Source organism: Balaenoptera acutorostrata, chromosome 16 (assembly GCF_949987535.1).
Source record: "Balaenoptera acutorostrata chromosome 16, mBalAcu1.1, whole genome shotgun sequence".
Lineage (NCBI taxonomy): Eukaryota > Metazoa > Chordata > Mammalia > Artiodactyla > Balaenopteridae > Balaenoptera > Balaenoptera acutorostrata.
This window is the reverse complement of record NC_080079.1, coordinates 74,965,288-75,109,466: the sequence shown is the minus strand read 5'-3', so window position 1 is coordinate 75,109,466 and position 144,179 is coordinate 74,965,288. Positions and strand designations below refer to the sequence as shown.

Below are 144,179 nucleotides of genomic sequence, written 5' to 3'. Positions count from 1 at the left end.
CAGATTTCTGTTGGGTGGGTGAGGAGGAGGTGGGATGTGATGTAGAGAAAGAACATGACCATAGTGTGGACAGATGCTGAGTGACACCTGGAAAGACAGTGAAAGGCAAAGAGCATCAGACACTAGGATAAGTAGAAATCAGCAGGGAAGGACAAGGACGGAGGGGAATATGATTACACATGGTCGCGTGGTTGAGTCACTGTAATGATAAAGCATCAAGTTGTGAGTAGAGACTGTCTGTGGTTGGAAAGATAACCACAAGATAACCTACTCGCCAGCTTGCCTCCTAAATGACCTAACGACCCAGTGTCCACTATATTCTCACTCCCCAAGTGTCCTTACCCTGAGGTGACCCACGGACTCCCACCTTGAAGTAACCTAAGTACCTCACCACCCCCTTGCATCCTAAAAAAAGGAAAATTCAGAAATAAATGCTGACTTGGTCTCTCTGGCTCACTTATCTCAGCTGCAACATTTGGGATTGTGCCAGGTCATCGTCAAAGGTCTCTTCTGCTGCAACTTGTATTTTGACACGAGATAGCATTGGGACAAAGTGGATGGTTGACACAGCAATGCTCTAAGAATATGAAAGAAAGACAGGTCACCGGTCTGGAGTTGTTATTCCTGGCTGCCCAGACCTCCACCTGGTCCTACATTTGACAGAAGCTCAGCTGGAGCGTACTGTGGGTGTCAGCTAGTTCAGTCCTTTTGTGTTGCTGCCTCTGCATAAACAATTTTTTCTAAAGATGTGGGTGTTTTTCAACGATAAATACATATTTATTGCAAGGAGATGTAAGATGAGAAAAATAACGTCGTAATCACTCCTACTATTTAGAGACAGCAATTGTTAATAAATTCAAGTATCTCTCTCCTCTTCGTGCTCTTTTCATCATGAACATTTTTGCCATGAAATGTTTTATGGAAATTAGATGTTCATAGCTACACAGCATTATGTCATGTGGATATACCAAAATGGAATTAATTCTCTTACTAAAGTTGCCTCATTTCTCAATAATTTAAATAATGCCCCAAAGAATATACTTATATGTAAATCTTTTTTGTAAAGAAAAATATCTATTTTGGAGAGTTATAATTCTTTAGTATGCTAAATATTACACAATAAAGTGTAATAAAATGGAAAGATAATATAAGCAATAGTGAGCCTCTTCGAAATATTTTCTATAGGAGATTCTCTTTTGTGTGTGTGTATGGTTTTACAATTTTATTTCTAAAGGTCATTTTCAGAAGACAGAATTTTATGAGTTTTAATACTAAGTGTAGGGACTTCCCTGGTAGCACAGTGGATAAGACTCTGAGCTCCCAATGCAGGGGGCCGGGGTTCGATCCCTGGTAAGGGAGCTAAGGTCCCACGTGCCACAACTAAGGAGCCCGCCTGCCGCAATCAAGACCCGGTGCAACCAAGATAAATAAATAAATAAAAGATGGGTGGTAATTATTAAAAAAAAAAAAAACTAAGCGTACAGGATGTGTTAGTTTACCATATCTTTATGTACATCTCTGATAATTCTTTGGTATGAGCCACTGAAAGCTGAAGTTTGAACATTCATGGGTTTGACACCCACTGCTAAACTGCCACTCCCCAAAAAAGTTGTGTCTATTTATGGTCTCACCAGAAGAGACTATAAAGGCACCCTGTTTCCTTACAGCCAAGTCAACATTGAGTATTATCTTTTTTTAAAATATTTATTTATTTATTTTGGCTGCACCGTGTCTTTGTTGCGGCACGTGGGATCTTAGTTCCCCGACCAGGGATCAAACCTGGACCCCCTGCATTGGGAGTGCAGAGTCTTACGCACTGGACCACCAGGGAAGTCCCGAGGATTATCTTTTTTTCTCCGTGCTTTTGTCAAATTGACATGTGAATGTGACATCTCACCTGAATTTGCATTTCTTTGATAATTAGTGAAATACCCCTCTCCATATATTCAATGACCATTTATATTTCTCTTTTCATGAATCATCTTTTCAAATCATTTGCCAATTTTTTTCTATTGATGTGCTTATCTTTTTTCTGATTGGTTTTAAGAGTTCTTTATATATGAAGGAAGTTATTTGTCTGTATAAGGTAAAAACAAACAAACAAACAAACAAAACCCCTGAATTTTCTCTGTCGCTAACAGGGAAAAAGACTTCCCCCACCTCTTTTCAAGGAACATTTCCTTGGAAATAACTACTATTTTTAAAACCTTCCTCTATGAATTTGACATGTATGTAAATCTTTTCAGAGGCTAAATAAGCCTCTTGCCAGCCTTACAACTCTGCACTGTTTCTCTTTAGAGCCTGGGGTTCTCTTTTTGAAGTGCAAACATTAATGAAGAGAGTGCCTCTAACTCCTAGTCACTGTGGGAGGTTGACCTGGGCTCCTTGCTCTAAATCTCCTGATTGTCATGGAGATACCAGGAGATGTTTTATTTTTCCTTCAAATAAAGGCAATTAACTATCAGAGATGGCTACCTCAATTACCATGGGTATATTTAACAAATGGTGTGGTCAAGTCCTCTTACAAGAGGGAAAATTACTGTGAATCCTGAGAACCCGTGTGTGATGGGTTGCATCTTCTAGGTTATACACAAAGGTGGGGTTTCTTTCTGTCTTTTTAATCTCATTAGCATATTACCTGTGATATGCCTGGCAGTCTGTTTTAATGTGAATTCAGTAATAAAACTGTTTTCTTTATTTTGTACATCTGTGGAGATTTCCAGAATAGACTGGAGATTTTACTCTTAATTTTTTTCCCAACAATTATATGTTCCAAGCTGGTTTTGCATTTTGTTTATTTTTGTGTTCCTGATGTGTTAATTGATTGGCAGATGTTCTGTATTTGCTCTTCCATCACCATGTGAATTGCCTTCCTCCCCTTTGAAGTCCCAAACCTCTTTTGTGTTTAGCTGAAGATGGTATTTAAGGGGAGGGCTTGGGCCACTTTGGCAAGTTACTCAGTTTTCCTGGGTCTGTCCCATCTATATGTGTTATTAAACTTTGTTTGATTTCCTTCTGTTAACCTGTCTCATGTCAAATTAATTCTTAGACCAGCTAGAAGAACTTGGAATGGTAGAGGAACATTTTTTCCTTCCTGACAACATTAAAGCACATGGTGGATTAGTTTGCTAGGGCTGCCACAGCAAAGTACCACAAACTGGGGGGTTTAAACCACAGAAATCTGTTGTTTCACAGTTCTGGAGGTCAGAAGTCTGAAACCAAGGTGTTGGCAGGGCTAATTCCCTTTGAGGGCTGTGAAGGAAGGGTGTGTTCCAGAAGGATCTCTCTCCTTGGCATGTAGATCTTGATGTCCACAAGGCATCCAGTCCTGTATGACTGTCTGTGTCCAAATTTCCCTCAGTAGTGTTGGATTAGGGTCCACCCTAATGAACTCACTTTACCTTGATTATCTCTGTAAAGACCCTATCTCCAAATAAGGTCATATTCTGAGGTCCTGGCAGTTAGGACTTCAACATACGGATTTGGGGGGAACACAGTTCAATCTATAACACACGGTAAAGTCCTCTGTTTGTTATGTCAACAACTGGAGGTGACCATTGCCAGCAGCACCGAGGTGGAACCTCTCCACAAGCCATTTCCACAACAGACAGTCCTGATGACCAAAGGAAAAAGGTATTTGCAAGCAGAAGACTCAGTGCCGTCCTATCTCATTTTTAAAGAGGCTTCATTTTCACTTGAGGGAATGGCCTTTACTACTGAAACAATCACTTAAATTGTTTCCTTCTTCACCTTGTCTTTCCATATCTGTTAATTAAGAATAAAATCTCACATATGTGGACCCTACATAAAATTTAGAGGAAATTAGAAACCTTTTGTGTTAAAACCCTTAGTAAACCTTTATGGATCCAGAAAAACTGTCACGTTCTAACATGATTAATGTGTAACCTACATGACTGGGTAGATTTTTCTCATTTTGTTAACAGACTGTGCTTGAATCGATTTACCAACATCAGACCAAGGATGAATGGGAAAACAATGCTACTGAGAGTTTTTTCTTCTAAGGGCAGCTGTAAATCCCATAAAGATCTTCCTAGAAATGATAGCTTATGCCAATCGGACTCAACAAAAATGTCATCAATTCTACAGCACTTTGGTGTCTGCCCCATAGTCTAACACGTGAATTATTAGAGAGCTTGTGTGGAGAATTAGTCATGAACATGGACAAAAAAAAGAAAAAGCTGTAGGTTGGCAAGCAATCTGAGGGACATTTTGTCTATTTGTAAGAAGGAGGGCATTGGTGGAATTGCTCACAATCTTCCTTCTCATCCTCTTTCTCTTCCACCTGGCCATCCTCCCAGGGCTAATTTGGGACATCTGCTTGAAACTGTGCAACTCAGATTGGGACTTGAACCCAAGCGCTGGGACTTAAACCTGGCCAAAACCCAGATTGGGACCTGAACCCACGGTCTTTTAATTGAGATCACACACCTGGTCTCAGGACTCAGGTTCTTGATATCTTGTTGCAGAAAGAATTCAGTGAGAGACAAAGTGATAGGTAAGAAGTGGATTTATTTAGAGAGAAACACACTGCATAGGCAGAGTGTGGGCCGTCTCAGAAGGCGAGAGCGGCACCAGGGTTTGGGGTTGTCCGTTCTTATAGGGGTGGGTAATTTCATTAATGAGGCTAAGGAGTGGGAGGAGTATTCCAGATGTTTTGGGGAAGGGGTGGGGATTTCTAAGAATTGGGGCACAGCCCACTTTTTGACCTTTTATGGTTGTCCTCAGAACTGTCATGGCCCTGGTGGGTGTGTTATTTAGCATATGCTAATGTATTACAGTGAGTGTATAACTGAGGCTCAGGGTCTCCTGGAAGTCAAATCTTCTGCCATCTTGGACTTAGCTGGCTCTAACCAGTTTTTGTCTTGTCCTCAGGCTATGCCATTCTTTTAAAGGTTGTGCCCTGCCCCGCTTCCCTCCCGTTTCATACTGACAGCATGAGAAAAGGAAGAAAATGGAAGTTCCCAGAATGGGGGGTGGAGAGAAGGGGAGGGAAAGTAGCTAAGGAATGTAATAGGATGCAATCAAAGGTCTGTGTGACAGAGGAAATCGTGGGCTTATCTTTCTCCAGTGTAAAGGATCAGCATTCAAGCTGGTACAGCTGTTTCATCTGAAGTCAGACCTAGGTTGTGTTGACTGAAAAAAAAAAGGCACAACCTAAAAGTTCAGAATTATATTTTATTCTGCAGACCTGTTAAGGACATAAACCTAGCAGGCAGCCTCTTGGATAACTCTGAGGGACAGCTCCGAAGAGGTAAGGGAGGACCCAGGACATAGAGGAGTTTTTGCTGCAAAGACCAGGTAGTGGAACATCAAAGGGTTACTGTTAATGAAAGAAAACCAGATATCTCAAGTTAAGGAATTTTAGCGTTTTTCTATGTACGGGAAGATGCAAGAGTCTGGGCTCATTAAAATCATTCCTTTGATATGTACCTAAACTTTCTAGGACCAGTACCTTGTTTTCTCCATCCTGAATACCCTCAGGGTGCACCCTCGCGTGTGGGCAGGGGGAATCTTCGGTGTCTGATGGCTTGATGGACCCACATTCTTTGTTTACTGATATGGCAGGTGACATTCTTTGTCCACAGTTGGAATCCTACTCCTTCCACTTACAAGTTCTGAATAGTCACTCAATTTCCCTGAACCTAGGGGTGAACAATGCCCACCATGTAGAATTCCTGTGTTGAGTCGCACATCCCAACACATGTGGGAGCAACCAACAAATGCCCGATTTGAACCAATGGTTCATTTCCCGGAAAGTAAGGAAGTAAATTAAATGATTAAACAATTCCCTAAGCTGTGGCAAGATGTCCTCTTGTGCTCTTTTTGGTTGAGTAGACAAAGGGTTTAGTTTTCCTCGGGGATGATATCATGGGAGTGAATGTCACAGACCAGAGAAGAAAGGGGAGAGTTAAAAGTGATTCAGGGTCTTACAACTGTTATTTGCAAAAGGACTTTTCTGTATTTATAATTTTCAGGAAGTGGATTATTAGAAAAACCCAGAAGTAATGGATCGACAGTGAATTAGCTACTTGATTGTTGTCAACAGAGGAAAAAACTATAATACAACTTAATCACTAACCGCAATGTGATTTCTTTAAAGAAGGATCTTGTTTTGCTGGTTCCATGTCTGGAAAAGAAGACTGTGGGTGTAGGAGGTGACTATTGCACACTGTGAACGCTTCTGTGTGGGTGCAGAAAGTGAGGAGGCTGGAAATGACAATACTGTCATTATTTCTCCTTAAAGGCGAAGCTAAACAGAAGAAGTGAGAGCCATTTGGATGGCTGCTGGTACAGAAAATGCGGTTTAAAAATAAGTTAACTTTGTCACTTTAAATCGAAAACAGTGCACCCTCCTCGAGAGACTGTATTTCGCCTTTGCTTCCAAGTTTATTCTGCACAATATAAGCAATATTTCTCAATGTTTTTCCCTGTAGGCAATCTATCGTTGACTTTGCTAATCACTGCGTTGCAGGAGTACTTCATCCTGGTAGCCAGCACCCTGGAGGGGTGATTAATCTTTTTGTCTTAAATATATCCGGTTCAAAAACATGTGTTGAAGGGCTTCCCTGGTGGCGCAGTGGTTGAGAATCCACCTGCCAATGCAGGGGACACAGGTTCGAGCCCTGGTCTGGGAAGATCCCACATGTGGTGGAGCAGCTAAGCCCGTGCTCCACAACTACCGAGCCTGCGCTCTAGAACCCGCGAGCCACAACTACTGAGCCCACGTGCCACAACTACTGAAGCCTGTGCACCTAGAGCCTGTGCTCTGCAACAAGAGAAGCCACCTCAATGAGAAGGCCGTGCACCATAATGAAGACCCAACACAGCCAAAAATATAGTATATAAAGTAAATTTAAATAAATAAAAATTAAAATTAAAAAACCCAATAAACCTATAAAAAAAGAAAAAAAAAAACACGTGTTGAGCTTGTACGTATTCGAAAGACTGCCATAATGGGGGCTGTGGAGATGCCTGAGACATGATTCATGCCCACTAGGATATCAAACATCTTTCCAAGAGGGAGATGGGATTCCTCACAATGGTGGGGAGAAGGAGTGGCTGGAAATGTTTGAGTTAAAATTTGAAGGATGGGCAAATAAGACGGGGAAGTCACTCTAGAAGGACCAAATTGAGCAAAAACAGGAAGTGAACAATGTCCATGGCCGGAACAATTTAAGCCACATTGTTAATAAATGGTCATCTCCACCTTAGCAAGAGGTCCTGTATAGTGACAAGGCTGGAGGAAGATACTGCGGGATGGGGGTCATTTGTTATGTTCTCAAATCGCAGTCTGGAGCACATCCGACTGGACAGGAGCAGGAGACGGCCAAGCGAAAGCAGACGGACCTTTACCTTCTCTTTGTTCTCCCAACTACTCGGCATTTTTTTTTTTAAACAATGCTACTGTATTCAGTTTTAATCTTGTTTTTAAAAAAGCTTAAATCAACCATCCACACAAAATAACAAAACTTCACCTTGTGTGGGTGACTGCCTGTACTGATCAAATAACAAACTGCAGTGAACATGACATGTACAATTACAAGGTGCTGTGTCAATGTCAAACACTTCCAGTATCCTTCCTCTGTTCCCACATATGGTTGGTCCTGAAGTCTTTTATAGAGAGGAGTCCTGCACTGGCCCAGCTCTGAAACAGACCATGTACAGGAAAGGTCCACTGTGCCCACTCCAGGTTCCAGGTCTCTAGGAGTCCTCTTCTTATTCACAAACTAGGGTAATGTATGTGAGAGTTAAGAGAATGGGACTTCCCTGGTGTGGCAGTGGCTAAGAATCCACCTGCCAATGCAGGGGACACGGGTTTGATCTCTGGTCCAGGAAGATCCCACATGCTGCGGAGCAACTAAGCCCGTGCGCCACAACTACTGAGACCATGTGCTGCAACTACTGAAGCCCGTGCGCCTAGAGCCCGTGCTCCGCAACAAGAGAAGCCACTGCAATGAGAAGCCCGCGCACCCTGACAAAGACCCAATGCAGCCAAAAATAAATAAATAAATAAATAGATAGATAGATAGATAAATTTATATATTTATTAAAAAAATAGGGGATGGAATGTCCTATATATATCAATTAAATCTATCTGGTCTATTGTGTCATTTAAAGCTTCTGTTTCCTTATTTATTTTCATTTTGGATGATCTGTCCATTGGCGTAAGTGAGGTGTTAAAGTCCCCCACTATGATTGTGTTACTGTCGATTTCCTCTTTTATAGCTGTTAGCAGTTGCCTTATGTATTGAGGTGCTCCTATGTTGGGTGCATATATATTTATAATTGTTATATCTTCTTCTTGGATTGATCCCTGGATCATTATGTAGTGTCCTTCCTTGTCTCTTGTAACATTCTTTATTTTAAAGTCTATTTTATCTGATATGAGTATAGCTACTCCAGCTTTCTTTTGATTTCCATTTGCATGGAATATCTTTTTCCATCCCCTCACTTTCAGTCTGTATGTGTCCCTAGGTCTGAAGTGGGTCTCTTGTAGACAGCATATATATGGGTCTTGTTTTTGTATCCATTCAGCCAGTCTATGTCTTTTGGTTGGGGCATTTAATCCATTCACGTTTAAGGTAATTATCGATATGTATGTTCCTATGACCATTTTCTTAATTGTTTTGGGTTTGTTTTTGTAGGTCCTTTTCTTCTCTTGTGTTTCCCACTTAGAGAAGTTCCTTTAGCATTTGTTGTAGAGCTGGTTTGGTGGTGCTGAATTCTCTTAGCTTTTGCTTGTCTGTAAAGCTTTTGATTTCTCCATCAAATCTAAATGAGATCCTTGCTGGGTAGAGTAATCTTGGTTGTAGGTTCTTCCCTTTCATCACTTTAAGTATATCCTGACACTCCCTTCTGGCTTGCAGAGTTTCTGCTGAGAAATCAGCTGTTAACCTTATGGGGGTTCCCTTGTATGTTATTTGTCGTTTTTCCCTTGCTGCTTTCAGTAATTTTTCTTTGTCTTTAATTTTTGCCACTTTGATTACTATGTGTCTCGGCGTGTTTCTCCTTGGGTTTATTCTGTATGGGACTCTCTGCGCTTCCTGGACTTGGGTGGCTATTTCCTTTCCCATGTTAGGGAAGTTTTCGACTATAATCTCTTCAAATATTTTCTCTGGTCCTTTCTCTCTCTCTTCTCCTTCTGGGACCCCTATAATGCGAATGTTGTTGCGTTTAATGTTGTCCCAGAGGTCTCTTAGGCTGTCTTCATTTCTTTTCATTCTTTTTTCTTTAGTCTGTTCCGCAGCAGTGAATTCCACCATTCTGTCTTCCAGGTCACTTATCCGTTCTTCTGCCTCAGTTATTCTGCTATTGATTCCTTCTAGTGTAGTTTTCATTTCAGTTATTGTATTGGTCATCTCTGTTTGTTTGTTCTTTAATTCTTCTAGGTCTTTGTTAATCATTTCTTGCATCTTCTCAATCTTTGCCTCCATTCTTATTCCGGGGTCCTGGATCATCTTCACTATCATTATTCTGAATTCTTTTTCTGGAAGGTTGCCTATCTCCACTTCATTTAGTTGTTTTTCTGGGGTTTTTTCTTGTTCCTTCATCTGGTACATAGCCCTCTGCCTTTTCATCTTCTCTGTCTTTCTGTAACTGTGGTTTTTGGTCCACAGGCTGCAGGATTGTAGTTTTTCTTGCTTCTGTTGTCTGCCCTCTGGTGGTTGAGGCTAAGAGGGTTGATGGGAGGCTCTGGTGGTGGGTAGAGCTGACTGTTGCTGTGTCAACACAACAATGTTCTTAGTCAAAGGCTCTTCTGTCCAAGGATAGGAGGGAGGGGATGAGAAGAAGAGCATCCTCGTGGCCTGACTAGAAGACAGAGCTATTGAGTCAGTGGGACGAGATGGGGAGAAGAGGAAATAAATACTATTAGACTTGTTTTTGTAGAACCAAACTCCTCACTGTTCTACATCACATAGAAAATATGTATTTTCCCAAACCCAGATGTAATGTGTTATTATTGCTAAGAACAATTATCTTCTGGTGATTCATTGCCAGCAATATTTATATACTTATGAGCTGGATTAGAAAAATATGGTATCATTTTAGACTTAAGTGAGGATAGTAAGATAGCCCATCAGCCTCTCGTATTTGCTCTATAGGACAATATATTCCACTTTAATTTTCTTTTTATTGTTTCATATTCAGATAGAATAGGTCAATAGCTCAATAGGTGTCATTTTCTCATTTGGATAAAATCACAAAATGAGTACAGATTTCAGCCTCCAGGCACAAGAATGCCCTGAATTTCATAGCACGAAGCCCCCAATACTATCACAGCCAGATGTGACAATATTATGTTCTATTACAAGAAATAATTAATGTCCTCGTTATCCCTTTTCCTTGTAGCAGTTTTCTTTAGAATGGCCCTTTGCTTTTAAATTTTAGTCTAAGTGGAAATTACTCTCAATGCAGCAATATGAGATTCACAACAAATCCTTACTATTGTCTTGGACAACGAGGGAAAAAGGCCTCGAAGACTTATTGGTCCCGCACTCCCTCATGTCATAGAGTATCTGATACCTGGAGAGAAGGGCCTGGTTCAAGGTCACAAGGAATCATTTTTAGCAGAACCAGAAGCAGAGGTGAAAGAGTAGTCATGCTGATGTGAGCTGAGAGTGAGTGGGACGCAGCAGGAGACACACGTGTGGACAAGTATTTTCAGCATCTTGTCAATGGAGGGGATGACGAGTAGAGTGGGGATGGGGGGAGGGGCACGCAGGAGGCACCATCATTCTTTTTTTTTTTTTTTTTTGGCTGCGTTGGGTCTTCGTTGCTGCACATGGGCTTTCTCTAGTTGCAGCCAGCAGGGGCTACTCTTCGTTGTGGTGAGCGGGCTTCTCATTGCGGTGGCTTCTCTTGTTGCAGAGCACGGGCTCTAGGCGCGCGGGTTCAGTAGTTGTGGCTCATGGGCTCAGTAGTTGTGGCTCGTGGGCTCAGTAGTTGTGGCTCGCAGGCTCTGTAGTTGTGGCACACAGGCCTAGTAGCTCCGCGGCATGTGGGATCTTCCCGGACCAGGGCTCGAACCTGTGTCCCCTGCATTGGCAGGCGGATTCTTAACCCACTGAGGCGCCGTCATCTTTAATGGATGGGAGGTGTTAGGCTCCTTAATGGCCGAGGGAAGAAGGTGACAGAGGGAGGAAATGAAGACCCAGGAGCACAGCACTGAGAGAAGGAAGCTGTCTGCCCAGAACGTTGGAGGACATGGGGTCGGGGAGCAGGGTGGGGAAGCAGTTTGCAGCCAAGGTCAGACGCCAACACCTCTTGCTTAGAAACAAACAGACAAATCTCTTGCTGAGCAAACTAGAACTAGAAATAAAACCTGAGAGCACACAAGGTCAGTACTGAAAATAAATAATCAGCAGCCAGGTCCGAGTCTGTGGCCCAAGAGTCAGTTGCAGGGTATTAGGAGGACAGAGGACACTGGGAGCTGCTAGGTGATGCCGAGAGCTGAAGGGGTGAGATGCTGAAAGCCACAGTCCCCAGAAGGACATAAATACAGAGAAACCAAAGCTATCAAGGAGCTCAGGGCTGGGAAGATGGAAATAGCAACAAGGAGACAGCTGCTACAAGGATCCAACGAATTCTGCTGAACTGTATTTTCCTTATATGGGACCGGAGTTCGTTTGGGGAGGACCACATTTACTGAGGATTGATATTCCAGAACAACCCATTTTTACCAATGAGGACACGTAAGCACACGGGGGCGTTAAGCTCGTCGCCCCAGCTCACGGTGATGGGTGGTGCTGGGGATGAGACCCACACCTGGTCTGACCCCAGAGCCTCCAGTGTCACATGACCTTGCCTCCCAGTCCTACCAAGGTGACTGAACCAGGTTTATTCCATTAAACAGAATTTGCAACAGGAAGGAACAGGGGTGACTAGAGCAACACGTATACAATCTCAGCTTCCAGAGGCGCGACAAGCCCCAGCGTGAACAGTCATGGACATTAGGTGATGTTCCGATGAGGGATGCTTCCTCCCTACTCCCAAGTGGACAGACCTTGTTTTAAAATACAGGTTTATTATTATTTGGGTAGGATAAGCCAATGGATTAGGAGACAGCTGACATTCAAAAGGTAGGATGTTACAGTTCCCAAGAGGAGGGGCACACTATGCCATGGGCAGGGGTGGGGGGCACTTGGGAGAGCACCGGGGTCAGTCACAAGGCAGAGGGAGAGAGGGAACTGAGACAGGAGCTTTTATTGTGGTCTCTTTAAGAAGGAATAGGCAAGACAGGGCCAGCAGGCTCAGGTCTGGCTAGTTTGAATCATTTCAGGGCTCTGACGCATGGGGACTGTCCCTGGTTGTCTGGTACCTGGCTCTGGGGGGATTAGGGCAGGGGGAGAGTGACCCAGAGTGAGAGCCCAGTACAGGAGATGGTTGGGGTGTGGGCTCTGGATTGCTTGTTTTGCATTTGTAAGGTGTGCTCAAGCGCTAGTTATTTGCCATCTCTAGGAATTAACTAACCCTGGGAGGGGTAGTCCCTCCAGGGTCAGCCTGGCCCCAGAGGTCAAAACATCAGAAGTACAGAAAATAAAAGGCATGATTCATCCACATCTCCATTGGCATAACACTCCTGGCCTCACCCAGGGAAAGTAAATGACTTGTCTGTTGGGAATTTGGAAGAAAACTGGGCATTATTTTCATCCTTCCCCTCTCAGATGCGTTGCTGACTTCAGAGAGCACATCTTTCTTTCCATGAGTCCTGCGAGAACCTCAGCCACAGAAGCTTTGCCCAGTGGTGGAGGGCGGCGTGGCCCAGAAGTGCCTCTAACTGGAAGGGAAAATAATGTCCACTTCTGTAGCTGAGTATCAGGAAGTCCGCTTGCCTGCAGAACCGAGCTGCATTCACCAAAGCCACTTACTCAGTAAAAACCCACCTGATGTTTGGTTGTATTTCTCCAGGGTTCAGCACTCTGGTGTTTACTATTGTTCCAGGAACTTGTAAGGGTAAGAACTGCAATTATACGGAAGTAGATTTTGATCCTGAATACCAGTCAGTAAAACGGCTGGGACCCCAAATACCCTTTCTACCTGGCAAAGAAAACTGAGTGGCTCAAAGAATCTGGGCTGTCATTTAACTTCTTCTGCTAAGGTTTTGTTGCCTTTTCTTTATGAATATGTGACATATTCCCTTGGGGGACACACAGCATCCAAAAGGACCCTTTTTACCACTAGTCATTTAATGACAGAATTCAACTCTCTTATCCATTAGGGTGACTTTCTGACCTAAGACAGTCTAAGAATGATCAGCAATTCCCTGGGTCCTTACTCTTGCTTCAAGAATCTTAATCCCATGACCAACCATAAATCCTGAAGCCTTCTTCATTATTCCTCTCTGGCAGTTTACTACATCTTCTGAAATGGATCTCAATTTGGCATTCCCTGAGGTGCCAGAGTCACCACGAGATGGCAGATTTCTCAATTCAGATGAAAAAGAGGGGGGGAGAAATGGGAGACTGTGGTTCGGTAGTTCATGTACTACATTTTGTTTACCATAAAGCAAGAAATTAACCCAACTTCTGAGACAGATTTACGCACCATAAAATATAGATTTAAGTGTACATTTTGATTAATTTTGACATATGTAACCACGTGTAAACCAAGGTGTAGAATATTTCCATCACTCTGTACAATAGCCCCTCCCTCACCCTTCACACAGAGGCAACTGCTATTCTGACTTGCGTCACCATAGTTTCATTTCGCTTGTTCTAGAACTTCATATAAATAAAATTAAATAGTGTGTACCCTTTTTTTAAAATTAAATTTATTTTCTTTTCTTTTTTATTTTCTTTTTGGCTGTGTTGGGGCTTCGCTGCCGCGCGGGCTTTCTCTAGTTGCGGTGAGCGGGGGCTACTCTTCGTTGTGGTGCGCGGGCTTCTCATTGCGGTGGCTTCTCTTGTTGCGGAGCACGGGCTCTAGGTGCATGGGCTTCAGTACTTGTGGCTCACGGGCTCTAGAGCACAGGCTCAGTAGTTGTGGCACACGGGCTTAGTTGCTCCGAGGCATGTGGGATCTTCCCAGACCAGGGCTCGAACCCATGTCCCCTGCATTGGCAGGCAGATTCTTAACCACTGCACCATTTTTTTAAAAATTTAATTTATTTTATTTTATTTTTGGCTGGAAATAGCGTGTACCCTTTTGTGTAAGACTACTTTCATTAATTTTTTTTAGATTGATTCATGTTATTGCATCTATCAGTGATTTATTCCTTTTTATTTATTTATTTTTTACTATTTATTTATTTATTTGGTTGCACCGAGTCTTAGTTGCAGCAGATGGGCTCCTTTAGTTGCAGCAGGAGGGCTGCTTAGTTGTGGCATGTGGGATCTAGTTCCCTGGCCAGGGATCAAACCTGGGCCCCCTACATTGGCAGCATGGAGTCTTATCCACTGTGCCACCAGGGAAGTCCCTATTCCTTTTTATTGCTGAGTAGTATTTCATTTTGTGGATGTATCATAATTATTTATCCATTCTCCTGGTGAAGTACAAATGTGTATTCTCTCCTTTTGGCTATACAGATGCTATGAACATTCATATACAAGTTTTTTTGTGGACATACGTATTCATTTCTCTTGGGAAGGAGTTAAAATGATGTTATAGTGTAGGTGTATGTTAACTTTATAAGAAACTGCCAAGGAATTTTAAAAAGTGGTTGTAACACTTCATTTTCTTGCCAGCAACCTATCAGCATTCTATTTGTTTCTCATTTTGCCAATATTTGATCTTGTCAATCTTTTAAATTTTTGTCATTCTAGTGCGTACAACGTGGTATCTTGTTGGTAGTATTAATTTGCATTTTTCTGAGAACTAATGATATTGAACATCTTTTCTTGAGCTTATTAGAGATTTTTATATCTTCTTTTGTAAGGTGCCTATTCAAGTTTTTAACTCACTTTTAAAAATTTTATTGTTTGTCTTCTTATTATTGAGTTGTGTAAGTTCTTTATATGTTCTAGACGTGAATTCTTTATTAGGTATATATATATATATTAAGGATATTTTCTCCTGATGTCTGATTTGCCTTTCCACTGTCTTAGTGGTAGTTTTTAAAGAGTGGAAGTTTTTGTTTTTTGATAAAGTGAAATTTAGAAATTTTCTTTTGTGTTTAGTGTCTGTGTCCTAAGAAATTTTTGTCTACTTTAACCTCATAAATGTATTTTCCTATATTTTTTTATGATTATAGCTTTTATGTTTAGGGCCATGATTCATCTTGAGTACATTTTTGCATATGGAATGAAGTAGGGATAGAGATTAAATTTTTTGCCATATGGATATCCAATTGATACCTCACCGTTGAATTGATTTGGAACTTTGATTGAAAACAATTATACCGGGCTTCCCTGGTGGCGCAGTGGTTAAGAATCTGCCTGCCAATGCAGGGGACATGGGTTCAAGCCCTGGTCCGGGAAGGTCCCACATGCTGTGGAGCAACTAAGCCCGTGCACCACAGCTACTGAGCCTGCGCTCTAGAGCCCACGAGCCACAACTACTGAAGCCCACGTGCCTAGAGCCCGTGCTCCGCAACAAGAGAAGCCTGTGCACCGCCAGGAAGAGTAGCCCCCGCTCACCGCAGCTAGAGAAAAACCCACGCGCAGCAACAAAGACCCAACAAGGCCAATAATAAAAAAAGAAATAAAATAAATAAATTTATTAAAAAAACCCAATTATACCATATATATTTAAATTTCTGGACTCTGTAATCTTTTCCAATGATCTAATCATCTATTTTTATCTGTATCATAATATCTTAATGTCTGTGGCTTTATGATAATCAAGTCATATAAGTCTTCCAATGTTATTCTTTGTTTCTAAGATTGTTTTGCCTCCTCTAGAGTTTTGCATTTCTGTGTAAATTTTAGAATCAGTTTGTCAATTCATGCAAGAAAGCTTGCTGAGATTTTGATTGGGATAGTATCAAATTCATAAATTAATTCATGAAAAATTTATATATTAACATTATTGAGTCTTCTAATTCATGAAATATGGCATATTTTCTTCTACATATGTTAGAAACCCCATAATTGACTTTGCATAGTCAATTAACTTTTAAAGAATTTAAGAAAGAAAACTATAGTCTCTTAACCTTTACCCACATTTTCACAACTTTCAAGACATTCCATTTTTCCTCTGTTATCATTTTCCTTCAGCTTTAAGAAGCTTCCTTTAGCATTTCTTGTAATGCCTATCTCCTTGTGACAAATTTCCTTAGCTTTTGTTGATTGGAAAATATCTCATTTGGCGGACATGTAGAATACTAGGTTGATTTTTTCCCCCCAGAACTTCAAAGTACCATTCCATTAATACCCAGTTTCCACTATTTCTGATAAGATGTCTGCTATATTCTTATTGTTTCCCCTTTACGTAATGTGTCTTTTTTTTTTTTTCTTTTTTTGTCCTGTTGCTTTTAAAGTTTATTTCTTTATCTTTGGTTTTCAGCAGTATGACTGTGATGAACCTAGCTATGGTTCTATTTGTCTTTATTCTACTTGGGTTTCCCTAGGATTTTTGAATCTGTGCACTGCTGTTTTAATAAAACTTTGGGAAAAAAATCAGCCAATCAATATCTCTTGAAATATTTTCTGTGTTCTATTCATTCTCTCTTCTCCTTTCGGTACTCCAAATACTCATAAATTAGACTGCTTGACACTGTTGCACGCTCACTAATGCTCTGTTCATTTTTTCCCAGTCTTTTCCTCTTTGTGTTTCAGTTTTGATCATGCTATTGACTTGCCTTCAAGTTTGCTAATCAGTTCCTCTGCTTTGTCCAATATGCCCATGAATTACTGATTTCCAATACTGTGTTTTTCAGTTAGGATTTCCATGATTTTTGTCAGTTTCCAAACATTTCCTGACAAACCATCTCTGCATCTACTTTATCTGCATTTTCCTGTAGACTTTTAAATATATTCAGCACCATTTAAAGACTTTACCTGCTGATTTAAAACATTTAAAGCATTTGTGGATCTGCTTATATTGATAATTTTTTCTATAGCCCATTGGACACATTTTCCTATTTATGTTTGTAATAATTTTGTGTTGTATAATAGAAATTGTGGATTATGTATTGTAGAGACTCTATATTCTGTTATTTTCTTATGAGAAGTGTTCACTTATGGTTTAGCAGGCAGTTAAATCACGGATGGTTCACCTTGAACTTGCCAAGGCTCTGTTTTAGGCTTTGTTGGGAGAAATTGATTTTAGTTTTCCCCTAGTCCTAGGACACACCCCCTGGTCCTGGAATGCAGTCCTCATTTCTAAGGCATGTCCTTTCAGGTTCCATAGAAAGCCAAGGATGATACCAAGTCCTGCTTTCCTGGTATTCCAAGCTGTAGTTTCCCTGTGATAGGAATTAACTGAAGTCTCTGCTAAACTCGGGCTCTTGGCTCTTGTCTTTCCGCTTGTCTCCTCAAAGTATTGCACTGAGACCAAGCCAAGCAGGACCCCTGTCTTGGGTCCTGTGCTTCCGGAGACCATGGACTTTAGAGCACTTTCCTCAAAATGTTCTAAATCCTCCTCTGGTGCCTGTGACTGGCTGGGGCCAGTCGTGCTACCTTAGAGAGGCACCTCAAGCCTGGCCTGAAACCTGCATGGACCCGGATCCCCATTTCTCTTCTGGGGGCACTCCCTGAATCCCTACCATGCAGTGGGATTGACCAGAGTCCAAAAAGGCTTGCAATTATGGAGGTACCCTGGATCCTGCGGCCAGACCCCGGTTCCAGAGGAACAGCCTGTTAAATTGTTAAAATCAGTTTGGGATTTGAAGGAGGAGAATGGAGAAGGAAACAAATCACATCCTCTTCTTAGAAGATTCATTCTGACATCCCAGGGGGTACTGCAATAGTTCTAGGAACACTGAATAGAACTATATCAGGAGGTCTCTACCAGCCAGGCTTCAACAATAGCCATGAAGAAACTCCTCCATTACCTTTCTAGTGGCAAGTGTGTCCCTTGCTAGGTAGATTATACATATACGCAACGTTATTAGTTTTTCTCCTTCTATTAGGTACATCATTCTGGGGACCTGGGGACCTGTAGTTGGGGTCAGAGCCTTCCTGTCTCCTCTCCTGAAGGACCTCCTCCACCCCAACCTTCAATGCCTGCTCAAGGATTGTCTTTCTTAAAAAAAGCTTTTCTTGGTTTTCTCTGTAAAAAAAAAAAAAAAAATCCATCCTGACTTTTTCCTCTCTAATTCCTTTTGCATGTGTTGTCCATCCTACATAGTTAACATGTTACTATATAGCCCTCCTTTTCGTTTTCATCGAGTAGCAGCATTAGCAATAACAGAGAGCACAGACTTGGGTTCCAGACTTCCAAGATTCAAATTCCAGCTGTGCCACTCCCTAGCTGTGTCGCTTTGGCCACTTCACTCAATCTATGTCCCTTTGTTTTATCATCTGGAAAATGGGGATATAATAGTACTTTCCTCAAGGGGTTATTGTGAAGATTAAATGAATTCATACATTGTTCACATCACTAGCCAAAGACCACGAGAAACTCACCTGCAGTCAGATTTGGGTTTATTACTTGGCTCAGCAGTAATAAAGAAGGTAATAAATAAATAATGACAAACAAAGGGAGACACTCACCATGTGAAGCTCTGGGGCAACACACAGCATCTCCAGAAGAGGCTCTCAGGAGAGGCTTGTTAAAGGACCTGAGCTTGTGTCAAGTCATTTTGGAGAGGGTTTAAGAAAGTGAACAATTGCTCTGGATTGAATCCTGTCAGAAAGCAGGGACAATTCCATGATTGGGTAGCTTGAATTTTTTTATCTAGAAGGTGCAGGAGCAAAGCTAAAGCTGTAATTGTTAAAAAGCAGCAGTCACTCCTGTGAACTGGGAGACAGGAATGTCTGGTTATTTTTGTGATTTGCATTATCCTCTTGTTTTTCTGGAGGAGTCTTGGTCTAGCTCACCACATCACAGACACAGAGCGACCTCACTTGATGTTACTGCTCTCTGACATTTTTTATAGTTAGCAGATGACACCTTGGTGTCATGGTAGATAATATTTTCCTCGCTTTTGCCATGATGTACCAAGATGAGGTGTGTCTGGCTCAGAGTGCCAGACCAGCTACCAGCTACCAGAGCTGCTCTTTTTTCTTTCTTAAAATATAAGTTTTTAGTACAGAATGTGGCACAACATAGCTAATGCTATATATCTCTCCATGTAGTGTGGGATGTATATGCCTGTCTCCCCAGACATGCCATCATGACTGGTAGACAGAGACACGCTTCACCCGCTCTCCATCTGCCACTGTGGTCACCCCCATGGGTACCACTTCCCAGGAGCCATCATCCCTCCCACAGGATGCAGCATGCCTTTGCTGTGGTCAAGCCACCAACTTTCTCGTGGTCGTTTCTACGACTCATCCTTATTAAGTATCAAATCACACAGGGTATTAAGGTAGGCATTGTCTGATGATGATTAGACACACCTCATCTTGGTACATCATGGCAAAAGCGAGGAAAATAGTGTCTACCATGATAGGGTTTTACCTATCTCTGTATTGCCCACAGTATTTCCACATTATCTGATAAATCACTGTCTATAGGAGAGAATAAGATAGAATAGAATATGGAAATAAAGATGTTAACCTACCACAGTCTGCAAAAGTACAGGATTTCCAAACACATCTCTCACATTTCATCTTTATGAAGGGATCAGGAGGCGGTGTGAGCATTACCTTTATAGTCATTTTCCTTTGACGTCGTTACTCTTCTCCCTTAGAAGAAATTCCTTCCTCAGAAGCTCCTATCGTACAGCTAATTCAATTTAAGATTCAGGTTGAGTGCTAAAGGAATATTTCAGTCACAGCTCTACATAGGACCCTGGTTGGCATCCACTGTTACTAGGGACCAAACACATCTAGTAAGACTCTTGGCTTGGGTTACTTTCCATGCTTGTTCCATAGTACTTATGTCTATTTGTGAAAATGGGTACGTTAATGCTCAGAGGGGAAAAAAACAGAATATAAAATTGTACTTACCAATAATGATAACATGTGAAAACAAGGTAACCACATAGATAAAATCCATTAAAGAACATGGAGAAATGGAAAATGTTCACTACTATAAGGTGTATCTGTCTATCTATGCAAAAAATAAGGAGGAAACTGAGTGATTATAAATCTGTGGGAATGGGCATGTATCTAAATATTCTGTAACAGTGGAGTTTTCCCTGAGGCCCACTCCTCTCAAATCCAGCTCACTATGTTCCCACAACTCCTTATGCACACGACTGTAGAAATATTGTATTCTATTTAAACTGATTTGCACAAGTTGAACTTAGTTCCATTTTTAGAGGAAAAAAATATTGTATTACAATTTTGTATTATAATGTATTATTATTATTATTATTTTTTTAAATTTATTTATTTTTATTTATTTATGGCTGTGTTGGGTCGTCGTTTCTGTGCGAGGGCTTTCTCTAGTTGCGGCAAGCGGGGGCCACTCTTCATCACGGCACGCGGGCCTCTCACTATCGCGGCCTCTCCTGTTGCGGAGCACAGGCTCCAGACGCGCAGGCTCAGTAATTGTGGCTCACGGGCCCAGTTGCTCTGCGGCATGTGGGATCCTCCCAGACCAGGGCTCGAACCCGTGTCCCCTGCACCAGCAGGCAGATTCTCAACCACCGCGCCACCAGGGAAGCCCCCTATAATGTATTATTTACATGCCAGTCTATGAACTCTTTGGGAGCAGGTCCCATCTCTTATTTATATTGAAACCTGTAAGGTGCGCACATACAGCTGAATGGGTGCTTAAGAGGCATTTGTTACTTAATGATTTAACTAGCTTCTCACATCACTCCACCTGCTGGCCTTAGCCTTGAAGTTCAGGAGCTGCTTTTAAGAGTTCCATAGCTTGATTTATGAGATACACTTGAAAACCTAGTCACACAGTGACAGCTTTGTGACAATAGATTTAAGAAAGGAACGGTGTCAGTGACACTGGTAGTTGTCCTTTCCTATAATCTTTAAACATTTTTGCCCACGTGTGTCCTAAAATTTTTTGGAAAAACAATGTATTTTTAAGTTGACATCAGAAACATTTTATTTTAAATTTAAATAGTTGCAAAGTATATTAGTTTAGAGTTTTAAATATAATTTTAAAATATTTATAGAAATTATAATAAATTATTATTACATTAGATAGTTGTACTGGATATATATAAATTTAAAATAGTAAAAAATAATTCTTTTAATTATTTCTGAAGAAGTATAAATACAATATATCCACTGAATTCTAATAAATACCAGAACAATTTGATATCCTCCAACATACATAAGTATGTATATGTGTATTTTTTTAAAAAAATTGGTGACCCCAAGATCTGATCAAAATAATTTCTTCTGAATTCAATTATGTTTATAAATATTAATAGAATAATATCAATCAAAATAAAACAATTATATGTTTTGATAACTACTAAGTGGAAAATACAAATTTTTATTAGAAATGCCTTTTTAATAAGTTAGGTAAAGTTATTTTTAGATTAGTTTATGTTTCCAAAAAAAGAAGATTAGTTTATATTTCCATGGGTGAATATTATAAATTGCTATTGTAAGACAGTGTTCCTCATCAGTTTTATTCCTATTTTCATGTTTTATAGACAAAAATTAAGAAACACATATGCAAGTAGATGGGAATAGAAGCAGTTTCGTTATAACAATATCACTTTTTAAAATGTTCTTCTTCTGTTTTGAATACCTAACGTAACAGTGATCAATCTTTTTATTTCTTTTTTGATGATTAGCTGACAAAGCGATTCGTTGCACCTTTAACATTCTTGAAAACAAAGTATTGGAGACCATCTGACTTGCAAAAGCATTTATTTCTAGTCTTTGGTGTCATTTCCTTTCTTAGTCTCTGGAACTATACCAAAAAGGATTAACCTTAAGTTATTCAATACCTACTAATTACACCTGGCATTCTTTCCCTTAGAGACATTTATTTAACCCAGTCTAGTGGAGAGGTTAAGAAAATTGAAATTTTGTTCATTTCAAAACATCATTGTCATTTTTTAAAAAACAAATACTCACGTGTTTTTAAAAGATTTTCTTCAGAACACTGTTTAAGATTTACCTTATGGAAACTATGGAAAATTTTCACTGTATAACCTAAATGCCAAATCCAATCCCTATTATCAAACAAATCAGCAAAACCAGAATAACATGTGCCAGAAACATTGTCCTTGATTTTCCAATTCAAATAAACTTTACTTATATGCATTTCTATGTCCCCCCTCTTACTTCTGAATCCTAATTCTAAGAGAGAGACAGACAGATAAGAGAGATAAAGACACAGACCTCTGTTGCTGTGAGAGTACAATACCTCTCCCTGCCTTCTTTATTCCTTAGGATGCTCTCTTTGCTTTGCTCTCAAAGACTCTTCTTTAAAAGCAATAAATTCTTCCACAAAGACCAGAGGATGGAAAAGATAAAGGCATGCAGACAAAAATAGTCAAATATGTATATGTATAGCTGATTCACTTTGTTATAAAGCAGAAACTAACACACCACTGTAAAGCAATTATACTCCAATAAAGATGTTAAAAATAAATAAATAAATAAAAATAAAGGGGAAAAAAACCCCCAAAAAACTCTATGGCTCCACTCAGCAACATAGCTGTATTCAAAATATTTATGACATTGGCCCAAATCAATCATTTCTAGTACCATGCTTTGCTCTTAAGGTAAATATGCATGATATACGAAAAGACTAGAATCCCCACCAGGATAGTTCTGCTTTAATAAAAGAGGCTGTGTGATACCATTATTTTGACTTGTCCCTTTGGTTATATCCTAGAGGGTTTTTATTTTTATTTATTGTTTTAAATTTTATGTGGGATCCTAGTTCCCTGACCAGGGATCAAACCCGCATCCCCTGAACTGGAAGTGCAGAGTCTTAACCACTGGACCATCAGGGAAGTCCCTATCTTAGAGGTTTTTAGATCCCCCGGGCAATGCACCATAGTAAATTTCAGGGTTGGTTATGGGCGTGTGGTTCTACATTGCAAAGTGGGCAGAGGGCAGTTTTAAAAGCAGGGGTGGTTAAAGAATACTGGTACTATGCTTTTTAAAGCAGATCACTTTTAGATGGACTACATAAATGGAAGTCACACTGGAAAATGATTTCCAAGACTCCCCTGGAAAGTCTCCATGAGCCCCTGCAATTACACCTCGCCGTGGCTGGAAAGTACTGACCCTCTTAATATCCATTCTTCTCTTCGTTATTACTAACAGAATCCCAATTTCCCTTGGGGTGGCATTGTACACAGCTAAAATATTCACCTGGCCAAAGCGCTTTGCATTATGACCCATTTTTGCTGATGAAATCTAAGCTGGGGTGGCTGGGGGTTGGCCTTGTCTTTGGAGCAATGGTTTTTCCGATAAAATGGGACCAACTCAGCTGGCATACCCCCTGGTCTTTCACTTTCCCCTCCTTTATCTTTTTGGAAAGCAGACACACCTTCTGGAGGTATAGAAGCCATCTTATCACCAGCAGAACAAAGCCACGTGTTCATAAAGGGGAACAGATTAATGGAAGGAGCCTGGATCTGGGTTGACAACCTTGGGAGCTGCTCCAGACCCATGCTGCCTACATCTAGATTTCACTGCATGAGAAAAATAAGCCCTACTTGTCGTCTTAAAGTAGGAATAATAACATAACGATTTAATTGTTGTGAGAAAGGCCTTCGTTATCATGTAAAGTGCTCTGGGCAGTGCCTGGCATGTCATATTTCTGTGATATGAGCAATGAAGAAGTCTGGAAAAGTCTTAGTTCTCTGTGCTGGGTGGAGGGGTGAAGGTGGGGAGGGAGCTATCTATTTAAAGATGACATTGCACGAGGTCAAGACGCTTGTGTAGAAATGAGACGTCCAAAAATCCTGGAGGTGAGAGCTCTGGGGAGAGGGGCCGGCAGGAACAGGTCTTGAGGTGGGAAAAGTGGCCTCAGGTCCAGGCAACGACAAAAGGCCAGAGTGGCTGCAGCAGAGGAGCAGGGTGGGGGGGGGTGTGTGTCAGGACGTGAGGTCAGAGAGGGTGCCGGGGCCAGTCAGGTAAGGCCGGGAGGGCCTGGGCAAAGAGCTTGGATCTTTTTAAAATATAAGGGAAGTCAGCTGAGAGTTGAGAAGAGAAGAGTGACATCATCTGACTTAAGTTTTCAAAAGATCAGTCTGGCTCATAGAGAACAGATTTGTGGTTGCCAAGGGGGAGGGGGCTGGGGGAGGGATGGATTGGGAGTTTGGGATTAGCAGATGCAAACTATTACATAAAGGATGGATAAACAACAAGGTCCTACTGTAGAGCACAGGGAACTATATTCAATATCCTGTGATAAACCATAATGGAAAAGAATATGAAAAGGAATGTATATACATATGTGTAACTGAATCACTTTGCTGTACAGCAGAAATTAACACAACATTGTAAATCAACTGTACTTCAACAACATAAATTTTAAAAAAAAGATGAGTCTGGCTGAGGTGTGACATATAGGGGCTGATATATAGGGGGCAAGGGCAGATTCAGGAAATCAGTTAGGGGGCTGCAACAGTAATCCAGGCAAAAATGAGAGCATTTTAGATGAAAGTGGTAGAAATGGAAGTGATAAATTGTGATCACATTCAGCATGTGTTCTGAAGGCAGGGCCTGGAGGATCTGCAAACGGACTGACTACGTGGTGTGAGGGAAAGGGAGAAATCAAAGAGGACGCCCTAGGCTTTGGCCTGAGCCAATGGGTGGATGGTGATCCTTTTAACCAAGATTGGGAACGTTTCAGTCACGATCCAGTTAGAAAGAAATCATACCAGCTATTTTAACACAGGTAATTGAATATAAAAATTTAGTATTAAAAAAAAAAAACAACCCTAAGGGACTTCCCTGGTGGTCCAGTGGTTAAGACTCTGAGCTCCCACTGCAGGGGGCGCAGGTTCGATCCCTGTTCCGGGAACTAAGATCCCCCATGCCGCATGGTGCGACCAAAAACAAAAAAACAAACCAAAACAAACCCAACCCCTAGGTGTAAAGAGCTAAAACAGCAAAATGCACACTAAGGCATCACCGAATTATGCCTGCAGGAAGCAGCTGCCACTCCCGAGGCTGGGAGAACAAGAGAATAGGTTGGAATCGTTATCACTGAGAAGCCTGGAAAAGGGATCCCACGGAGCTGAAAGTAGGATGCGCGGAGTGTGCTGCTTTTTGCTGTTGTCTCTCAGCTTAGATGAAGAGCCCTGAAGAGCTAGGACCCAGGCCCCTGAGAAGGGGGTGGCGGCTGATGGCTGCTGTTGGTTTCTCTAATGAGATCCGGAAAAACCTCAAATTGGAATCACTGCAGGTGTTGCATGAACGGCCCCTGCCAGGTAAAAAACCAAAACAACCAGTGACGGGAACAGGAAGCCCAAAGAAGAGAAAGCAAACCAAAAATAGGAGGCAAACAGGAAGAGTCCCTTCTTCCTCCGGGCTTGACGGCTCCCTCTAGCGCCCCCTGTTGGCAGAGCCGCACAAGCGCAGCTAGCGAAGCCGAAATGGGGTTTGTGGAGTCCCAGCCAAGCATCACAAAATAAGAGAGAGAAGGGTGGGGTTCAAGCTGAGAGAGAGTTGAACAGCTGACACAGAGAACTTGATTTGGGGGTCCCATTTAGGTAGGAAGAATTCTATTTGATGGATCCATTACGATGCCCATGGAGGTGTGAGGAGACAATGGTTGTATAATCAGGAGGGCAAGGAGAGGTTGAAGCTGAGATAGAAACTTGAGGGTCAACTGCCACCACGCTTGATTTGTATCCATAAACAAAAGGAAGCAATGTAAGGCGTTAAAAACTAGGCCCTCAACGTCTAATGCTTTCCGTGCTGAGCTGTACAAAAGCATGCTATATGTCAGTTCAGATAAGTTTTCTTTTTGCTTAAAAATTTGATAGTGTGGGATTTAGCAAAAATAGAACAATCTGGATAAAATGTTTCCATCTGGCAAAATAAGTGTAGGGCTTGGTGCAATGGTGGAAACAACTTCTCAATGTTCTCTATTCCAAGATCCTTCTTTTGGTGAGGGTTATATATAAATGATTCCAGAAACATAGCTGTCCACTCCATTTGTCTTGATTTAGAAGATGAAAATTTCCGTCCATGGCATTTTGGGGTAAAATATAGCATTACACAAAAATCGAAACATTCAGGGCTTCCCTAGTGGTGCAGTGGTTGAGAATCTGCCTGCTAATGCAGGGGACACGGGTTCGAGCCCTGGTCTGGGAAGATCCCACATGCCACGGAGCAGCTAGGCCCGTGAGCCACAACTACTGAGCCTGCGTGTCTGGAGCCTATGCTACGCAACAAGAGAGGCCGCGATAGTGAGAGGCCCGCGCACCGCGATGAAGAGTGGCCCCCACTTGCCACAACTAGAGAAAGCCCTCGTACAGAAACGAAGACCCAACACAGCCAAAGGGAAAAAAAAAAAAAAAAGCATTAGCCTCAAATCCAACACATTCCTTTAAAAAAAAAAATCAAAACATTCATAAATTTCTTGAACTGAACTAAAATGATATGGGATATATTAATGAGATATTTTCTACTTACATCATCACCATTTGAAAGGACCTTAAAACACTTTGCAAAGGCTCCAAGTAATTAATCATTACAGGAAACCTAGACATTGATAGAAGCAGATATTATAATTCCCCATGATAATTACGGAAGGAGCAAGACATTATGCATCTTCCAGAGGCCCAAGGGTTACCCATTTTAAGATTTAGTGATCACACTGGTCTGGTGTTGCAGTGGCCCACCATGAGTTTATAGCATGGAAGGTTAAAGAGTGTCCTAGAAAGAACTCATCCACAAAAAGAGAGTTGGCACAAGGACTTCCCTGGTGGTCCAGTGGTTAAGACTCCCCGCTCCCAATGCAGTGGGCCCAGGTTCCATCCCTGGCCGGGGAACTAAGATCCGACATACTGCAACTAAGCCCACGCACCACAACTACTGAGCCCACGCGCTCTAGAGCCCGTACGCCGCAACTAGAGAAGCCCGCGCGCCTCAACAGAGACACAGTGCAGCCAAAATAAATAAATAAATTAAGTAATTAATTTAAAAAAAAAAAAGAGAGGGAGAGTTGGCACAGCTCTGACCAGTATTACAGCCTCGGTCATAGTAGAGGATGGGAGACTGAAAAGTATAGTCTGCCACTAGGCTGTTCTCCATGGATTCATCTCTGAGTTCTAGAGAGAGGTGTATGGCAAATAAAACTTAACACTTCCTCACTCCAAACTCTGTAAGACATTTGTCTTATCAACTGAGCATTTATTGCATTTTTTTCTGCCCAGCATTCCTTATTCCCCTCTTCTGATAGTACTACTTTCTCTTCTTTGTGGAATTGCCTATCTTTTGTGAGAATTGAATGGTGTTTCCAGCCCCAATATCTTATCCTTCAACTGCAGTGATTGACCCAAGGAAGGGTGCCTGACCCAAACTGAACGATATTGTGTCCTTGGTGAGTTTTTATATATGGCTGTTGAAAGAGAGAAGCAGTGTCTTTCCTGCTAAGCTGGAATGATGTAAGCCTGGGTCAGTTGGAGACCATTTCTCATCAAACCCATCACACTTGCCCAGGAAGGAAATCTCTTCACAGTAGGAGGGAATGAGGCCGACGGAGAGAGAAATGGAGGGCTTTGAAATGGTCAGAGATGGAGACCAGGGAAGAAGGGAGAGAGTAAGAGTGAGAGGGAGAGAAAGAGGGAGAGAAGCGGGGGTGGGTGGGTGGAGAGAGACTGATTCTAATATTGTAAAGCCTGTGAACACTCTAAAACCATATTGTAGATTTTCTGGTTATATATGATCTCATACATTCCCATTTTCTAAAATTCAGAGAGCTGTTTAACAGAGATTAACATAAAAGTAGAGAAAAGGGATTTTCCTGTAACACCAGAAGTATTTGGCCCTATGGGGCCTCTACAGGATGTGGCCAAGCTCTAGTACCTCAGGTGCTCCGACACATTAACAGCATCCTCAGAGGGATGCACCCAGAAGAACTCTACGGGGGGAGACCCGTGCTTGAGAACTGTCAACTGTAGAAAGTGTGTTAGCAGCATCAAGAAGCAACACAAGCGGTTAGAAAGGGTGCAGGAAGCTTTGGAGGAAGTGAGCGGTATCGTGCCTTTGGCACACATGGCAGGACTCCTGACATTGACCCAGTCACACTCATCCTTACAAGTTTATAATCACTGATGTACCCAGCTATAGACACATCACTAAGAGGAGGATTGGCAGGTTTCAAAAGAGAAGAGGAGAAAATGATCAGACCCCCATGAAAGCTTAAGTGAGAAAACGTCTGAGGCCTCAGATAAACAGATGGGAGCAGGAGCAGGTCATTTAAGGGCAACAGCATTTGTGGTGGTCATAGCTGTAAATGTGACCCTGCTTTTACTCTCGGACTGAAAAGTTCTGGGAAAAATGAGTTACACAAAGCTTCACTTTCCCAACTGGCAAAAAAAAAATAATAATAATAATGATGTCCATGCTAAATATGAGAGCAATGTGCTCATCTTGAATCATGTGGAGATATAAGACTCACTGAGCTACCAGAACTAACATGAGAACAACAAAGCTAGAAACAGGTGCTAAGCTTGTATCCTTGGGAGGCTTGTCAAACACTGAGCTGGGCCCAAGGTCAGGGCAGAGTCAACACCTAGAGGGAACAGAACAGTCAGACCGTGAGGAATGATCTGAGGACAGAGCTGGCCGGGGCTGGCAGAATAAGTGAAGTCCCCACTTGTCCAGACAAATTTACTGTAGCAAGGTCACATTAGATTCCCTCACATGGTGCAAGGGCAAGGGCCTCAACCCAGAATCTGAGTTGAAACAGGTTTACTTCCAAGCCAACTCGTAGAGGAAGAACTCTATAACTCTCTAAGAGTTAGAAGATGATTTCCTAATCTCGTCTTTCTAGTTCTCTACTGAAGCTATAAAGCAAGACTATTTTTCTATTTTTGATAATGAGGATAAAATGAGAGAGGGTGAAAGCACTTTGAAAAGCTTAATGCTTTTAAAAAATAAGAAATCTTTATAAATAAGTCACTAATTAGTGTCGTGGGGCAGCACCCTACTACTTGGGTGAACACTATCTCCCTCCCCTTTCTCCATCTCTTTCCTCTCTCCTCCTGGCCAAGGCACTTTCATTTCTTTGTCACAATATATAAGCAACACATATATAGTTGGCGCATTCACACACACAAGCGTAACACACACACACACACACACACACACACATCATAGCTGACACTCATCTAATCCAGTCTGCACTGGTGTAGGAGTGGCTGCTTGTGGCTTATGTCTGTTCTGATTGACAATGTCCTTGAAGTGCCAGTGGTCAATTTTTAATGTCATCCTCATTTGTATGTATTGTGAGATATAGATATAGATATAGATATAGATATATGGGGTTTTTTAATTGGAAAAGAGATGGACTATTACTATTAAACTTACTACTACCCCAACATACGCCCCACCCTCAACCTGAGACCTTTTGGTTTGGAGTTGAGGAACAGTTTACTGCTCAATTTGTTCTAGAACATCCTAAATAGAAGCAGTATTAAAATAAATAGTGGGGCTGCAAACAGGATTGATATTGCTGGTACTCTTTTACAATTTACTAATTGTTGACAGGCATTTAGGCCATTGACAGGAGAACTTTAAGAGAAGCTAGTGATTCATGGGTAATCTCTCCTCCCCTGGCTGCCCTAATCTTTAAGTGGAAGTAGAAATTTCTTTAGAAATGTATTCTTTCACACTTGCAGAGATGTGTTCTCTTTGTGTTAGAAAATGAACTTTTGTAAGATGTAAGGATGAGAATGTTGTATCTTTGCCAACATATAATGCTGATAAAGGATTCGATTTAAGGAGTTTAGTTAATTAAATCATTAACGCATGTGAGAAAACTCGTAATGACTCAAATATTTTGGATCAGGGAATTCAACAGCATTTTACGATGCTTTTAATTAGAGCAGACACTGTGAAAGATGTTTCAGTTTACAACTACCACCATAGTCAGTAAAATAAAATAGATCCTGGTAGTAAGAGCAATTGTCCCCATGTTGTCATGAAAAAGATAATGGCTCCAAACAGCCAGTTAGTTGTGGAAATGCTCTTTAAATAACTACCAGTTGTTATTTTCCTTCTGAAACCTTGTTACTCTGAAACGTAAATGAGTAATTAATGATCCAATGAAAGAGAGATTCTTGTCACTACAGAAATTCTCGTTGTAAATGAATTGGGCTTCAGCTAGTCACAGGAAAGATGTTAAGTTTTTAACAAAAATGTAGGGAACTTGATTTTACTTAGAAGAGAAACTGAGTTAATTCTGAATATACGCTGGCTTTGAAAAAAATGATAATAGAAGGAAAGATATAATACCTTAAAACAGTCTTTCAGGGACTTCCCTGGTGGCACAGTGGTTAAGAATCCACCTGCCACTGCAGGGGACACGGGTTCGAGCCCTGGTCCGGGAAGATCCCACATGCCACGGAGCAACTAAGCCTGTGTACCACAACTACTGAGCCTTTGCTCTAGAGCCCACGAGCCACAACTACCGAGCCTGAGTGCCACAACTACTGAAGCCCGTGCACCTAGAGCCCGTGCTCCACAACAAGAGAAGCCACCGCAATGACAAGCGCATGCACTGCAACGAAGAGTAGCCCCCGCTCGCCTCAGCTAGAGAAAGTCTGGGTGCAGCAACGAAGACCCAATGCAGCCAAAAATAAATAAAAAACAAAACAAACAAAAAAAACAGTCTGTCAGCCTGAAAGAAGGAAAAGGAGCCAATCACACAAATTACATAAATTGATTTAAGAAAAAATAAAAAACCTCACAGACCTAAAATGAGAGATGGAATCAGTAATCAAAAACCTCCCAACAAAGAATAGACCAGGATGAGATGGCTTCATTGGTGAATTCTACCAAACATTTTGAAAAGAATTAATCACAATCCCTCCAAACTCCTCCAAAAAATAGAAGAGGAGAGTTCTTTCCTAACTCATTCTATGAGGCCAGTATTACCCTAATACCAAAACCAGATAGAGGTATCACAAGAAAAGAAATTATAGACCAACATCCCTTATGAATACAGATGAAAAATTTCTCAAGAAAATACTAGCAAACTGAATCCAATATCATATTAAAAGTATTATACATGGGGACCAAGTTGGATTCACTGCACCATGAATACAACGGTGGTTCAAAATAGAAAATCAATCAATGTCATAGGCCACATTAATAGAATAGAGTAATAAAACATGTGCTCATCTCAATTAACACAGAAAAAGCATTTGACAAAATCCAACACATTTTCATGATAAAAACATTCAGAAAGCTAGAAGTAGAAGGGGACTGCCTCAAGATGATAAAGAGTGTTTATAAAAAACTCATACCTGGGCTTCCCTGGTGGCGCAGTGGTTGAGAATCTGCCTGCCAATGCAGGGGACACGGGTTCGAGCCCTGGTCTGGGAAGATCCCACATGCCACGGAGCAACTAGGCCCGTGAGCCACAGCTACTGAGCCTGCGCGTCTGGAGCCTGTGCTCCGCAACAAGAGAGGCCGCGATAGTGAGAGGCCCGCGCACGGCGATGAAGAGTGGCCCCCGCTTGCCGCAACTAGAGAAAGCCCTTGCACAGAAATGAAGACCCAACACAGCCAAAAATAAATAAATAAATAAATAAATAATAAAAATAAAGGAATTCCTTTAAAAAAAAACAAAAACAAAAACAAAAAAAACTCATACCTAACATCATAGTAAATGGTGAAAAACTGAAAGCTTTTCCCCTAAGATCAGGAAGAAGACAAGGATGCCTGCACTCATCACTGCTGTCCAACATTGTAGTGGAAGTTCTAGCTAGAGCAATTAGACAAGAAAAAGAAATAATAGGAAAGGAAGAAAGAAACTATCTCTATTCACATATGATATGATCCTATATTAAAAGATCCCAAATAATCCACAAGTAAGCTACTAGAACAATGACAATAAACAAATTCAGCATAGTTGCAAGGTACAAAATTAACACACCAAAATCAGTTTTGTTTCTATACACCTGCAACTAACAATCTGAAAAGAGAATTTAAAAAGCAGTTCCATTCATAATAGCATCTAAAAGAATAATATACTCAGGAATAAATTTAACTGAAATTTATTTCATTTAGATTATTTTATTTAAATTTATTTCATTTAAATTTATTTCAGTTTTCACTTATAACCTGAAAACTCCAAAACACTGCTGAATGTAATTAAAGAAAATCTAAATAAATGGAAAGACATCCCATGTTCATGGGTAGGAGGACTTAATATTGTTAAGACGTCAATACTACCCAAAGCAATCTGCCGTTTCAGCTTAATCTCTATCAAAATTCCAACAGAGAGGGCTTCCCTGGTGGCGCAGTGGTTGAGAATCTACCTGCCAATGCAGGGGACACGGGTTCCAGCCCTGGTCTGGGAGGATCCCACATGCCGCGGATCGACTGGGCCCGTGAGCCACAATTGCTGAGCCTGCACGTCTGGAGCCTGTGCTCCGCAACGGGAGAGGCCACGATAGTGAGAGGCCTGCGCACCGCGATGAAGAGTGGCCCCCGCTTGCCGCAACTAGAGAAAGCCCTCACACAGAAACGAAGACCCAACACAGCCATAAATAAAGAAATTAAAAAAAACAATCCAACAGAGAAAATAACAAACAAATAAATGTACCTAGTAATTTCTGTTAGTGATAAATGCCATCGAGATAACAGAACCAGGCAATGTGATGGGACTGACTGGAGAAAAGGGTAATTTAAAGTGGATGGTCAGGAAGGGCCTCTTGAGGGTGGTATGGAAGTCAGAGTGATGGGAAGGGGTAAGCCCCACAAATATAAGTGCAGACTCTCAAAGCTGATTTCATTATAACTCTTAGGAAAAACATGGCTTCCATATTGATACAACATACATAACTGAAAATCACAGTGGATAACAGAAATAAAGATCTAAGACTTTACTTATTAATTCTCTGAGCTTCTTACATTTTCAGTTAATGGGAAGGAGATTGTGTAACTAATTCAAAATAGTAGATAATCTAACAGGCTTTGGAGAGCAGTTAAAATACACACACACGCTCATGTATAAAAAGCACCTGCCATGTTCACATACAAGCACCTTCCCTTTGGCTTGGACTCCATGGTGAGCTGCCAAAGCACCAGATGAACAATGGCAATGATTCAATGGTTGTGAATTTTCTCCAAAATAAAATTCATATAATGGCCACCAGAGCGGTCTAAAATCTGGAAAGCCTGAGGGTCATGCTTAGTCACAGGGCAGCTAGTTTTAAATTAATTAATTAATTTATTTATGGCTGCATTGGATCTTTGTTGCTGTGCGTGGGCTTTCTCTAGTTGCGGCGAGCGGGGGCTACTCTTCGTTGCGGTGCGCAGGCTTCTCACTGCGGTGGCTTCTCTTGTTGCGGAGCACGGGCTCTAGGCGCACGAGCTTCAGTAGCTGTGGCTCAAAGGCTCTAGAGCGCAGGCTCAGTAGTTGTGGTGCACGGGCTTAGTTGCTCCGCAGCATGTGGGATCTTCCCACACCAGGGCTCGAAACCGTGTCTCCTGCGTTGGCAGGCGGATTCTTAACCACTGCGCCACCCGGGAAGCCCCAGCTATGCCAGTTTTGAGAATATGGTACTCACAGGCAAAAGGTATGTGCATGCCAAGGGGATGAAATTCAGTTATACATGCTTGGTCAAAATGTTATTAGAGAGAATTGATCCATTTTAGCAAACACTGTTTCCAAACTGGACGTGCCCCACTTGGAACCTTGGCACTATGTGTTGTTGAAACAGGCTTTGACCTGAAGTGGCACTGAGTGTAGATAGCTCCAGAATGCAGAAATCATGCAAGCCAGAGCTCTGGGAAACCCCACCTGCACACAGAAAGCCAGGTATTGTGTACCTACTTCATACTTCATCTCCCAGCGCTGGTTTCATGGCCCAGGACACAAGGCTGTCAGGGACAGAGAAATGCTTTGTGCTTCCTTTGGGGCTCAAGTTACCTAGGAAATGGGCAAAATAATTTATTCACAGACATTCTCTCAAGAAATTAAAAAGGAATAATTTCCAAACAGGATTTAAAAGATGGGAGATGTGTTAGGACAGAGAACAGTGGGATTTTACGACAAGCTGTGCAGGTTTCTTTGAAGAAAGATGTTTAATGTGTTATGTATGGTTCATCACCTTCAAATTACCCCTTGTCACAGGCAGGGAAAACAGTTCACACGCATACCTTACTCCAGTCACGGAGACGAAGTGCCGTTCAGAGAAAGTTTCAGATGAGAATCTGTGTGCGCTACTTACATTGAGTTAAATGCTGCTTCCAGAAAGATCTCATGTAACTATCTAAGTTTTCAAAATATGTATATTGACGATGATGATTTCTGTAGGACAGGAGTGTGGCTAAGACCAGGAGTAGAAATGAAGACCTGTATATAAGATGCCTAAATACTTGAAAGTTAGAAGTGCTACCTTGATCTATATACCTTCATTAGACCCAGGAGGCTAGGCTCAAATTTAGAATTCTCGGACTCGTGGAATTTTGCTCTAGAAAGTGATGGCACAGGAGAGCTGGCCCCTGGCCCTACTCACCTCCCTTCTCTTCCATCACCAGTTCTGTCCAGAACCAGAGGTGCCTTTCATCCTTGTGTCACTGCCCAGCTAGTTTATTTTCGGCTCCACTTGTACATCAGTTTCTCTGCCTAGAAGAGAAACCAAGGATACTTCATATTTACCACCCAGGAAACTCAAGGAAGAGCAAGGCATCCAAGTAATTGAGTTGAAACAGATTTCCAATAAGGCTAACATTTGACTCTGTTTGATCTAAGAGGAAATTTTCCTGTGTTCTGTTTTCTTGCCTTCAATGCAAAAAAAGGATCAGATCACTGTTACTGTCAAACTGTTTTATTATTCATCCCAAATGTGAAAAGGCTTAGATTATTGTGAGAGGTAATAAAATATGGCAGGGACAGAAGATAATGATAGTTCTTATTGTTAATTATCTTCTGTGCAACTGAACTTTAAATAAACTTATTGGGATTAAAAACAATTACTTCAGGACTCCCCTGTTGGCGCAGTGGTTAAAAATCCGCCTGCCAATGCAGGGGACACAGGTTCAAACCCTGGTCCAGGAAGATCCCAGATGCCACAGAGCAACTAAGCCCGTGCGCCACAACTACTGAGCCTGTGCTCTAGAGTCTGTGAGCCACAACTACTGAGCCCGTGTGCCACAACTACTGAATCCCGTGCGCCTAGAGCCCGTGCTCTGCAACAAGAGAAGCCATCGCAGTGAGAAGCCTGCGCACTGCAGCGAAGAGTAGCCCCCACTCGCCACAACTAGAGAAAGCCCGCATGCAGCAATGAAGACCCAACGCAGCCAAAAATAAATAAATAAAAATTTAAAAACCCAATAACTTCCCACCCACTTCTTGCTTCATTTACCCCAGCACTATAAAAACCTCAGTGTGATTTTTAATATTCAATGCAGTAGCTTGATATTGTCTCCCTATAGCAAAAATTAAAAGCAAGCTTAAATGAAATATTTTTCTGACATATTTAGAACCAAAACATAATTTTGTTTATACAAAGTTTGTGGCAAATCACACATAAGATAATGAAAAGAAAAGAACTAGAATGAAGATTGTACAAATAAAGAGAAAAGATAAATATGAGAGAGAATCTGACAGACAAATGTAATTCTGGCTTTCCAAATGTGGAGAATTTGGAAAAGATTTCACGCAAGACTTTTAAGATTGACATTAATATCTGGGGAAATTTTAGAAAAAATTATTAAATTAACATAATGTGACTCACTAGAAAAAGAAATGTTGTTTCCTGGACTCATATGAATCCACTAAACAAGGTGCTCTAAAATAACTGCTTTTTTTTGTTGTTGTTTTTTTTGCCATTAGAGTCAGGATAGATTAAAGATGTATCAAGGCTATCGTATGACTTGATATCAAGAAACCATTTGTTAAAAAGTCTTGTGTTTTCGGGGCTTCCCTGGTGGCGCAGTGGTTGAGAATCTGCCTGCCAATGCAGGGGACACGGGTTCGCGCCCTGGTCTGGGAAGATCCCACATGCCGCGGAGCGACTGGGCCCGTGAGCCACAATTACTGAGCCTGCGCGTCTGGAGCCTGTGCTCTGCAACAAGAGAGGCCGCGATAGTGAGAGGCCCGCGCACCGCGATGAAGAATGGCCCCCACTTCCCGCAACTGGAGAAAGCCCTCACACAGAAACAAAGACCCAACACAGCCATAAATAAATAAATAAATAAATAAATAAATAAATAAAATATTTAAAAAAAAAAAAAAAAAAAAAAGTCTTGTGTTTTCCCTGAGGGTAAGAAATTGATAAGTAAGTGGAAGGAAGGATACACCCAGAGTATATCACTTAGATATACCCAGAGTTACAGAAACCTACCAGCAGAGACTTGGTTTAATGGCTCCTTATCAACCTGTAAGAAGTCTCTAGCAAAGCTTCTCCAGACACCTGTCTTGGTCTTATGCCTTTTACCATTTTTATTTTTGACTAAAGACACAGCAAAGTCAAGACATTTGCACATGCATTCCTGTTTGAATGAATATCTCCTGGGGTAAGTGCTATATTCCATTCAGAATCATCTTAACAAAGAGATCAAAACCAATAAAAGCATATTCAATAGGAATAAAGATTTAGTCTTGCGTTTAATGTATAAAATCAAGGATACAAATACAAAATGAAGGAGATTTGTCTTGGCAGCGATACATTTTAAGACATCTGAGGACTTCCCTGGTGGCACAGTGGTTAAGAATCCACCTGCCAATTCACGGGACATGAATTCGAGCCCTGGTCCGGGAAGATCCCACATGCCATGGGGCAACTAAGCCCTCGAGCCACAACTACTGAGCCTGCGAGCCACAACTACTGAAGCCCACGCGCCTAGAGCCCATGCTCCACAACAAGAGAAGCCACCACAATGAGAAACCCGCGCACCACAACGAAGAGCAGCCCCCACTCGCCGCAACTAGAGAAAGCCCCCGTGCAGCAACGAAGACCCAATGCAGCCAAAAGTAAATAATAAATGTATTTTAAAAAATTAAAAGAAATCTGACACTTGTTTGTTGACCACAATTTTAAAATGAGTTTAAAATTTATGAGGCAGTTATTCTCCCTCTCTCCCCGCAAAAAGGTAACATTATTTTGGTCTGTGTCCAAGGGACAGAAAGTAAGATTATAGATCTGTATAATCTTAAGCACAGTATAAACTGTAAGCTCCCTGAATGCTCCCTGTGAGCACCGGAGCTTACAGTTCAACAGGCGTGAGGATGGGGTGGAATCCTTTATCCTAAATACAGCTGTGCTTCTTATTGTATAATTTTCGAATTAAAGTCATCGTGACCAGGTAGGACTTCATCAGTGGTTCTCTTAAGAACTCAATTTCAAGGTCTCTTTATTATTATTTTTTTCATTTTTACTGTCACTGTGTCCTTGTAATTTCCACAATTTTACAATGACCTGCTCTAATGTAGTTTACCGAGCATTATGTATAACATCTACTCTAGTCTTAGTCGATATGTTTTGGTAAATTCACAATAAAATGCGCTTAAAAGCTTGACTGCTATATAATATAAATATATGATATATAAAAATATAATTTAAATATAAAATAATATTAAAAATTCTAGAATTATGTAAGAGGGAGTGAAAAAGGATAATCTGTATCAGAAACCAGGATTAAGCATATTTCACTCTATTCATTTTCTCCGGGTTTCCTAACAACCATGGCAAAAGGAAAATCCATAGATTGTATAGATGCTATTATCATTTTAATGAGCACATTAATTTTTCAGGATAGAGTGACATTTTAATTTTTGGCACTGAACTCAAAAGAGGAATAAATCGCATTAATTTTATTTTAAAGTTTTAAACAATGTAAAGGACCATGTGTTTTTATTAGCATGTAATTGACATATATATATATATATTAGTTTCAGGTGTACAGCGTAATGATTTGATATCAGTAACTATTGCGGAATGATCATCATAGTAAGTCTTGTTACCATCCACCACCATCCATAGTTATGAAATATTTTTCTTATGTTGAGAACTTTTAAGACTTACTCTCTCAGCAACTTTCAAATACACGATATGGTGTTACTCACTACAGTCACCCTGCTGTACGTTACGTCCCCAGGACTGACTGACTTTGTAGTTGGAAGTGTGTACGTTTTGACTCCCTTTACCCACTTCAGCCCACTGGCTACCTCCACCTCTGAAACCCCCAATCTGTTCTTTGTATCTATGAGTTTGTTGTTCTTCGTTTTCTTGGATTCCACATAAAAGTGAGATCATACGGTGTTTGTGTCTCTAACTTATTTCACTCGCCATAATGCCTTCAAGGTCTATCCATGTTTTCCCAAATGGTAGGATTTTTTTACAAATGGCGATGTCTTTTTGAAATGAACTTCACTCACTGCAATCAGCCTGGGCCACTTTATTAGCTGTTGGTGCATGAGGAAGCGCTCTACGTTTAGCAGTGCTAAATTCTGGATACAGTTCCCTTTGCTGCTTTATATTCTCTCCCCGAAGAGCATGTATCCTCTTTACCATTATTTTTGGTCTAACGATCCATTTTAACTTGGGGATCTTCTTGGAAATTTTATTTTAGAAAGCTGAAGAGGTATTCCATTTAAAAGTTTTATTGGTTTTGTGGTGTGCCTAAAGAATAAGAAACTTATATCAGGGAAAATAAACCTCTCTTTTTTGCTCCCTTACTTCTGGGCACTTTGGGATTTAAAGGCCACTTTGATCTTCCTGCCATGACCATCACCATCATTTTTATGTTAGCTCAGTGTTTCCCTCTCTGTTTAGGAAGGCATGTTGCCTGGGTATAAGAACTTAATCTTTTTGGTTTTATCCTGAAACCTTCCCTTTTTCATCCAGATTCATTTTCCTAACTGGCTGGGAAAAGCCACAGGCTCTGTCCTTGAGAAACACAGGGCCATATGCTGTTCATCTGCTCACAGGAAGGGGGAGTGAGCGCCACCCTCGGGGGCTGGGATTCTGGCACCAAGAGAAGGCCACCTGCTATGCGAGGAAAAGCTCTGTCTCCATAAAGACTTCAGGGGAAGATCCTGGTAACTGCCTAGTTGGGAGTTGTCCTTGGAGGGAAGGTCATCGGAAATTCTCACTTGCATCTGAAACTGATCAGTATTCTTTCTGCAGTGTCACCTCCCACCATCAAATGAGGCCACAAGTTCACGCATGACCCTGTTTCCTGAAATGTAATCGCTACTGATCTGTAAGTGATGCTTTTGCAACCATGAAAGAGAGCGATGAAATACACAAATGATTGCTTATTCATGTCACATGCTCTTCGCGCCCTAAATATTGAAACCTTGTTTATTGAATGCCTAGCATAGACTAGTTTCCTGCTACATGGTTGTTTCCTTGGACGCTTTATCCCCACAGCTGTTGCAATATATCAAGAAAGGCCAACCTGACATGGTTTGAGCAACTTTTCTCATTTCCCTCTCTGGAATATCAGAGCCCTGGCAGTTGGAAGCAACAGAAAGAAGCTAAGCAATTACGAGTACAAAATACCTCCCAAGGATGGCTTCATTTAAATTTTCCCCTAAGAAAGTCCATTTTGATTGCTGATAATGTTATAATATGTTACAGTTGAAAGAATCAACAAAGTGTTCTTTTCCTTCTGGAGTCTAAAGTATATTGAGATTTTTCAAGTCAGAGCGCACTGTGGGATCTTAAAAGTAAGTCATTAGCCTTGCACTGGCTCACTTAATCAGACTGCCTACTCCTAGATTGTAGTCTTCAATTGAGTGGGAAATGAAACTTGGCACCTTCAACAAAAAGAACACCATCAATAACTCATTTGTGTGCCAGGCACTGAAATCAATATTTGCTTGCTACATTCTTTCAGTCCACTGAAAATTATACCTATTTATCCTCTGTTTTCTTATTTCTCCTTCAATTTGATATAAGCTTTTGGAAGAATTAAAATAGCTAGTTTTCTTGCAGTTTCTACCATGTCATCACTAAGAGAAGCTGAACCACATGCACAGAGCAGAACCACAGCGTGGTAGGTCAATCCAAACAGCATGTCAGTCCTTAATCTCTGAGAAAGTCATATGTACTTGCTTTGGTTACAATGTCATCTTCTTGACCCTTCTGGGAAAATTTTAGTTAAGCTATGAAAGGTTTATCTAGGATACCTACCATACTATCCAATCTCTAAGAGGATTGCTCAAAAGGAAGGACAAAAGTAAACCTTCATCTGTTTAATCCCCCAGTTCCAAGCATATAGTGACTTGAAAAGAAACATTTGTGCTTATGCACGCATGCACACACACACAGACACATTCTTCAAGGCTTTGTGGCTGGCTGATGGGAGGCTTAGCTCTGCTGCTATAAACAACCTCCTTGCTAATCACTGTCTCCGTGGTATCCATGTGCGAAAGGTTTTGTTTGCAACTGGGAAGAAGGACGAGTTTAGTGAACAGCAAATCTCAGGGAGGGGGAGAGGAAAGAGGAGGATGCAGGAGCCAAGAAACTATAATCAGGAAGGATGAGCCACAAAGGTAAGCCAACTGGAGATTTTTGGAACTTTTCAGAAAACAGTTACAGAGATTGAGGGAGCTGTTTTTTATATAGTTTATTGAAGCCTGTGGGCATACGCAGAGATGCTTGGGGGTCTATGTAACATAAAGTATAGCACTGAGATGGCATTTCTCCCTACACAGAAGCCAGAAGAGGTTTAGCACCCCAAGGGCTGGCCATTTGGCAAGCACCGTGAGATCATTTTCCTGGCCTCTTATCATTGAAACCATGCAGAGGGGCTGTGGAGAGTGGAGAGAGAGAAAGAGAGAGAGAAGCGATTGATTTTGTATAAGGAACTGGCTCACGCAATTATGGAGGCTGACAAGTCCCGAGACCTGCAGTTGGCAAGCTGGAGGCCCAGGAGAGCCGATGGTGTAAGTTCCATCCTGAACGTTGGCAGGCTTGAGACCCAGGAAAGGCCAGCGTTTCAGTTCTAGTTGGAAGGCAGGAAAAAAACCCCTGATGTTCAGATGTCCCAGCTTGAAGGCAGTCAGGCAGGAGACCTTCACTCTTAACTCGTGGAGGGTCAGCCCTTTTTTTTTTTTTTTTTTAAATTTATTTATTTATTATTTATGGCTGTGTTGGGTCTTCGTCTCCGTGCGAGGGCCCCCCCCAAGCTGTGGCAAGCGGGGGCCACTCTTCATTGCGGTGCGCAGGCCTCTCACTGTCACGGCCTCTCTTGTTGCCGAGCACAGGCTCCAGACGCGCAGGCTCAGTAATTGTGGCTCACGGGCTTTGTCGCTCCGCGGCATGTGGGATCCTCCCAGGCCAGGGCTCGAACCCGTGTCCCCTGCATTGGCAGGCAGACTCCCAACCACTGCGCCACCAGGGAAGCCCGGTCAGCCCTTTTGTTCTATTCAGGCCTTCAACTGATTGGATGAGGCCCACCCACATTAGGGAGGGCAGTCTGCTTTACTGTCTGCCCATTCAAATGTTAATCTTATCAAAAAACAGGATCACAGACACACCCAGAATAATGTTTGATCAAATGTCTGAATGCCTCGTGGCCCAGTCACGTTGACACATAAAATTAACCATCACACTGCATATAGAAAGTTGGGAGTCAAGAGGTCTTTTTATGACTTTAACAGTGTCAGTCTCTTTTCCTCTAGGCTGGCAGGGTTTTTGCCAATACAGATCTCTCAAAATGTGGGTTCTCTATGAAAGTAATTTCAGTAAACTTGCGTGTGGCAAAAGGCACAGCCATGTACCTTTCAAGATATGCCTCTTTCTAGCCTTAATTATGGGTACGTTTGAGAAATCAGGCTTCTGTGGAACCATGGCCATAATCTTTCTAAGAGCCCTTCTGTCCAGCTGAAGGGACCTATAGATGCCATCTTAATCCTTTCAGATGTCTTAACCAAGAGTGTTTCAGGCAGACCCTTGATGTCTTTTTACTCCAAGGCTGTGCAATATTAGTAGGAAGAACTAGTAGATTTTGTCTTTGCCCTGAGGCTCTGTTATAATGACCCCAAGCCTTGACTTTGTGAGAGATTTCTCATTTTGTAACTCCGCCCCACAATTTCTGGACTCCCTAAAATTCTTCTCCGTTCTATTTGCAACTAACCAGTTCTTCCCTGAACATTTTCCTCTTACCTATGGTACTTTACCATGTGCGCCTAGGAGCAACCAAGTCCTGTTCCGATATTCTTCCTTCAAACTTCCTCACCCAAGACTAAAAGTTCCATAGGTACATTTTCTTTTTTCCAAATTTCCACCAAGTACAGTTGTATCAAATGCTCTCCCACAATGTAATGGGCATTACCATTTATTCAGCCTCCTGGAACCGTTTCCTCGATTTCTGCCACTCACTACCAAAACTCATTCCACAAAATTTTAGGTTCATGTTATGGCAACACCCCAATTTTCGTATGAGTTGGCAATTACCACAATAAGGATGCATTTTAAAAAATCGCAAAACTCACTGGCTGAAAAAACAATAATTTGTTTTTATAGTTCCAGGTCTGCGAGTTGGCTGCAACTCTGCTGATCTTGGCGGGACTCCAGGCTCCAGGTTCCAAGGGTTCATGTCGGCTCCATGCGGTTCTCATCACTCTCAGACTAACAGCTACCCAGGGTGTGTGGTCTGTTTTATTGTCTCATTCTCAGACCCAGGCTGAGGGCAGGTGGGTACTTGGGGCATATTCTGCTCATGACAGGTCAACCAGAGTGCAGGAATGCCAGCCCAAAGACACAACCATATTCCAACCCTCTGTTTGAGCCATGCTCACCAACATCTCATTGACCAAAGCAAGTCATATGGCAAAACTCAAAGTTAAGGAACAGAGAAGTGCACTCTGCTAACCTGAGAGCCAGGGTGAGTTTGCCAATGGAGAATATTACTACAGGTAACTGGAAAGCTGGGACTAATAGTTCAATCTACCTCAGTGCTAAAGAGATTTCCTCTGTGTGTGTGAGTCTCTCTCTCTCTGTGTCTGCCTGTCTTTCTCTGTCTCTCTCTGTCTTTGGAAATATTAGGAACTTACAGGTCCTGGACTACTGAATTTCAGCTTCCAGGGTTCCTGAGATATCCCTGTCATTTTGCTTTGCTTAAAGTGTGATTATTCTAGACCAACTTAACTTTCATCAATGCATCACCAGTGGTTTCTCTTCTGCCATATATGTACCTTTTGCAATATATGCGAACCAAAGCCAACGAGTTTAATTCTATAATATTAGAAAATAACTTTTCTTTCTTTTTTAATGTTTTTTTTTTTTTTTGGCCACACCATGCAGCATGTGGAATCTTAGTTCCCCGACCAGGGTTTGAACCCGTGCCCCCTGCATTGGGAGCATGGAGTCTTAACCACTGGACCTCCAGGGAAGTCTCAATTTTTCTTTTTTATTGAAGTATAGTTGATTTACAATGTTGTGCTAGTTTCTGGTATACAGCAAAGTGATTCAGTTATATATATATTCTTTTCCATTATGGTTTATTACAGGATACTGAATATAGTTCTCAGTGCTATACAGTAGGACCTTGTTGGTTATCTATTTTATATATAATACTTTGTACCTGTTAATCCCAAACTCCTAATTTATCCTTTCCCACCTTCCCCGCATTGGTAACCATAAGTTTGTCTTCTGTGTTTGTGAGTCTATTTCTGTTTTGTTCATTTGTATCTTATTTAGATTCCACATATAAGTGATATCATACGGTATTTGTCTTTCTCTTTCTGACTTACTTCATTTAATATGATAATCTCTAGGTTCATCCATGTTGCTGCAAATGGCATTATTCTTTTTTATGGCTAATATTCCATGGTATATATGTACCACATCTCCTTTATCCATTCATGTATCAGTGGACATTTAGGTTGCTTTCATGACTTGGCTATTGTAAATAGTGCTGCAATGAACACTGGGGTGCATGTATCTTTTCAAATTATAGTTTTCTCCTGATATATGCCCAGGAGTGGGATTGCTGGATCATACGGTAATTCTATTTTTAGTTTTTTAAGGAACCTCCATACTGTTCTCCATAGTGGCTGCACCAATATATATTCCCACCAACAGAGTAGGAGGGCTCCCTTTTTTCCACACCCTCTCTAGCATTCATTATTTGTAGACTTTTTGTTGCTGGCCATTCTGACCGGTGCGAGGTGATACCTCACTGTAGTTTTGATTTGCATTTCTCTAATAATTAGCGATATTGAGCACTTTTCATGTGCCTATTTTAGCCACCAAAATTCTAAACAAGTTACAAGTCGCCTTTTTCACCCTGCCAGCACTCATGTTCGTCCCCCAGCCATCGTGTTCCACAGCCTTTCCCAGATGGATCCACAAGTTTCTCTCCAAGGGTCTCAGACCATCCTAACTTCTGAGTCATCTGGGTCCATCCCGTGGGATTTGGAATGATGTCACTCTCACAGACTGGGAACACTGTGCGTCCACTCCACCTGCTGGGATCCTGAGAACCAGGCTTCTGTGTCCCCAGCAATTGATTTCTCTTAGTCACAGCTGCGCCTGCCTCTGCTTCTCTCCATCCAAGATGGCGTAGACCGGGGGGACCGGGACGGAGGGTACTAACTGAAAGGGACACAAGGGAACCTTCTAGGGTGACAGATATGTCCTGGCATCACAGGCATATCCTATGTAAAAGTCATTAAGCTGGACCCTTAAGATACGTTTTACTACATGTAATTTATTCCTTAATAAAGTACTGGGGAAAAAAAAAAAAAAGAAAATGAAACAAACCGAAAATCTGCATTATTAATTTCATGAAAAGTAACAAGTTATATTAAAAAAGAAAATGTAATCATAGGACACTCCCCGTCATCTGGACCTAGCTTGGCTGTGAACAATAATTACACAGTTGTAATAATGGATAAATATATGATATATGGATTCAACCAAAAATCTATATTGGCAGGATGGGCAGAAGGGCAGTGTTTGTGTGTAGCAGAGGATTGGGGGTGAGCAAAGAGAGCTGAATCCTAGTATTTTGTAGTAGGAAGTCAATAGATAATGTCTAAAATCAAATAAACAAATAAACAAGAAAAATAAAACAGAACAAAATGGCCTGGACTTGGAGGCTCACTTACCCACCTGCTCACATTCTACTTGGTTCTATGCAGGTGCCCTTCTAGGCATCCTTTTCCTCCTTGGCTGGGTTAGTACCTCATCTTGATATATGAAGTTTTTGACTGGGGCCCCGCTGGCCAGGCTCATTTCCCACCACTTTCCCTCACCAGAGCGGAGGTCCCCTAACCAGCTGCCAGGGATATTTTGCCACTAGCAGACGGACCTAAAAGGATCAAAACTGATATTTATCTGTATCTCAAATATTGGACCCAACAGATTTCCTGACTGTTCTTGAAATTCCCCACACCTACTTCACCCCTGCCCTCTGGGTGGCCGGCCTTCCAGCTCCGCCAGTTTCTCTTTGACAGATCTTGTTTTTCAAGTCCAGTAGGTCCCAAATGGTTGACTCATTGCTTAACAAAGTCATTATTTACCCCGTGAAGGCCATAGTTCTGCTTTCAGCACTTCCTGTCATTTTTTAGAAATGTATTGAGTGTCTTAGGTTGTTCTAGCAAAGGATTTTGGATTTTCTAAACATTAGGGGTTTGAAGTCCCTTCTCCCTGGAAAATAGTGAACTGTGGCCCTAGAGCATTCAGGAATAATCTTATAAACGTAGTCTGTGTTATTGGGGTAAACAGTGCTAACTAACATCACTATGGGAATGAAAACAGGCACAGTGGTAAGTGTGGACCCCCGTGGAGGGGAATGATGATAGGAAGGGGAGGAAAACACGGTATTCCTTGGGTGTGATTCAAATGTTATTTTGTGTCCAGAGGGCAAGTGTAGCAGGTGGAATGTTAATAAAGCTCAGAACTCCTGTGGTTTCCATTCTTTGATGAGTGGGATGAGAACAAAAACATTAGCCAGTTATATTTTCCCTACTGAGTAGCACAGCAATGAATCTAGGTAGTGTGGGCCTGCGGTTTGTATCACGTGGGACCTCTCTTTTAAGAAAACACTTACCAAATTAATGGGGCTTCCCTGGTGGCGCAGTGGTTAAGAATCCGCCTGCCAATGCAGGGGACACGGGATCGAGCCCTGGTCCAGGAAGATCCCACATGCCGTGGAGTAACTAAGCCCCTGTGCCACAACTACTGAGCCCACGTGCCACAACTACTGAAGCCCGTGCACCTAGAGCCCATGCTCTGCAACAAGAGAAGCCACCGCAATGAGAAGCCCGCGCACCGCAACAAAGAGTAGCCCCTGCTTGCCACAACTAGAGAAAGCCCAGCAACAAAGACCCAATGCAGCCAAAATAAATAAACAAATAAAATGAATTAAAAAATTTTTAAACAACAAAATTAGTTTGAAAGCAGACAAATTCACTGAGTTGTCACAAAATCACTCAGAGGCCACATGAGTTATCAGTGCTTGAACTAGTGGTTGGAAACATGCCATTTTCAACCAATTTATTTTGGGCCCATTTACCTTGCTCCAAAGATAAAATTAACATTCCTAAAAACATTACCAGAGGCACACCAAGACACATCTGAAACAAGACGATGCCGCAAGAAGCAAAATACTCCGTGATGAATCTCCCCCAAATTATCAATAAGCCCCTAGAAAATTCCAAAATTTGAACAAAGCTACTAAAGCATAAATTATTTGAGGAAAACAGCATAAAAGTTATAAAGGAGTAAAAAATGAATGACTGAAAATATTTCTTTTTACCAATTAATCATTTGGGGTTTTATTATTTATTTTGGTTTTTTTTTTTTCTTTAAGTAAATTCTGTTCTCTGTCCAGTGTTCATTGAGGAGAAAGGAAGAAATGGCAGAAGCAGAATGGAGAGTTTGAGAGAGGGACAGAGATAGGGGTTGGGGGAGAGACAGAGAGAGAAGAGGAAACGCAAAAGGCCGAAGAAAGATGTATACAATTTGGAAAGTGAAGCAAAATTTATGAGAAATTCCACACACATACCAACGTGCACACACAAACTTATTTGATAATAGAAGCCAGGTCTGATGGGGCTACAGATGGATTTTATTTTTTTTAATAAATGTATTTATTTATTTTTGGCTGCTTTGCGTCTTCGTTGCTGCGCACAGGCTTCAGTAGTTGTGGTGTGTGGGCTCTAGAGCGCAAGCTCAGTAGTTGTGGCGCACGGGTTTAGTCGCTCTGAGGCATGTACGATCTTCCCAGACCAGGGCTTGAACCCGTGTCCCCTGCATTGGCAGGCAGATTCTTAACCACTGTGCCACCAGGGAAGTCCCACAGATGGATTTTTCTTTCCATTTTTCACCTGGCATTTAATGGAAACAGCTGTCTGGCCTGCTGGCAGATGCCCTCCTGACACCTGTCCCACAAAGTTCCTGGGCATGAATTGTTCTCACACAACACAGGCCCAGGGCAGTCGGGGGGCAGCTGCTGACCCCAGCGTGTCCGGCCGTGAAATTGAACAACCAGGAAACTGAACAACCAGAAGCTCGCTGCTGCCCCAGGAGAGCTAGGATTTACTCCTGAAGGTGTCTTCTTGACCCGCTTTACGCACAGCAACTTCCACTGCTAAAAGGATGCTTGCAGAGCACAAATGACAGTGGCAGGACCACGTTTCTATCTCCTAGCATTTTACAAATAGACTCAGAACTGGCAAAGGGGACTCTGTAAAACACGTGGGGTGGCTGTCCGGATCCCTCTTATCACTGCTGGCCTGGAGGGGGTCCTGCCCTGCAATTTGGAGCTGGAAGGCCTGCTGTGAGTCTGTTGCAGGGATGCAGGTGGAAGACCAGGAGGGCCTCAGCTGCGGCAGCGGCTCTGGGGAGATTCAGAACACATGAAGCGCGAAAAACTAGCAGAGCTTGTGACAGAAACCAGGTGACAAATTGAAAAAGCTGTTTAAATATTTAGCTTCTCAGATATCTATTGCTGGATGACAAGCCACAGAGAACGGTTTGAAGATGAAGGAACTTGCTGACTTGATACAGATGCTATAAAGAAAGCCCATTTTACAGAAACAGACTCACAGGCATAGAAAACAAACTTATGGTTACCAAAGGGGGAAGGCGGGGAGGGATATATTAGTTTGGGATGAGCAGGTACAAACCACTATATATAAAATAGATAAACAACAAGGTCCTATTGTATAGTACAGGGACTATATTCAATATCCTGTAATAAACCATAATGGAGAAGAATATGAAAGAGAATACATACATATATGTATAACTGAATCACTTTTTCTATGCCAGAAATGAACACAACATTGTAAATCAAGTATACTTCAAAAAAAAAAAAAAAGAAAAGAAAGCCTGTTTTTTGTTTTTGTTCTTTTAATAAATTTATTTATTTATTTATTCTTGGCTGTGTTGGGTCTTCGTTGCTGCGCGCTGGCTTTCTCTAGTTGCCGCGAGTGGGGGGCTACTCTTTGTTGCAGTGCGTGGGCTTCTCATTGAGGTGGCTTCTCGTTGGGGAGCACCGGCTCTAGGTGCACAGGCTTCAGTAGTTGTGGCACGTGGGCTCTAGAGCGCAGGCTCAGTAGTTGTGGTGCACAGGCTTAGTTGCTCCGCAGCATGTGGGATCTTAGTTCCCCGACCAGGGCTTGAACCCGTGTCCCCTGCATTGGCAGGTGGATTCTTAACCACTGCACCGCAAGGGAAGTCCAAGCAAGCCTCTTTTAAAACACCCACTAAATAATGAGCCATTCCATACATCAAGAGTCCTTATAGTCTTTAAGATTTTGTTGTTACAATTTTTAAAAAAAATGACGCCACCCTTTTCTGAGGATGAAGTTTAAAGGGACATAGGGAGATTTTGAAAGTTTCATACAGTTAAAAGAGAAGACCAAAAAATTCAAAGTATGATGCGTTCAAAGCAAAGGCATTTAGATTAGAGTCAAGAAATAAGGGAATTCTCCCCTGCATTTATTTAGCAACACAGGAAATAAGCTGGTTAAGTGAAATTTGCAGTTAATGGAAATATAACCCTTTAAGTACTTATTAAAACATTTCTAATCACTTCAGACAAAATATTTTTAAAACCCAGCCTTTGAATAGTTAGATGAGGTATAGTAATCATAATTAACGAATTATTATTTATTATAATAATTCATTAATGCTATTAATTAATTAATTAATTTTGATTACTGCTGAGTCAGGACCATGGGGGCGGTAATCAGCTGGTCCTGTGGCCGTGACACTGGGATGCCCCAGGGCCAGCAAAGAGTGGGCAGTGGTTTACCGCTTAGGTATATGTGCCTAATTGTGCAGTTTTATGTACCTTTTCTTATGTGGTCTTGTAGAAACCACAATAGCAAAAACTAAGTACTATCTTCACTTTGAGTCAAATAATACGATCATGAAATAGTCTATGTGCCAGCACACTAGCTAATTAAATTGAATGAAACTTGTGTGTTAGGTAAACGGGCAAAGAGGGACTCACTTCAATAAAAACATGGCGGTCTCTTCTGTTGAGGGAAATGCATGGGCCTTTCAAAAAAATTCTTGGGGGTGATTATTTTATTGCTCAGATGTCTCCCCCGCCTCCTTCCCTTTAATTATAATAAATAAATAATATTTATTTATTTCATTTTTTTCTTTTGGGCTTCAGAGAGAGAACAGGTCTCCTGAAGACTGAGGCCTAGGCCCTACGTGGTGCTCCTCTATCTTCTCTCTGAAATTAAGGTACACTACAGTATAAGCCACTTCTCTTTCTATCCCGCTCACTTGAGCCACAGGAAGGAGACAAACAGTGCATGAGTCTCATCCCGAGATGGAGGAAGGAAGGCATCACCACTTGAGGGGCTTCGCCATGGACGTGGTATTAACTGGCAAAATTGGGAACAGAATTCAGTCAGACATTTGAAAGAACATTTGCAAAAGAAGGTGATAAAAACAATTTCTCAGTGTATCTGTGGAAATGATTTCTTTAAAAATTGCATTGGCCATCTGTATTTAGATGAACATTATAATAATATAACAATATAATAATATTATAAATGGCAATACTTAGTATGCTAATATTATATGGATCATGAAAAAACATTTTCTCTGAGATAATAAATAAATAAATAAATATAAAAACAGTTTCTCTTTTTCCACCAAGAGCTCTATCCCCTGGGTCTATATTCCTCTGGGACACCAACAGGAGCAGGACCCAATTCACTAGCTCCACTCGGCATGAGTTCCTCGTCCTCCCGTTGGCCGGACCTTGCCTTCCCCAGCAGGAGGTGGATTCTCGGCCTGTCTCACTGGCCTGTCTCGCTGTCTCGCTGTCTCGCTGTTCTGACTTCACCCACATCATCAGCCTTCTCATCCCCAGCAGGCTTCCCACTGCCGTCCCTCGACAGTCGGAACGTCCACTGGTCACACAAATGTGAGTGTTTTGGTTCCTTCATAATCACTTCTCAAATGAATTAATAAATTGGCTTTCCGCCTTTCGGTTCAATCTTTTGAGCTTAGTTAATATATACCTGCTTCTAAGAGACAAGTGGCGAAATTAAATTTCCAGGCCTGCGGGCGGAAGGCAGGGCCTGGCAGAGCTGCCGAGGTGTGGAGGGCCTCGGTGTGCGGTCTATGGGGAAACACCAGGCAGTCCTCGAGACAACGCTTCAAGGACAGACGCAGGAGGGCAGTTTAAATTTTTCTGCATGCTTATGCTTTCTGTTTACAAGTGCACGTCGTTCCATCCGCAGTGCAAATTCCCCACAGGCAGTAATCAGCCCTAATGGATCTTGTAGATCTTTGCACAATGCTGAGTGCAAAATATGAGCTTAAATTCTCACTGAGGGGGAGGTAGTGTTCACTGGAGACCAAAATTTTGTGTTTCTAGTTGTTCTGACCCAAGAAATGCAATGTTCATGTGGCCTGGTAGATGCAGACAACAACAAAGAGGGGCTTCGGTCTGTGGCTTTGGTGGCTTTGGTCCTCCATCAACACCAGCCTTTATGGAGCACTTCCTGTGTGCTCAGCTCAGAGTTAATCTCAGTTAAGTGGCAGAAGATAGAGCAGGCAGAGCTGGGATGCGGGTGGTGGGCTGATAAGGGGAGCTGAGCTTAGAAGGCAGTACCCACTGGCCAGTTCTGTAGCGTCCAGACAGAAGCATCACACGGTCAAGGGTAATACAGGAAGAAAGATACCCACGGCTTTTTTGTTGTTGTTGTTCTCTCAGTTTGGGAACTCCACTTATGTGTGTATTTTTAAAAAGTTGAATAACATGTGATTACCACGCACACATTAAACAATATGAAACGCCTAACCACAATCGCTGCGCTCACCTGTCTCCTGTGAATTTCCTCCCTCGTCAGGACAAAGATACCTGGTCGTTCTTCTAATGGCAGCGCGGCATTCAGGGGGGTTGGGGTCCTTGGCTGTAGGTACAGTGGGCTCTCCAGTCCGGAGCTCTGCTTCCCCTTCCTTTATCGTTGATCATGCTGCCTGAATGTAGGAATATCACAGGGTTAGAGGCCCACGTGGGCTGATAGGCATCCGAGGCTTTGGCTGTAGGTTTTGTTACCCCCAAACCTGGGTTCGCCTCTTGGTGGGTGTCAAGCCAAAACACACAACCAAGCCAAAGATCGGGAGAATGAAGGATTGATTACTTGCAGCAAGGAAAGAGAACACGGGGGATCTTATCTAAGGCAGTGTCTCCCCCCAACAGCAAAATTGGGGAAGTTTTAAGCTAAGGGTCCATGCATATTCATGAAGGGGCTGAGGCCTAGACGGAGTCCAAGCTTTAGCTGATTGAAGTCACCAGGGTCAGAAAAGGTCAAGATCATCACCCCTTAGGTTCCAGTTGTTCGAGTGGTTGAGCTTCAGGCTAATCTTTACCATTGAAACAGGACTGGGTGTCTTTACACCTGCTATATTATCTTTGCTATTGTTACTGCTCTTGCCTGGTAATAGTCTTTTGTTCCGACATTCTTTTGTTTCCTTAAGATCATTAATTACCGAGACCTGTTCAAGGGCAAGCATTGTGGCCAGGCTTAGATCACAAAATGGCTTAGGCCCAAAATGGCTTCTCTTATGTCAAGAAAGCCATGTCGGGTTCCTTTTCTCCAGGGACCCCCTACCCTGTCTGCTCAGAGTTATGAGTTCAAGGGTGGCCTGCAGGCCCAGAAACCTGGGTCATGGTGTGCTGTTTCCAGCTGACAGGGGCAACCGTCTGCCCTCGGTGACTGCAGATCAATGAATTCATGGTTCAGGGACCTTGTTATTCTCACCTTTTACTTGTTTCCTACTTCCAGCTGTTTTTCTTAGTTTGGCCCCTGCTCCCCACAGGCCCTGCGAACTCCTTCCCAAATCCTAAGGCTCAATGGCCAACGGAGGAGAGTTTTATTTTTTGAGTGGGCAGCTGGTCTAGCCTCCGCCTAAAACTGATTCTGAAATCTTCCCAGGGTTGGGGGTCTGAGTAATCTAAACACAAAGTGAGACAGAAGGTTTTATCTTAATCCATTTTCAGTAAGTGCATTATTAAATATTCAGCTTTTCAGACACAAATCGGCAGAGCCCAGGCAAGCACAATGATAAGAAATTTTCGGATGTTAATTATGTTTCCTTTTCACTGAAGCTCTCACAAGCAAATTCTGTGAGATCAGATGGAATTTTCAGTAGACTTTGCCAGCCAATTTTTTCATGTTGAAAAGCATAATGTTTTTCAGCTTGCGTTAAAGCTCCAGTGAGATAATTACCTCTCACTGACAAGGTCAATGGACAGCTCAGGATCTGTTCATTTATTTCTAAGACAGTTTCAGCTGCTAATACTGAGCTCCAAAGGAAATGATAACAAAGGTATATCACTTGTAAATGAAAGTACAGGTTTCTTTCAGTGTGATGAAGTCTCCATGGCCACAGCCCTCATCCTTATCCAAACCCTTCAACTCACCTTTTACCCTGGAGGCAAAGGACTGTTGGAAGAAACTGATTGTCACATTTCATTCCCTTGCATGTTGGAGGGAAAGGAAGGACAGATAGAACTGCCATGGACTTGGCCTTACCTACTCCATGTTCTCAGACTGATGCTGAAAACTCGGCCTCTGTGCACCAGTGCTGAACCAAATCTCAGAGACAGAGTTTTGGGTGAAGTAGAAAAGAACAGCCTTACTGCTTTGCTAGGCAAAGCGGGATACAGTGGGCTCGTGCCCCTCAATAACTCTGTGTCCCAAACTGGGAGGATTTGGTGAGGAGTTTTATAGCAATGCTTCAAAGGCGGAGTTGCTAATAAGGATCAGGGTGTGTGCAGGGCCTGCATTTTTTAAATCTGGCCTCGGGTGGTCTCCTGCTGAGCTTCTCTGGTTCTCGAGGAATGAAGAATGCTTCATCAAGCAGTTAACATCTTCCATTTGTTGGGGGTTTTAGTTCTGCAGAAGAGTGCTAAGATATTCTTATGTGTATCCCTTGAGGCGGAAGCAGGACCCTGCCCCAAGGCTGCACTATTGTTTCTTGACTACTCCTCCCTTGTCTCTGCATCCCCTCCCTTCCCCGATTAGCAACTGTTGGAATCTGCCCTTTGGGACTCAGGGAAGGTCACGGAGGCTGGAGTCTGTGCCCTACAAACAAGAAACAGGGGAAAGGCTTCCATGACCAGGAGCCCCACAGGGTCCTGCTCAGTTTCAAGACCTGCACCCAGAGAGCTGATTAGGCCCTGGGAGGAGGAGGCATGTTGAAGGCCAGCGGGCATCCACCGGCCCCCGCCAGCGCCGCCCCAGTGTGATGTAACAGCTGCTGCCCTTGCAGAGTTTCGCTCAATCCAACCTGACTGACTGGGGAAAAACAAAAAGAGTGGTGATAATGTCATGAATATGTAGTTGCTACTCCTCAGCCCACAGAAGGCAGGGAGGAAGATGCCAGAATAGGGGTCAGAATATGGGGCATGGAGTCCAGGTTTGCCATTTACTCTCTGTGTGATTTGGGGCAAAATACCTAAAATCTCTGAGTCTCAAACACTTCATCCTTCTTTTTTTTGGATGCTTTGGGTCTTTGTTGCTGCGCAAGGGCTTTCTCTAGTTGCAGCGAGCGGGGGCTACTCTTCTTTGCGGTGCGCGGGCTTCTCATTGCGGTGGCTTCTCTTGTTGCGGAGCACGGGCTCTAGGCGCACGGGCTTCAGTAGTTGTGGCACACCGGCTTAGTAGTTGTGGCTCGTGGGCTCTAGAGCGCAGGCTCAGTAGTTGTGGCGCATGGGCTTCATTGCTCTGCAGCATGTGGGATCTTCCCGAACCAGGGCTCGAACCTCTGTCCCCTGCATTGGAAGGCGGATTCTTATCCACTGAGCCACCAGGGAAGTCCCCAAACGCTTCATCCTTAAAACGACTGAAGTGTGTATAGTTGTGAAGGATCCAAAGAGATAATGAAAATTAAAGTACTTTATACATTTTAAAAACACTCTGTGCACGTCAGATTTGTATAATTGTTGTTAAGGAAAACATCCTCTGCCAACAGTTCAAAGGCTGCCAACAGCCAGGTAATATCCTTCTGGCTCCAAGGCCGATTCCAAAGGAAAGCTAGTTTCCTCCCTGAAACAGGTTGTAGAAATTTAAGTTTATCGAATTAGTTTTATAATACGGAGTCAAATACCACCCAGGCAGCCCCTGTCTCATTAGGGTGCTCAGCTCAAGATTTCTTCTGGGTGTTTTAGTCTCAAATGCGTGGTGTCAGTCAGGGTTAGGGGTTGGGGGGAGTTAAGTTTAAAAAAAAAGTCTATAAATGCACCTGGAATATTTACTTAAAACACACGCACGCGCACACACACACCCCATACACTGGGACGAATGTGCACCGCGTGGAGAAAGACATGAGCAAATAGATTTGTGTTGAAAGGCAGAGGCTCAGGAATTTGGTTAACTAGCTCTTCCTCATATCCATTTTATTTTTCTCTTGGGGAGTTTTCTATTTCTGTCAACCACTGTATTTTTGGTGGACAGGCACCGTGGGTAGAGTGTATGTCATTCTCAAACTTAGGGGTCTAGGTGACCTATTGTTTATCAGAGGGAAGGCTTTTCATGAGCAAAGGAAGCAAAGCATGAGACAAAACAAACACTATTTAAATGGCGGCTTCAGGCAAGTTGCAGCTGTGTCTCACAGTGCCCAAAGCTCCAGATGTTTGTTTAAGGAAACTGAGGCTTCAGCAGGAAACAAGGAGTGTCCTGGGAGCACTAAGACAGGATAAATCTTTGCGTCACTGTTGCTCCTCTACGGCCTGAGCAAGGAAGCACTGAGTGGAGAGAAGGCATAACCAAGACCCCAAGCAGATTCCAGAGTGGAGACCGGCAGAGACAGAGCCAGGAACCTGGGTGTGAGCTAAACGTCCTGCCTTCCATGCTACCATATTTACAACTTAATTAACATCTGTTAATTACAGTTAATTAAAGAAAACCAGACCTCTCAAGTTAATGAATGTAGTGCTTTTCTCTGTATGGGTAGATGCAAGAGTCTGGGCTCATTGAAATCATTTCTTTGATATGCACCTCAGCTGCCTAGGACGGGTATCCTGTTCTTTCCCATCCTGAGGGCCCTCCGGGTGCACCGCTGGGGCTGGCCGCAGTGGCTGAGGGCTTGATAGCAGCATCCTTTGTTTGCTGAAGATTTCTTCCTTAGCGTAGCCGTGGAGGCTAAAGGCCCCCTTCCTTCAAGGGAAATCTTGCATTTAAGAATAGAAACAAGATCAAACCCAACAGGGACACCTATTGGCCAGGTTTTGGTCTTCAAAACATGCAGTTTCTATCTTCGTTGCTTGTTGAGTAATCAGAGTACTGAGGAAGTTTAGCTACTTTACAAAGAAAGAGAGGAGGAGAGAGGGGGAGAGCTGCCTTTGTCCACAGCCCTGGTCTCTGAGACTGCCACTCAACAAGCAGAACTTCAGACATCCTTTGTCTGCCTTTGCAGCACTATTTACAATAGCCAGGACATGGAAGCAACCTAAGTGTCCATGGACAGATGAATGGATAAAGAAGATGTGGCACATATGTACAATGGAATATTACTCAGCCATAAAAAGAAACGAAATTGAGTTATTTGTAGTGAGGTGGATGGACCTAGAGTCTGTCCTACAGAGTGAAGTAAGTCAGAAAGAGAAAAACAAATGCCGTATGCTAACACATATATATGGAATCTAAAGAAAAAAAATGGTTCTGAAGAACCTAGGGGCAGGGCAGGAATAAAGACGCAGACGTAGAGAATGGACTTGAGGACATGGGGAGGGGGGAGGGTAAGCTGGGACGAAGTGAGAGAGTGGCATGGACATATATACACTACCAAACGTAAGATAGATAGCTAGTGGGAAGCAGCCGCATAACACAGGGAGATCAGCTCGGTGCTTTGTGACCTAGAGTGGTGGGATAGGGAGGGTGGGAGGGAGAGGCAAGAGGGGGGAGATATGGGGATATATGTATACGTATAGCTGATTCACTTTGTTATAAAACAGAAACTAACACACCATTGTAAAGCAATTATACACTAATAAAGGTGTTAAAAGAAAAAAAGATAAAGCAAAAAAAAAAAAAGAAATATTTTCTGAGAGCATCCAACATGCTGATGTTGTTTTAGAAACAACAGTAAATGAGAGGAACCAAACTATGACATTATATACACATCAATTTATTCCACAAATACTTATCAAATACCTACAATATGTCAAAAACTCTGCTAGTCGCTGGAGACACCAGAGTGAGCAAAACTCTGACCTCATCACGTTGACAGCTCAGCAGACTAAAACAATGAAAGGACAACAATGATAATGTAAGAGTGCTCTGGAAACACCAAAGAGATAGATAATAGAGAGAAATGTACCTCTACCATCATCTGGTCAAAACATGAGTTAATCAATATGCTTTGAAGTTACAAATATGAAGCGATCTCTTTGCTTGTTTAGTCAAGTACAGGATTCCACCACTTATCTGGCTACTTTTAGAACATAAACTTAGGTAAATAGTAATATCTATAGCATCTCCACCTGTATATCTTCATTTTTCTCCCTCTTCTGTTATAAATGAAATCATTTTTGTTCTCAATACTATTCATCTCCTTTTGTGAGAGAGCCCTGATACACTCATTGTTCAAGCCCCATTCTTCAAGATATTGGATTCCAAACAGCCTTGGGTCCTCACCAACACAGCTTACCATGAATTCTCCATAGGCAGCAAGGTCATGAACAGGGCAACATTCTTCTTGATTCAGCTCAGTTTGAAACTATTGGAAAGTCATCCCACTTTACACTCTCTTCAGGGACCCTCAGTCCCTGGCTACAATGATGGACCAGATCTGGGAAGTGAGTGAAAGCTTTGCAAAAAAGTGAATCCTTAAGCTGGCTCTTGAGGGATGTGTAGGAGTTTATCAGGCGGACAAGGTGTACTTTGGCAGCAGGAGAGGGAGGAGACTGAGGCCGGGGTTGGAGGGAAAGTAGGAAAGACAGTCCAGGCAGAGGTAAGAGGCTGCATGATGGCCAGAGCCACGTAACCACATAGCAGGTTGAGGGAGACACGTGTCCCTGAGTTCTTGGAGTGAGAGAGACGTGGAGACATGCTCAAAGCATCAGCTGCTGCTGGTACTGAAGGAGCCCCTGCTGCTAAGGGAACTTTTACCAAATTCTGGACCTGAGGGGAGTCACTGAGATTTTAAACCAAAGGGATACAGGATAACATTATGTTTTAGGAAGGTTCATTGTATTACTATAGCAGTATTAACATTTCGTTGCAGGTGTATATGGCAGTTCATTGTTCTAGCAGTCCAGACCTGCTCTGTCTTCCCGTTGATTAATTTCCCTTTGGCAGTAACTTCTCCAACTCCCAACCCCCCTAAGCTGCAGTGGCCTGTGTTTTCCTCTCAAGTGGTAAACACCTTTAAGGGAAGCCAGAACAAAAGAACAAATTTCACTATTGAAAATAACTCTGAGGCTTAATGTTTTTGTAAGGCAAAGAGCCACCCACTTGATTTTTATCCATCTTATGAATTTTGATTTTTTGGGGGATGTGAATTAAAAAACAGTGAAGGTGTGTTTTCTGGTTTCAAAAGGAAATTATACATGTAAAATCAGTGCTTCTGCTCTAAACCACTGAGCTGACTTACTGTACTGCATGCTTTTAGTGAATAGACATGATCTTTATCTTAAGTGGTATAACTTGAAGGATCTCTTTTGGATGAAGGTATTAGTCCAGACTGATAAATGAAATTGTTCAGTCTGTCTCACTCTGGTGGGTTTAGTTTCTAAGATACTGAAACTTAGGCTGGGTCATGCCTATTTACTACATTTGCTTTTCTTTCAAAAGCCCAGTGATTCCCAAATAAGTGGATCTTGGCAACTAATAATACGTGCCTTACTTATCCGGATTTCAGGCAATTTTAAATGATCTGATAAAAGTTTTTGCAGACATCTGGGGAGATTGTACTCAGCATTGACAAACAAGGGCCATTCTCATTTCAGGAGCCCTCATGAGCCTGTGCCTCGTAGACCCTCATTGGTGCTCGCTGAGTGAGCACAGATTGCCAGGAATCAGTATTTGGGTTCTGAGAGTCTTTTGCTAATGGTGAAAGAACGTACTATAATTAGGTAATTAAAGAAAGGAAATACTGAAAAACAAGTCAAGGAAATACCATACTGCCTCAGTTCTCAGCTAAAATTTGTCTTGATATACTATTGAGCATGAGAAAACTCCTACCCCAAAGTATTCCTAGACAATGAAATTCCATAGATAACCCTGGTATACAAAGCACACTCTAAACATTTGGAATTTACCAACTGATTAACAGGAGCACCGACAGCCCTTCCCCTTTCCCTCCCTCTGTGCTTTCTTGGTCAATTCCATCCTTCTTTCAAGTTCTTCCTCTGCATTCCTTTGAGGAGAGTGTTTCTCACTTGGCTTTCTTCTACTTCATCTTTTTCATCTTCTCTAACAGTGGCATCATTTGTGACAGCACCATGGTGGGTGTTATGGAATTCTAAGTGTCTCATTAAATAGTGCTTCTGGTATAAGAAAATCAACTTTGAGACAAAGCCAGGCTTTTTGGTATTTTATTTTGATAAATATTCTGTATTAAGCAAGCAATTGAGAAGCCAACATGATGCCAACTTTTATACTCAACTCCTAGGGTGACTGAGGTAGTACCTTGAATATCACAGTGATAAAAATAAATTAAATTAAAATTATTGGAATAAATATAAAACCCCAATAACTGAGCTTTTTCTAATATAAGAGGCCTTTTTTTTTTTTTTAAAGAGGGAAAGTTATGTCACAAACCCATCTTTTGGGCTTCCCTGGTGGCGCAGTGGTTGAGAATCCGCCTGCCAATGCATGGGACACAGGTTCGAGCCCTGGTCTGGGAAGATCCCACATGCTGCGGAGCAGCTGGGCCCATGAGCCACAACTACTGAGCCTGCGCGTCTGGAGCCTGTGCTCCGCAACAAGAGAGGCCGTGATAGTGAGAGGCCCGCGCACCGCGATGAAGAGTGGCCCCCGCTTGCCACAACTGGAGAAAGCCCTCGCACAGAAACGAAGACCCAACACAGCCAAAAATAAAAAAAAAATTAAAAAAAAGAATAAACAAACCATCTTTTACATGTAGCTGTTCAGTTTTCCTTGCACCATTTATTGAAGAGACTGTCTTTTCTCCATTATATATTCTTTCCTCCTTTGTCATAGATTAATTGACCATAACTGTGTGGGCTTATTTCTGGGCTTTCTATTCTGTTCTGTTGATCTATGTTTTGTGCCAGTACCATTATCGTTTTGATTACTGTAGCTTTGTAGCATAGTCTGAAATCAGGGAGTGTAATACCTCCAGCTCTGTTCTTTTTTATCAAGATTGCTTTGGCAATTCAGGGTCTTTTGTGGGTCCATATAAATTTTAGGATTACCTGTTCTAGTTCTCTGAAAAATGTCATGGATATTTTTATAGGGATTGCATTAAATCTGTAGATTACTTTGGGCAGTATGAACATTTTAACAATATTAATTCTTCTAATCCATGAATATAGGATATCATTCCAATTCTTTGTATCATCTTCAATTTCCTTGATCAATGTCTTATAGTTTTCAGAATATAGGTCTTTCACCTCCTTGGTAAGTTTATTCATAGGGTTTTGTTTTGTTTTTGGTGTGATTTTAAACAGGATTGTTTTCTAGGTTTTGTATAGTTCATTATTAGTGTATAGAAAAGTAACAGATTTCTGTATATTAATCTTGTATCCTGAAACTTTGCTGAATTCATTTATTAGTTGTAGTAGTTTTTTGGTGGGGACTTTAGGGTTTTATATATACATTGTCATGCCATCTGCAAATAGTGATGGTTTTATTTCTTCTCTTCCAATTTGGATGCCTTTTATTTCTTTTTCTTGCCTGATTTCTGTGGCTAGGACTTCCAAAACTATGTTGGATAAAAGTAGTGAGAGTGGGCATGCTTGTCTTGTTCATGATTTTAGAGGAAAGGCTTTCAGCTTTTCACCATTGAGTATGATGTCAGCAGTGGGTTTATCATAAATGGGCTTTATTATGTTGAGATATACCAACATATACCCTCTCTACCAACTTTGATGAGACTTTTTATCATGAATGGATATTGCATTTTGTCAAATACATTTTTCTGCATCTACTGAGACGATCATGTGATTTTTATTCTTTCTTTTGTTAATGTGATGTATCACATTGAGTGATTTGTGAATACTGAACTATCCTTGCATCCCTGGAATAAATCCCACTTGATCATGGTGTATGATACATTTTATATTTTGTTGAATTCAGTTTGCTAATATTTTCTTGAGAATTTTTGCATCTATATTCATCAGAGATATTGGCTTTTAATTTTCCTTTTCTGTATTGTCCTTGTCTTGTTTTGATATCAGGTGGCCTCACAGAATGAATTTGAGAGTGTTCCCAGCTCTTCAATTTTGGGGAATAGTTTGAGAAGGATCGCTATTAGCTTTTCTTCATATGTTTGGTAGAATTCCCCTATGAAACCATCAGGTTCTGGACTTTTGCTTGCTGGGATTGTTTTTTTTTTTTTTTACAAATTCAATTTCACTACTTGTGATAGGTCCATTCAGATTGTCTATTTCTTCCTGATTCAGTCTTGGAAGGTTGTAATGTTTCTAGAAATTTTTCCATTTCTTCTAGGTTGTCCAATTTGTTGGCATATAATTGTTTGTAGTAGTCTCTTATGACTTTTTGCTTTTATGTGATATCAGTTGTTATTTCTCTTCTTTTATTTCTTATTTTGTTTATTTGGGTCCTCTCTCTTTTTTTTTCTTGATGAGCCTGGCTAGATGTTTATCAGTCTTGTTTACCCTTTCAAAAAAGCCAGCTCTTGGTTTCACTGATCTTTTCTATTATATTTTTTGGTCTCTATTTTATTTATTTCCTCTCTGATCTTTATCATTTCCTTCCTTCTGTTGATGTTGGGCTTTATTTATTTATTTATTTTTTCTAATTCCTTTGTTAGAAAGGAATTACGTTGTTTTTTGAAATTTTTCTTGTTTCTTGACGTAGGTCTCTATTGCTACAAACTTCCCTTCTAGAACTGCTTTTGCTGCATCTTATAGATTTTGGAAAGTTGTGTTTCCATTTTCATTTGTCTTGAGGTATTTTCTGATTTCCTCTTTGATTTCTTCTTTGACTCGTTTTTTCAGCAGCATGTTGTTTAGTGTCCATGTGTTTGTTTCCTATTTTTATTTCTATAATTTATTTCTAGTTTCATACCATTGTGGTTGAGAAAAAATGCTTGATATATTTTCTACCCTCTTAAATTTGTCAAGAGTTATTTTGTGGCCCAGCATGTGATCTACCCTGGAGAATGTTCCATGTGCACTTGAAAAAATGTGTATTCTGCTGTTGCTTTTGGATGGAATGTCTCTCTCTCTATATATATACACACACACACATTTGGTCTAATGTGTTACTTAAGACCAAATTTTCCTTCTGGATTTTCTGTCTGGATGATCTGTCCATTGTAAATGGAATTTTCTAAGTACCTAGAGGTACCCAGTAATATAGAAATTTGTTTTAGTAGCAACAGTTTTGTGGATTATTGCTCTTATTAGCCTCTGCTAACTCTTTAAATTGCCTATGTTAAAGACCATAGGCAATACAGACAAGAGTATAGTGACAGGGGTTATACTAATCAAGGACTCTGCACACTTGAAGTCTTTCAGGAGTTCTTACATCTTCTTTGAGGAAAAGAAGTCTTTTCCCATTTAAAAATATTATGTTCTCTCTCTCTCTTCCTTTCTGTATTTAAATTGGAATAAATCTTCATTCTGAAACATTTTGTGAATTTTATCCCATCACTTGAGCTAATTGGAGCCTAGGGAATGATAAATCCCAACTTGACATTTCTTTGTGTGAGGGCTCTTCTTGTATCTCTCAACCTTGCATATGATTATCTTCCCCAGCCTCCTCAATAGGCTCTTCATTGCCAGCAAAGACACAACCAGATTCTCTACCATTATGGGTAATAGCCTGATAAACACCCAGAGATGGTTCTTCCACAAATGACAGCACCTAATGAGGCTCTGGCAAGAGATTATTTTTGGTGATGCTGTTTTTAGGAAATGCTAGGAAAATGCCTCCTGTGGTAAATTATTAGCATGAAGAAAATCAACAGAAAGCTTTCATACGTCATGGCAATTTTCAGATGACTAATTAGATTTTGAAATTTAAAGAAAAATAACCACTTTTGTTCATGCCTTTAACTACATGCTTAAAGCAATTTCAGAACGCCTTCAACTAAAGATCTAATTGTAGTTGTGCACAATTAGTCATCACCAGAGAACTTTTCCATTATTATTCTTTTCTCCAGGTAATTGATTTGAACTACTTGAGTTCATATGCTTGAATTGTGTCATGAATGGATAGAAGCTTGGGAAAACTTTTGGCCCAAGAGTCAAGGAGCAGGAAAGACTGGGAAATATACTGTTTGAGCAATTCAGTAAACAAAACAGTTGAGAAAGAATTCTGTGTTGGATATTATCTGTTGCAGCCAGCAGCATTCCTACTCCTTCCTATAATCTCTCCTGTCTTATAGCAGCTGGATGCCTGTGAATTGTATTCTCTAGGCTTCTTGATAGGAAGGTTTTAAATATGATTTTACCAATGAGATTGACTCACGCTAGATTTAGGAATTAGCAGGGAGTTAGAACCCATTCCACTTTGTCCATCAGAAGCTGTGGAAATACGGGTTCTGCGTAGATCAGTATCTTTGAGATACCTGATCAACTCTGTCTCCTGGACAAGGGCAGAGGCTTTCTGCACATTTCTGACCGAAAGGTGACAGAAGCTATGCCCTGGCTGTAACCAAGCCTGCAATGGTGGACCTGAAAGATTGTGTAGATCCCCAACTTTTACTTCTCCTGTCCTTCCAACAGTTTTGTAAGCACCTAATTCCCTATATTAAATCCCTTTCTACTTGAAACACTTACAGTCGTTTATGTTCCTCCCTCATCCTGACAGAGATCTTATTTAAATTATTTTCAAGGGTCAAATGTTAGCATCTCTTTTTAAGATTATTTATCATACATTATTGGGACTTCCCTGGTGGTGCAGTGGTTAAGAATCCGCCTGCCAATGCAGGGGACACGGGTTCGATCCCTGGTCTGGGAAGATCCCACATGCTGCGGAGCAATTAAGCCCATGTGCCAAAACTACTGAGCCTGTGCTCTAGAGCCTGTGTGCCACAACTACTGAGCCCACGTCACAACTACTGAAGCCCACGTGCCTAGAGTCCGTGCTCCACAACAAGAGAAGCCACTGCAATGAGAAGCCCGCGCACCACAACGAAGAGTAGCTCCTGCTCACCACAGCTAGAGAAATCCCGTGCAGTGCAACGAAGACCCAGTGCAGCCAATAATAAATAAATAAATAAATAAATTTATTTTAAAAATTAAAAAAAAAGAATATTTTTTATACATTATTAAAAGACAATCTAAATTGTTTGGAAATAATTTCATGATGTTTGCTCTTATAAACCAGACATTTTACTTACAAAAATTAAGTCCTTTTCTATCATTTTACTTTAACTTGGTGGTTCATTACAGAATTAAATTCTCCAAGAATTCCTTCCTGACTGGTTGGATCCTTATTTGCTAAGGATGATTAAGTTTAAAGCAGTGATTCCCAAAAGGGGAAGGGAGATTTTGCCACCCTCTGCCCCGCCCCACCAGGAGATATCTGGAGACATTTTTGGTTGTCAAATTGTGGGAGAGTGTGCTATTGGCGTTTAATGGTACTGCTAAACATCCTACAATGCACAGGACGACCCCCAGCAAAGACTTACCAGACCCAGAATGTCAATTGTACTGAAGCTGAAAAATCCTAGTTTAAACAAAGGATAACTTCCTGCAATTATACGCCTATTGATTCTAAGCTAGGACTCTTCCATTGATTTTTTACTATACCCTCCAAATGATTCATTTCCTTCTTGCTTTGCATCTGATAAAACTCAGCACTTTGGCTCCCTCTGATTCCCACAAAGTCTGTTCCTTATCCATTTAGCCTTTCCTCTTGTGGAGACCTAGTTCCCACTAGGTATTCCATGGCCCATGATTGCATGTTTCCTTGAGACGTGCTAATTGGGCGTGGGCAGCTGTCATGGTAATCCACGTGGACAAGACAGAAGGAGAACTTCTTCATTCATTTCTGTGTACAGGATCATGGAATTACAGGAGGGAATCTTAGAGAATGTCTAAACATACATTCCCCCTAGGTATGAGGAAACTGAAGCCCAGAGAGGGAAATGTACTCCCCCAGAGCTATCTATTTCAAGATTGCTAAAATTCTATCTGATAGCATTCACAGGACTTATAAAAGCTCTCATCTTATTCCAAGATAGAATGTTCCTCAATAGAAGACTTAACCAAAGATGGAAGAAATATTCTACTCAATGCCAAGTCCACTTGGGACCTCCCAAGATCATTTATGCTCCCAACACATCTTAACTCAGGATTAATCCAGCTTTGAGAGGGAGGTTTTCCATACTCTTTGGGTTAAATACACCTCTCACCTCAGGACAGAATGACAGAGAAAGTGCGTTAGCTCTGAAAGCTCATCATGCCCAATTCAGACCTTGCTGTTCCTTCTCCAAGGAAATCTGTAAGAACTCATTAGTTAACATTGCTCCTGCTTGAGTTTCAGTCTTGTTGACTATATACATATATATATATATATTTAATGGAAACAACTTAAACACCTAAGAGTGGGAAAGAGATAAAAATAAGTTTTAATATATCAATATGATGATCAGATTTGCTGGCATGAAAAAAATTATTGCAGAAGAATATTTATTGGCATGGAAAAATATCCATAATATATTCAATGCAAAAGGAAAACAGGTGTTCAAAGGACATGTAGTATGATCCCAATTTTGATCTAAAACAGTATGTATACTATGGGAAAAAAATATAGGAAGAAGATGAACCAAAACCACCAACAAGTAGTTATCTCTGAGTATTGTGATTACAGGTGAGGTATCTCCTCCTCTGCACTTTTCAGAACTTTTCAAATTTCCTGAAAGGAAACTTTTGTAATTTTAAAGGAACCTTTTATTGGCCATGTTAGCACAGAAGAGGCCAAAAGAATAAGGACTGAAAAGGGATACAGACCTTTGCAATCCAGAGGTCATTGATTTCCTTCAAGGCTACAGTTTCTGTGGAGAGGGGAGAAGCCAGATTTGTAAGGGATCCAAAAGCCAGCAATTAAGAAGTGGGAGAGTGACCACAGACCACAGATACCTAAGAGAGAAGTTGAAATGGCGAAAAGGAAGATGATGCCAGAGATGGTGTTGGGGTCCAATAAGATGACAAATTTTATTTTATTTTATGTTATTTTATCTTTCTAAGAGGCAACAAGATTCACTCAACCATTCTTCTTTTTTTCGTTTTTTAAGATAGAGAAGGATCCTGTATTAGTCAAGATTCTTCAGAGAAACAGAGCCAGTAGAATATATATGTATATATTCTATCTATCTATCTATCTATCATCTATCTATTGAGAGAAACACCCAGGATAATGTTTGACCAAATATCTGGGCACTTCGTGGCCCAATCAGGCTGATGCATATAACATTAACCATTGCAGACTCAATAGATAGAAAGAAACTGAATGTGAAAAGGAAGGACCTGACTGATGAAGCAAAGTCCTGAGAGGGAAGGGGAATCACAGGGTGAGACTGTCCAGAGGAGGTCTTCACAGAGATAAACAGAGCACAGAGAGGCAAGCTAGGGCACCTTCAAGGAAAATAAGGAGTTTCCAAGCTTCAGAATGAAAAATGTCCTTATTATTATTTTTTAAAATAAATTTATTTATTTATTTTTGGCCGCGTTGCGTCTTCGTTGCTGCGCGGGCTTTCTCTAGTTGCGGCGAGTAGGGCTACTTTTCGTTGCGGTGCGCAGGCTTCTCATTGCGGTGGCTTCTCTTGTGGAGCACGGGCTCTAGGTGTGCAGGCTTCAGTAGTTGTGGCACGCAGGCTCTAGAGCACAGGCTCAGTAGTTGTGATGCACGGGCTTAGTTGCTCCGTGGCATGTGGGATCTTCCCGGACCAGGGCTCGAACCCATGTCCCCTGCATTGGCAGGCGGATTCTTAACCACTGCGCCACCAGGGCAGCCCCAAAAAGTGTCCTTATTTTTAGGGATATGAACTCACTAAATTCCTTTCTATTAAGTATGAAAGAAATGATTTTTTTAACGACTCATTTGCAAATCGGCTCTCACAACCACAAATTAACTGTTACATTTCTTAACTGTATTCAGTCTCTGAAAATGCTAAAGAAGAAGAAATGAATTATCCGTTTCCTTGAGGCTGTCTTAGATTGTCATTTTCATTCAATTTTATTTTAATTCAATGCATTTATTTAATTAGATATCATTTAAAAGAGAAGCCTGAGTGTTCTGTTGAAATTCATCCCTAGAGCAGACCCAGAGTTCACAAATTATGACTCCAGCTTCGTGACTATTGCTACCACGGGGAAAGTTAATACGTACAAAGAATCTGCAAAGATGAGAAAATCTTTTATTTGGGAAGAGCAACTCTGAAGCATTCCTATGCAAGAGAGAAAGTTCATCAGCAAGATGATCTTACAGAATCCTATCAAATTAGCCACATAGAATATAGCTGAGCATTTTGTGCCAAACCTGCAGAATCTCTTTAGCAATTCATCTTACCATCTACTAGCCTATAAATATCTAGAATCACTTTAAGACTCCTGCTGCAGCTAATGGGATATCCTGAGCATCTATTTTTCTGAAAAGAATACTTTTGTCACATTTGAACACTTGACCCAAGTTATAAACATAAGCATACCTCACTCCTGCATGGGCGTGTTGACTGTTTACTCTGTCCACTTTGTCCTGTGCTCATCCCACTTCATCAGATACAGCCTTGCAAATGTGCTTGCAGTTGCCAGAGTAAAACACACTCAAGCTGGCTTAAGTGAAAAGGGAATACGTTGGATCACACAACTGAAAATTCTTGCTGTAGGGCTAACATCGGACGTGGTTAGATTCAGACCTCCGACGACATAGTCAGGACTGTGTTATGTTTATACCTTGGCTCTGCATACACTGAGTGCAGAATTCTGTTTTCAGAATTCTGAAACGGAACACTGAAAACAGAATTCTGTTTTCAGTGTCTAATGATGGTGGGACACCTAGTACTCAAGACATTTGATTCAATCCTGCCGATGCTGGAGATACACATTTGGAGATTTGACCTAGTTTACAGCTCTGAAGCTCCTTGCTTGTCTCCCTCTTTGGAACAGATGTATTAAAAAAGATCACTTTATAAAGATCATCCTTGTATAGCACAGGGAGCTATAGTCAATGTCCTGTGATAAACCATAATGGAAAAGAATATGAAAAAATATATATATATATAATAATATAATATATATGTATAACTGAGTCACTTTGCTCTACAGAAGAAATTAACATAACATTGTAAATCAACTGCACTTCAATAAGATTAAAAAAAATGAAGATCATCTTCTTGCTCCTCTGTAACTGTTGCTGGAAAATCATTTTCCTTCCCTCTCCTCATCTTTCTAATACTTTCTCAAATCACATCCATTATTTTTCCTTTTTCTCCTAAGGGTATAAATTTGGCTGCAATTCTTCAAATAACCAAGCTAGGTTGGTGGTCCTTGTCTTGTGAAATAATATGTATATAGTACCATCTAGTGTCCAGAAAACAGAAAATCCAAAGCAAGCAAGGCAAACAGGATGCTTCAGTTTTTGAAACGGCTGAGTTTGTGCAATATACAGATTGGAGGAAAACTTATGACCAACTCCATTGATTTGACTCATGTTTACACCTCTAGAAATAACGACCTGTTCCAGAGAAAAAGACCTGGTTTACTGAAAAATTGAATACTTATGAAACCAGAAAATGTAGAGATTTTTCTAGTTTTAGAGCTGTCCCACAACCAAGTCACATGATCAAACTTACTTTAAAAAAAAATGTATTCTTGTAGGGGAATCTGTTTTTCTTTTTTCTTTTCTTTTATTTATTTTTGGCTGCATTGGGTCTTCGTTGCTGCACGCGGGTTTCTCTAGTTGCAGCGAGCGGGGACTACTCTTCTTTGCAGTGCCCGGGCTTCTCATCGCGGTGGCTTCTCTTGTTGCAGAGCACGGGCTCCAGGTGTGTGGGCTTCCGTAGTTGTGGCATGTGGGCTCAGTAGTTGTGGCTTGCGGGCTCAGTAGTTGTGGCTCACGGGCTTAGTTGCTCCGTGGCATGTGGGATCCTCCTGGACCAGGGTTCGAACCCACGTCCCCCGCATTGGCAGGTGGATTCTTAACCACTGCGCCACCAGGGAAGCCCTCTTTTTCAAATAATATGTTTTCCTACAGACTTACGTAATAACATTAGGTATGTATTTCCTGTGGAAAACATTCCTTAATAGACTAAGTTAAAACTTCCTGGAGAGACAGTGCTCCAGAAGGAGAAAACTACCTCCTAGGTACATGTCCTCGTCAGCAGTCTGTTTCTGGCTATCTCTACAGATGTGCTCTGGGGCTTTCTCCTGCTACTAAACAAACAGTGCCAGGATGCACTGACACCAGGAGGGAAATGACATTGCAGACACAGGTCCACACACCACTGGTAAGGGAGTGGCAAGAGGCTAGATGGCCATTGAGATTAGAAAATTAACCAGTATGTCTAAGATCAGATAATGGCAAAATATAATATTAGTTCCCTGTCCTCTGGTTTTAGGCATGCAGAACCATATCTGGTTTGTGCCTTTATGCTGTATCTTCCTTCACACTGTAGCAAAGCACAGAAAGGAGGAAGAGTAATGAGTAGGGGCGTGCTCTAGGTCATGGTCATGCTCATTCCTTTGACCCCTTTGGCCCCCTTGGGATTTCCTAGGGAGGCGAACTCAATAGGGCTCCTCCTTTGAATAAAATTGATGAGCATTCACTTCCAGTTAGGAGGGAAATAAGTGCTGATAGCTCTAGGGAATGGAGTAATTCTGAGACAATATTAGCCTAAAAAGTTTAGCTTTATGTTCTTAAAAATGTTTTTAGTATTTAGTTCTTTAAAAGTTGTTATTGGGCTTCCCTGGTGGTGCAGTGGTTAAGAATCTGCTTGCCGATGCAGGGGACACAGGTTCGAGCCCTGGTCCAGGGAAGATCCCACATGCCGCAGAGCAACTAAGCCCGTGCACCACAACTACTGAGCCTGCGCTCTAGAGCCTGCGAGCCACAACTACTGAGCCCGCGAGCCACAACTACTGAGCCTGTGTGTCACAACTACTGAAGCCCGCATGCCTAGAGCCCACGCTCCGCAACAAGAGAAGCCACCACAATGAGAAGCCCGTGCACCACAAAGACTCTGCTCAATGCAACTAGAGAAAGCCCGTGTGCAGCAATGAAGACCCAATATAGCCAAAAATAACTAAATTAAATAAATATAAAAAAATTGTTATGGATTAAGGGAAGATATTTGGGGAGTTGATGTGATCTTCCACTGCCTTGTACTCTTCTGGGTGTTTCTTACCTAGGTGACCATCCGTCCTCTTTCCATCACCTTCTGCATTTCTCACTCTTTCCCAGAGAGCCTTCTTCAGGTTTCTTCTCCTTGCATTCCTCATCTGACCCATCCAGCATCTTTAACTATCACCAAAATCCAAATGACCACAGAATCTCTGTCCAACTCCAACCTCTGCCTCAAATTTCACCTCCACCCGACCGCTGAATGTCTCTAGAATTTTCCATCACTCAGAACTGCAAACTTTGCCTCCCCCTGCCACCAAACCCTCATTTAATCTAAGCACCAATTTTCCTCTCAGTGTTTTATTTCTGATTGACCCACAGCTTCCCAATCGGCTAACTCTTCTGTCCTAACTGACCTCTAGCTCTTTTTTGCCAGTTGTCCCTGATTTGGAGATTGGCATCTTCATTTCTTGGGCTTCCTTTCCTCATTATTCTTGCTGTAAGATCTGAATAACACAGGTGCCTCTAGTCCCCTCTCTATTTTACACATCACCGTCATATTCAGTATTTGGAAGCATTTTCCAGGCTGTTATGGAACAAATTGCGTTGCCTCCACCCCCCGCCTAGCTCTGTCTGTTGGAGGCTGTACGATCAGGCCCCCAGGATGGCTGTACTCTTGCCCTCTGTCCATCTCCTGCGCGACCAGCTCCTGCCTCACCCACACCTGCTCACCGGACTGACCTTTCCTCTTCATCATAGAGCCTAATCGGTGAACACTTACACCTGCCCGCAGCCCCAGCTAGTGACCGTTCTGATCATTAGATAATGATAGTTTATCAAAGGGAAGTCATCTGCCCCGTGAAGGTTGCTAGCCCGAGGGGCGGTGAGGGACGTGCCCTCTCCTGGTTTCCCTGGTAACCGACGAGCCAAGCTGATGTCAATTCCCGCTGTAACTGGCAATCTCCCCCTCACCCCCCCCGGGGGGGGGGCAAGACTGCTGCAGTGTCCTGCCCGCCAGCTGCTGCACACGGTGTGGCATCGCTCCAGGACCTTCTTTCAGACGTGTTAAGATGCCCCATGTCCATTAAGCCACGGATGTCTCTGTCTCTGACTTCCGGGCTCTTTCTTCAGTCTTGAGGCTGGGCAAGTACAGGCTTGCAGGCCAACAGGTGCAGAAGCCTAATACCCAGTATCTCAGAATGTGACTGTGTTTGGAGATAGTCTTTCCAGAGGTAACCCAGTTAACATGAGTCATTGGAGTGGGCTCTAACCCAGTATGACTGTGTCCTTACTAGAAGAGGAAATAGGGAAAACAGACATGTACACAGGGAAGGCTACAGGAAGACACAGGAAGAAGATCTACAAGCCAAGGGGCGAGGCCTCGGAAGAGACTGAACCTGCCAACACCTGGGTCTCAGGAATCTGCCTCTAGACGGCCTTCAGCTGCAGCATCAACTCTTCCCTGGGTCTCCAGCCTGCCAGCCCACCCTGCAGAATTAGAACTTGCCAGCCCCTATGGTCGTGTGAAACAATTCCTTAAAATCAACCCCCCTCTCTCTAAACACATGTATGAACATCCTATTTGTTTTGGTCCTGTGGAGAACACTGACCAGTATACACCACAAATTAAAACCTGTAATTGTTTTTTTTTAATGCCAGTTTCAGTGCCAGATCTTTAGACTAGTAATCAAAGTTCTTCACAATAATATCCCCAAAGTCCCATTCCAACGACAGTTTATATTACTTTCTTTCAATTGTCCTTTGATCAACATGCTAACAATAACATTTATTGAAAAACCAACTATTTAACATTTAAGAAACATTTTTTCCTGTGGTCTAAATGCATAGACTGGGCTCAGACTGGATTCAAATCCAGCAATTTACTTGATTTCTCTAAGTTTCAGTTTCTTCATCTGTAAAACGGGAATAAATAATAAAATAATTCATCCGATTATTCTATAACTAGTTATTGAACAACTACGGGTGACACAAATGCATTCATGATGTTGCTTTTTTTTTTAAAGCTTTCTATTTTTTAAAATTATTTATTTTTATTTATTTATTCATTTTATAGTAATCTTTTATTTATTTATTTATTTTTATATTTATTTTTGGCTGTGTTGGGTCTTCGTTTCTGTGCGAGGGCTTTCTCTAGTTGCGGCAAGCGGGGGCCACTCCTCATCGCAGTGCGCAGGCCTCTCATTATCGTGGCCTCTCTTGTTGCGGAGCACAGGCTCCAGATGCGCAGGTTCAGTAGTTGGGGCTCACGGGCCTAGCTGCTCCGTGGCATGTGGGATCTTCCCAGACCAGGGCTCGAACCCATGTCCCCTGCATTAGCAGGCAGATTCTCAACCACTGCGCCACCAGGGAAGCCCTAAAATTATTTATTTTTAAAAAAAATTTTTATTTTATTTATTTTTGGCTGCGTTGGGTCTTTGTTGCTGTGTGCAGGCTTTTCTCTAGTTGTGACGAGCGGGGGCTACTCTTTGTTGCAGCGCACAGGCTTCTCATTGCGGTGGCTTCTCTTGTTGTACAACACGGCTCTAGGTGCATGGGCTTCAGTAGTTGTGGCGTGCAGCCTCGGTAGTTGTGGCTTGCAGGCTCTGTAGTTGTGGCGCACGGGCTCAGTTGCTCCGTGGCATGTGGGATCTTCCCGGACCAGGGCTTGAACCCGTGTCCCCTGCACTGGCAGGTGGATTCTTAACCACTGCACCACCAGGGAAGCCCCCGTGATGTTGCTACTTTACAGACTAGTCAGCAGAGGCCTCCACCTCCCAGGTGCTGGTGCTGTTTACTAAGAAGAGGACTAGAGAAGAGCAAATTCAGGGAAGGAGGTGAATCACGAATTTTATTTGGACCGTGTTCAGGATGAAATCCCTCTTAGATATCCAAGAGGAGATGATAAGTAAGCAGCAGGATATGTACAAATGGAGCTCTAAGATTAGAACGGGGCTAGAGACAGAAAATTGAGAGTGATTTGCCTTGAAATGCATTTAGAGCCATGAGATAAACAACATGAATTTAGATGTGTGGTGTTACATGAGCCAAGAGGAGAAAATGCTTCAGGAGTTAGTAAGCAGCTTTGCAAAATATTAAAGAGGCTCCATTATGGGATGGCTGCATGAGGAGCTCCGAGGACCCACTCCGCAAGGAAACGAGCACAACTGCTGAAAGCTATCTTAAAAAAATTTTTTTTTTTAAGTCTCTGGAAATTGTCTTAAGGGCATACAGCAAATAACAAAATATTTATTCAAAAAGAATATACTAAATCTTGCTAAGAACAGTTGAACCTGGCATTTGAGCTATGACCTGCTCCCTCCCGCCTACTCTTCCACCCTGACCGAGCTCAGCGTGACAGAAGCTCCATTCCAATCAGGTCTGGCCAAAAACATAGGACTCCCACCGCCTCCCCCCTGCCCCCAATCAGCTCCCAATCAAGGGAAAAGCTATTTCACTGGCAGGCACAGGACAGCAGCGTTTCTCATCCCTTCCAACTCTATATTTAAGAGGCTAAATTCCTGGGAATGTGCCTGAGAGGTCAAGGGCTCCTTTCTCCATCCAGCCACCCCACACAGGGTGGAGGCTCTCCACCAGTGAGAACACTGGCTTCTTACACGCCCTCACACCAGTGCACTTGGAGGGCAGAGGTTCTATCTACTCTGTGAGAAGCAAGCCAAGGAGACTGCAAGTTACCACTCCACCCAGGGCCCAGAGTATGGCCCAGATATACTGCCCAGAGCAAGATGCATTACACAAGAACAGAACTACAAAGCTTTCGTCAAAGGAACTGACTTTATCTGAAACAGAGTGTGGGGAAGTTCAAGCCTAAGGGAACTCTCAAAAAACCCCCCACTTCTTAATTAAGAGCAACAAGCTAAACCACAGTCCAGCGAGTTCACCAGAGAGAATCAGGCAAAGAGCCAGCTAAAAAGAGCCCACCTGGGGTCAGAACAAGCCTTAAAGACCAGCCCCCAAACTGCCCCTGCTTGAAATTAATTGGAATAGGCTGTGGAGGAATTTGTGTCCCAGGGAATAATAAAAAAATAGAGTAATCAGCCAGCAATTATGGAAGCCTAACAGTTTGCTGTAATACCAAGTGAAGCAGACAGCGTAACAGAGAGATCACAAGAAGAGACAGTCCAAGAGAGCTGTGCTAAAATCGTGTCATCCCAAGGTAGCTGTGTGCACGTCAAGGCTGAATCTTCTGAGGAGTGACACCAAAGACTTCATACTGTGGGGGAAGAGATTTCACTGGAATAGTCTAGCCAAATCACTAAACAAACAAGCAAACAACAACAAAAACAAGACCTGGAGAGAAGGTGAGGGGAATCATTATCCACAGTGGCTACAATGTATTACCTAAAATGTCCACTTTTCAACAAAAAGTGAGACATACAGAGAAACAGGAAAGTGTGGCCCATACACTGGGAAAAACAGAGGCAACAGAGATGGCATGTGAAAGGGTACGGATCTCAGATTTAATAACTTGAAAGCTGCCATTGTACCTTAGGTCAATGAACTAGAGAAAAACATGCTTGAAGAAGGAAGGTATGATGACAATGTTTTGTCAAAAAGAAAATATCAATAAAGAGATAAAAATTTTAAAAAAGAATGAAATGGAAATTATGGAGTTGAAAATACAATAACTAAAATGAAAAATGTCACTGGGGGGCTTGACAGTAGATTGGAACTGAAGAAAGATAAGGGAACTTGAAGAGAAATCAATATAGCATATGTAATCTGAAAAAAAAAAAGAGAGAAAAGAATGAATAAAAATGAACAGAGCCTCAGAGAAATGTGGGGCACTACTGAATACACCAATATACGTGTAATGAGAGTCCCAGGAGAGAGGAAAAGAAGCAGAAAAAATACTTGAAGAAATAATGGCTGAAAAACCTACCTTTGCTGGAAAAAATCTACACATCCAAGAAATTAAACTCCAAGTACGATATACGCAAAGAGATCCACACCAACACAGACCATGGTAAAAATGCTGAAAGGCAAAGAGGAAATCTGGTAAGTTCCAAGAGAAACATGACTCGAGTCACAAGCTAGTGACTCTGCAGGGAGCACTTCTCACCCAGCAGAGGTCCTGACTTCCTCAGCTGCCTCCTCTGAACCCCCCAGGTTAGATCTGCTCTGCCAGTGCTACCAGAACAGCAACTACTTCACACCTTTTATAACCCTCATTTCACTTGTAGTCAGGCTTGGCCACATAACTTGTAGGGCCCAGTGCAAAATAAAAATGAGAGATCCTGGTCCAAAATTTCTTAAGGATTTCAAGACAGTGTTAGCAAAGCATTAAAATCAAGCTCAGGGACGTCCTGAGTGTGAAGCCCAAGCCGAACCCATGAAGCTGGCCCCGCTCAGCTTCTCAATGTCTTTCTTACTAGATCTTAAAAACCATGCAGCAAAGTACCCATGTGGTGTCTCTCTTGCTCATCACTGAATTCCTTTAGTCTTTCCCAGTGGCTATCACAGTAGGCACTTAATCAGTTTGCAGCTTATTCAACTTACTTAATTCAACTTACTTATTTCTTGCTAAACAACAAGAACAACTAGGTTTTGCTCCACTCTATGGTACTTATTACATTGTTTCATTCATAAAAGCCTCATCTTTCACTGTGTTTTAGCATGTTGACCTTTTCAGAAGTAAAGAGTACATACAGCTTAAGCCCAATTATTTTATATTTATATTGCAGTTCTTAAATAATTTCATCATATTTATAAACCCATTGAACAGAACACTGCTTTTTTCTGAATTGATCTGTTGGATATGCAGATTTTAGTACCTTCTATTTCATTTCACAATTACCTAGGAAGTATCCCACCGTATTAACCACTGTTAGCTTTGTTTTTAAGTAAGTACTCAGCCATTCTAGAATTTTGAACTTTTTGATGTGTGAAACACTACCTTAGCTTTGGATTCCACTAGAAGCCTCCATCTTCTATACTGTATGTATGGTTACAACAGGTGTGAACAGGTAAATGGTGGTGAGTCTTTGGAACTTTATCTAACTTCTCTGTGCCCGTTTCACATCTAATGAAATAGGGATACTACTACCTACCTCACAAACTTCACTAAAGAGAATTATAGGAAGTGTCTTATATGGGCACCTAGGAGAGTCCTTAACACTTAGAAGATATACAACAGACATTAAATTTTTCTCCCTCTTATATGATAGGGTGTTGCCTGGATCTGCACGAAATGCTATCATCTACTTTTCTAATTCACCCAAGTTTTTATTGCTTACCAAGAATCACCAGATGTTAGGTGGGTTTTGAAATTCTTCTGATTTAAACATGCTAATAATCAACATGTCTCAATAATCACAGTGCTCTAGCATCAACTGAGATTTACTTCATACAGTAATTCACTCTGCCAAAATGTGCGTTCTGAAAAGATGGAGTTGCAAAATTCTCACAATGAAATGCAACGTTTCAGCGCACATGTAAACCAAACAACATTTTAAATAAAGTATTTCATTTAATCCCATGATTCATATCATGATCCTTCAGTTTAATGAATTTAGCAGGTTAATACCTGACTTATTAATAATCTTTATTAACATATTTTCCTTATTGAATACAAAATGAACCATTACAAACTATAGTCACAATCATCAGGAGATCAAAGCCACTGAGCAAGTAGACAAGCTATAAAAAAAACTTTATTAAAAAAAATAGACAACATATGTAAACATCTTTTTCAGTCACAAAGCTTCATAATACAGCATATCAGGCCCAGGCCTCAAATCTCTGCAGTGGGAGCACCTTAACTGTTGACTAATAGTAATCAGCTTAATTTATCTTTCAGTGAGCTATTAAGTCTATGTGAAAATAAATAACCAGATTCCACTAAGTATACCTATACACATAGAAAATCGCAAATGTACAACAGATCTCAGCAAAAAATAACTATCTGCAGTAACATGTGAGATTGAGTCCTTATATGACAATTATCTTTTCAACATAACTTCATTTCTAAATTCATCATAATGTAGAGTTGACTAAAATAAAGCTAAACAGGAACAGAGTAGAGGGACCAGACAGACACCCATCACTCCCTTACCCTCACACAAAGTGCCAGACACACACACACACACACACACACACGATGTTTTGGTAGAAGCAAAACTGAAAACACAGTTTCTATATTTCGTGTTTCATGTATTACTGTAGGCATGTATTTCGTTTACTTTTAGCTGGAAGTTACATGCCCTCAGATGACTGAGTATGAAGTAGCCAACCATAGTTTCAAATGTGATACAATTTTGAGGAAACCAAATCTCTGTTAGGTAATTCAACAACCACCCACAAGTGAAGCCAAATCATAGAATGGACCATAACACCACCAAATGTAATTAAGGAACTGAGATTGTGCTTCAAGAATTTCCTTAAGGCAAAATGTGCTTATATTAAAATAATCCTTTCATGCTCCGTTCATCATTTGCAGTGGCATACTTGTTAGATGACTAAGAGGTTCTAAAATGGCCAAATAATATAATTTTCCTCTTTTTTTCCTCCTATAGGTGGATATTTTATCACACCTGATTAAATCACTGACCTTCCAGTTATTCAGTAAACCTTAACCAAGGTAAAATTTTAAATGAAATAACAAGTAATGTTTGCAATTAAAGTTTTTCACTGTAGGGAAAATTTTAAATACTTATTTTGTGTCATCTGAATAACCATATTCTAGCGAGAGAAGCATAATAGATTTAACAAAAGAACCCAGGCAAGTTTACCAAGCTCCTGGATAGCCATTTCAGTAGCTTAATAACTCAGTAGTTTATTTGTATAACTCTATGATTTATAAAAGTGACTTATAAAATAATGTAAAATCACTTAAAAACCTGATCTGCTATCCAAAGATTCGTTTTATAAACCCACATCTGAAAATAACTTGTATTTCTCCATTCTATCACATCAGTTTGTCCCACCCAACAGATATCTAACATGTATCTACAATTAAGTGAATAACTACTATTTTAAAACACTTAAATTCTAACACTTCAATTCTAACCGTAGTGCTGTTTCTTGACTTTGCAGTGTTTCTGACTGTATTTGAGATTATTAGGATGATTATGCATTTAAATAGAGAAAAATAATATTAAATGACATGAATTTTCTTCGGCACATAACGCACACATTGATTAATTTTTAAAGACTCTATGACAAAAGGAAAAGCTTTACGCTTCTGGATACCAAATCAATGGCTACTGATGAAGGAAGAAGGAAGATCCTTTCTACAGGGAGAACACACAGGTTAGTGCCTCTCAACTGTATACAGTATGGTCTGAGTCAAATGTCAATGACTGGCTTTTTGAAAAATCTACTTTGGAGTTCTAATGGATACAATTTTTAGAAGTTACATTCATTAAAACTTTTACAAGTTACATTCAGTAAAATTTTCTCAAAGAGAGAAATAGTGCATATTTTAGGTGAGATTTGGACATACTTATGCATTATAAGCCTACTGCTGAGTTTAGGTAGTTCATAGAGGACTCTCCATCTATTCTAGTCATCAAATTTTTTTTACATAGACATCTTTACTTGCTAACATCACATTACTCTTGGCTTCTTGTTGCACAAATAACAAAAAAAAAAAGGAAAGAAATGGAAAAAGGTAAAGGAAAATAGAAAACAAAAGGAAGGAAACAGGAAGGAAGGAAACAAAAATGGCGCACTCATTACAATTTCTGTGTGTACTAATAGACAAGGATATAAATGGGAACAAACAAAGCATTTAAAATTGTGCTTTAACATAGATTTACACTGTTGCACATTTGTTTTACATGTGTGTAGTATTTCAAGTTGCTAGGTAAGCATCCAGTGGAATAACAATACAGTCAGCCAACAGCAATCACATATATTTTTGGAGAAGTTAGACATCCATTACTATTTTAGTAACATGGCCACAGCTTTGAAAACACAGCAGCATAAAACAATTCAAAGGTAGACACATTGTTTTCATTTGTTCACCTTAAAAGAAAAAAAAAAAAAAAGAAATGCTTGAACAGTATAAGGCACTTAAGACAGAAATTCTTTCTCCAGTTCGTACAGAGATGGTCGGCTTGTTCTCCTCATCCTGCACAGAGGCACTGTGCAGTCCCCGCTCTGGCCTTCCACGTCGGCATCCAGTAAGGAAGGCACGTGGGGCTTAGTTCTCTCCTGGGCACCGAGGGGACAGTCAGGGGCTGGTCCTGGACCGCCCACCACAGGGCAGGCCTGTGCGGGCTGAGACTCTGTTCTCTGCGGGAAGGCCTTCGGGGCACCTACCTGGCTTCTGAAGTGGGGAGGGCGAGGCAGAGGCACCACATGGATAGCTCTCTGTTTTTCGGGCGGGACCTCACTTGGCAGGTCACTATGAGGTCCAGACGGCGAGGGGGGCGTCCCCCAAACCCACTCAGGGGGCAGCTCAGAGGCTCCGGGGGCTGAGATGAGAGCTGCACCAGCTGGTTGAGGAGGCAAAGACAGTGTGTGATTAGAAAGACAGTGACATCGAAATCAATGGATAGCAAGGAAAATAACCAGGATGACTTCACTTAGGTGACCACCTTAAAGTGAGCTTTCACAAAAGAACCTGAACACAAACCTTACCTTTAAAATTGTTAGGATAAGAATGTTTTTATGGAAAAGTACTACAAGGTTGGAAAGACGGCTTGAACCTATGGAAACGACACCTGTAAAGAGCTAAGTCATCATCATACGCTTAGGACAATGATCATTAGAACTGTTTTATTAACAGGATAGATTTCACAATGGGTTAGACTGGACTAAAGTTAAGACTTTAAAATGATGGTGAACGTGACTGAATTCACTCTCAGATGATGATTTGAAAAAATTAATGAAAATAAGAAAGCAGATACGTTTTTACATGTTACACCCTCCCTTTTTTGTTCTGAAGAACTGACTTACTACCACTGTAGCAAATAATCATTGGCTTCAAACTAAGAAAAAAAGAATGGTTTTTTATGGGATTCTTGTGCTAGGATTTCACCATGTGCAATTATAAATTACTAATACTTTATTGCATCATAAAAGAGCAATAAACCAATTTATCTAAAGACAATGAACAATAATATGAAAAAAAATCTTGTCTAGGTGTAGCACTTAAAGAGATAAACGAAAAGATAAAGCAAATGAAAGCAGTTTCAGTTTTAATATACTTTATAACCGATCCTAGCATAACATTTTACAATCTAAAAAGCATTTTTCATATACATTATCTCACTTAACCCTCATGATCTATATCTGAGGTAGTTGTAATTATCTTTACATACAAAAGGAATAATAGTCATTCCCCACACAGCACCTACTGTCCATTTGACTTCTTTTTTTAAAAATTTTATTTATTTATTTATTTATGGCTGTGTTGGGTCTTCATTTCCATACAAGGGCTTTCCCCAGTTGCGGCAAGCGGGGGCCACTCTTCATCGCGGTGCGCAGGTCTCACTATCATGGCCTCTCTTGTTGCGGAGCACAGGCTCCAGACGTGCAGGCTCAGTAGTTGTGGCTCATGGGCCCAGTCGCTCCGCGGCATGTGGGATCTTCCCAGACCAGGGCTTGAGCCCGTGTCCCCTGCATTGGCAGGCAGATTCTCAACCACTGCGCCACCAGGGAAGCCCTCCATTTGACTTCTATACCCCCTAAACTCAATCTCAACATAAACCTGGGTAGCAAAGCCAGGTGACACTGTGTCAAATGACCAGTTTTACTGCCAACTCTCCCACTAATTATTTGGTTCAGATTTTGGCAGATGACTTTCCTTCCTACCACGAGGGGCTTGGGGCAGTTACTCTCCAAGTGCTCTTTCTGTTTTAACATGCTATTATGCATTTAAGTTACTGAAATTTAATTATACTCTTCCAAGAATCCAAATGATAAAGTCAAACAAAAGAGTAGGGTAAAATTCAAAGATTTATGTGCACAGTGAAAACAAATTTGTAAATGTAATCACTTGGAAAAGATAAAATCAGGGAGCCATACAATTTTACAGTCTATCCTCTACAGTTGTGTTTGGTACTTTCACCCACGAATGCAGCCTACCTGGGGGCTGAGAAGCACTTCCATCAGACACGGTCCGTCGGTGATGTGCTGCTCTTTCTTTTGAAGAAGCAGTGTAAGATGCACCCGCACGTGCTGGAAATGTGAAGGAAGGAGACAGGTTTCCCCACACACCACGATGGGTCTCCAGTCCCGGCACAGGGGTTGGCTCCTGACCCCTCCTTCCAAAGGCAGGGCAAGGATCTGGAATGGGCACCTTGGGGTCACAAGGGACGTGTGTGCTGCTCTCGAAGGAATCTTCGCCGTCAGTCTGCAGCAGGCACTTGGTGGAGAGAGAAGGCATGGACAGGAGGTTCGCGGCGCTGGACAGAGGGTGCAGGGATGGGCTGCTGGCCCCCTCGCCCGCGGCTGGCAGCCTAGTGGCGGAGTTGGCACTGCTTCGGGACTTAGGCACCCGCTGGAAGATGCCCTCGCGTTTCTTCCTTTCTTCCTTGGGCAACGGGTCTTCAGCAGCCTGTGCTTTCGCAAGCTCTCTGATGTCCAGGCCCAGAGCCACCGACGCCAGCAGCGCAGTGCAGCCGTACAGAGCAGACTCTGTCTTCTTCCTCTGGGGGGATCTGCTCAGACTGTTCGGAGGGGTCCCCTGAGGAATGCTGGTGGCAGAGCTCACTGGGGTTCTCTCCTCCCAGCTTTCGGGTTCCACCGGATTCTCTCTCTGGCCATCTTTCCAAAGAGGTAGATCAATGTAGGCTTGACTCGGTGATTTTATCTGCTTTGGCTTTCTGTGTTCCAATCCGTCTGGGGCAAGTTGTGGCTCTTCACATGCACCTACACAGAAGTATAAATACACACAGGCTAGGACCATTTTACCGTAAAAACCATGCAAGCTATACTGTAAAACAAGACTGAAATCTAATAAATACATATTCTAAATCAAAACACATGGAGTCCTTTGCAGTTCAGCAATGGTTCGTCCAGGAGGACCCTAAGGAAGGGGCGTCCAGGGTGCAATGACTCAGCTCCCTGCACAGGAACAGGCGAGCAAGTCCTCTGCTGTTTCCTGTCCTTCAGGAAGTGGCTCTTCACTGGCAAAGAAAACAGAAACTTCTATAGACACAAAGTCATCAAGATACAGAAATGCACATGCACAGACAGCGGCAGGAGGACACGTCAGACAAAAGGTGCCCTTGTGCGTGACCTAGATAACTGGGCCACGCCCCATTGCTACAGGAACCATCCTGCGTAGAGCAGTGAAGCACACTTCAGACTATGGTGGTGCCCAGCATCCTGTTTCAACAAGCTGCCATTAAAGCGTAGGAGCCCCGTATCAGGAGAAGATTCTCCAGAGGTCAGAGCCCCAAAGGGTAACGTATTCTGCTACTGGAGAGGAAGCTACAATTCTTATCACTTAGGGCTTAACCATGAACGACTGAAATGACGAACTCCCTCATCTGGTGTCCAGGGCATCCCCGACAGAGCCACCCATGATTTCTGCAGCCTTGTGTCCACTGCACCTAAAATGTGCTTGGTTTGCTAGACCAGCCGGATGCCAGCTTTTCTCCCAACAAGCCCGTGCTCTTCCCCGCTTTTCTCCCTTCAAGCCCAGTAACTTCCTCTGTTATCTTTCTCCCTGTGTCCTCCTCCCACTGTCCCATTTCCCTCAGACAATTCTATCTCAAAATCCTGCCTGGCCCTAAGATGGCCTGACACTGCCCTTCTTCCCACATGTGGTCTCGGCTTCCGTTGAAGCCTTTCTGGTGTCGTTCGGTTTCCTCCTTTTTCTACTTTCAGGTCACAGCCGGCTGTGAGCTTCCCTGCAGGTTTCATCTTGTGAGGGGTCTTCCCCGAATAGTGCCTTTATCAAGTAGGCACGAATTGCGCTTTGATGGGTTGAATGCACGGTACATGTAATGAATAACAAATTACTAAGCCATCATTTTTTAAAAAAGAGGGTAAATGCTGTTGACAAGTAAAAGCCATAGGTTTCGAAGCATACTGAGCACTTCCTTTCCCACACTTTCCTCCTGAGCTGTCATGAACCTACAGGGATCCATCACAATCTTTCCCAGTCTTCCTATGACTTACGGCATGCATTCGCAGCCCCCAAACCAAGGTGAATATAATCAATATCTACATAAGATCAAACTGTCCTTTTAGGATTCACTTAGGCATCCAGGAGATATTGAAGACTTGCTATGCACCAGGCCCTGGGAGTAGAGTGATGAACAAACTAGATAAAATCTTTGCCTTTGAGGAGTTGACATTCTAATTTGGGGTGACAAAGAACACACACATTACGGGTGTCCATGCAGACCAATAAGAATTTCAGGGAAGCGCGATGCATAAATAAAATTGGGTACTGAGACAGAGGGATGGGGTGAGATACCACTGCGGCTAAGGCGGTCAGGGGAGGTTTTCAGGAAACGCTTGGGCTGAGACAGAAACACTTAGAAGGGTGAGGCCCCACAGGTGGAAGGTGGGAGGGGGACCTTCAGGCAGGACAGACTGTGTAAACCTTTTGCTCAGTGATCCTTCCAATGAACTGCAGGGTTAACTTAATGGAGACCCAGCTGAGTCAGCCAAATACATCCTTTTATTTCTTCCAACTGTCCTGTGGAGGAGTTATTCATAGGATCAAAATATTCTAAGAAAGAATAAAAAAAGTTCAGGGAAAAAAAGCAAGAGGACTTCTCTGATTAATCCCTCTATCTGGATAAAGAGTCACAAATAATGAAACTTGTACTATAGAATTAACAGTTTTATTACTATTAATTGTTCTTCATTAGTCCTCAAAAGCCATCTGATGATGAATCATATTGTATAATGAGAGACCCTCTTGCCTTTACAGGCAAGAAAGAGTCAGAATACAGTAATGAATCTGACATCAGAAAGCATCTACCCAGGGATCACACAGCACCTGCCTTGTGTTTACCTGAAAGTATTTATGGAGATATTTATGCCGAAACCACACACTTGTGATGAACACAGAAGAAGAAAGCTAAACATGGGCAGTAGGTGATAAGGTGCTTGTAAAACTGAGCATAGCACCGATCATAAATTCAAGAAGTTTATACCGTGTTTTGCTAAAACATTTCTAATTTGACCACAGTACCACAGGGCTGTCTTAAATTGACAAGGATAAAGACCAATTTGCTTTTCTTCAGAGTTACCCATCATTGAAGATTTCCAGCAACTTCCAAATCTCTTCAACCTTTTAATATCTGAATATTGAATAGGAATACCGAACATTGAAAGCGATGATGATTCATTTAAAACTAGAGATTCCAATGTAATACTCTCCAGCAGTAGTTTTCCACAACTAACCCGCTTGACAATATTTCATCAGGTCGCGGGGTGGGAATATCATCTCAGCAGAACTTCAGGGTGCCTACATTTTCATATTTACTATTTCCTATACTACAGTAATTTGGTTCTATATAATAAATTATACTAATTTTTCTGGTGAAGAATAAGAGTTACAAATTCCTAATAAACAATGTGGAGCCTAATTACTTTCCGCCACGAAGACTGACAGGACAGAAGATAACTTTTGAGCTTAGTGTAGCCACTGCTACTACTCAGTACATGCGACGCTGCTAACCTTTCCCACGTCACTTCTAGAACTCTCAGAGGCTCAGTCTAACTCAAACAAATTCTATTTCCTGAAGCACATTTACCTGACTGGTCCACAAACAATGAAGCCAACGGCATGGTTTTCTGATTTTTTATTAAGATGGTTGACCAAGGACTGTTGCCATCTGAGAGAGGTCTTATTCTAGAAGAGAAAAATGTTTATTTTGATATAATAGAACCATATGACACACAAATTAGGTTTTGGTGGATATACGCTAACAATATTTTTAGGTAGTAAAGAGAACATATTTGGCCTCTATGTTTTAAAGAGCTAACAAAGTACAGATAAAACCTTAACATGAGACAGAGAATCTTTTTAATTGCTTAACTAAATAATAATTGATTTAGTAGGATAAACCCAACCTAGAAATTAAATTATATTCAGGTATCTATCTCTGTATTACTCTAATTGCTTTTTAAAAGTTAGGTCTGGCCAGTGCAATATTTAAAAGGCACTGCTATTTATCACAGTACACACTGGAATGCCACCAGATGTCACACAAGTACCTTTCTTTGCAGTCAGTTCTTTCTTTCATTTGAATGGAATTTGGACCCCAGGTACAACCCTTTTTCTTGAAACTCCTTTTTACATCTTCAAATTCTTCTTGTCGACAGACCGTGTTCCTGCCCCAAGTTTTATTGCTTTCATCTGAGGTCACTAAACAGAGAGCATCACTCATTAACCAACTAAAAAATTGTTAAGTTAAAATGAATCAAATCAGTTGTAAAACTATCATAGTCAAAACGTGTAAACAATTGAGAAACATGAAAACAACGAAGAAATTATTTCCTTCACCCTACCACTGGTAAACTTCTATCTCTAATCATAAGAGCAAGAAAAGTGAACTAAATTAAAAGATGCAAATTTGAGGTAAATTAGCTATAAAGAGTTGATTATTTATTTATCTATGTATTTAACATTATGCAACAGTTAGGATTTCATTTTATTTGGAGGAAAAAAGGTCAAATTGAACAGTTAACTGAAAACAAACTTAGTACTTAATTTTTTAACCAAATCAAAGTTTTGAACCTAAGGAACAAAGGTATATTTTAAAATTGTAATTTAAGCCAATTTTTCATTAGTCATCACAACTGTTTGGCTTCAATTACCTTTAAAAATCTGAACGTATGTAAGTTTCCCCACCTCTTGCCTTATTTCATCCCCTCGCGGGAGGTTTACACTCACGTCTAACACCCACATGTTGCTGACACACGTATATGCCACCCCCCCAGCCTCGCTGTGCACTGACAGTTGGCTTGGGAATCACTGGGAGAGTGGCTGTCATTACTACACACTTAGAAAACAACCCCGTCACACACCAGAGGTTCTAAAAACACAACTGAAAACATTATGACATACCCACACAGGGGGTAAAAATATTCGCTTTGGGTCTAATTGAAACTCTCACAGTGTGAGGATGCCAGATGAATTAGTATATTAATTTTTTCCACTAGGCTGAACACTCTAAAACCAAAATACTAAGTGGTATTCTGAAGGACAGATCTTCCCCGACTTATGATCGGGTTACATCCAATAACCCATCGTAAGTTAAAAATATCATAAGCTCAAAACGTGTTTGATACACCTCACCTACGAAACATCATGGCTTAGCCCTGCCCACCTTGAATGTGCTCAGAACACTTACACTAGTCTACAGTTGGGCAAAATCCCCTAATGCAAAGCCTATTTTATAATAAAGTCAAATGTCTCATGTGACTTACTGAATGCTGTACTGAAAGTGAAAAACAGAGTGCTTATGTGGGTACAGAGTGGTTGTGAGTGTACGGGTCGTTCACCCTTGTGATGGCGGGCTGACCGGGAGCTGTGGCGCACTGCCCAGCGTCACGAGGGAGTATGGTACCCAGTATCACTGCCCAGGAAAAGATCAAAATTCAAAATTCGAAGTATGGTTTCCACTGAATGTGAATCACTTCGCACCATCATACAGTCAAAAAACCCTAAGTCGAACCACCCTAAGTGGAGGGCTGTGTGCATTAGGTTGGTCAACACAGACCAAATTCAAGCTGAATTTCAAAAAGCAAAATATTTTTTTCCTTACAAAACAATGAAACGAACGGAAGTAACCTTGAATTCCTGATTTCGGCTTTCAAAACATCCATAAAGAGGCTACTGATATAACTAGGTCATGCAAATGTTGCAGGCAGGCGTTTAACAAAATGTCTCACGATACTGTTTCACTTTCTACTCTGTGGCCTGGTCACATCACCGATTGCGTGGCATCTAAAAATCATTTATTGTGAGAACAAGACAAGGAGACTAAGGAAGACAAGACCAAATCTTGCTTTCCAAATAGTTCTGACACCTCCTAAATATCACAGGGTTAGAACCGGCTATGAATGTCTGCGTAAGTTGGATCCAAGTCCGTGAGTGACAGAAAGCCGCCCAGAAGCCCCCCGTGGGGGAGAAAGCTCACGCTGTATTGCCCGGAGCCGGGGGATCACCGTGGGGCTGCTCGGCGTACTGAAGCTGCTGCTATTCAGGCTCCTCCGTTTGTCCAAGTTGGGGGAGGCCTGCACGGTTATTTTGTGCTGGAAATCTGTCAGATACGGGAAAAAAAAAAAAGACAACTGAGAGTCCATGGTTTTAGGTTATTTCCGTAGCCCCAGCTTTCGCACATGGCAATCAAAGCAGGAACTGCCAGACAGTAAGAATATGGTGTATCTCAGGGTCTGTGCCTACTTTCTTACTTATCTTCCATTCAGGGCTCATGTCCGTAAACAATGACTCAGGGTCATGATGCATTAGGCACGGGGAGAGAGACATGCTCACAAGGAAATGAACTATTACTGCGTGTTGCAGAACTCACGGTCTTCCGGGAAGAAAGAGTTACCTTCATTCAGTCTGATAGAGTTGAAAACAAAATCGAGATGGGCGACACCCTGGGTTTACATGAGTCCTGGTTCTGTCACTAACAGACTACAGACCCCAAACTAGTCACGAACCTCTCGGCGCCGGTCCCTGCGGTTGTTGGCTAGAATAGCAGACACCTCCCAGGGTTGCCGTGGTGATTAGAACGCAAAGTGGACGTTGTGCGGGGCTCCGGACACGCTACCCCAACGTTTACTACTTAGCCTGTCACATTTCCACATGACCATCCACTCTTCATCAACCTTCCTCAACATTCAGGTCTGTTTCTTTGGGTCTTCCTTTCCTGTTGCAGGCTCCCATGTCACAGAAACTTACATTAAGTACATTTTTATGCTTTTCCCCTGTGGATGTGGCTTTGTCGGTTTAATTTTCAGACCCAGCCAGGGTCAAGAGAAACTCCCCCTTGCCTGCAGTTGAAAGCGTTTTGTGGTCAAGGTACATACAAATGATGGTTACTATTACCTAACTGTAATATAGGGTAGCTGTCGTGCCAGAGATATGCCAAGAACTACGGGAATATATGGAAGAAAAGTCATATTACCAGAGGAAAGAGGAGGGTGTCTGGGAAAACCCTGTAAACTGCCAGAAAAATTATCAGAAACTTAGAAGCAGGTAAAAGAAATGACTGGATGTTCTTTCAGTGCAGTGCCGAGCTTAACCTCTGACTGATTTTCTATTGACTGGGCTATTTTCACAACTCAGTAGGAGCAGAGGTTAACTTGTAGATTTTGTCTGGTGATGATGCAAATAGCTGCTGTCTGGTGTAAAAGAAAATCCCGAAGGTGATGATTTATTGCTGTATTGGGTTTGTGTTTAGCCTAGCAATCTAATCCTAACATTTCTTTACTAAGTTGACCATGAACACTTAGCTCCTCAAATTCTCATGTGAACCAATTTTAACGGGTTCCCTCATTAATTAATAAGTTGAATAAAATCATTGACACGTTCATTTCACATATGCAAGACAGCTATAATTTGCCTTTTTGAAAATTAAAGAACTTTAAAGAACCACCTGGTATTTGAAATGAGGAGTTTGAATTTGGTAGGCAAGACATCTATCCAACTACTCATGCTAGAAATTTGAAACTTTTCTTGATATTGTGTTCTCCCTGACCCTCCATATCCAGTCAAACACAAAATATCTTGTAAAACTCTGTTATATATTCTTCTTAGAGTTATAGTTGAGAAATTTATATTCTAGGTTCTGGAATCAGCAAACTCCAGATGTGAATGAATCCCAGCTTATCACTTACTAGCCATATGAATTTTGGGAAAGTAACTTAATCTCTTTTAAGTCACAGCACCTTCATTGACAAAAATGGAAAACATAATTATTCCTATTTCATAGGACAGTTCGGAAAAATTAAATATAAATAAGTACAGAAAATACTTAAGTACAGGGCTCAGGACATAATAAATGCTCAACACACACTGGTGATGCTTTCTGTTCTATTTCCACTGCCACCATCATTTCATGCTACAATCCCTTGATCGATCTTTCAGCATCTCTGTTTGGCCCCTCTGGTCTACCTCATAGCAGGCAGATGTCTTTTTAAAAATGCATGGCTGACTATCATTCCCCTGCTTAAAATCCCTCAAAGGCTTTTCATCCTTCTTAAAGTTACAGGTCAAAATCATAACATCCTCTCCAGTCCCCTGCAAATCAGAGTCTGGGCTCCTTGTGCCACCCTAGCCTCATCGTGCCCTGCTTTCCCATCACTCGCCGTGGTCTACACCAGGGGTCAGCAAACTTTTCCTAAGAAGTGCCACAAGTAAATATTTTAGTTTCTACGAGCCATACGGTCTAATGGAGCGAGAAAGCATTCCCACGAACACATAAATGCGCCTGTTCCAATGCGACTCTATTATGGACGCTGCAGTTTACCTTTCCTGCAATGTTCATGTGTCAGAAAATCGTTTTTTCTAGTATTTAAATGTTCTTAGCTTGTGAGCTATACAAAACAGGCGGGAGGCTGGATTTGGCCCAGGAGGCAGAGTCAAGCCACACTGGTCTTTTTTCAATTCCTGGAAGAAATCAAGTTTCTTCGCAGGTGTTCCCTGCCTGTTCCCCTCGTATTTGGTAAATTCCTACTTCGAGTCTCCATTTAAATGTTTCTTTGTGAGGAAGCTGTCTGTGATCTCCTTAGACCAGGAGACATCTCTCTACTAATCACTGTCATATGACTTTTCCTTCACAGTAGTTAATAATTACAGCAAAAAAATAAGCACTTGTTTAATTATTAGCTTAAGGCTGCCCCCAGTACAATGTCAGCTCTCTACGTTGGGGGGAAGGAGTCAGCTGCCATCACTGTGACAACCCCAAATGTGCACAGGGCCTTGCACAGGAAAGGTGCTTAGCAAATCTCAAAAGGTGCTGAATGAATGTCTTCTCTGTTTAAGATTACAAGTAACATATATGTGTTAATATACGATATTTGTTTTTCTCTTTCTGACTTACTTCACTCTCTACGACAGACTCTAGGTCCATCCACATCTCTATAAATCTCTGCAAATGACCCAATTTCGTTCTTTTTTATGGCTGAGTAATATTCCATTGTATATACATGTGCCACATCTTCTTTATCCATTCCTCTGTTGAGGGACGCTTAGGTTGTTTCCATGTCCTGGCTATTGTAGATAGTGCTGCAATGAACATTGGGGTGCATGTGTCTTTTTGAATGGGTATATGCCCATATATGTGGAATCTAAAAAAATGGTATAGATGATCTTATTTGCAGAGCAGAAATAGAGACACAGACATAGAAAACAAATGTATGGGTACCAAGGGAGGGGTGGTGGGATGAATTGAGAGATGGGGATTGACATATATACACTATTGATACTATGTGTAAAATAGATAACTAATGAGAATCTACTGTATAGCACAGGAAACTCTATTCAATGCTCTGCGGTGACCTAAATGGAAGGAAATCCAAAAAAGAGGGGATATATGTATACGTATAGCTGATTCACTTTGCTGTACAGTAGAAACTAACACAACATTGTAAAGCAACTATACTCCAATTAAGAAAAAAGATTACAAGTAACACAGGGGCAGCGATCATGTTGTGAAGACAAAGCAAATGGAAACGACATGCCAGATGGGAGGCTTTGTCCATCTACCATCTACGTGAACAAGAAAGACTTGACTGGGCAGAGCGGTTAAGGAAAGGAAGGAATGAATGCAAGAAAGTAGATCATCAGGGCAGACGACTAACTGAACCGTGGGGAGGGGGAGTAGGTAGGAAAAGAAAGAAGTATTCTTATCCAAAGATATGAAACAATTTAGACTGAAGTGCGTTATAAAGGTTCAACTGGCCCTGCGGTCTGTCCGCACACTGTGGATGAGCCCCCAGCCCAGGGCAGAAGGCAGGCTGCTCTTGCAGGCCTCAGCAACCGAACACAGAATCAGGCTGCGGCATCTGAATGGCAAACCATGGGGAACAAGTGATGGGAGAAGAGATGCCAGGCACAGGTCAGGGAAACAGCACGGAAGGTTTTAAGGCCAAGGGCGAGTTACAAAGGCACAAGACTGGACTTCAACAATCCCTAAGATTTGGAGTGTTTCTGGTCTTCTGAAAAAAATCTAAATACTTTCACTCAGGGGAAAAAAAGGCGCTCTGTGTTTTAAACATAAATGAAATATTCTTTATGATAAACATCCTTGTCCCTGTGAAATGGGGAAAGGTTGATTCTGTCCCAGTTACACATTTAGGAAAACTTAGGCTGAACTGTTAGGGGGCCCTGGCCAATGTCCAGTTTTTCTCTGGACTGCTTGCTAGACATGTTCTCAAGGTATCTGCTCATGGCAGGTTATCATGTGGGCCACAGGCTTTTGAGTAAACCTGTACTTGTATTTCCCCTGTCAATATTTATGTTTCATTAAGGCCACTGACGCGGCTCAGTGGGAATCATCATTTTTACAGTAGAAGTTGCAGTATTCTTTGAAGAGTCCTGGTGGAGCTTTCGCCTTCTCTCCCTATGGGCGTACACACACTCACTCACACTCACGCATGCCGGGCAGGACTCTGGCACTTCTGAAATGGCTGAAGTGAGAATACCACGGCTTTAGAGACACGCCGACTTCTGAAAGCTTCAAAACCTCTTTGACCTGTTTTATATGTTCTAAAAACACAACTTTGGTTCACAATAAACATAATACAGTGGGAGTGATACAAAGTGGTAACAATATAAAAATATCTGCCATGATCGCTCTTGTTCGTTCTACAAATTCCAAGAATGCACAAATATAATTTACAAACTCTTAGATTATGCTGTCTCATTTTATAAGCATTTATCTTCCTTATTTGGTAGCTATGCAGGACTGCCAGCAGGAATAATTACATTTGAGTTTTCTGGCAGTAAGTCACCATAGCTATAAATAGCCATAAGATTCAAAGCTACCACCAGTGATTCTGAAGGACAAAATTACAATAATTAGATAATTATTCACATTTAATAACAAATTTTTGAAAGATCCACAGGCATAAATATTAAGAACCAGTTTGTAGGAGTCTCAAATATGTTTCTGAGAAATTCTTTAAGCTAGTTACACATGGAAAAAATCCTGCAAAAGGGGTTCGGTTCAAGTAATTTGGTATGCCGAAAGGAAAGTATCACCACCCTTCAATCTATCACCTATCAGCCGTTTCTTCCTTAAAAATGTACCATTAAATAGTACTAAAATCTGGTACCTCAAAGAATTTTCTAACAGATGATAATATCTGAATCAGCTAACTCCCATGAACTTAAGGTACAAATAATTGCTTTCTCTACTGAGCAAGATTCCTGAAGGAGAAAAATAATTATTTTTATAGTTATCATTCTTTTCTTTGGATCTTTGGATATGTGTCCTACTTTGGGATGTTGGGCAAGTAACCCCTGGGTGTGTATGTGTGGGTGCAGAGAGGGGCGTGTAGAGCTGGGGGATTCGAATGAGAAAAATAGTTTCCCTAATGGTACCAGTGCCACAACAATGTAGCACCATCTTGTGGGCAGAAGAGGTAACTGCCACCCTAAATTATAGAAGCTGCAGTTTATTCCTTCAAAATGGATCAGGATTAGTAGATTTTATGGGTTATGTTTTAACTAGAATCTTTTATTAAGCGGCACAAGGTAAAGTAATGTGTAACTAAAAGGACTCCTCTATTCTCAGAAATAGAAAAGGCAAATAGTACAATCCAGGAATAATATAAATCTAGCAAAAATAGTAAAATATATTCAATTTGCGCTGAATAAATGCAAGGTATAGCCAAGCAACATTTGAGAAGAAGAACCTCGGGAATCCTGAGATATTTTATTTAATCACTCTCCCATGAAGATTACGGAATCACTGGAATGATTTCATTGTTTCTCCCAAGTTTATTTTCCATCAGTTTCTAATTAGCTCCCCCATCCAAAGTTTTGCAAGGAAATCCATAAATATTAATTATGGTAACACAGTCACAATGCAGATAGAAGAATGCTGATACAGCTCAGGACTGGAGAAGAAAACTCACACTGAGTGCCTCTCTGAATTTTTCTATCGTCTATATTGAAAGCAGAAGCCTCGTCATAAAGAAAATATTCTAAATTATGTCTGATATATCAGACAGTCCAGTGAATGGTCCTTCAAGTTACACTTTGGCTAAAAGCAAATATTAGAAAAGAACCTGGAAAAGTACCTTTTTCGTTCCCAGAGGGGGCGAAGGTAAAATGAATTAAGGACCCATTGCCTCTTCTCACTTCATCAAAACACATAATCAATAATGTACACTGTGTACTCCTGACTACCCCATTCCAGCAATTTTCTGATCAATTGAGGACTTCTGCCATAACCTAAAAGATCACAGTACGCTGCAAGGCTTCTAGGATTTTGCAGTAAGTATTTTTACAAGACAATTTATACATACTTTGTATAAAACAAAACTGTTGTTACTGTTATTTAAATCAAATTTCCACACCATTACCAAACATCTCAGGAAAACACTAGAATCCATGAGGAACACTCTAAGATGTAATACATATAGAGAGAGACACAGAGAGAGGTAGAAACAGATATATAGACCTTACTGCACATTCTATACAGGTGCAGCCAGCTCTTAGTTCTGTCACCGTCCTTTCCTGTTAGAAAGAACTGCAAAACACAGGCGGACATCTGATGTCCCCTTAAGCAAAGTATAACACATAACATCAAAGAACTTAATTTCGTGAACTAACATATGTTTGCTCTTTTGTATTCTGTTTAGTTTCTCCTAACACGTATTCCTTCTATGTTATTGTCACAATGGTTTAAAAATATTTTTAAAAGCTTCCCTAGAATTACTGGTTCGTTCTCATACCTCAACGATTTTGAACCCTCAGATGAAAGTGGGCGTGTAACCGAGGCACTAGATACACTTTGCTGAGGGTGTGAATAGCAACCTTAGTGCCCCAGATCACAGCCCTGCGATCCTTGTGGAAGCAATAAACTTAGTGACAAAACCTAAGTATGTTCAGATTTTAAAAGGTAATTGTAGCCAAACAGTTGTGATGACTAATGTAAAGTTGGCTTAAGTTACAATTTAAAAATATACCTCTGTTCTTTAGGTTCAAAACTTTGATCTGGTTAAAAAATTAGGTACTAAGATTGTTTTATGTTCAATCTGACTTTTTTTCCCCAAATAAAATGAAATCCTAACTGTTGCATAATGTTAAATACATAGATAAATAATCAGCTCTTTGCTGCTAATTGACCTTGCATTTGTACCTTTTAATTTATTCCACTTTTCTTGCTATTACAATTAAAGACAAGAAGTTTGCCATGGGTAGGGTGAAAGAAATCACTTCTTCATTGTTTTCATGTTTCTTAATGGTTTACACGTTTTGCGTAAGATAGTTCTGTGCTGGATTTTCACCATGCCGAGTGATGCTGGTTCAGTGCAATCAGCTAAAGAGGAATTAATTCTGCTTTGATTTCCAAAGGAGTACATCAATGTCTCCACTAACAGGAGAAGGATGCTTGGGGTGGGATTCGCAGCACCCAGTGGCCTGCGGTGCACCCCCTCCCTAGGCCGTTTCACCCGTGAAAACTCATTAGGTCATTACTACGACCACGATCTGAAGCAAGAGATGAAGACCTCATTCGTTCGATGCTGTAAAATCTCACTCCCCCAGTTCTGATGAAACAAAGAAGCGGGCGGGAGGCATGACCACCCGAGTCTTAGGGAACGTGGGGACAAGGTCGTACCTGAAGGTAAGCTGATCCGACGCCCGTCTTTGAGCTTCAGGCGGCTCCTCTTAAACTTGCCCTTCCTCTTCTTGACGTTGGGCCGCTCCTGGCTCAGCTGGAAGATGAGGATGTTGAGCTCGCGCTCCAGCACGTCAATCTCCCGTGCCGCCAGCTGCTGTTCCCGCCGCCTGAGCAGTTCCTCCTGCGACTTCTGCTGCAGGGCGGCCCGCGTCAGCTCCTCCTCCCGGGACCGCAGCTCCTGCCGCAGGGGACAGCGCCACCATCACCTGGGGCTGCGGCGTCCCGCGCGCGCAGCTGCACCGCCCGCCCGCTGCAGGTCCCCCGGACAGCGCCCCCTGCAGCCAGGACGGGCCGCGCTGGACCTCAGCACATCCGGGACTCTCCCTCCGGTCCCTCTAGGGTTTTTTTGTTTCATGGTTTGGGATTTTTTTTTTTAGGGGGGCGGGGCGGGGGAGCAGATTGGCTTATTTAATTGATGGCTCCTGTTTTATTAGGGGCCACGAGCATCATTGAGCGGCAGGTTTTGAGCCTTACCATGTGGTTTCTCAGATTTGCCCTTCTTCAGGGAAGGTTCTTTATGAAACTTTTACCCACCTTTCTCCAAGCCCAACTCAAAACAAGGCAGATAAGCATCCCCCGAGGCTGAGGCACAGCGGGTTCATGCTGTGACACGCGCAGGCTGCACCCCATCCACAGGGGCGCACACAGGACACCTGGCCACAGCGTCAGGTGTGAAGAGCGTCAAGCCGTGGGCCCCAGGTCCCATAGGTCTGTGGCCCTTCTGGTTTTACGGCCCGAAAAGAGTCATCACACTTTATCATCTCTGGCCTGTACAATCACCTGACACATAAGATGTACATCAACACATAGCGACCAAATACCGATGTGAAAGTCCCATTTAAAATGAAAGCCAAGGGCTTCCCTGGTGGCGCAGTGGTTGAGATTCTTCCTGCCAATGCAGGGGACACGGGTTCGAGCCCTGGTCTGGGAAGATCCCACATGCCGCGGGGCAACTGGGCCCGTGAGCCATAATTACTGAGCCTGAGCTCTAGAGCCCGTGAGCCACAACTACTGAGCCTGCGCGTCTGGAGCCTGTGCTCCACAGCAAGAGAGGCCGTGACAGTGAGAGGCCTGCGCACCGCGATGAAGAGTGGCCCCCGCTCGCTGCAACTAGAGAAATCCCTCGCACAGAAACGAAGACCCAACACAGCCAAAAAGAAATTTAAAAAAATAAATAAATTAAATAAATAAATAAATTAAATAAAATGAAAGCCAAAAGGGAAAGCTTGACTAATTAAAGGATAGTTCTTCTTGTCACCAAAGACTGTGGCGGTTCCGATGTCTTTCCTTAGGGTATTTAAGAATTTGCTTAGGGAATTAACACACCGTGGTGGAGAGGTTAAGGGGAAAAACAAAGCGAACGTGGCAGGGGTCAGGTGGAGGCCCATCAGAAATGAACACGCAACATCGCTAAAATGATAATAAGCCACTGGAAAATACAGTCAGTACACAGAGAACTTATCAGGATCCCATGGATGGATGGAAACTGTCACTTTATGCACAGATATCATGAATTAGCTAACAAAAGTGTCCCTCTGTCGTGATACTGACTGATTAAAATGTAACTTCCTCTCAGTTTTGGTTTTAGAATGACTGAACTTGTAAGAAACAGAAAATCTATGAAGAATACATTTATTCCTATTAGAGAAAATTTATTCAGTAGTAAAACTGAGAACTCTATTGTTCTTAATCTACATCTGCATTCTTATTCTATTTCTGTAAAGTGTTCCATCCTTTACCGGAGACATAAATATTCCTTTCCGTGCTGACCTGCTTTCTCTTCCAGACTAGCCTGCCATAAATCAAGCACTCCCATAGAAAGCAAGGCATCTGCAAACTTTTGGTTCCACTGCTCCAGACAAACTTAATCTTAGGATATCCTAATGCCAAAAACTTTGTGAGAAGCTCCGCCTTCTCAGGTGCAGCTTTGGGCTGTGAGCTTTGAGAGCTATGAGTATGGTGTGAACATGTCACACTTTATACAAGCAGGCCGCTTTCCAGAGGCCACCTCAAAAGTACTGATGTGTGAAGAAACAGTGCAAGACAGAGGCTCATGGAAGGAACGAGAGCTGGGCCATGGGACTGGAGTCATAAAGGAAAATAAACGCGGAGGGCCATCCTCCCACAGACAAATATGATAATATCAAGAAGAAAAGGAGAGCCCTAAAAATAAAGGTTCTTTATTCAGACCAAAGCAATTCTGAACTTACAGTAATTCTACCAAAGTGGACCGAAATTCACCTCTGAAACATTCTTTATTTTTTCTAAACAAACTTCATAAAATGGCAGGAGAAATGATTTTCTTAAGACCAACTGATATTCAAATTACTTCTGCTAATAAATATCAGCTGATTTTTATAGAGGAGAACAGTATTTCTTCATTACATTGTGCCAGATATAAATGACTATTTATTACTTGAAAAGAAAATGTTACCTGTTAAAAAAAATTCTGGAATCCATTATTTAACTGGTGGCTTTCTTCAACCAGTTTGTCCAAATTGGAGATTTTACTGTAGTGTATTTGGGGACAGAGGCTCATTTCCAGTCAGCTTCTAATTTCTAACTCATTACCGTCTGCCCTTTTGTTAAGATATTACTTTTCAGTCGTGGAGATAACAATCCAATTAGCTATTGTGAAATGAAATGGCATGAGGAAGAGATAAAGGCAGTAAATTCACTTAGGCTTTTTGTGTTACTGCTACAGCAATTGCATAAGAAACCATTTTAAATTCCAGGTCCCAAACCAAAATGTGAATCCCCTTGCAATGACTTTATAAATTAAAAAAAAAAAAAAAAATCACTCGCCTAAGACTTCATAAGAGAAAAAAATATCATCAGAGAGAAAGCAGCCAAAGTACTCTTCTTTCTGAATGAATTTTAAAACATTCAAAAGTGTGTTAAAAAAAAAAAAAAAGTCTGGGGTATTAGAAGCCCTTTGGATACTTTGAAATTATGAAGCACACAAAAACATTCTTTTGGTCACTGAGATCACTCCTCAAGTACTACGTGTTTAATTGCTCGGCACAGGCCATTTAATAATGGAAAATCCGAATTCCTGGCAGTAGGTGTTAATCATTAACAGTGACAGGCCTTCATACAGTGGTTCAAAGACAGGTGCACGCACCCAATGCACAGAGACAGACACACAGAGATAAGAAGCCAGGAATCTGGGGAGGAACCGGTATCTATGGCGGCTACAGTTTACTGAATAACACAGAGCACGGTCAAGTCACTGACCGTTAATTCCAAGCTGGACGCCGCCTACCTTCAGCAATCAGTGAACAAGAAAGGGAGATAGAGCACGTCTACTGTGCTTCTGACTCCATCAAAAAAGATGCAATTAGAAACCTTGGGAGGGAAAAAAAAGGACTATATATTCTTTCATTGTAAATCAAAGGCTCACAGGATACCATAAATGCTGTACTTCAAAAAGCACTGCACAGAAATCACGTAAAAAGAAAAAGTAAAGGTACCACTAGAGAGAAAGTGAATCCAAAGAACAACAAAGAAACTACTTCTAAGACTTCAAAATGGAGAAAGAGGAGACATCCATTCTTGAAGCATGCTTTTTTTGATTTTTACACCACATATGGTAAGAATTAACTCACTGAATGTGCCTCTATCCTACAGTTTCATAAATAATTATCAAGAATTAAAAATAAGAGTTTAAAATAATAATAGTTATTAATAACATTGCTTCCACACTTAAAATTCTGTGATTTCAACTTTTATCCTTCCTCCAAGTCCTCTCTCATTCCCAAATGTTTTTACTTCTGTTATTAAACATCTAATTTTAGAATTCCTGAAAACCATTTGGGGAGGTGTTTCAAAACAAAACAAAACAAAAACCAGACTCTTTCCTCTGTCATTTTAAGTCAACAAAATGTATTAAAGTATCTAAAAAACATATGAATAATATCACTGATAGTAATCCTTCAAAGAACTGCAGGATTTAAAAAGAAACGCGCTCAGTCCTTTTCCAGTAGGACTACAGCTCAGAGCCCCGTTTCCCAAACGCCCGGGGCCGGGGATGGGGAGGGCGGTGCTGCTGGGAGGCTGCCCGGCTTCCAGCAAAGCCACCGCTTCCTCTGCTGTCAGGCTAGGACCGTTAGTGCCTGTGAAGCAGCACGCAGGCTCTGAGCCCCGGGGGGGCCTCACTCGTGCAAGCCCACACCACCCCGAGGCACCGAGACAGCATCTCTGTGACACGTCACGGTGGGAGGCACTGGCAGAATGGTCTTGGTCAGCAAGTGGCAGACCCCAAGCCCAACGAGATGGCCTGGCTGGAGCCCTCGGTCTGAACCACTTCTCTAGACTGCTGGAGAGTCTGGCATTCCGCTGAAGACGTAATATAACGGGGGGGCAGGGCCGGCCACAGGTTTGTAGACGTCCATACAGTCACCCCTGCGGTCTGCCTGAATTCCTGGAGGGCAGGGAGCAGAACAGCCGCAGCTGAGTCCACTGCGCTGTGGACCACCGGCTCAGCTCCGAGTGCTGGCAAGTTGTTGACTCCGAGACCAGATAGATCTTCATCCCTGGAGCATTCAGCCGAGAGGTCCCCCCTACTTCTGGTTGCTCTGAAAACCCCCTGAAACACAGTTCCTCCCTCCCCTGCTGGAAGGTCCTGCCAGCACCGAGGACAGCCCTGCGCTCCCCGCCCCTTTCTGTGTTCACTTCTCTTCTCTGTCGGCTCAGATGTGCAGTCTCCTCCCCCGCCTTCCTGGCCGGCCGTCCACCTGGGGAAGCTCTTTAAAACACGGTGCCTATACTCAAACGGGATGCTCAGGATATGATCTGAACAGACTCAAACGGGACTGACTATTTCTTATTATATGAGCTCTACGTACTTATCAATGGGGTCAGGGTGTAAGGTTGCATTTGCCAGTTTTGAATTTTTAAACCCACAAAATACTGAAAAAATCTAAGGAAGAGAGTGAATTACCTATAAGTCTGCTATTTGAAAAATATGGCTTACCAGAAAAAAGAAAGAAAAAAAAGGATTTTAGCAGCTCACAGATTTCTCCCTAACCTTTATTTTTAATTTTAATAAGTTAAAATTATGAAATACTTAAACTATACTACGATTAGAGAGAATAGCAAATACCCATGCACTTACTAGCAATATCTAACAGATGCAAAATTTTTACCATATCTGCTTCGGGTCTGTTAAAGTCCTAGGTGCATCGTATCTAATCCTATCCCCTCCTCTTCAGAGCCGCTATCCTTAAGTTGGTTTGTATGCTTCCCCTGTCTATACTTTCAGTCTTTTTGTACATTTGAATAGTATTATTGTTCTTTTTTTTAAGTACTTGATCCATCACTACCATTTTCTTTTTTTAAAAAATTAATTAACTTATTTATTTATTTACTTTGGCCACGTTGGGTCTTCGTTGCTGCGCACGAACTTTCTCTAGCTGTGGCGAGCATGGGCTACTCTTCGTTGTGGTGTGCGGGCTTCTCATTGCGGTGGCTTCTCTTGTTGCGGAGCACGGGCTCTAGGCGCACAGGCTTCAGTAGTTGTGGCACGTGGGCTTCAGCAGTTGTGGCTCGCGGGCTCTAGAGCGCAGGCTCAGTAGTCGTGTAGCACAGGCTAGTTGCTCTGCGGCATGTGGGATCTTCCCGGACAAGGGCTCAAACCCGTGTCCCCTGCGTTGGCAGGCGGATTCTTAACTGCTGTGCCACCAGGGAAGTCCCTGAATAGTACTGTTTTTATGTGGTTTTATAAATTTACACAATGTGATTATCCTTCTGCAACTGCTTTTTCTGCCCAGTATTATGCCTGAGACTTACTCATGTTGAAACATACAGCTGGAGTTTATTCATCTTAAGTACTGTACAGATTTCCACTATATGAATATACAATAGTTTAGGCACCTATTCCCCTATTAATGGATATTGGGGTTGTTTCCAGTTTTTCACTATTACAAACAATACTTAAGAGTGAATAACCTTAATTTCCTTGTGCAAACGTGTGGGAGTTTCTCAAGATATATAACCAGAAGTTAAACAGCTGAGTCGTCTGCCTCTTTTATAGCATAAGATTCAAAGAAGGATTCATGGCATTTATCCACTTTTAAATTCCCTTTTCACTTAAAAATATGACAATAAAATAATAATTGCTAATATCTCTTACCTATTAAAATACATATTAGGAACATGTTAAGAAACTTTACTTAGGTATGTATTGTATTTACTGAATGTCTGCCACGGGCCAAGTACTTTGTTCAGTGCTGTGGATGAACACGACCAAGAATGAAACAGTATAGCTCCTGAACTTAACTATCAGAAAAGGCAGACCAAGGACACAAAGACGCAGATAATAATAAAGTATGACTCAGTGTGCGCATGATAAGGGAGGTGCAGGACACTGTGACACGCTTTACGTGGTACAAGAGGATAAGGGAAGGGAGCTCTGGGATCCTGAGAATGAAGAAGCAGCAACTGTGAGGAGGGGATAAAAGCCAGGGCGGGGACGGAGGAAAGAATATACACAAAGGCCAAAAGTCAGGAGGGTGGCGTTAAGGGAACTTGAAGGAATTCAGTCTGGCTGGAGAAAAAGTGAGGTTAAATACGGAAGAGCAAGGAAGTTCACGAGGAAAAGGAATTGGCCACTGAAGTGAGGCGGGTCTGATTTGCGTTTTAGAAGGCTCACTGGTGGCAGTGAGGGGCTCAGTTAGGGGAGCGAGGCTGGATGCAAGGCCCTCGGGTAGGATGCTGCCGCAGTACTGCAGGTGATGAGTGGGGACAACAGGGCTCAGGGGAGTGAATTACCACTGAAGGTCTCTGTCACAGAGAAGACCACATCTTCAAGACCTTTGAGACTGGGTACCTAAGAGAACAGTAATCTCATCACTACACGAAGGAAGCAGAAGGAGGGAAGGCAGAGGGGGAGTGAGGAGAAGCCTCTGACTTCAGTGGCTGGTTGGAAAGTGTTGCCAAGATAGTACATCAAGCCCCTTTTTAAAACTTGTCAACAAGATCCAAATCCCTAGCCTGGCCGTCAAGGACCACGCGAGGATACACAGACTGCCATATCCATCTGCGTATCCCAGCGCTCTAACACGCTTCCCAGCACACAGCAGACATTTAATATGTTTGCTGGAAGGAAATTCTAACATTGAAACTCAGAAAACTTTCCCCCAAGACAAGCTCTTAAACTGTATTTTTTTCCCAGTGAACAATTTGCCCTTTGGGGAGTACCTATGACATACCTTTTATTCATTCCCAATTCAGCCTGATAACAGTAGAAGTAAGCTGCTCACGGATAGAATTTGGGCATATGATATCTTGGCTTCATGCATAGAAGTATATACACTAGCTCAAGAAATGTTTATGCATATGTATTCAAACCACATCTTTTCATTCCCTCTTTTGCCCTTTCCTCTGCCCTTAGGTTGGCTATAGGCCTTCAGTATTACAGTCAATGTGAAAGTCTAGTGACATAAAGGAGAGCCATACTACGTAAGTCAAGGTAATTTAACATGGGAGAAGGACTCAGCTATGTCATAATCCCATGTTTCCATGACGTACACTGGAATAAGCAAATGGACTCTATTTAGCAAAGCGCTACTGCCTACTGAAAAAGAATTCTATTTTAGAATCACAAATATATGAGGTATAAAAATTCCTTCCTGGACAATTACATGGCTTTGTAAAGGTTATCAATAACCTGCAATGTTGTATTTTAGCCCAGACATTTGTTGCCAAGTACAAGAGAAGAATTTAACTTACTGAACGACTATATACCTCCGACAACCGGAATAAACCTTGGGTCATCAAAATGCTCAAGCATTACAAGACTATCTTTTAAGAAGTAAGTACTGCCTGATACTTACTTCCTATGCGTGAAGCATAGCACCAGGCCCTGAACTTGGGGACTGCAGTGACCGCTGACAGTCAGCTGTCACCAGGAACTCACTTTACAACTACCCGCCTTCCAATTAGGTGTGTTTCTGCTTCTCCTACCTCACACTTTGTATGTGGTTAATATATATGCAGCTTCAGCACGTTTAACATTCAGGTTTATTGTTTTTCTTCTTCTTAAAATACATAAACCAACCAGAGCTTCACTCATCATATTAAGAAATTCAAAAATTACACAACTTCCCAGCTTCTCCAACAAAGCAATGCCTTGGAGATAAAAGGGCGGGGGGGGGTGGGGAAGGAGGAGGGACTGGCATAAAAGAAGCTTTAAAAGACCTAACTAAAAACATGAAGCCCTCATTTAAATTCTGATTGGCACCAACCACCTGGAAGAAGACATCTTTGAGGCAAACTGTGACATTTGGGTATGGAGTATCACACGGTGTCAAGGAATTACTTATTTTTTTAAGATAATAATGGCAAGAAAGATATTTTTAAAATTCCTACCAGTTAGAGATGCATACTGAAGCATTTAAAGGTAAAATGACGAGAGTCTAGGTTTTAAGTTAAAATACTGCAGTTAAAAAAAATGATAATGGGAAAAAGAAATGAACAAAATGACAAAATACTGACAATTACTGAAGCTGGTAAATGCATACTAAAGGTTTAGTATGCCACTCTCTCTCCTTTTTAAAACATTTTTTTACGTTTGAAAATTCCTCTAATTAAAGCTTGTTTGTTTTCCAATTATATGCTTTGAGTACAGTTCTGTTTCGTTTTGTTTTGCCTGGAAGGAAAGAATCAACAAGTCTGAAAATATTTTAACTTAATGCTGACAGTGGTTCTTGACTCAAGATTTCCCACAATCTCCGTAAGTGTGAGCACATTATGCAATTAATATATATCACTCACCTTTTCCTTTGTTCTCAACTCATCAAACATTTGTTGAATTTCCAGCTTCCAGTCATCTTGCATGGAATGAAAAGATTCTTGAGGCATTTCAGTCATAACTGCCTTTTCAATTGCAGTCAATTCTTCAAGAATTAAGGCAAATGATGGACGAATATGAGGGTCCTGTTGCCAGCATTCTAAAATCAACAAGAACCACAGCAAGTCCATTTCTCAGCATAGTTCAGATTATCAGCCCAAGTTGACTGTGTCTGCTGAAGATTTTAAACATCAATTGATAATGATTTTGCAAATTTTATTTTATACAGTGTCCGTGTCAGCAGCCTGTGTAATAATTACTATTAGACGAGGCTCTTGTATTCTGCATCGTTTGACATTAGTATGTGGATGTGTGTTTTCTCCGCCTTACCATGTACCATGAACTCTGTCCGCCTAAGCTGCCCTGGCCACATGACTTACAGATACAGAGTTCTATAACTCAACCCAAGAAAACCAAAGTCTCTAAAATGTTACAGTCACAAGAGAGGTTCTAAGAAATAGTCTACTAAGTAAGGTAACTTGCTGCTTACAAAAAGAGTTACTTAACAATTTTTAAAAGATAAGATCAAAATAGATAAGGTCACGGCAAAACCATGCCAGTTAAGACTGTAAAACATTTTTGATCATTAGGTAGAATTAAAAACAGCACATGTGGAACCAATTCAATATTGTCGTTGAACTCTGCTAGTGTATTTGAGGAAAAGTTTATTACCATTCAACTGAATTTTGTATAAATGAGTCACTATTAAAGTGGATTGTTCTTCAGTTACTTAGTTCATCAAAACTTTACCTGACATCTTAGATCAAAGACATGGTTTCTGATTCTTAAAATAGTATAATCTACAATCGATTGAAAATTAGAATCACAGAAAATACCTCTTTGGTTAAAAAAATATACAGATACTCTAATGAGCAATTCCCCTCACCCCCACAGACACACAAGAACAGAGATGCCCAAATACCTTTCATGAGCTTGGCAAACGGCTCAGGGCAGGTGGAAGGAATGGGCAAAGTGAGCTTATTGACTGCCACCCCGTAGGCCACAGCAAGACCGTCAATGCCACGATAGGGGACCTCTCCCGTGAGCAGTTCCCACAGCACCACTCCGTAGCTGGAAAGCAGAGTTTTCATAAAGTTAAACGGGGTCTTTTCCTCATGACACAGTTGGTGGGAGAAACGTATCAGTGCCTTCATCCAGCTCCTAATGAGAATCTCCTCTTCCAACAAAGCCCATATGGACCCTTATCCCAACATGAGGGGCGGGTTCTTCCAGTTAACATTCCAAACACATGCAAATACACTCCTTCCCGAAATCGGTTATGCCTTCATTACAGGACCTGAAACTACTTAACGGATAGGAAAGCTTAGGAGCAGTACACGACTGAATTAAACAGGGTCCAGAAGCAGGACACACTTGAAGAGCAATGTGGTTGCTCTGACGTTTGTCTTTCCGTCTCATTTTTTCCACACCTATTGAGGATCTTCAGGACACTGAAGATTCCAGCCCCATATGACTCACCACAGGACTGAAGTCGAATCATGCTAACTACTTTTTTTTTTTTTAAGATTTTTTGATGTGGACCATTTTTAAAGTCCTTATTGAGTTTGTTACAGTATTGCTTCTGTTTTATGTTTTGGTTTTTTGGCCTCGAGGCATGTGGGAATCTTAGCTCCGCGACCAGGGATCGAACCTGCACCCCCTGCATTGGAAGGCCAAGTCTTAACCACCTGACCGCCAGGGAAGTCCCCCGCTAACTGTTTTAAAATAGGTTTTTGAAATTGTTTCTTTCTGCCTCTCCCTTTATATTTAGGAGGTGTGTTACTAATGTTTCCACCTAATGCCTAATAGTAACGGACAAAGAAATCCTGTGGGTTTTCCTGAGCCTGCTGGGAGAACATAACAGGTCTTCTTTGTAATGGAGGAAGGTGAAGTGAAAGGAGAATAAACAAAGAACAACTGCAGCTGCCATGCTCTCCAAAGCATCAGCAGATGTGATGCAGGTTCACTGCTGCTTCAGTTTAAGGGCAAATGCAATTACATACAAGAACGAGAAAACACACAGTAGAAGGATCTCTAAGTGAACTTATAAAATGAAGCTAAAGGACCAAATTTCAGTATACACCTATACTAGAGCCTCTCAGACACCCCAGTTCAAGGCAGTACAGAGGAGCACAGAAATAAGCCTTGTACATCATATACATTTATTCCCTTCTACAAAACCAGTCAGAACCTTAGCTTTCCTTTATCTTCTTCAAAACACAAAGTGCACTCAAATTATCTTTTGACGTAAAGCATCAGTCACTCCTGACACTCACTTGACTTTAAATTAAAACACATAAGCATATAAGGAACAGTCATATTTACTTTACTTTTAAGTTCTATTAACATAACTAGTATGGGCCTATTTACTTTTCTGATCTTTTAAAACTTCATTCGCTTTAAGTTAAAAAAAGTTTGAAATTTAAAGAAGTAACTTAATTCTCATTTCTTCTGTTTGCTGCTTATCCATAATATCTGAGCATAGTTTTAAAGACAGCAGACAGAAGGCAGTAAGATATGCCTAAGGAAAAGTTAAACAGCTCAGAATAACACCAAAAAAACAAAAAAACCCACATCATTTAAATTTGCTTTGGAACTGATTTGAGTCTCATCTGATTATCTCCCGATCTTAAGAGATGTGGGGATTCACAGCATCACAAATATAATAAGCCCTCCATGAAGAAGACCTGGCCTGCAACGAGCGCCTCTGGAGCCCAGGTGGTCATCCTGGCCATGATCACTTCATTTTCAGACCTCTCCACTAGTGCCTAATGGACGCTACACTATATACTGAAAGCATTCAGAAAAGGAAGGCAGAAACAACAGAACGTGCCCTGAATTCAAAGGGGCCTCAGGGATCCTTCCCACTGACGTTCCACGGCCCTAAGCAGGGGCGTTTCCATCCTGAGGCCCCTGAGCCTGGGGCTTCCTCTCCAGCAGGGGGCGTAGCAGGGCATCACTGAAAGACAACTGGACCTAGAGGCAGCACACCTGAGGCTGAGCTGTGGGACCACCACTACCTGTTGCCTATGTCTCCATTCACACGGCCTTGAAGCTGATCTTGAATCATTGATAAAGTATCAGTGACATTTCCTCTGCCATCTCAAAGCACTGTTTTATGTTTTGTTAAAAAAGGAATACATAATGCAGTACCTGTAAATTATATAATGCTATAACTATTAGCAATTAAGGTGCAACCAGGATTTTTCAAAGGCTATCCGCTTAGTTTCTTGAAAATTATCTATGTCATGGTGCATTAGCGAGACACATTCTTAATTTCAAGAGTAAGTAAACTGAACTCATAGATCAATCAACAAAAATCATCTCAGTGCAGGGGACCAAAAAATGATTAGAATAACTGAAAATTGAATAAATTCAAAGAAGCTTCCTTGCTATTCTCATTAGCAAATAACAAAATTAAAACCAACAATAATAACATAACTTTGCCTCTTGGAAGTTTCAGAGAATGGATAATTCAGGATAGGTCATTTTTCCAGAGAGAGGTATTCTGGTAAAAACCAATGTGAAAAAAAGGGAGCTATTCCGATGGGACAATTTTTAAAGTGTAATGCATATTTTTCTGCTCTCTGAAACTGGGTGGGATATAGTATAAAAAGCCCTCTCCTGGGGACTTCCCTGGTGGTGCAGTGTTTAAGAATCCGCCTGCCAATGCAGGGGACACGGGTTCGAGCCCTGGTCCGGGAAGATCCCACATGCCACGGAGCGACTAAGCCCGTGCTCCACGACTACTGAGCCTGAGCTTTAGAGCCCGTAAGCCACAGCTACTGAGCCCGCATGCCACAACTACTGAAGCCTGCGCGCCTAGAGCCCACGAGCCACAACTACTGAAGCCCGTGTGCCTAGGGCCCGTGCTCCGCAACTGCAATGAGAAGCCCGCGCACCGCAACGAAGAGTAGCCCCTGCTCGCCGCAACTAGAGAAAGCCCGCGCACAGCAACGAAGACCCAATGCAGCCAAAAATAAATAAATAAATTTATTAAAAAAAAAAAAAAAAGCCCTCTTCTGAGAATACAAGTAGCCTAATGATTAAGGGCTGTGGTAGCAGGAAAACGGCTCTTAGGCCAGGGACCAGAGTCTGCTACTCACTAGTTTTACAACCGAGGAAATTTCTAAACCTCTCGGTGCCTTGGGTACGTACTCTGTGAAACTGGGGTAATCACGGGAGACACAGTTAAAGTTCAATGACAGCATCTGTCAAAGTTACCTCGTAGGGTAGTAACTGGTATGGAGGAAGTGGGGCGAGAGAGGATGATCACCGAATACACCAGTATATATAGCAGCCCACAGCACCACAGACCAGGGCCATGCTTCCTGAATGCAATTATTTCTATGGCAATATTATGAAGGAGGTTCTAAAGCAAAGGCATGTGCAGTTCAGAGGGACAGCCTTCCCTGCCTTCTGCATCCTGACGTCTAGGACTCTGCTGTGCTTTAATATATCCATGCGTTCTGGAGATGTGTGTGGACGTCTGGCTCCACAACCAGGTGGTTCTGGAGGCCAGTAGATTCCAGTCCTTTTCATAGCGTTTCATGCTTTCGTTTGCTCCTGCCGCCCACTCTGTTCTCAGCTGCCTTTTTTTGTTTTTACCAGCTTAGCACCCCTCTCCCCTCTTCTGCTTAGATGCTTCTACTGAAAATCAGATAACCGAGCTCATATAATCGAAAAATAGAAATGAACAGACTTTGAGGGAAAACCTCTCCATGAGTGTTTGGACGCCAAGACCCATATTTTGGCTGATTTTAGAAATCTTTTTTTTCTTACTTTTGATTCTACGTTTACAGTAGGTGAGGTCGCTCTAAAGCATTGATATAGATTGTACAGCGTTTGTATAGCTTATAATTACATAGTTTATTTTAAAAGGCACACATAGTAAAATGGTTACAGTCTTAAGTAATTATTCCGAATGTAAAATTGATTTATATTCTATTAGTCTTCAGAGTCTTGAAGTATAATTTCTTAAAATAATCACCTATTTCGCTTAAGTATTTTGGCATTACATGGTTAGAAAATTATTGTGATTAAGTCAAGGAAAACACATCTAATATTTTATAAAGACACATGTGCTCAGTCTCCACCAGCAGAGTATAAGTCATTAAGTAAGGGGTGAGGCTCAAGCTTCTGTTTTTCAAAACAGCCCTAAGACACTATAGAACGCCTGGCACAGGTGATAAATTTCTTAACAGTCATAAGTAGAACAATTAAATTAGAAGCCTGTATTTATACACTGCTGGTGGGAATGAGAACTGGTGGAAAACAGTCTGGCAGTTCCTCAAATGATTAACCATATAATTACCACGCGGCCCAGCAATTTCACTCCCAGGTAGAAACCCAACGGAAATGAAAACTCATGTCCTCACAAAAACTTCTTCATAAATGTTCAGAGCAGCATTATTCAGAATTAGCCAAAAAGTGGAAACAACCCACATGCCATCGACTGATAAACGAATAAGCAAAATGTGGTATTATCCACCCAATGGAATATTATTCCACAATAAATAAGAATGAAATTCTGATACATTCTATGACATGAACCTTGAAAATATGCTAATTGAAAAGCCAGTCGCAGAGGACCGCATATTATTTGATTCCATTTATATGAAATGTCCAGAATAAGCAAATCTAAAGATACAAAATGTAGATTAGTGATTGCCTTGGCTGGGAGGGATGGAGTGTTGGGGTGATGGCTGAGGGGTATAGGGTTTCTTCTTTGGATTATGAAAATGTTTTAAACTGACTGTGCTGATGAAGGTAAAAGCCATGGAACTGTAGAGTTTAAATGGGTGAACTGTACGATGTGTGAATTGTATCTCAATAAAGCCGTTAAACAACAAAAGAAAAATCCTGGAATTTTAATACTAGTCACACAGCATTTTATGAGCATTAAATGAAGGCAAGTAAGCTCCTGGTGCATTGTAACTATAAACAGAGTGACTTTTCTCTGTTGTTCTCGTATGGATGGTGTCTTTACCCCCTAATGAGACACAGCCGAATGGAAAATCCAGCTAACCTGGGATTCCATTTTAGTTCAGCTCTCCATCCTCAAACCAGAAGCTTTAATCTTTAGATAATGCAATCCATAAAATGAAGGAGGTGATCTAAATTTTTTTCTCAAACCCCTTCCATGCTAATATTCTGTCTGTGAGTCATGAGGAATCAAAATTTTTGTTTAAAGTGAAATTTACGTTTATTTACCAACAGGCCTTACAAAACGGCATTACTGTTTGCTCAAGTTATAACCAGTTTTAATAAAACCTCAGATTTAACAAGTTTCTCTTATCAAATGGAAGTCATAGGACAATCAAAATCTCAAGTTACCCATTCTGTTGTGATTACAACAATCTTGATCAAAACCACAAAACCTTCTTCAAAAAGGCCCATACAGATCTTCCTCAGCTTACAATGCGGTTACGTCTGGATAAATCCTTCGTAAGTTGAAAATATCATAAGCTGAAAATGCATTTAATGCACCTAAACTACTGAAGCTTAGCCTGGTCTTTCTTAAAAGTGCTCAGAACACTTATATTAGCCTACAGTTGGGCAAAATCATCTAACACAAAGCCTATTTTATAATAAAGTGTTGAATATCTCATGGAATTGATTGCATACGATACCAAAAGTGAACAACAGAATGGCTGTCTGGGTCCAAAATGCTTGTAAGCGTATCAGTTGTTTCCCCTCGTGATGGCGGGCCTCACCGGGAGCTACAGCTCACTGCCTCTGCCCAGCCTCACAAGAGAGGACTGGACCACGTGTCACTAGCCTGGGAAAGATCCCAATGCCAAATCCCAAATACGGTTTCTAGAGAGTGCATATTGCTTTTGTGCCACTGTAACATAAAAAAAAACCTGTTAAGTCAAACTGCTGCAAACTGGGGACCATCCGTACCTACTGGTTATGCTCAGAATTACTGAATATTTGGGGACTCATTTAAAGGAGGTGTAGCAACCAGTTTCTGCAGACACCTGCAAAAACAAGATGCGTGGTGCTTACTCACCTCCAGATGTCGCTTCCCTTGGAGAACAAAGAGGACTTGATGACTTCCGGGGCCATCCAGGCATAGGTGCCTGCTGCGCTCATCCTGGTGGTCCTGTGCCACTCTCTCGCTAACCCAAAGTCTGTAATCTTCAACGTCTTATTGCAGACGTCATCATGCTCTATCTTCTCCAGTAGCAATACTAGAGAAGAAAATCAAAGGTGGAGTACTTTCATATTTTTATAATTTTTCAGTTACAATGTTTCTTTGGCTTTTAAAACACAATCTTCACTGCAGTTGGCAGAGTACTGAGAATGAACCTGCATTTTACCATTTTATCTTACTTACAACTTGTTTTTCATAACCTTTAGTGGGTCGTTTGTGCCTAAAGTTACAAGTTTAAAAAACATCCACAGACACAGTACAGCTTTAGCACTCTTTATGAGAAAGTAAATGATTTCTAGGGGCAAGAAACATTTACTGAGATATCACAGGTAGAATCAGAAGTCTGTGAAAGTTTACCTGATGGGAAGAAAATATTTACATTGTTTTTCTTCCAAGAAATTAGGTCCTGATCTAAATGCAGAGTCTTTTCTACCGAATGTTTCGGAGAATACTGCAAATAGACGGCATATTACCATAAATCATTATTATTGAAGATTATCTTACGTTAAATTTGCAAGGTGCTTATAGATATGTTAGCTCATGAAGATATTTTATGAGATATGATTGCTTTACCAAAGATTGAAATACAGCAAAAAGTAAAAACTTCAGAGAAACATTATCCAGTTGCTGGTTTCCCCAGCCCCCAGCCTCCTGACAAAGTACAGAATGCACAAGAGCAGCTTTCAGGAACCGAGCTGATGCCAGGACTGCCCTGAACTCTCTGTGCAGCCGGAGCTAAAACAACCGAGCTTCCCATCACTGCCCACCTGCCCCGCCCTTCCCGGTGCCTTGGTTTCCTCTCTCCCCTGGTTGACTTCTCTGCCTATAACCAAGCAGAAATGTCTCCCCGGTTTTCCACGAGGCTCTAATGCAGCTCCATATCCACGGTACTCCTTCCCATTTGCTACAAAAGGAATGGTTTAAACCTACTGTTTTTTCTAACTTATCTCCTCACTCCTTCCTTAAAACCCAGCCTTCCAACCTGCAGCCCAGTTGTTCTAGTTCAACCGAATGCCCCGCAGATGGCCCGTCTCCACTTCCCTGCCACCACGTGACTTCTGGCTTCACTGTCCCAAACCTGAATTACAATCGTTCTCACTGGAGTGGGTGCTGCCCCTCTCTCCTCTCTCACCCACACGCCACCCCAAGCAGATTCATCTTCCTATAGTGTCGTGGCATCCTTTTATTTTTTTAAACCTCTCATGAATAAACTACCGATACATGTCACAACAGGGATGAATCTGAACACCATTCCGCTAAGAGAAAGAAGCCACACATGAAAGGTTATGTACTATGATCCCGTATGACATCCTGGAAGAGGGACAGAAATCAGACCAGCGGTTTCTGGAGGCTGAGGGGAAAGGTCTGACGGCAGCGCTACACGGGAGAGTTCTTCCGGGTGATGCAAATTCTCTCTTGGTGGTGGTGGTTACGGGATTATATACATTTGTCAAAGCTCATCAAACTGAACGCCCTCAGGGGGTGAATTTTTATATAAATTATACCTCAATAAACCTGCATTAAAAAAAAACAATTCCGGGCTTCCCTAGTGGCGCAGTAGTTGAGAATCTGCCTGCCAATGCAGGGGACGTGGGTTCGAGCCCTGGTCTGGGAGGATCCCACGCGCCGCGGAGCAACTGGGCCCGTGAGCCACAGCTACTGAGCCTGCGCGTCTGGAGCCTGTGCTCCGCAACAAGAGAGGCCGCGACAGTGAGAGGCCCGCGCACCGCGATGAAGAGTGGCCCCCGCTCGCCGCAACCGGAGAAAGCCCTCGCACAGAAACGAAGACCCAACACAGCCAAAGATAAATAAATAAATTTATTAAAAAAAAAAAAATTCCATGGTTCCCCATAACTCAGGGAGAAGGTCCACACTCCAAAACCTGGGCAATCACAGCCCCTAGATTCGCACAGCAACCTACACTTCAAACTACGCCCCGTGCCTCTACGCGCGAGCTTGCTCTGCTCAAGGCAGGCCGGCTGCTCATCCAGCCCAGATGATTCCTGCTCAGCGACACCTTCCAAATACGCGCAAGCCGGGGACCATCACCTCCTCCACACTCCCGTGAGCTCCGTGTTCCTGCAACAGTCCTACGAGGCACCGGGTACCAGACTGTGTGCTTTCATCAGACTCTTCCACTGCCGTTAGCTCTGGGACAGTATGTAAGTGTGAAACAGGGAGCGTACAAGCGAGGGAGAGAGAGAGTGTGTGTGTGTGTGTGTGGGCGGTGAGATGGCAGGGAGAGGAAGACAATGGTGAGAAACTCGTGCAGTTCACGCTCACCCGCGCGCACCCACTCTGTGTCTGGTTCAGCGCAGGTGCTTAGTGTCTGCAGGTGAAATTAACAAAAGGGGCCCACTCTTCTGTGTGTCCTTTGCCCGTGCCACTTCCCATCTGATAGAAATAAGAACCAAGTCCTAAGGGTCACTAGCCATCGTCGGCATTCACTATATTCCTTGTACTGTACAAGTGCTATTTCATTCAATCCTCGCAAAAATCCCAAGAGATAGGTCTTCATTATCAGAGGATAATCAGTACTGAAAAACACTCAGCAACACTGAATCCAATTGAAAAGTAATCCAAACTTCAGAGTTCATAGAATTTATGTCTGGGGGCTGGGGAGAGTTGTTATTCAGGTTTCACCTTGAAAAATAACAGAAAAATCAGTTTATTTTATTCTTTATTCAACAACATTTTTGTCATCGTTGCGACTGTGCACTAACTCTTAGAAGGACAAAAATGAGCAAGTGTGGGAGGTTTCTTAGACTAAATTATCCAGACAAAATTGGAGATTAGCATAAGACACTCTTCATGTTTGATCTGCGGAATGTGATCTTATGGGGGACCACTTGCCCAAATGTTATAGGAATAATGAGCGTTGACTGAGCACATTCTGTCTGTCAGGTACACTTACAGGTATCTTAATCAGATAATCTCCACCACAATGCTATAGGTGGATATCATTAATCATCTGTACTTGACAGATAAGGAAACTGGGACACAGAGATGTTGAGTAATCCATCCAAGGTCACGCAGCTGAGGAGCAGTGCCACTCAAGCAGTCTGACCCCTGGGCCCATGGTCCTAACTACTGCCTGCATTGCTCAGTTGACAGCTTTTATCAATTTTTCACAAGCGATTTCTTTATCCTTCGGAAATCTCTCTGTATAGCAGGTGCCCATTCTCCTCCTTTCTGATTTCCTGCCATTGGATAGTCATCATCTGATCTAAGTAGAGGCGCTGTGGCATAGCGATGGAAGCATGCACTCACTCCAGGGCCAGACTGCTCGGTTTGGACTCTGTGCTTCTGCTTCCTTGCCTGTCATGGGAATTATGACAGTACATACATCATAATGTTGTAGAGAGGAGGAAATGAATACATGTAAAGTGCTCAGAACAAGGGCTGAGACACAGTAAGCATTTCGAAAGGATGACACATACATATACCTACACACACCTTTTATTGATGGGTTTGAAAGTGTGTTTAGCAAACCTTCAAAATCACTTTCACGGATGTCAGGAAGTCCTATCACTTTGCAAGGCCTGAAAATTTCACTTTGCAATAGATTCACATTCGTATCATCAATTTAGACAGTCGCAGAAGTCACAGAGTTAATGCAACTGGAGAGAACCAACATGAGACAGCTGAGTGGGGACTTATTATATAAGTCGCCAATACTGAATAAATACTGTTGTGTTGTGATATTCCTTTCCCCAAGCGATCTTCTAACTGTAAGATTTGGAGAGGAAGCACCTCCTTCTATCCCCCGATCACCTAACGCAGTACCTTCTACATCAAATGGCCAATGGAATAGTTTCTATTAACGATAATTATCACCAGTTCTAACAAGATTATTGCCTACCATTTATTAATCCTCTTCTATGTAGAGTTGTTTCCACTCACATAATATCTCATTGGATCCTCATACCATTGTATGAAATGGAAATTACAGTCTCCAGTTCACAGTTCAGAAATGTCATCCCAGATCATACGGCTACAATACAGGGTCACGCTTCAGATCCCATCTGCATGACCATCTTTCCAGTCTTCTGTGCTACATATAAAGCTATCAGTTATAAAAAGGGGGCAGAACAAACAGAAATTTCATTTTGTTAATTTTTGAATTTTCCTTCCTTCCATTCAGTTTAAGGAATATTTATTTCTCAGTCCTGATTCCTCATGAACATCCAGAAAAATAAATATCTAATCCTTTAAAACCCTATATACTTAAGCCACAGAAACAAAAAATAACAGATTAATTATCAGATTAATTATAGATTAATTATAGATTAATCATCAGCTGTATTACATTTTTCTGCCTTATACAATACATACTAATTTCACTTTTAAACAATGATATCCTTACCACCAAAAAAGACTCCAAATTAATGATCAAGATGGCTTGCAGTTCTATAAAACTTTGTTTTCCAAGACACTTTCACATACATTATCTCCTCCTTCTGAAAAACATCCAAATTAGGAAGGCATGAGGAAGCACTGATTAAAATGGGCATTAAAACCATGCTATGTCCCCAGGCCCCAAGTAAGGCCTGGCAGCCCTTAAGGAGCAAAAAGCTCAGAAAGGCAACTCTAAAATAAATACAAACGGAACTCCAAGTGAGAACTAAAAGCTAAATATTTTAAATTGATCGCATTTCCCAAGCAATGCCATGGCAGAATGCAGTATTAGCAGCCTTTGCATGGCGGGCTTTAAAACACCTGCCCTCACCCCGGAGTCCAAAGTTTCCATGGGAGCTTTCAACTAACAGAAAACAAGTTAAAATAACACTCTGAACGTCAAAAGTTTAGAGTTCCATGAAAGGCCCATTGTTCTGGATTCTATTTCAGAGGTGTTCAGCAGAATTCCTCAAATTCCTTATCTTTGGGGCAAAGTGACCGAAACCAGAAATAGCCAGTGTCCCGACAGGTCACGTGACCAGGCACCTGGCCAGGTTTCAGCCGAGCAGGCTGGCGGTGCTTCCGCCTCCTGACCTCACCAGGAAGAGGGCCTCCGGGAAGGACCATGCACAGAGGGGCACCATCCACCCGCTGGGCCACAGAAATGGTCAATTCTCGTTAGCGACCCAGCGACCAGTGTTTCAGCCCCCGGCTTGTGCCACGTCCGTAAAGATTTTTGACCCCCGTTAGCTCCATTCTTTAACAATCAGCCTCTACAACTTGTGTTCTGTCTACTTATTCAACCATGAGGCACTCGATTTTTCCGGCTCCTTTGAAGTTTCACTTTGGAATTTTCCGAATTATAGTATATAATGTATATTTTTAAAAGCAATTACAATGTGTCCATTCTATTTCCTCAACATTTATGGGAGTGCTGGTCCAAATTCCATTTGAGACAAATAGGTTCATTTTAATTAACCTTTAACTAGGAATATGTTATCAAAAAAAAAAAAAAAAAAAAAGGTCGTAAGAAAGAAATCAGTTGAGAAAAGCAGCAGCAGCAATGTGAAAGAATATACTAACAAAACACCCGAGTCTCAGTCTAAGACAGGAAGGTTACTCCGTGAATTTCAACTCTGAAAACAATCAACCATTCATTTACAGGGAAAAAAATGGTAACTGTCTGAGTTTACCAAAGAGCACCGATTTTCCTCCCATTTCTTCCGTCTATTCCCGCACCTACACCACTCGTTCGCTCACCAGTCTCTGGAGGCCTTCGTCCTGATCTTCAAGTCCCTTCTCAACCTCGGTCTCCATGATCTTTTCAGCTCTTCCCGGACTCTCCGAAAGAAACCCTACACTCTACGATTCTGTGCATTAAAAGCCACTTCTGGGTCATATGGTAGTTCTATTTGTAGTTTTTTAAGGAACCTCCATACTGTTCTCCATAGTGGCTGTATCAATTTACATTCCCACCAACAGTGCAAGAGTGTTCCCTTTCCTCCACACCCTCTCCAGCATTTATTGTTTCTAGATTTTTTGATGATGGCCATTCTGACCGGTGTGAGATGATATCTCATTGTAGTTTTGATTTGCATTTCTCTAATGATTAATGATGTTGAGCATTCTTTCATGTGTCTGTAGGCCATCTGTATATCTTCTTTGGAGAAATGTCTATTTAGATCTTCTGCCCATTTTTGGATTGGGTTGTTCGTTTTTTTGTCATTGAGCTGCATGAGCTGCTTGTAAATCTTGGAGATTAATCCTTTGTCAGTTGCTTCATTTGCAAATATTTTCTCCCATTCTGAGGGTTGTCTTTTGGTCTTGTTTATGGTTTCCTTTGCTGTGCAAAAGCTTTTCAGTTTCATTAGGTCCCATTTGTTTATTTGTGTTCTTATTTCCATTTCTCTGGGAGCTGGGTCAAAAAGAATCTTGCTGTGATGTATGTCATAGAGTGTTCTGCCTATGTTTTCCTCTAAGAGTTTGATAGTGTCTGCCCTTACACTTAGGTCTTTAATCCATTTTGAGTTTATTTTTGAGCATGGTGTCAGGGAGTGTTCTAATTTCATACTTTTACATGTACCTGTCCAATTTTCCCAGCACCACTTATTGAAGAGGCTGTCTTTTCTCCACTGTATATGCTTGCCTCCTTTATCAAAGATAAGTTGACCATATGTGTGTGGGTTTATCTCTGGGCTTTCTATCCTGTTCCATTGATCTATATTTCTGTTTTTGTGCCAGTACCAAACTGTCTTGATTACTGAAGCTTTGTAATATAGTCTGAAGTCAGGGAGCCTGATTCCCCCAGCTCCATTTTTCGTTCTCAAGATGGCTTTGGCTATTCGGGGTCTTTTGTGTTTCCATACAAATTGTGAAATTTTTTGTTCTAGTTCTGTGAAAAATGCCAGCAATCCCACTACTGGGCATATACCCTGAGAAAACCATAGGTCAAAAAGAGTCATGTACCAAAATGTTCATTGCAGCTCTATTTACAATAGCCAGGACATGGAAGCAACCTAAATGTCCATCGACGGATGAATGGATAAAGAAGATGTGGCACATATATACAATGGAATATTACTCAGCCATAAAAAGAAATGAAATGGAGGTATTTGTAATGAGGTGGATGGAGTTAGAGTCTGTCATACAGAGTGAAGTAAGTCAGAAAGAGAAAAACAAATACAGTATGCTAACACATATATACGGAATCTAAGGGAAAAAAAAAAAAAAAAAGGCCATGAAGAACCTAGTGGCAAGACGGGAATAAAGACACAGACCTACTAGAGAATGGACTTGAGGATATGGGGAGGGGGTGGGGTGAGATGTGACAGGGTAAGAGAGTGTCATGGACATATATACACTACCAAATGTAAAATAGATAACTAGTGGGAAGCAGCCGCACAGCACAGGGAGATCAGCTCGGTGCTTTGTGACCACCTAGAGGGGTGGGATGGGGCGGGTGGGAGGGAGGGAGATGCAAGAGGGAAGAGAAATGGGAACATATTGTATATGTATAACTGATTCACTTTGTTATAAAGCAGAAGCTAACACACTATTGTAAGGCAATTATACTTCAATAAAGATGTTTAAAAAAAAAAAAAAAAGCCACTTCTAAGACACACGGCATTGCATCAGTGCCTCTGAGCTCCTGGCGCCTGCTGCGTGGACTGCCTTCCCCTTGCATCCTCCGCAAAGCCATACCTGGCCTCCATTTCCCACGGAAGCCACCGGGCACGAGCCCTGGATTCGCTGCACTGCAGCACTAACTGTGAGATGGCCTTCAAGTCCGTTGGCCTTTGGAATCTCATTTTCTCCTTCTAGTAAAAACAAAACAAAACAAACAACAGAAAACAAAATGTGCAGCTCTGTCACTGTCTCCCTGTTCCAATATTACATGAGCCTGTGAATAGCAACACCGTGTCCCCCTGGGTGCCTTCCTCATAACCTCACTAGAAGTTCTCTGCATTTCTAACGCACTTAAAGCTGCGCCACTCCCATTACTACACTTAAACGCTGCCTTATCTCACTTGTGGGTCTCACCTCTCTAACTAAATTGTAAGCAACTGGAGGAAAGAATTTGCACCCAATTAATATTTGTTTAATATTGGTTTATTTCTACTGCACAGCATCTACCATTTTTATATACTCAATAAATAGCTGTTACATGACTGAGTGACTACTGTAAGGGGAAGAATGAGAAGGAAGAAGATGAATTAGCGTAGCCTTTTCATGTCAAGTCAGCTGCTGATTATAGAAAACCAGCTCACCTGTGCCCTCCTGAAACAGTACAGACTGTTTTAGAAATAATGATAACAAAGCAGTTATCTGGATATTGATCCATCGGCAGCGACTGACACAGTTGATCATTCTTCCCTGGATCACGTTCTTCTCTGGTTCCCAAGCATCACAACACTCCCTCGTTTTCACTCTTCTAGCTGCTCCTTCTTCTGGTTCCTCCCTGTCTCCGGGGCCTCTAATCGATGGTGACCCTCCAGGACTCGGTCCCTGACCTCTGGTCTTTCCTATGAGCTCTCAGTCCCCAGATAATCTCAGCCAATCTCAGGGCTTTCGTGCCACAGACAAGCTGCCAACTCCCAAGTGATCGCCTCCACCCTGGTTCTCCGTCTGTTCTCAAAACTGCAGCCGTGTGATCTGCTACAATGGCGCTCAGAGCCCGGGCCTCAGCCCAAACCTCTCCAGTGGCTGACGAGACCCTGCGTGGTCTGACTCCCTTCTCCCTGGTGCCCCGTGATTCCCTTTCATGATTCTCCTGTCACACCAGCCTCCTGCTCTGGGGAGCAATTTCCCTTCCCTCTACGAGGGTTTGTCTCCCCAGATGACCCACTTTCCCACTTCTTCAGGTTTTGCTTCCTTTTCTGGAAGGCCTTCCTTAGCCATACACTCTAAGCCTTCAACCGCTCACCCCAACGTTTTCACCCTCCTTTTCAACTTTTAGTTTTTCTACTGAGCACTTACCACCCTCCACCATACTACATCTTTCACCATTTACCCTTTACTGTCCATGTTGCCCACTGGCATGTAAATTCCACGAGGGGAGGAATTTGCTTCTGCTTTGCTCACCACTGACCACCCAGAGCCTGGAGTGTCCCTGACACGTAGCACACAGTCACCAAATAACTGTGATGTGAATGAATGAGTCAGCTCGCTAAACACAAGGAGAGAGACTGCTGCAAAGTCCAAAGAGACGCGGTCAGCTAAAACACAGCTTCACATCGCTCTTAACACCAAAAGCAAACGCCACGGTACGGAACTTTTCATGGACACACACAGCACACAGTTTTAATGAGAAAACTTCTTACATTTCATTGTGTGAAAATCTAGCTCTCTATTTCTGTCAGCGGAGTATTTTCAATATTTTGTCAAGGTATGGAACAAAGTAAACTGATGGGGGAGGAATCTTCCACAATATGCTACATTAACATATTAGTAAACAGAAAGTAATATAGTTGATATTATGAGTCAATATTTGCAGAAAACCTGAAACAAAATAACTCCTGAAAGTCAATTAAGCCAACAATCACTCAAACATCCTATATGCAATCAAGATACTTCCCCCAAATGGCAAGTGATTTGCTCTTTTTCAAAGAGCATAAAAAATATCCTAGTAATGAACTCTGGTAGTGAAACAGTTACAACGGTAACTTAGTACCTCCTGCCTTCTCCCTGACCCTCAACTTATCAACCCAAGTTACAAGTAGACCTGCCAAAGCATGCAGATGGCAGTACTCCCTAAAGGAACAAAGCTCAGGACTGTTTCCTTGTACCACTGTCTGGCCTGGATCAAGTGAGTCAGCTGAACTAAGAAGACCCTCACACCCAACCAAGATGAATAAATGTAGGACAACATGGCACTATATTTTGCAGAATGAATAATAATAAAGTCCTTGGGTTACAAAGAATTGTAGAAAACTTTTAGGTATCAAGGGGTTCACACACACACAAATTAGGAAACATTTCAAGCCCTCAGAGAGCTTCCAAACCATATGTAAAAATGAGTATAGTCACCAGCTTACATTTAGGTTGCATCTTACAGTTTATTAAATACTTTGATAAATACCAGGGGTCAGCAAACTATATCTTATGGGCCAAACGGGAGACTTGAAGAGTTGCAAAAGAGACTAGATGGTCTGCAAAGCAATCATATTTATCATCTGGACCTGCAGGGGAAAGTGTGCTGATGCCAGGAGTACACTATCTCACTGATCCTCACATCACCCTATTCAGAAAGTCGGGGCCCATGAGCCCATGGCGGAAGAGTAGTAGAGTCAGAGCCCAAATCTTAGACGCCACAATAGCACCATTTGTCCCCCCAGGTCAGTGGGACAAATGCTTGGATAATCCTTTCCCCAGAGACACAAGCCCCGAATAAGCCACCCATACCCTCACTTAGTGCCTACTGTGACCCAGCCATCCAATGTCACCAGACAGTTCACTGGATTTGGGATACAGTCTGCGGCCATGGTGGAATTTCTATACCAACCCAGAGAACCATGAGAAGGGACCCACACATGTGGTCCCTTGGACAGCAGCTTCCAAACTTGGCTCTGCACCTGAATCACCCAAAAGCTTTTTAAAAAAATACCCTGCTGCATCCCAAGCTCAGGATGGATTGATGGATGGATAGGGTGAGGTCTGTATTAAAGCAACTTAGTAAAACATTAATGGTAGAATCTAGGTGGTGAGTACATAAGTGTTTACTTAAAAGTCCCTTCAACTCTGTATAGTCCAAGATTTTGAAAATAAAATGTTAGAAAAAAATTCATTGCTTGTTCCCAACTAAGGCAACCAAATCAGAATATCCAAAAGTGAGACAGAGAATTTTATTTTTAGAAGTTTATGGGGAGCTTTTGATGCTACATTAGGTGTGGGAGCAACTACTCTGGAGTGCCGTTCTCCATCAGCAGAACTGGCCATCTAGCCTAGGGGTTCTCCAAGTATGGTCCAGGGACCCTGAGCAGCCCTAAGGTGGCGACAGATTAAATGCAGAAGCAGATGTGAATGTTCATCTGTCTTCCTTTATGTCATCAAAGTGAGCTTCAAAAGAGTAAAGCAATGCCACTCTCCTCACTAAATTTGTTTTGGAAAATAAGGGTTCCCCCTCCACATTAACATGTAATGGATCTATTGTTACTTTTATATTAAATATCTTTAGATTTATCATTTTAAATTTCTAATATGGTAAATATCAATAGCTAGAACCCACATCAACAAAAGCTCTTTGGGGTTCTGGTAACAAACATCTGAGAACTGGTAACCAAGGCATTCTATGAAGAAGGTAAAAGCTCAAGTTCTGGGATTAGAGGCCCTGGATTCAATTCTCTGACAAGTGGAGTGACCCTGATCAAGTCAATTAATCCCTGGCTTCAGTTTCTTCATCTGTAAAATGGGGATACTTAAAGTACCTACCTCAAAAGGTCGCTGTGAGGAATAAATGAGGATAAAGTTTGGACAATACCCAGCATCTAGTAAGCATTAAATAAATGTCAGCTATTGTTTCTGTTACGACTATTATTTACTTAAAGACAAACCAATATTTGAAGAAGATGAATTTTTAAAGATAACTAAACTCATACTGATTCAGAGTCAGTTGTACAAATTTGTTTCAGGCTCCAAAATAAAACCAGCATAGTTCGCCCAGCCTCACCAGGAACCCTTCTTCTGCCCCCTAAAATTCCTTCATTCCACCTTTTGGGAGCCCTTCAAGTACCACAGAGGGTTTGGAGACAGTCACACTGAAATTTGGAGTTAAAATCATCAGCCTGACATGGTAAATCTGGTCATTATTTTCTAACTCTGGTGAATCAGAGGAAGAAAGTACCCTAAATTCGCTCATTAAACAAATAGTGATTATGAAAACTAGGCTCTGGTCATAAATGAGAAATAATTTATGCCAAACCAATGTCCAAGTATTTTATTTTCTATTTCTGCCCTGATAGCCTATGATAGATACAGTCATATTATCCCAAGCTTATATGTTTTTCTTTGTAGATGTTTGTCTTACAGCAGATCAGAGCACTTTCCTCCTCAGAACTGTCAATGGCTCGCTTTTGCTGTTAGACAGTCCACACCTCTCAGCGTGGCATTCAAGGCCGTGCTGTCTGGCCACTTGTTAAACGCCTGTCTCCTTCCCAACAAAAGCCCGTCTTCCTTTCATTCTAGCCACACCTGACTCCTAACTGTTCCCTAAAAAAGCCACCTACTTTCATGCGGAATTTACCCAATTGCCTAGGAAGGGATAAAAAAATATTAAACAGATTTTCCCTGCAGGACTCCTGACAGTATCGGAAGTCAAGACTTTCAGCCTCAAGGAGATTATAACACCTGCCCAAGGTCACACAGCTTGCAGAGGACGACACCAATATTCAAACCCAGGTCTGACTTCAAAGCCAAGGCTCCTTCTGGTTCTGCACTATTCTGGAAAAGTTCAACCCTCACAGGCTAGTGTGGGAAAGCAGGAATTACAGACGGCCTTCTGAAACGATGGAGACTTCCCCTCTCCTCTTTCCATTCGCATACTTTAATACACTTGACAATGACTACAAAATGATCAGAGATGTACAGTGAAAAGTGAGCATAATCCAGCACTAAATTACTGCCCCTTTCAACTATAAAAAATGGAAAGTGAATTATTTATTTTTTAATATGCAAGCATAAAAATGGTAGGGGAAGATGTGGTGACCTGTTCTGATTGCTCTTCTTCTTCCAAAAATACATCTTTAGCCAATTCTGTTTCACAAGCTGATTAGCTCTCTGTCACCTCGGGGCTCTTTGGACTTATCTCCCTTGACCCTTGGAATAGGAAGAGGCTGTGGTAGGAAGCTGCACAGACAGGAGAAGGGAGAAGACGCATTTCTCTTAACTGATAATAGCGTAATTAATAGCTCCCCCAGATCACTCTTATGAGCTTTTTAAGCACCTTATTTGGAGATCACATTGGCTATAATTTTCTCAAATAGTTCCTTTATTAATACTGCACTAATGAGAGAAGCTAAAACAGAATTTAGATTCCTTTTGTAGTTTGTTCTAGCAAAAGCTCTAAGCTGCATTTCATAAGAAATATAACTATGTCTATTTATAGACTGCAGATGTCCTTGTAGATAATTATATAGATAATAATTATTCCCAGAGGGCTAAAAAAAACCCAAAAAATTGGGATAAAAAGATGCTTAATCACTGAAATAAAAAAGTACACAAATAAGCAGCTACCAAAGTCTCTGGCTCAGTTTGTCATGGAACATTTATTTTCTGCTTTAAAAAAAAAAAAAGGTAGAACAACACAGTAAGCAACATTAGTAAGAAAGGAACCATAAATCATGCCATGCAATTTTCTTTCAGTCCTGAACTACACCAGAAAAAACAAAACACTTAAGACTAAATTCTAATAATTCAAACCCTCCTCAGCAATTCACATACCGTACCATTTTCTTTTCACTCCGTCCTGGTAACTTCCCTGAAAACCACTTCCATTGCTACTGCCCCTCAGTCAAGTCAGTGTCTTCTCTGGCCTGGAGAACCTCCCCAGCCTTCACTCAGGCCAATTACCAGTCCATTCTCCAGAGTGTCCAGGGTAATCCTGGAGACACAGAAATCCGATCACGCCCCTCCTCTGCACAAAATGCTCCAAGGCTTTGGACGGCGCTCAGAGTGGAGTGTCCACATGGAACACGGCCTGCAAGCCACCCCTACCAACCGCTACTCCACTCTCTGCCCCAGCCGTCCCGCCTTCTCCCCAGTCCTCCAGCAAGTGAGGCTCACGTCTGCATCATCTGCTCTTTGCCTGGATCTTTGCTCGACTCATTCCTCCTCCTCCAGCTCTCTGTGTCACTTCCTCGGAGTGGCTTCCCTTGATCACCCCATCTGACCAGCACCCTCAACCTCCACCCCTTCGCTCTCCACCCCTCACCATGCTTTCCTTGCTCTACAGCACTTCCTGATATTTGCATGACTGCCATCTATCTTCCCTATCTGACTAAGCCCTGTGCCGGCGGGGACACTGTTTGCCATCTGCTTTGCCATTGCGTCCCGGGGCCCAGAAATGCCTGGGACAGGGTGGGCCCTCAAAATCTGTTGAATAAATGAGTTCCAGCTCATGATGAGTTTTTTCTGCTCTGAGTGCATATAAAACCGGCCCTTTTCACAGTAGCTCAAGGTTGCCTTGTCTTGCTCTCTAGTTGTAGTATACAGATATAGCAAAGCGTTTTCTATTTACTTTGCATCTGGGAGTGACAGGGCCTAGCATATTTAAACAACATAAATGATGCTTAAAACTTGCTAATGTGGCTCAACTTTCAATCTTTTGCTATCTGTTAGAGAAGGGACAAAGTTGTTTGTACCATCACAAGATCAGCTTTTATTTCAACATAAACATTGTCTCAGACTATATGACAGAAAAAAAAAGACCAATGAGAAAAGAGAAAACATACTGAGAGCCATATCTTACTTTGATAAATGTAAACATTTGCTTTAAACAATAATGTCTACTAGCTCGGGTCCAAGTAGTCGTATACTGGCTCTTTGTTACATGAGTAGACTAAAGAATAAAACTAAAATTCAATATTGATTTTTAAAACCTTGTTTACATTATCATTAACTCACTACCACCATTAGCAAATAACCAATGAAGTCAAACAAAATACACTGTAATAGAGTCTCTGCTGTACTCAAACAGTCTGAACAAGAAGTTATGGCTTCAGGTCTTCCCTGGTGGCGCAGTGGTTGAGAATCTGACTGCCAATGCAGGGGACACGGGTTCGAGCCCTGGTCCGGGAAGATCCCACGTGCCGCGGAGCATCTAAGCCCATGAGCCACAACTACTGAGCCTGTGCTCTAGAGCCCACGAGCCACAACTATTGAGCCCGCTGTGCCACAACTACTGAAGCCCGCACGCCTAGAGCCTGTGTGCCAAAACAAAGAGAAGCCACTGCAATGAGAAGCCCGTGCACCGCAATGAAGAGTGGCCCCCGTTCGCTGTAACTAGAGAAAGCCCGCACGCACCAATGAAGACCCAACGCAGCCAAAAATAAATAAATTAATTTTAAAAAATTAAAAAAAAAAGTTATGGCTTTATATATCATAAGAGGGTCCCAAAGTATCTGCATTTATTCATTGAATAAATAATGCCAGAGCCAAGATAAGGCAATGTGCTAGATGCTGTGATCTGCACCTTTTAGGCCCCATTCAAAATGCTATGTTGTAAAAATTAAAAAACTATAAAAGTGGTCATATCGTAACAAACATTTGGCTAGGTGAGTGACCTAGCCAATTAAGTCTTTTTAAAAGTACGATACTTCAAGTGCAAAGGCAACCCTGCCTGACAATTACAGAAATGAAAATGCTCCAGGAAGTTTGGCAACTTATTCTGAGGGTGAAAAGTCTTTTGAAAACTAAGTTGCAGCATATAATCACCTTCAGATTACATAATATCTCCCAGAGACACAGTAGTCTACTTGTTCCACCCTACAAGTTTTTCTGGTGTCAATAAAAACTATTTAACCACGTTATTATTCCAGGGTCATATTATTTCTTTTCACTATTTAACAGTATTAGTTCTTTTAAAGTTTTTCATTTATACATTGGAACATGGGTTAATCTAGCCTCCTATGCTTTTACAAACACTAGCAAACTTGCTCTTCTTTGTGAACAGGCCATATGGACCTAAAGCATTATTACGAAACAGCCTAAGCATAATGCAAAAATAATAGTTACAGACCCTTTAATTTTTCCATCTAAGGATGAGTCCAACCCAAATAGTTTGCCTGTGTTCGTGATTTTTTTTTGTTTTTTGTTTTGGCTGTGCCCCACGTCATGTGGGATCTTAGTTCCTGGACCAGGACCAGGGATTGAACCCATGCCCCCTGCAGTGGAAGCTTGGAGTCTTAACCACTACATCGGAGAAGTCCCTGTGTTGGTGATTCGATGTCCTGAAACAGAGTAGGTTTGTAAAAGGCCAGGTTCCATGTCTATCACAGAACTGTGGCAACTGCGAAGAACCAGAGCAAGCAGGATGCTCCTGCTGTCCTTAAAATACCCGGTTCTGCACGAAGCTTCCGGCAGACAAAGGCTCGCAGGACTTCGCTGGGGAGAGGGCTTATGGGATCCATGGACAGGACACTCAGAATGTGAAGTGATCTGCAATACTGAAGAACAAACTTTAAGCACCTAATGCTGTTATATCTTTTATACGATGAAATTTAATAGGATCTGTGCTTAGTTCATTTGTCAGTTCCTTACTGACATGTGGAAAATGCACCTGATTTATAAACAAAGTGAATGATACAGGCCAGGTCTTCAGGATTTCAAGTACCCGCACAAGGACAATGAACTTGCTCTGAAATCCACCCCAAAGGGCACGACGGCACAAAATGGTGTTTCTGGGTCTGGAGACTATTCACCAACACTCAAGCCACCGGACCAATAATGAAAACCTACTTCATGGGCAGAGACATCTGAATGAAAACTCTTTGGAAACGTCGAAGGACACGAAGCCATATTTAAACTGGGAAAGGAGAGACCTCAACACCGTGCTTGTCAAGCTGAAGGAAAGGGCAGTTTGATGTAGGCCACTAGGCAAGACGGGGGGCCATGGGTTCCCGAGGAAGGCCTCGGTTTGCAAAGTTCTATCCAAATGAACCACTTATTGTACCCAAAGGCCAAACAGCACCGTGAGGTTTCCAGAAAGCCCCGATATTTTACAACTGTGTCTTCGGCAAGCAAGTCTGATCTGCCTTTCTAAAAAAGGCACCTGAAAGAAACCCGGCAAGGTAAGTGTACCACCTGCCCCAAAGCAAGTGACCAGGGTCCAGTGGCCCTCTGAGCCCCGGAAGGCCGGCGCAGGAGGGGCTGCCGGCGTCGGGACGCCGACCCCCGCCTCCTTCCCCCGGGCACCTGGCCCCGCGGAGCCCGCCCAGCGCCCGCACCGAGGTGGGCTGCGCGGGGCGCGGTAGCGTCCTCCCCTCCCCCACCCCGCCCTCACTTACTGTTGCTGGACTTGAGGTCCCGGTGCAGGATGGGCACGACGGCCTCTTCGTGCAGGTAGAGCATGCCCCGCGCGATCTGCACCGCCCAGTTGACCAGCACGTGCGGGGGGATGCGGCGCGCGCGGCGCGGCCCGGGCGCGCGGGGGTCCGGGGCGGCGTTGGCGGCGGCCAGCGCGCGGTTGAGCGCGCCGCCGCGGGCGAACTCGAGCACCAGGCAGAGGTGCGGCTGCCGCAGGCACACGCCGCGCAGCTCGATGATATTGGGGTGCCGCAGCATGGCGAAGAGCCGGGCCTCGCGCCGCACGCTCTCGGCCGCCGCCGCCGCGTCCTGGTCCGGGTCCCGGCGCGCCGCCTTCACCGCCACCTCCTGGCCCTGCCAGGTGGCGCGGTACACCTGCCCGAAGCCGCCGGCGCCGATGAGCTCCTGGAGCTCCAGCCTCTCGAAGTCGACGTGCACCGGCGAGCCGGGCCGCGGCGGCGGCGGCCGGGCGGGCGGCGGCGCGGGGCGGGCGGCCGGGCGGCACGGCGCCACGTAGTTGGCGGGGAAGATGCCGAGGCGCCGCTGCACCTGGCCGGCCCACCAGCCCTCGTCGCCCGACACGGCGGCGTCCTGGGACAGCACCTCCACCAGCTGGCCGCGTCGCAGGCTCAGCTCGTCCTCGCCGCGCGCCTCGTAGTCGTACAGCGCGGCCCACAGCCCCGCTCCCGCCGAGGCCGAGGCCGAGGCCGAGCCGCCGGAGGAGGCGGACGACGACGACGCGGAGCCGGCGGGGGCGCCCGGCGCCGGCGACCCCGGCCTGTCAGCCGCGACCTCGGCGCCCGGCAAGGCCATGGGGGGCGACGGCGAGGGCGAGGGCCGAGCGCGGGGCGGCGGGCTCAGCCTCGGGGGCGGCCGGGGGCGCGCATCGTCCGGCAGGGTCACCGCCTGCGCCCGGGAAGGCAGGGAGGAGGAGTCGGGGCTCGGGGACGGCGGGTGTTGACGGGCCCACTACCCGGAGGCCACGGCTTCAGCCCCCGTTCCTCCTCGGATGCCTCTGCTGCTGCAGCGGTCCCAGCGGCTGCCTGGGCTGTCGCTCCATGGTGGCGCGCTGGGCCTGCGGACGCCCTGCAGCACGCTCGGCCTAGCCGCCGCCTGAGCCCGCCCCCAGGGCCCGCCCCGGCCCCGCCCCCTGGGCCAGACACCTACTGCGCCCGCCCCCTCCGGGCCCGCCCCGCCTCGCCCCTCCCCCACGGGCCGCCCCGCCTCCAGGGACAGCCCACCTCACCTGGGCCCACCCCGCCCCCAGGGCCCGCCCACCGCACCCGGCCCGCCCCGCCCCCAGGGCCCCAGGCCGACCCCGAGGCTCGCGCTCTGCGGCTTTGGGTGTGCCGCGCACTTGTGTCCCGGGAGGCGGAGCCAGCCCAGGGCTGCGAGAGGTTTCGGGGAAATTGAAATTAAGCCCAAGGTCAGGCTCGGAGACTACTATTCTCCACTCTTCTCTGGAAGCCGGTGGCAGCGGGTGAAGAGGATCTGGTGTCTTAGGCGGGACGGAGAGTGGGCTGAGCGTCGCGGTGCGCCCCGGGACAGGTCCAGAACAGATGGAGAGCGGCTGCGGACCGCTCACTGGGCGGCGTGCAGCCCAGGACTGAGGGGTGACGGAGCACCGGGCAGTGGGCCGCGGGTCAGCGGGGAGCTCATCCTTGGTGACAGATAATCCCGCGTCTGTCTTTATTGTCTGCTCAAAAGGGAAAGGACCTGTGAACCTATAGGTTCGGGTGTAGAAGGCATTGGCAACCACTGAGTGCTCGAGTCCCTGGCCTTACATATTCCCTAGGGAAGGCGAATAAAGCTAGAGGGTCTGTTCACAGAAAAGTTGTCCTCGCCGATGTGCTGACTTCGTTTACCGGGTGTACGTCAACATCCTGGGAAGCAGGGCCTCCACCCTCCTCCATTTGCTCTGGGTAGCGAACGATCAACTTCTGACAGCGTCAGAAAGTGAAGCTTTTATGTTTGGAGGGTAGGACAGTTTCAGGTCTAGGGATAGGAAGGAACTTTGGGATTTTCTTGTATGAACATGTTTTCTTCTCTGTAATTTTTGCATTCATTAATTTAGAAAAACCTTCATCTTTGAGGGCTTACTGGTGATGAGGGCTGTGGAAGGGAGTACCGTAATTAGTTCTCCTGAAACAGACTGCCACTGTGAGATGTACCCAGCCTCTCTTCCTCTGCGGCCGAAAGCAGCAGTGCCCAGCCCAGTGTCACAGGGCCTTTCCCTCTCCACCCTGTTATCCCTCCATTCTACCCCTATTTATAGTTCCTGCTACAATCGCGACAGGCCACGATATCCACACACCCGTGGATCTCTTCTCTATATTGATGGAGATGTTGGACAAAACCCTCCAGGTGTGAATACATCTAATTTAATTAATATTTATTTAGCACTTACTCTAGCCTAGTCTCTAGGTGTAAGAGACTAGGCTAAGGATTGGAGGTTACAAAGCCCCAGATCTAGAGAGTAAGGAAGAATAAATAAGTGCCAGGACAAATGAATAAGCCAAGTGTCCTGAGCTCAAGGCAAAGGAAAAATCCATTATGCCTGGGTTCTCTGGGGAATGCTTTGCTGAGTGTCATTTGAGCTGTGTATGACTAGGATTAATAGAAAAAAGGAAGAAGGACATTCTAGGCAGTGTGAGCAAAGGCATGTGAGTACAAATAAACAGTGGGCTCAGTGAACCGCTAGAGGTTGAGAGTTTCCTGTGGCAGGAGGTGAGGCTACAAAGGTAGAAGAGAGCGCAACTGTAAAAATCCTAAAGAAATGAGAGTGTCCTGTAGGAGGCCAGCGTTTCCTGAAGTGTGGGTCCTCTACTACCAGAGAACGGAGACACTATTTTGCTTTTATAAAGATAGGACATACAATAACATTGAATTGCATGTTAAGAAAGTCATTGCCTTTGCAGTTTTCTTTCAGTCTTTCAAATTATACCATTTATTGGCTGTGTGACCTTGAACAAGTTACTTTACTTCTCTGTGGCTCAGTTTTCTCATCTGTAAAATGGGAATTATATGAAATAGTACCTGCCTCATAGGCTGGTTGGGAAGACTAAATAAATTAATAGATGGAAAGGCTTGCGAAGGTGCTTAGCATGTAGTAAATTCTCAATAAATATTAGCTTATTGTGGTATATATATACAATGGGATATTAGCCATAAAAAAGAATGCAATAATACCATTTGCAGCAACATGGATGGACCTAGGAATCATCATATTAAGTGAAGTAAGCCAGAGAGAGAAAGACAAATACCACATGATATCACTTGTAAGTGGAATCTTAAAAAAAAAAAAAAGATACAAATGAATTAATATATAAAACAGAAATAGGCACATAGACATAGAAGACAAACTTGTGGTTGCCCGGGGTGGTGGTGGGGAGGAGGGATAGACTGGGAGCTTGGGATTGGCATATACACATTGCTATATGTGAAGTAGATAACCAGCAGGGGCCTCCTGTGTAGCACAGGGAACTGTACTCAGTATTTTGTTTTTGTTTTTTTTTTTTTTAATTAGAAGACTATCCTTTATTTATTTATTTATTTTTGCTGTGTTGGGTCTTCGGTTCGTGCGAGGGCTTTCTCCAGTTGCGGCAAGCGGGGACCACTCTTCATTGCGGTGTGGGGACCGCTCTTCATCGCAGTGCGCGGGCCTCTCTCCATCGCGGCCCCTCCCGTTGCGGGGCACAGGCTCCAGACGCGCAGGCTCAGCAATTGTGGCTCACGGGCCCAGCTGCTCCGCGGCATGTGGGATCTTCCCAGACCAGGGCTCGAACCCGTGTCCCCTGCATTAGCAGGCAGATTCTCAACCACTGCGCCACCAGGGAAGCCCCTGTACTCAGTATTTTGTGATTGCCTGTAAGAGAAAGGAGTCCGAAAGGGAATGTGTGTATATATATATATATGGAAACATATATATAAAGCTCACTTGGGGGCTTCCCTGGTGGCGCAGTGGTTGAGAATCTGCCTGCTAATGCAGGGGACACGGGTTCGAGCCCTGGTCTGGGATGATCCCACATGCCGCGGAGCAACTGGGCCCGTGAGCCACAATTACTGAGCCTGCGCGTCTGGAGCCTGTGCTCCGCAACAAGAGAGGCCGCGATAGTGAGAGGCCCGCGCGCCGTGATGAAGAGTGGCCCCCGCTTGCCACAACTAGAGAAAGCCCTCCCACAGAAACGAAGACCCAACACAGCCAAAAATAAATAAAATAAATAAATTAAAAAAAAAAAAAAAAAAAAAGCTCACTTGGCTGCACACCTGAAACCAACACATCATTGTAAATCATACTTCAATTAAAAAAAAAAAAAAAGCTGCCAGGATGAGCTTGGTCACCCTGTGTGTAATGATCTAACAGGATCACCGCAGCAGGGTGTCAGTGACAGGCCATTAAGGCAGTAAACTAGGTGTTATTTATCAGGGTATCTTTGGTGCAGATGCTGTGCATTTAACTTTTTAAGCCCCCCTCAAATCATTTGGGGAATGAGGCTGGGAATGGATAATTACACTGAGAAAAAAATATTAGCTCTTATTATTAATACCCTTTTCAATGAAGAGAGCAAGCAGTTCCTCTGATCAGCCTCTTTAGCAAACCTAGTTTCTAATTATTTTGTTTTTCTAGTATTTACGTGTATGGTTGGCCACAGATAGCCCCAGGGTGCAAGTTTTGTTACCACATGAGTTTTGGGGCCACCTTATAAGTTGAGTTTTGGTTTTCAGAGCTTTTTGGGTTCTAGAATTGTGGGTAAGGGTTTGTGGGAAATGTTCAAGATAACCACACCCAGGTTTCTAGCTTAAGCAATTAGGTGGATGGTAATGATGTTAAATGACCTAGGGAGTAGTTTAGGGAGAAGGCTTTTTTTTGGTCATGTTGTATTTGGGATGATTGGGGGACAACTAGCTATAGAGTAGGAATGTCAGAGAATCAGGAGATCAGAAAGGAGAGCATTTATGGTGGGAACGGAGTTTTGGAAGTAATTCTCTAAGCCGATGTCGAACACTTAACATGAACTATTCGGGTCACATAGAGAGCAGGGGGACCCAGTGTGTGCTTCTGCGTTAGAAGCCCTGTCCACAGCTGGCAGACATCCATCCTGGCAGACTTTTCCTGCCCTTCAAGGACTCTCTGCTGCCTTCCAGGACCTCAAGCCTCTCAAGCTCCAGAGGGATCCGTCCTCAGGGCCTTCTAAATTAGCTAAACTTGACCCCTTGCTTGACTCACACACCTGATACAAAGAGGGGTACCAAGTGGTTATGACTCTACACACCACGATTCAGAGACTCGTCCTGTGGACCCCACCTGAACCTCCAGCAGTGCGATCCCCTGGGACCTTTTCCCCATTTGGGACCTCTGAGCAGGAAACTGTCCTGGCAGGGAGTCTGTCTGTGCTTGATTATTCCTAAAATTCATCATTTGTTACTTTCACATCAGTTTTTTTTAACCCTCTGAATCTTACAGCTGGGGAAATAGCACAGGTGTCCTGTGCTACTCAGAGGTGAGTGCTGTAGCCATGCCCACTCTCTCTGGCCCTGCTCATTCCGCCAGGAAGACAGTAACAAAAGAAGAACAGAGTGTGAAGTCAGAACCGGAGTGACAAATATATTTAAATAGAAGTTGATAAAAATAAGAACCAAGGGGGAAGACTTTAAAGAATCAGACAAAGAGGGTAACAGGTTGGTGTTAGTGAAAACAGAGGGAATGGCCATATGGATTTGCTCTCTTAAAAGAAAAAAGTTGTGGGGACTTCCCTGGTGATGCAGTGGTTAAGAATCTGCCTGCCAATGCGGGGGACATAGGTTCAAGCCCTGGTCAGGGAAGATTCCCACATGTCTCAGAGCAACTAAGCCCATGCGCCACGACTACTGAGCCCATGAGCCACAACTACTGAAGCCCGAGCGCCTAGAGCCCATGCTCAGCAACAGGAGAAGCCACCGCAATGAGAAGCCCACGCACCGCAACGAAGAGTAGCCCCCGCTTGCCACAACTAGAGAAAGCCCGTGTGCAGCAATGAAGACCCAATGCAGCCAAAAATAAATAAATAAAAATAAAGTTTTTAAAAAAATCAGCTTTAGTTGTGTGCAGGGAGACAATTTATAGTGAAAAAAATAAAGAGTAAGAAAGTGGAGATGGGGAAAGTTAATCTAGAGCTGCCCTTGCCGTCCAGGATCTTATAGAGTCAAGATTAACAAATAGGAGGAAATAGCAATACGAGAGGGACATACTGCTTGGGCTGTGTGGAGCAGTAGAGGAGTTGAAAGGCAGTGGAGATCTGTGAGAAAGAGGGTGACATACAAGGTGACCAACTGTCCCAGGTTCCCGACACAGGCCACTCAGGGCTAAAATCCCAGGATGGTCACCCTCACGGTGAGATGGTGTAACAGAGGAGAGAGGACTTTCAGGGTTGGTGGGGTAAACAAGTGGATGGTAAAGACAGGATCATAAGAGGATGAAGAAGAAAACATAAGGAAGAAAGGACGAGGATTTTGGTGTTCACAGGCCATTGTCATGACTCAACGACAGGAAAGAATATTTTCTGGAGAAAAGCTAGAAAGGAAGCTGGATTAGAAACGACTTAAAAAATGAGTGGGGTGTCTGGACATGAGGAGAGATGAGAAACCCTGGAGGGGTGAGGAAAAATATTCCCTCAAGAACTATGTGTAAATTCTTTAAGACATGGAACAATCTTCCGGATAAAAAAATGGTTCTTAGAATTTTTAGTTACTTTTATCAGACCTTCATACTTCTAGGTGTAAAACAGTATATTAGGAAAATTAGCAGTTCAATGGAATTGCTCAAACTATTTAAGACAAAAAGCATTTTGATTGATGCCCTGGAACTTTGGAAATGCCAGCTATCATGAATTATTTACCTTGGATTACATTTGGGAAATGGGGTGTGTGTGTGTGTGTGTGTGTGTGTGTGGTGTTTCACCAATGTGGTATAATTTGGTATAACGGCAAGAGTCTGCAGACAGTCCTGGGTTCCAATCTTGACTTTGTCATTACTTGTTACATGACTCTAAATGTTTTCCCACTGTCTCTGCAAAATGGTAGAACAACAGTATCTGCCCTGTGGTGGTGTTCTGAAGATTCATTGAGCTAGTATATTAAAGCATAGCACTTAATTAGTGCTAATAAATGTTAGCTTGTATTATTTTAATCTTCATTACTATTCATAGAGGAGCCATTAGAATAGAAAATTCAACAGAAAGCATATTTATCCTTTTTTTTTTTTGGCTTCCATTTGGTATATTTTCCCATACAAGATCAATTTCACCTGCCAAGAAAAATTCTAAAATTTTCACAGGGTGTTCAGAATTAAAAGTTGGGATGGTAATTTCCAAGGGTCTTGGGCATATGACATCACAAAACATAATGCTTTTTTAGTAAACCAAATTATACATATTTGCAAGTAATTTTTATTATTTATTAACTTTTATTTATTTACTAACTTATTTATTAACCAGTATTCTTGATATTCATTCATAATGTACCATGCCACAATAAAGCGAAGTAATAATAGAGATAGTTTGCAATAGTGGTAGAACAGAATATACAGAAAAGCTGGGTTCATCTTTCAACATCTTTTATTGTTTTTTTTGAGTGTCAGGCAGTAATCTAGGTACTTGGGATATTAAGGTGAACAAAACAAAGAAAGTTCTCTTTTATCATGGAACTTATATTTTAAAGGCAGTAGGTGGGAAATACAATAAATATGCAAATTACATTGCATATTAGAATTTGATAAATACTGTGTAAAAATAAAAAGGAAAGCAAGAAAAGATGCATCAGGAATGGGGGCAAAGGTGGAGTGAACTGGGGCATTTTGTGGTGGTCAACAGGGTAGAGAGGATGGCCTCGTTGAGAAGGAGATATTTGAGCAAAGACATGAAGGACAGAAAGGATTGGACAGGCAATTATCTGGAGAAAGATTAAGTGAGCAAATACCACAAAAGAGTTCACAATGTACTTTGACTTTCCCGTTGTCAGGGGAAGGCCCAGCTCATTACCTCAGTGTTGTAGCTGCGGAGGTATAAGTGAGTGTGGTGAGCAAAACACAGCATGGAGTACTTTTTGTTGTTGTTTTGTTTTTTACTTAGACTACTTTATTTTTTATTGAAGTACAGTTGATTTACAATGTTGTGTTAATTTCTGCTGTACAGCAAAGTGATTCAGTTATACATATATATATTCTTTTTCATTATGGTTTATCACAGGCTATTGCATATGGTTCCCTGTGCTATAATCCGGTTCTCTGGCTTCCTTTTCATGAGTTTAAAGATGTGGGGTTAAATGAACAATAATAACAATGGTGACAATGACGATGATGATGATTCATCAATTATAATAAGTTAACACTTACTGGCATGTTCTCTAAGTGCTGAAGCTTTGAATTCGGTCTGTGTGTCAGGTTGCTGTTTATTCCCAAAGTTGCACCTGGCTTTCAGCTTTGGACAGAGTCATCATGATTTTTAGAATTTCTGTAACTTTAATCACTGGACAGGACTGGCCCCTTGCCTGTCCACGCTTAAAGTTACAGATTCCAGTCAGGGCTACTCAGATGCACAATGAACTACTTCATTGAATAATACAACAATGTAAAAACCTGAGTGGTTTCAGAAAGCCAAGGTCTTTTAAAAACTCTTTACGATATCCCTTCTAAAGGAAAGCTACAAAGCTCATGACCTTGGACTTTAGATAGGAAGGTCGTCATTCCCCTCTGAGTTGCCATTTTTGTACATTCTGTCCTATCAGAATTAGTTTTCTTTTATTTGTAATTTACTAGACTCTTCAAATATAATGACTAATTCTTCATAAACTGCTAGAAATATTAAACAGAGGACACAGAGGACAAAGATGATTAAAAAAAAAAAAAGAGCAACTTATCCTCCTAAGATTGTAGTGAATAAACCATAGGCTAATGGGTTTATACTTGCTATGTTTCATTTTTATTAAGTGTCATCAGCTTGCTAGTTACATTACAAAACATACAGTAAGTTCATGTTCTTGATCAGAATGTCTAGTTCTTGGACTCATGGCTCACAGACTAATGAGTCTGTTTTTGTGAGCTGACTTTTCTACTCTGAACAAATTTACTCTGTTGTGCTCTTTTATGGTATTCATTCTATGGAAATGATGGTTTCCTGCACCTCAGATCGATCTTGGGGGTCTAACCTTCCTAAAATAGACTGAGACACACAACAAATTTACACCACTGACCTTTTTAGAGACCTTGAGCTTTGGTTTCAACAGCCCAATTTTTTAATCTACATATAAAATTAGAGAAATATTAACATAGTCACTTAAGAATACGATGAGTACCATGAGAATGAATGATAACAAAATTAAACAGCTCTTTTGAAATTCTTAGAAGAAAAACACTAAATAAATCCAAGAATTTTTTTTCTATTACTGCTTTCAGCATATGCTAATTCAGCACTGATCTACATGGTTCAAGGTTCTTTCATGAAGTAATCTCTTTCTCTAAGTCTTTTTAAATCTCTGCTGAAGTTTCTTCAGAAGTCTTAAATCAACCCAGCTGACCTTTTCTTCCTTTAAACACAAAGGTGGAACGTACCAGTTATAAGTACCCTGCTTCCATCCATTCCTGCTGCCACCATTTCTCCTGCCTCAGTGTTAGTTTTAATCTCTGTAAGAATTTCCAGGGCCCAAAACCACAGCAGGTGTGTCATCATGTGAACTTCCTGATTTTCTGGGTGTTACTGTTACCTTCTAGGTTGGTTTTATTATCCTGAAGGAGCTGATGAATGTGAAGTACTTTGAAAACTGAAATGTGTCCCGTAAATGTCAAGTATTGTTTTGTGGTTGCTACGTACAGGATTATTTGAAGTCTTCCTAATCTTTTCTCAAGTCACTTGATAGAGTTGAGGCTTCAGTGAGGGAAATCCTCCAGGGAGTATCTATTTCAGGGAGGATTTTTCTTATCTAATAATGCTCTTGGGCAAACTGGTTTTCTATAATAACAGTAAGAATACCGTTAAAAAAACAAAACAAATGCAGCCTCTCAAAGATTAGAAATTTAACGTCTTAAAAAAATATTAACAAATTATGGTATATTCAACAGGTAGAATCTGAGCCCCAGCTTCCACTTATACTGGATATTGATTTTCCTTAATTTAAATTTGGTACTGGAAACCTTATTTTTCCTACTTTGATGGATTCTAAGTCTGCTTTTTCAAGTGAAACTAATATTCTTTTAGCAGTTTATTATTCCCTTGACTAGTTGTCTCCATCTTTTAATATTTTCCATGTTTAGAATCCATCTAGAAAGAAGCTAGAAAATCTGCTATGTGTGTGTGTTCTAATTATTTTTGCAGCCATATTTTAAAAAATATTTTCTTACTGTGACTGAGACTGACATCTTTTCAGACATTTGAGTCATTTGAATTAACCTTTCTGTGAACTATCTGTTCTTTCCCTTTGTCCATTTTTGGTTGGTCTTGTCTTATTTCTTGTTGATTTTTAGGAGGTCTGTGTATATTAAATGACATCTATATGACAAATATGAAGTGCACATATTTTTACTGGTGTGTCTAGATTTTTTCTCCTTGTGTGATTTTTTTTTGCTGTTGTTGAACACTTTATTTTTATTTATTTATTTAATTGAAGTATAGTTGATTTACAATGCTGTGTTAATTTCTGTTGTACAGAAAAGTGATTCAATTATACATACAATTTTTTTATATTCTTTTCCATTATGGTTTATCTGTGATTTTTTTTCTTTAATGAAGATGTTTTCTTTTCTTTTTCTTTTCACTTCTATGTAGTTGAATCTTTTCCTTTATGGATTCCAGGTCATAGTAGAAAAGACTTCCTTAGTTCTTGAAAATGATTTTCCATAAGTTTTCGTTTAGTGTTCCCCCACCCCGACCCCCCTCCATCCTTCTAGCTCACTGACATTTCTGTCTACTTGTGTCCTAGGACCACAATATTATAGTATCGGCTAGGACTAATCCTCCTCACTAATATTCGTTTCCAGAATTTTCCTGGCAATTCTTCTTATTTATCTATACGGGACACAAACTAACATCGTATGTGTAAGCAGCACCCAGATCAGGAAACAGAGCACCAGTATAAACCCAGGAACTCCTTGCTCTTCCTTCCATCACTGTCTCAACATCATAAATTAGGTTTCCCTCTCTTCAAGTTTTACAGAAATGGAATCATATCGTGTGTACTCTTCTGAGCTCATGGTACTCAGTAAGCTTGTATTCGTTAAGATTTATCCCTGTTGTGGCGTGTATTTTTAGTTTGTTCCTTTGGGTTTCCTAAATTGGGATCATGTTAGGGGTTGCAAACTAATTCACCAAGACTTTGTAACATTGAATCTTCCAGGCTCACAACTTTCTACGCCCTTCCATTTGTTTAGTATTTTTGTTTGCTTGTGTCCTTCGATAGCTCTTTAAGGTTTTCGTCATGTGGATATCTTCTCTAATACTTTGACCAGTGTTCCCAGACCACATGAAATAATGATTTTGATAACGGACATCCTAAATTTACCTCCTTTAATGGGTACCCTTTAGGTGATGAATCATCTTTGTATTCCTGGAATGAATCTCCCTTTGGTTTTTATGTGTTGCTGCATTCACTTTGCTAATATTTAATTTGGATTTTTGCATGAATATTCATACTCGTGATTGGGTATAGTTATGGCATTTTATTTGATTTTTGGAATGTATGTTACGTTACCTTCATGTAAAGGATTTGGAAATGTCTTTCTTCTTTTTCAGTGTTCTGAAACAGTTTAAATTACACTGGAATTCCCTGTCTCATAAAAGTTTATGTACAAATCTGCTTTGCAAGAGTTTGGGTCTAGTGCTTCTTGAATGTGTACCATTTTTATAATATTCTCTATATCTTCCGTAAGGTCATTGTTTGCTTTAGATTTTCTCTCTTCTGGGGTGAGATTTGGTAATTTAAATTTTCCTAGATAATTACCCATTTCACCTAGGTTCCCACATTTATTTACATACTCTGTAGTGAAGTATTCTCTTATGATTATTTTAATTTCTTTCTTTTCTATTGTTTTATCCTTTTTATCTCTTTTTGCCTATTTATGCTTTCTACCTTTGCTTCTGTTCAGATGAGCTACTGATTTATCTATTTTATTGCCCTCCCCCTAACAAAACTTTTGTGTTTTTGTATTTATTTATTAGTTCTATTGTTTTTCTTTTTTCTAATGATTAATCTCTGCATTTATATTCATTACTATTTTCCATCTGCTTTCCTTGGGTTTGTTGTTGTTATTCTTTTCCTTGAGTTCAATGCTTAATTTATTTTCATTGTTTCTTGTGTTAATTAGGATAGGCTAAGCTGCAGTAGCAAATGGATCCCCCATTTTGGTAACAACACAATAGGAATTAATTTATTTCTATTGTAATTTATTTCCAAGTAAGAAGCAGGCATTTAGGCTGGTGAATCAGCTACACCGTGCTGAGGCCATTCAGGGCCCTGGTGTTCTGTTTTGAAATCATTCAATTATTTTTTGCTAAATGGAACCAGGAACAGTCAATATGCACACACATTCTTTCTTTTTTTCTTTCCCAATTTTTTTCTCCAGAGTCATAGGCTCAGTAGCTGTTGGTAGGTCATCTGAGTCCCTGAAGAGGACACTTTTACCAAATAATTTAATGCTGCATAACTTGGGTCTCCATCTTTCCAGCCTGCAAGATGTTTCCTTGCTCAACAGCTGCTAAGCCAATGCCAACTATTTTAGGTTTTATTACATTTGTACACTATTTCAAGGTAATAATTTCTGTGTTAGGGTAGGCTGTGCTGCAGTAACAAGTAAACTCCCAAAATCTAGTCACTTCACAGAATAAAAATGTATATCTTGCTTATTAAAAGAATAACTGGACAGGAATTCTTGCTTATGCAGTTGTGTTTACAAGCAGATATAAGAATAGAGAGGTTATAAACAAAAATATATTTGTACCTTTTTTATATGTACTTGTGTAGTTACCTTTACAGGTGCTCGTTATTGCTTTGTGTGGATTGGAGTTACTGTCTAGTGTCGTTTAATTTCAGCCTAAAGACGCCCTTTTATCTTTCCATAGGGTTCTGTAGGGTGGGTCACTGAGCTTGGGAGGGAGGAGGGGTGAGAAGAGCCCCTGGTAAAATGTCACAGACTCTACTGTCTTACCTAAGTGCCTTAGTTCCTCTTGGATGGATGATTTGCAGTTCAATCTATGGCTTTGGTTAATTTTTAGGGTTCTGAAATGATTGTTCTTAGTTGCTCTGCCTGTATTTTCATTGCTTTTGTGGGAGAGTGAGTTCACCAAGGTCCTGCTCTGAATGGAGATGTCAGTTGCCCTAGGATCTATCTTAATGTTAATTTTTTTTTTTTGTCATTTTGGGGGTAGGGGCATGAGGCACCCTTTTAATGTTTAGGTAAAGTCCTCTTTTATTTCTGAAAAGTTTTAAAATTAGATTTTAGAATACACTTTGGGTCCTATTTCTATTCTGTTCTTCAGGGACACTAATTTGTATATAAGTTTAAAAAATTGTTTTACATAAATAAAGGCCACAGTGGCCTTCAGAAGACATGAACAAACTAATCAGGTGAAAGAAGAAGTGTCATTTTGGAGGCAAGCTTTCCAGAGTTTTGAATTCACCCTTGTTTAAAGTCTTTTCTTGCTTTGCTGTGTCAGCAACGGGCTGTATTTTACTGCATCTGATGCAGCGCTCTGGTGCCACCTAGTGCTACAAGTGAGTAAAGGCCACTCTGCTTTTTTCTTCACTTTTTTTCAACAACAACAACAATAATAATAACTGGTGTTTTCTACTTCAAACTTGACTGAGTTATAATATGCAGTAAAAAGAACAAAAATGTGTTTTACATTATATGTTTACTCTTAGGCAGAATGAGGCATATTTGGGAAAATCTCAAATGATCTTGGAGTGAAGGGTTAGTATTCTATTCATTAGGAATTTTTCCTAAATGCAGTCTTGTTGTCTTTATTTCCATACTTCTTCATGCCTACTGACTGAGGATTAGCCTGTCTTTTCTCTGCTCTCTCCAAATTCTTTATGGATGCTCTATGAAATCCCTGCATCATTATAAATAATCTCTGCTTCACCTCCAACTCCTACACAAAGAACCTACCCTACGCCTGCACTTCTCTGTGCTCCTTCTCCACGTGTGTCCTCCATGTCCTGACGTTATCCTCTCTACTGTATAATTCTACCTCCGTTAGAAATACCTTACTTTAGGACTTCCCTGGTGGCACAGTGGTTAAGAATCCGCCTGCCAATGCAGGGGACACAGGTTTGAGCCCTGGTCTGGGAAGATCCCACATACCGTGGAGCAACTAAGCCCGTGCACCACAACTACTGAGCCTGCACTCTAGAGCCTGTGAGCCACAACTACTGAGCCCACACGCCGCAACTACTGAAGCCCGTGCGCTTAGAGCCCATGCTCCACAACAGGAGAAGCCACCGCAATGAGAAGCCCACGCACCGCAATGAAGAGAAGCCCCCGCTCATCGCAACCAGAGAAAGCCCGCGCGCAGCAACAAAGACCCAATGCAGCCAAAAATAAATAAATAAAATAAATAAATTAAAAAAAAGAGAAATACCTTACTTTATATTTCTGACCTCTTTAAAAAAAAGGTTTACAGGTTTATGACTTTCAAGGTAATATAAAAAGTTTCAATAATAAAACATAATCCATCCAAAAGAAGCCAAGAAAGAGATGAAGAAAGAGGCAGCCACTCCTGATTGGTAGGTGGCAGGTTTAAGAAGCAAGAGAACTTACATACGGGGCTTGTCTTGGGTGGCCACAAGACAGGTAGATCTCCACGCCTGCCCGCCAGAAACTTAAAGAGTTTACATAGAGGCCTTAATGGGGTTCAGTCAGGTATACAGTCCATATGGTCCAACCACACATTACTCTCTCAAGGCTGCATCCTTGAAGTGGCTCCTAGCATAGGGATGGTGGGCAGGACGTACCTTCCAGCAGTATGCCTTCCATATGGGCATCTCCAAGAGGAGACATATATTCAATTCCATTGTAGCATACAGCACATTTAATTGCAAGTCTTTGTTGATTTGCCTGTCTCCCCTTGTAGTCTGTGAACTCCTTCATGGTAGTGACTCTATATTTTTTATATTCACTTTCTCTCCTTCAACAAAATGCCTGGCACACAGAAGGTGCTCAATAAATATTCCGATGAATCAGGCACGAATGAATAAAGGCACTCCTTCAGTGCGAGAATGGACCTATGTCTTCTGGACTCAAGCACATGAGAGTAATCCTTTACTGTGGGTCTTTTCTGTGGAGTTGATTGATTGATTGATTCATTAAACATGTATAGAGTGCCTGGTAGGTTTCAAGCGATGAGCCCATATAAAAAGAAGCATCCTCTGTACCTTTGAGAAAATGATTCTTTCAGTACAGAAAGCAGTGTTATTATATGTTGGTTAGTCATTCCTGCAGATGAATGCTGAGTAGATTGAAGAGTGGTTAAAGCTGAAGGCTTACACACCAGTGTGACATTGGACTTCCACGTCCCAGACCTGCTCCTCAGGATGGCCCTCCCCTGGTTTCATTTCCGCATAAGGAGGCTTATGCCTTTACTGGGCCTGCCTAAGGCGGCCAAGAGCAAAAGCTGCTGCAGACCAGAGCATGGCCGGGGCATATACAGGTGCACATATCAGGTGAGGTAAGCATGATGCAGAAAATGCATGTTTGGGGATCATGGCATCTTTCTAATACTCGTTCTTCCCCAAAGGCCCTAACTCACACGAGGCTTTCGCTGCTCATACCTAAGGAAGACGTGTTCCCTTTTATCTCCACGCGTCCCAAAGCCTGCTGTCTGCAACAACACGAAGCTCATTTACTTTAGGTTATCAGTTACTAATAATGAGAGCTTCCTTTCCTCATTCTAAGACAGCAAGTTCCTCTTTATTTCTTCCCTGTCGAAAACCTGCTTTCAGAAGAGAATCTGAAATTTCTCTACTATAAAAGTTTAAAAATTATTAGTTCAATGATACTGTCTAGTGGGTCTTCCTATCTAAACAGTATACCCGATTGATGCCTGGGATTATGTTCTAGGAAACATATACAAAGGCAGGTAGCCTAACTGAGGCTCCTGAAATTATTCCCGAAAGGTGGTTATTTTCGTTATCTGCCAGGCTGGACAACAGCAGGGCAGAGGAGAAAAGGTCAGGGAGGAAAAGAGATCAGGGTCAAGGGCGCAGGTAGAGCTTAGCCAGTAGAACGTCCGGGCTCAGCAGTCAGTTAAGGAGAATGAAGCTGTGCAGACAGTGCTCAGGGCAAGAAATTACACTGAGTGATGTGTGACAGGAGCTGGAGTTACATAACTATTTTGGTGCAGGCTGCAAAAAAAGGCAAAGGAAAAGGACCATGTCCTGGTTTGTCTCTTCTGCCTGAGAA

General features: G+C 42.1%; 1 protein-coding gene and 1 long non-coding RNA gene across 4 annotated transcripts; both read right to left on the bottom strand.

Moving 5' to 3' along the window:
- Nucleotides 1-51,505: 51,505 nt before the first annotated feature.
- MAP3K21 (mitogen-activated protein kinase kinase kinase 21) lies at nucleotides 51,506-128,857 on the bottom strand. 3 transcript variants are annotated; one of them, XM_057531313.1, is made up of 12 exons: nucleotides 127,738-128,857; nucleotides 110,699-110,879; nucleotides 104,606-104,754; nucleotides 103,608-103,783; nucleotides 94,770-95,010; nucleotides 87,108-87,230; nucleotides 85,180-85,330; nucleotides 84,717-84,814; nucleotides 81,082-81,867; nucleotides 79,312-79,487; nucleotides 74,930-75,022; nucleotides 51,506-51,562 (listed from the first exon to the last, which is right to left on the bottom strand). In XM_057531313.1, exons 1-12 carry the CDS (start codon nucleotides 128,567-128,569, stop codon nucleotides 51,554-51,556), a joined length of 3,015 nt encoding a protein of 1,004 aa, XP_057387296.1. In that variant the 5' UTR covers nucleotides 128,570-128,857; the 3' UTR covers nucleotides 51,506-51,553. The 3 variants fall into 3 exon arrangements, with proteins under 3 accessions (XP_057387296.1, XP_057387295.1, XP_007173824.2); XM_057531312.1 differs by lacking the exon at nucleotides 51,506-51,562 and adding an exon at nucleotides 74,120-74,260; XM_007173762.2 differs by lacking the exons at nucleotides 51,506-51,562; nucleotides 74,930-75,022 and having other exon boundaries at nucleotides 76,668-79,487.
- LOC130705061 (uncharacterized) lies at nucleotides 113,197-115,497 on the bottom strand. The gene is made up of 3 exons (XR_009005702.1): nucleotides 115,209-115,497; nucleotides 114,705-114,908; nucleotides 113,197-114,160 (listed from the first exon to the last, which is right to left on the bottom strand). It is a non-coding gene; the product is annotated as an uncharacterized LOC130705061 (long non-coding RNA).
- Nucleotides 128,858-144,179: the final 15,322 nt, after the last annotated feature.

Excerpts from the sequence above, each read along its gene's own strand:
- MAP3K21 (XM_007173762.2), bottom strand. The coding sequence starts at position 128,569 with ATGGCCTTGCCGGGCGCCGAGGTCGCGGCTGACAGGCCGGGGTCGCCG. Across the intron at positions 110,880-127,737 it reads GGACCTCAAGTCCAGCAACA|TATTGCTACTGGAGAAGATA; the intron begins GTAAGTGAGGGC and ends TTTCTTCTCTAG. Across the intron at positions 104,755-110,698 it reads AAGGGAAGCGACATCTGGAG|CTACGGAGTGGTGCTGTGGG; the intron begins GTGAGTAAGCAC and ends TCTGCTTTCCAG.